This window comes from Schistocerca cancellata, chromosome 4 (genome assembly GCF_023864275.1).
Source record: "Schistocerca cancellata isolate TAMUIC-IGC-003103 chromosome 4, iqSchCanc2.1, whole genome shotgun sequence".
Classification (NCBI taxonomy): Eukaryota; Metazoa; Arthropoda; class Insecta; order Orthoptera; family Acrididae; genus Schistocerca; species Schistocerca cancellata.
The window spans coordinates 552547179-552691357 of NC_064629.1; the positions used below are offsets into that span (position 1 = coordinate 552547179).

A 144179-nucleotide genomic window follows, 5' to 3' on the forward strand; every position below is an offset into this window, starting at 1 on the left:
TGAGTCTAGCTGCACTGCTGGCATCGCGAGAAGTCAGTCTCGCCGCACCGCAGTCATCCGTCGGAGCGACCAGAGCCGCTTCTGCTGTTGCGGGCTACGCCCACAACACAGCAGTTTTCGAGGTGCCGTCTGCAGTTCAATGCGCCACGTCACATCAGTAATCCTGGTACGCCGCGCCGGCAACGCCATACGTCGTGCAGAAGGAACTACGTTTAGTGAGAAGCTGTTAAATCTTTTACTAACCTGCACTAATAGACTGTCGGCGATGGAACCGCAGAAAGAAACAGAAGTTAAACCTAAATCAGGACCTATGTCTGTTGAAGGAACTGTAAATCCAGACAACGGTTCAAGTGTAAATATGCATGAAAGTAGTAATGTTAAAGTGAAATGCGAACTAGTGTCTCCTGACAGTAGTGTGAATAAGGGCAATGATTCAATAGAAGAGACCCCTGTAGTAAAGCAGAAATCAGAAAGTGTTAAGTTATTGGATGATAGTTTCTCTGATGAATTAAAAATGAAACAGTCATCAGAGATTGTAGAGTTTAAAAACGAGAAGTTAGATATGACTGATCAATGAGAAGTTTCATTTAGTTTTGATGATTCTAGTGTTGGAGCTAGTTTTTCGTCGCCTGAGTGTGATAAAAAGCCAGCTAGTGAGCAACCCAAGGATACTGGGGCTATTGATTTAAATGTAATTTTACAAGCAATAGCTGCCAGTAATGCAAAAATGTCAGCCAGTAATGCTAGAATGACAGCTGAGTTAAAATCTGATATAATTGAGGTAAATAACAGGATTGTGGCCAGCCAAACCAATTTTAATAAACGGTTTGAGGCAATGGACAATAAATTAGTATCCAATAAAGCTGAATTAGAAACTTCCTTCAAGACTGGCTGCAATAAGTTGAAAGAGGATCTGGTCAGTTTAAATTATAAAATTGATTACAACCATGAGGATATTAAGGAAAAGGTTGCTCAACAGTTATCTGAGACGTATAAAAAAGTAAAATCCGAAGTTGCTGAGGTTCGCAAAGACTTCCAAATGGAAGATGCGAAGCTGGAGCACAAGTTAACAAAAAAGACGGAGGCGGAATCTGAACTGTGCTCAGATAGGTTTAAAGATGTTAATATAAAAGTAAACATATGTCAAGCAGAAGTAGACGCAATCAAAACTGATACTACTCATATTGTGCAAAGAGTAGGTAATGTTGAAATGAGAGTAGAAAATATTAGTACTAACATTGCTAACATTGAGAGTAAAGTAGCTTCAGTAACTTCTGGTAATGGTAGTATGCAACAAGTTGTAGCTGCAAACGCCGCTTTTATCGGGTGTCGGCAGTTCTTGCGGTTCGATCCAGATTAAAATATCCACCCGCTAGATTTCTGGAACGATTTTGAAGATGTGATTCCACCAACTTGGTCTAAACAAGAGAAAATCTCGTTTATTAGAAGCCGTTTAGCGGGTGACGCCATGCGTTGGTCAGCTGATGTTACGTTGAAGTGTAAAACATTACCGGAATTTAAAACAGCTTTCATTAATGAGTATTGATCTAGCAATAGGCAAAATGAAGTGTTGAGAGAATTTTGGAGTGGAAAACGCTTCCATGCAGGCAAGGAATCTATTAAAGAATTTGCCAGGTCATGGATCTCATGTTTGTCACATTTGGCCGAAAAGCTAAAACCTGAAATGATAATACTAGGCCTTGAAGCCAAACTGCCATGGTATTGGCAAACTAGAATTATATCTGCCCCTAGAGACAATCTGGATCGTTACATTGAATATTTGGAACGTGTAGAGCGTGTGGCTGTCAATGAGGAGCAAGCACGTAATAACAGAAATGCTAATAACACTAGTAGTAATTTTAAGAACGAGCAGAATGGCAATGTAAACATCAGAACAGTAGGTGTTCGCCATCCTAAGAAAGGTAGGAATTGGAGAAATAATTACCAGAACCAACAATGGTATCCAAATGATAGTAATTTTGTTCCTAACAAAAATGTGCGAGTAAACAACAGTGTTGAAAGCAATGCTGTGCCAGTTAACTATAATGCAAATAAAGGTAACAGCAGTAGGCAGAGGCTGGAAAACTAGTTCCCGTCTATGAGGATACTGGCGCTCACCAGGCGGTTGCTTTTCCTAAGCCAGTAATTACAGTAATTAGTATGACAGATCAGAATACTCAAACTGAGGATTCGGATGATGGGTCGGTAGCATCCAATGATACTGCAGAAATATTAAACCACTCACAGTATTTCATAGATACCGTGTTAGAGACGCTTTCTAGGTGGGAAGAGAAAGAGAAGGCGCAGCAGTGTAACGGTAGGGAAGAGCTACAAAATACTGAATTGTCAGGTGAAGAAGCAGAAGAAATTCATGCTTATATTTACGATGAGGGTGATGTGCTCTTATCTAAAGTGCCTGTGCAGGATGTTAATACTGTACTAATAGATTTAGGACAGGAGGTAAGTGAGAATGTAGAGGATAGCCTGTTGGGGGTCGATGAACCCAGTAGCTGTGACCAGTTGTCACTTGAGAAGGAACCCGACGATAATAGTGAAAGTGGTTTAGCTGTAACTAGTGTTATGCCCGGTCTGGAGGCGCAGAATCGCTCAGACTACAGTAATTTGGGTCATGTTCAGCAAACTAAATGTAATGAAGTCGTGCGGTGTTTCGATTTAAAATTAGTAGTCCGACTGGAAAAGGCAGCTGAAAATGTAGTTCAGGAAACCCCTACACACTTGACCTAAATGTAATGAAGACAGATGTCGATCACTTTAGTTGGAGACAAATCCAAAAGAAACTATTGGATGAGTTTGAGGAACCACCTGTACAACCTAAAATAAGCCACCCTATAATAATAGTGAATATGTTGTGTATCAATGTACGTTGTCTCTTACACAGTGAAAGTGAGGTGAGTGCGATATCTCAGTCCTTCTTTGATGCATTACCTGGTAAAGACAAGCTTACAGTAATGAGGGTATCCTGCTCGCAGGAGAGCTTCTGTAAAGTTTGGAAGGTAGGAGACGAGATACTGGCAGAAGTAAAGCTGTGAGTACCGGCCGTGAGTCGTGCTTCGGTAGCTCAGATGGAAGAGCACTTGCCCGCGAAAGGCAAAGGTCCCGAGTTCGAGACTCGGTGGGGCACACAGTTTTAATCTGCCAGGAAGTTTCATATCAGCGCACACTCCGCTGCAGAGTGAAAATCTCATTCTGGAAACATCCCCCAGGCTGTGGCTAAGCCATGTCTCCGCTATATCCTTTCTTTCAGGAATGCTAGTTCTGCCAGGTTCGCAGGAGAGCTTCTGTAAAGTTTGGAAGGTAGGAGACGAGATACTGGCAGAAGTAAAGCTGTGAGTACCGGGCGTGAGTCGTGCTTCGGTAGCTCAGATGGTAGAGCACTTGCCCGCAAAAGGCAAAGGTCCCGAGTTCGAGTCTCGGTCGGGCACACAGTTTTAATCGGCCAGGAAGTTTCATATCAGTGCACACTCCGCTGCAGAGTGAAAATTCATTCAGGACTATGAATAATTGGTGCTACTGGCAAGGTGTCAAAAACGGTAAAGCAAGAAGCTTTACTGCCCTTTGATATTAATGGTAATTTAATTGATCATCCATGCTTAATTGTAAACAATCTCAGTGTTGAGATTTTAATTGGCATAGATTTCTTGTCGAAATATCAGAGTGTTGTTGACTTTGAAAGAAGCCAGTTAAAATTGGTCTTGCCGATAACTGGAGTAATTACGGAACCTTTTATTGATAAACATTTAGTAACTAATGATGAAACTTGGGAGCTGCCTATACGAGTTCTGAAAAATAGGAGATATTGGGACGAAGGTGTTAATCTTAGTAAAAGTAAGCTAAACACAGAAGAAGAAGAAGAAGCAATTATTTTGGACAAAATAGAAGCTAAATTGCAGGAAATCGATAAAATTTCAGCTAATCAGAAGGAAGAACTAATTCTGTAGGGAGGAGGTTGTGCTGTAACCTCTACACAGCGTGGCAGCTGTGCAGTCCCAGCTGTGTGAGATCTTTCCCATTTCAGATTTCACTCTCTCTTCATCTTTTCTATGCACCTAAAATTTCGACCTCTTCTTTCCAACACATTAAATTTTCCATTATGGTTATCAAGCCAATAATAAACTAATGAATTCTGTAGGGAGGAGGTTGTTCTGTAACCTCTACACAGTGTGGCAGCTGTGCAGTCCCAGCTGTGTGAGATCTTCTTTCACATTTCAGATCTCACTCTCTCTTCAGCTTTCCTATCCACCTAAATTTTGACCCCTTCTTTCCAATACGAAAATTTTCTGAAACCAATGAATTCTGTAGGGAGGAGGTTGTTCTGTAACCTCTACACAGTGTGGCAGCTGTGCAGTCCCAGCTGTGTGAGATCTTCTTTCCCATTTCAGGTCTCACTCATTCTTCATTTTTCCTATCCACCAAAATTTCGGCTCTTACTCTCAAATACTAAAATCTTCCGGTATGACTATGGCTCTGAGCACTATGGGACTTAACTGCTGAGGTCATCAGTCCCCTAGAACTTAGAACTACTTAAACCTAACTAACCTAAGGACATCACACACATCCATGCCCGAAGCAGGATTCGAACCTGCGACCGTAGTGGTCGCGCCGTATCAGACTGTAGCGCCTAGAACCGATCGGCCACACCGGCCGGCGCCGGTATGACTATAAAGCCAGCATTAAGCTAAAGAATTCTGTAGGGAGGAGGTTGTTCTGTAACCTCTACACAGTGTGGCAGCTGTGCAGTCCCAGCTGGGTGAGATCTTCTTTCCCATTTCAGGTCTCACTCTATCTTCATCTTTCCTATCCACCAAAGTTTCGACTCCTCCTTTGCAATACAAAAATTTTCCGTCATGGCTATCAAGCCATGAGTTCTGTAACCATTTTATCCACCGATTAGTGAAGAAAATACCTAATGTGACAAACCTAACAGTGACATAAACAACAGAGAAGTATGATGTAATTAAGATACAAAGGTATTTGAGTAACAAGTATGTATAGAACCCTGATAATATTATAAGTACAAAGTTGTTGTTTTATTGGAAATGGTCCACCAACAGTAATTTAAAAAGATATACAAATTCGTGTATAAGCAGGATCTGAAATGGCAATGAGACCTAGTGTATGCATTAGAGCTAACTAATAAATAGTAAGAGAGAGTGCTTAGTGTTATGAAAATAGACAGATAAGTTGTAAAAATGAACTCACCTTGTGTAGCAAGGAATGGCAGTGTAATAGAATTGAGTGGTGTTTGTGGTTGAGACGTGAATGACACGTCCCTGAAGTATTTATAAGGTTGGAGCTGGCCATTATTTTGGTGTTGGGTGTGCGGTGACACACCTACATGTATTGAGGTTATGAGTTCGAGGCGTGAATGCGACCATACGTACCCTTATGTTAGATGAGACAGAGCAGCTCATGGTGTCCTATAGGTTTAAGGAATTTAGCATTACGCTCGTCCATAATTACTTAATGCTCTTTAGTGGTAGGTCGAGAGAGACTATCTGTGGTTTCAGCGTCCGATCGAGTGGCAATGAATTGCCACGTGAGCAAACTAATCAGCTGCAGTACACTAGAGATATGAAATAAATGTGCTGTCCTATGCTTTAAATTTTAATGGAGTGTGTATTACTTAAGTTCATACATTAGCAAAGTAAGTAAGTACATAATTGCAGATGTGGAACTGACACAGCAGCAGAGGACCAAAATGTGGATTTAGTAGTCAACTAAACGTAGTGTGTTTTGAACACTCAGAACTGTACTATTACCACAAGTTACTCACATGTACAAAGAGGCTGAGAAGACAACTGCTAATCAAATATACTCATACTATCTCTAAGAATAAGGTAATCGAAGGTGAGTCAGCTAAGTAAATAAAATAGAAATGTATCAAGAATGTACCGAGCATTGGTTCAGTGTTCTGGCCCAGAAATAATAAATTGAGATTAAATAGGATTCATGATTGTATGCCTTGAGCATAAATTTTCTCTAGTACGTGACCAACGGCGTTTTGAGCCATTTGTTTACCGATTTTATGACAGTTTAGTAACCGCGAGAGTAAAATTGAAAAAGTTATGATAACTTTGTTCCAGCAACATTTTGAAAGGTAAAATGTATATATCCCATTTCATTGTGACCCACCCTTAGATATTAAGTGAACAGAGTCTGAGGCACTCTTTTTGTTTGTTCTACAGGACAAACCAGATAATGGCAACCTGGTAGCTGCGTGAAAGCGTGGAGTGACTTGGACACAACTCACAGTGACCGCTCCCCTTTCCCCACGTAATTTAGAGTGAACGTGAAGAACGCACACCATAGCAATTTCTCCTCCTCTACCCTTGTGAATGGAAGTGTAGAACGCCAGCCAAAGCGGCTACAACCACGTGTGTAAAAATGAAATTGTCAAGTTTTGTGAAATTTTCTTTCAGGTTTAGAAAAGACTGCTAAGATATAATTATCTGTTTATGTATCATGAATAACTGTGTTATTTTCTTTGAATTTGTGTATGTAAAGATATTTACAGACAATTTAATGGATTTAAGATTTTCATAATTTTACATATTTTTATGTGTTTGTCTGTCTAACGCAATATGTATGCCAAAGTGTTTCATTGATTTTGCTTAAATTTTGAGTGATAATGTTGCTTAAGAGGCAGTGAACATGCCAGAAATTTAAATAATTGAAGTAGGTAACAAGTTTTCTTTTAATGTTTCTATATGTTTACATTTCAATTTTAATTTTCATAGGGAGTTAAGCTGTACTCTTGCTTCCCTTTTTGTAATTAATTTTTTTTCATTTACATTCAAAAAAATTAAGTAGAGGGTGATGTAGGGAAGCAGCCTACTCATGCCTTATAAAATTCACATCAGTCTTTCCATTGTGTGCCAGCCAGTCCGCTGTAACTAGCTCTGATGTCATAAATATTGCGCAATACTCTAAAATGAAGTAAATAACCTGAAACGTTTCTAGCATGTCAGGAGTAACACAAAATCAATATGTGTTGGATATCAGTTCAATAACTTTAACCATTTTCGAAATTTGGACGTTTTTCTGTAAGAATCATTGGCGCAACAGAAAAGAGCTAGAAACTTAAAAATTTATATTTAGATTCCTTTTGCACAATAATTTAGTAGAAACAGTATTCTGGATCTCACAAATTAAAATTTTAGTTGAAATTCATGATTTTCTGGTTTTTGTCTTACAAATTAAGGAAGCAAGATAGATTAAGTAGGCGAATAAATAAAGCTAGGATGTTTAAATTTAAGTAGAATGGAGATCCGCTATAATCATAAAAATTTGAGAAGTTTCAACAGAATAACTATAAAACTATAGCTATAGCCTATCTCCAAAGAGCAAGTTCAGAGCTCGTCTACTGCGTGTAGTGTAATTAAATTAATTCTCTCGCCCAAAATATTTGACTTAGCCACGTCAGACTTTTATTATGATCACTTACCTGTGTGCTGATTGCACATTTAAATTGAGAGCTTCAACGGCCATCAGCAAAGGAAGCAATGATTTATTCGATAACTTAAAGTGGTGCATTACTAGCCCAGCGGCTAGTCGGGAGAGCAGATTTGATCAGGCGTTCCTTTAGCCGTCCGTACCGCGGCTTTATCTGTAAGAACGCTGCGCGAAAGGTAGAAGGCCCCAGTTCTCTCCAGAGAACCACCACCTGTGCCGGGAGTCGCGTCGCGTCGGTATCGTTGATATAAACAGCCTCGGATGCAGTAATAATTTACTCGGGATACGCGTAACCATGAAATCGTTTTCGAGTGAAGTGTTAATTTTGGGATGACGTTAATGATCTATATTTAGTTTGCGTATGTCGTATTTTCACGTGCCGCCGCAGGACAGGCATTCTACCATTATTAGCGTGGCGTTTGTTGAACATTATCATCAAATTATGGCGAGCATTCACTTAAACATTTAATTTGAACAGTTATAGTTGCATCAGTGCATTAGACTCTGAACTGCTCTGGTACCTGGATTGTGTGGATTCTTTTTGGTCTGTGACTTTCATAATATAGTGAACATTTTAGAGAGAATGGTTTTTGATTATGAATCCCAGACAATCTCCTAATTTCTCAGATCTATAAGCTGTAGCTATAAATGTATTTCTCAGATGAAGTGGGCACTAGGAATTCTAATTACAGGCTTCACGTTTTGCTAATCACTTTCTGGTTGCCAATATTGTAGTTAGAGAGCCAGTGTTGAGAACGGCAAACAACAGCATTAAATAAATAAATACGAAACATATATTATTTGCACCCGCCGCCCCACAGAGTGACTGTTAAATATGCTCAAAGGCTGTATGTAGTGTATATGCCATGTGTTGGACCACCATCAGGAATCTTAGCTGAAACAATACATATGTAGATTTTATTTTATTGTAATGCTTCCTCCTCTTCGTGTATCCTAACGCTCAATGATGTGTATCTTCTTCTATCAGTGTGGTCGATGTGAAAGTGTTGTGAACTGAGTGGTCTGTGAATACATGAGTGTCCACATAAGTGTTCGTAATGTGTACAGGATTTTGTTATACTGATAAATCAAGATTATAATTGATCATTTTGAACTAATTATGTGGCTTCAAGGCTCATGTTGTGTGATTTTATAGTCAGGGAAGAAATGGTTTTTAAGATATGATGATGTAGTATCTTTTCCAGTGTGAATGTTTCTTTGCGTCACAAGTCATTCTGTGCAGACTGTGGGTCTATAAAGAATCAATATTTGCAAGATGTTTATTTGGAAATTCTTTAATGTGTGATATATTGAGTCCCTCCAGGTGGGAATGATATTGAGATTTTTGTGGCTCTATTATGTTATTTAAGAGATGATCTGAAGTGTTGTGGGTTAATAGGTTCCCTCCAAAGATAGGAAATAAGTGGATTTAGTTGTTAGTTTCCTCCAGGAAGAGGTTGTGTGGAATGAGTTTAGGACTATGGTTAGCGAGTGCAGTTGGGTAGTATTCAGGAAGGGCTATAAAAGACTGATGCTGCTCCCAGTGGTTTTTGTAGTTGGGTTGTGAATATTGCCAGTGCTTGCAAGAATGATGTCTGTGTGTATGAATAGTTCTAAGTCCGAAAGAAGAGGGCTATACCAGGTATTAACGAGTATTTTTGTTGAATATGCTGATGTAAAGGTGCACTACAGCAGATTTAGGGATACAAATAAACTGTGGGTAGCTCCATTAATGAAGTATACCTGCATCCTTCTTAGACTCTGTCCGCCCCCAGTAGCTGAGTGGTCAGCGTGACAGACTGTCAATCCTAAGGGCCCGGGTACGATTCCCAGCTGTGTCGGAGATTTTCTCCGCTCAGGGACTGGGTGTTGTGTTGTCCTAATCATCATCATTTCATCCCCATCGACGCGCAGGTCACTGAAGTGGCGTCAAATCGAAAGACCTGCACCAGGCGAACGGTCTACCTGATGGGAGGCCCTAGCCACACGACATTTCCATTTAGACTCTAAGGGTAATTTGATTTTTGTACACCTATGGATGAAGAGAGATTAATGATGTTCGATTTTTCACATGATGGCACATTTTGATATTGTTTGAAGTGGTACCAGAGCTGAAAGTTTGCTGCCTTCAGCCAGTGTATTGATTCTGGAGACAAGGATATGAGAACTTCAGGAACATGAGTATAAAAACATAGTTCAAGAACCTGCAATTTCAAGTTTTGGTAAGTGACTAACATGATGATTTATGAAGGTGACTTGAAAGACATTCTAAAGATATTTAAACATTTTAGGTGACACATGTTGAGTAATGGAAGAATGTTGTGTATTTTCAACAGTGATGTGCAAGATATGTGATTGTATGATGACAGAAAGTGTAGATCATTTTTAATTTCATGTTGTTATTAGTGAGTATAATGTAACAGCTCGTGAAACTGTATATATATATATATATATGAATGCACTGTTCTGTATGATTGCTTGATTATATGTGTTAGTGAACTGTCATTGTTTTGAAGGTGAATATTTCCAAGTTTTAAACATGATAGCATAATAATGATGATGTCTACTTTCTAGCTGCTTGATTTACTCAGTCTTTTATTGATTTCTTGTCTGTAACTTAATGTTTTGATATATTTCAATATGCTGTTTGGTTCCCCTATGTCATACATATATTATACATATGTTTAATGATTTATTTCAGTGTGGTGCCTGATTGATTTGTAATTGCTTGGGTTTTGTATTATGATGTCTCCTGTCAATGGAGCTGCTATCAGAGTTATTAGACTATTTCGTTGTTAATAATTTTGGGCCTAGTAGCATTGTTAAACTTGGGGGTGCGATTGTAGATAGTTGAAGTTGTATGTAATAGTGTAGAACCGATATTATTGTACTAGTTGGACTGGTAGTTAGTTAAACTAACATAACATGTATATATGAGAAATGTACTAATGAATATTATGTCCCCGTGTGTACCCATATAAATTAAGAATTCCTTATACAAGTTAGAAATGTACTTTGTGAACCGTGTACGCCTTCAATTTAATAGAGTTTTTTGTAGGTGACTCTCTACAGCAGCTGGAAAATTTGGAACAAGCATATCTGTGCCATCATCTGTACAATTGTATGTTTATTCTCTACCGGTTTCGGTTATTACAATCAATTTCATAGAAGAAAAACAGTGTACATCAACAGATCAAGCATACATTTTTGTCAAATATGATCCAACCAAATGTAAAACATATATAATTACCATAATTGTTTTAACACAGTCCATGTAAACGTGCTGTGCCTTGGTTGGGTCAAACTTGGCGAAAATGCGTGTTTGATCCATTGATGTACACAGTTTTTCTCTTGTGAAGATGGATGTAATAATGGACACCGGAAGAGAATGAATATACAATTGTACACCTTTCATGTTAGTTTTGAAGTGAAATATTTTATTTTTATTGTAACAATATGTCATTGTATTTGTTCCCTTGAAGTAATTTGACAAATATATGAGATCTGCTCTTGCATTTTATTAATCACTAACCCATGAACTAAGCGACTAATAATGCAGTGGGTGTGTCTTATAAAAACTGTCCATAAATTAATGATGATGATGTTTGAGTATAAAAACGATTTATGGAGAATCATGTTTATTGTATGAACTTATATATATCTAGGAAACTGAGAGACCAGAGGAAAGAGAGAGATGCATTGTGGGCACAAGGATGACAGAACTGGAAATGCGGAGGCCCATGGATGCTCCACTGGGGCAAGAATAACCAAAATCAAACTTGGTGGCCTGACAGTAAAGCAATGTTCTGCAGAGATTACAGGAAACCTATGACTTGCGTACCAAAGTACAAATGCATGCGAGGTAAATGTATTACTGATGGGAAAGAAGAATATGTTTAAGACTTAGGAGTGTGATGTGTAGTTAAACAGTAATAAATTTCGTTGTAACCTGATTTTAGCTTACGCCAGATTTCCAATATGCATTGGTGGGTGGGTGATCACATGCGTTACTGAACCAAGAAGAAAAGAGTTTGTCAGTTTCCCAAGTATTATACAAATTATTCATTGTGATAGAATCTGATGAATCGTTTAAAAAACAGGTATTCCCAACCTGAAAGCAATGTTTGTGTAAGTGTCTCATAACAGGCCCATTACCCTTTTTGTGTACCAGTTTACTCAAAACGTTGCCCAAAAGACTAAGACACAGCTCTCTCTCTCTCTCTCTCTCTCTCTCTCTCAAAACGAAAAACAATTTAACATTATAGTGACAAAATATTTAGTTTAAAAACAATCTTTAAAAGTGTAAATATTTTATGTCAAAACATAAACACTGAAAATAAAAATTTTCTATGGATTCAATGTATTGTTATTCTGATGTCTGACTAGGACACAATAATTGCTTATGTTCTTGTGTTTGGAAGTATCTTGCTATTTTCCACAATTCTCCATTTTACAATAATTTAAACGAGAGTGATGTTTTCATATTGAAGCTTAACATTTCAAGTATCCGTTTCAAAATATGGTGACTTATTCATCATCATTTGCATTGAATATAGTTTCGTGTGGTAATAAGGTTATTTAAGATTGTTCTGCTATGTCATGTTTATGAATACATGACAGATTTTAGTTATTGATCTTGTAACGTTAGTAAGCTCTTCAAGCCACAAGCTGGGAATAATACACAGAACACCTTGAACGACTGTAGATAGGCTGTTCACATTCACAGAACATGTACATTAGTATCTTCTGCAGAGTGATTAGCATTTTAGTCACCTCAGTTCGTGTGTCCTGTGTGTCGTGTGTCCTGTTGGCTAGGCACAAGGTCCGTCATTGGCGATGGCATCGACGCGTATAAGGCGCAAATGGCGTCCCATGGTATAGTCAATCATGCTGCATTCACCTGGTTCCGAAGTTCATCTGTGGTGGTTGGCACTGGGTCACAGCGCAGAAACCGACATTTCACCATATCCCAAATACTTTCGAATGGCGACAAGTCTGGTGATCTGGTGTGCCAGGGAAAAAGGCTGACATCCCTTGACACCAAGAAGGCACTTGTTCGTGCGGCAACATGTGGTCGTGCATTGTCTTCCTGAATAATGGCGTCTGGATTGTCGAGCAGAAAGGGTATGGCTACGGGTCGCAGAATGTCAGTCACGCAAGTCACTTTGGTCACAGTGTCCTGAACACGCACCAACTGTGATTTGTTGTTGTACCCAATTGCACCCTGCACCACAAGGCCTTGAGTGGCGCTGTGTGTCTTGTGTGAATGCAGTCACTGTAATGCCGCTCTCCCCCCCCCCCCCCCCCCCTCAATCTGTGGTGATCCAAAATGTGGTTATCATTTTCAAACGAAACTAACTTGGATTCGTCCGAATACACTATCTGATACCATTCCTGTCCCCAGTGACGTCCTTCCATACAGTTGCCGTCTAACATGTTTCTGCACATTCGTCAAAGGTAGGTGAAGAACTGGACGACGCGCACGTAGCCCATGCCGTAATAAATGGCGACGAACTTTCACCCCTGATAGGGTACGTTGTGTTGCACTGTACCACTGTTGCGCCAGAGGCGACAACGAGAGCCGCAGCTGGGTAGCGTTGCGCTGCGATATCAATGTTGAACTTGAACCCGCGGGTTGGCGTGGTTCAAATGCTGATCATTTCTGTAGAACATACTAGTTTACATGTCCTGTGAATAGGAGCGTCCTATCTGTAGTCGTTCAAGGTGTTCTGTTTTTTTCTGAACATGAGTGTAGAACACAATTATGTAGAGTCAGCCGTAAGGCATTACCGTGCAGTACTCCGATCAGTCACTGTTTTCTTCTAGTGTTAATTCTTTACCCATCTTATTTAATAATTTTATAATGTTTAGCAGTATATTACGATGTGATGATGGAATCTGGAATGTACTCTGGTCGTCTCCTCCAGAGCACGATCCAAATCTTCTTAATCTAGTAAGGAGAATGTGATGAAAGGGGCCTGTTAGTTGACTTTTTAATCTCCTGTAATATATTTCTCTTCCTTTTCGTGATTTGTAGTATTTATTTTCTTACTTTCTTCGAGACCTCACAATAACCAGTTTCAATGTAAATATTCTGATTCTTTCAAAAGCACATTGCTAATCCAACGTATCAGAAGTAGGTCTTTGGAGATTACATCGACCATCAGCCATTAGGCTTCGCTGGCGTCTAGCATGCCATGTGGGTGCCTTGTTCGAAGGAAGTCATCCATAATTTATTTGCTGTTGCTTGGTTGTACAATACTCTGGAGTGTTAAGATGTATCTGTTTCGGGAGCCTTCTGAGGATGCATGCCATTCGGATGAAGTCATTTTGTTTGATGGAAAGCCACACTGCTGAACAGTCTCGAAGATGTGTGGTAAGGTCAACCCAATTTACATCCTGTACAATTTACCATGTGAGGTTAACTGGGTTTGCTTATTAGTATTCTCCTGCGTGCTAGTACCCTTGCAGATATTTTCATGAATAGGCATTTAGGCAGAGAGTGGGCACTGTTGATGATAATAATACTGATTATTATTATTATTATTAGCAAATACTGCAATATCTTTGCATGGTAGTTATTTTTCAGGAAATGTGTAAGGTAAGGTTATGTATGATCCTGTGTTGCTGGATTCTGATACAGGTGGTACCAGTGCCTCACTGAACTGCTATCATTACACAGTACACAGTCAGTAGAAGCTCAGGTTTCTGTTAAAAGAGTTTTCACCTGGTGAAATATTTTCCGCATTCAGAATTTATTTGGACAGAAAATGGAAGTACCGTAGTTACCTGTTGTTATATAGAACTGTTCATTCTTGTATTATGCCTGCTTTCTTCTTCTGTTGCGAGGGATTTATGAAACTGTGACCTGTGTCATTACTTAATAGATGATTTCGAGTCAGATAATGCTAGAAATTTATTCTTTTGTGCGTCGCATATTTCATTCTGCATATCACTAAAATATCAGACCATATTTATCAATGTCTAGAAGCATAGTCCTTTTTTACACAAACACACACACACCTTTCACTATTCCGAATTGTGTGTAGAAATGAGAGACTGCTCTTTGTTTGTAGCCATATACATTTAGTTATAGACTTAACTGGTATGAGGCCATTGTGAGCAACAAACTGTTACTTAATGTCATTAATTACTGCTTCTGTTGCATATTAGGACTTACCATATCACCAAGCTGATAATCGTCTTCCTTGAGAGCTGACGATTCTTCTGGTGAACCCAGTTCCTGTGAAAACAAAGGACAAATTTTTTGTTAGCTTTCACTAAAAGACTCATTATCTCCGTTCACACTCTACAAACCATAGTGAATTATACAAGGTGTTACAAAAAGGTACGGCCAAACTTTCAGGAAACATTCCTCACACACAAAGAAAGAAAATATGTTATGTGGACATGTGTCCGGAAACGCTTACTTTCCATGTTGGAGCTCATTTTATAACTTCTCTTCAAATCACATTAATCATGGAATGGAAACACACAGCAACCGAACGTACCAGCGTGACTTCAAACACTTTGTTACAGGAAATGTTCAAAATGTCCTCCGTTAGCGAGGATACATGCATCCACTCTCCGTCGCATGGAATCCTTGATGCGCTGATGCAGCCCTGGAGAATGGCGTATTGTATCACAGCCGTCCACAATACGAGCACGAAGAGTCTCTACATTTGGTACCGGGGTTGCGTAGACAAGAGCTTTCAAATGCCCACATAATGAAAGTCAAGAGGGTTGAGGTCAGGAGAGCGTGGAGGCCATGGAATTGGTCCGCCTCTACCAATCCATCGGTCACCGAATCTGTTGTTGAGAAGCGTACGAACACTTCGACTGAAATGTGCAGGAGCTCCATTGTGCATGAACCACATGTTGTGTCGTACTTGTAAAGGCACATGTTCTAGCAGCACAGATAGAGTATCCTGTATGAAATCATGGCGGTGAATCGAGGAAGTACAGTACATACTGACGAAACTAAAATGAGCTCTAACATGGAAATTAAGCGTTTCGGGACACATGTCCACATATAACATCTTTTCTTTATTTGTGTGTGAGGAATGTTTCCTGAAAGTTTGGCCGTACCTTTTTGTAACACCCTGTATAATAGAAAGTAGTACCATTATATTGGATATTAGTGATTCTTCCCATTCCGCCAATATATGGAGTGCAGGATGAATGTCTGCTTAAATCCGTTTGTGCTTGCTGTGATGTGTCTAAGCTTGTCTTCACGGTGCCTATAGAAGCAAGAACTGGGTTCCTGTAATATATTCCTGGGTTCCTCTCTTAATACTGGCTCTCGAAACTTTGTAAGTACCCATTTGCTGGATAGTTGGTGCCTGTCGTCAACTGTTCATGTTCTTCAGTATTTCCAAGGCGCACTCTCATCCGTCAGACAAAGTTGTAACCATCCATGCTGTCCTTCTTGAGAAATGTGTGGGCTTTTGTCAAATAGTACTACTATTCAAGGATATTTGTTTGTAGAGTGAATGTATTTTTCCAGCATCATACCAATGAAACTATGTCTGCTACGACTGAGCTTACGTGTATACCCAAAAGTTTTTAGATACCAGTTTTGTATCACAGTTCACTGATTAAAGTTCCGAGTCATTGATTCAGTGATCACAGGACATTACGCAAGGCCATCAACCACGGATCTTGCCGAGTTGTGGTCGCTTGCATGCCTCAGTGATACAGGTACCCAAACCAAATAGGGGGGGGGGAGGGGGGTCTGTGGAAAGGCCAGACAAACATGTGGTTCCGGAAGGACAGCAGTCTTTTCAGTTGCTGTAGGGGTAACAGTCTGGATGATTGACTGATATGGCCTAGTAATATCAGTTAGCCTGGCGTTTATGAGTTGGTGATGTAAATGGATAAAAGGAAGAGGAAACTACAGCCGGAACTTCTCCGAAGGACTGCATAGTTAGATAATGATAGGGTCTTCTTGGGTAAAATATTCCGGATTCCATTCGGATCTCCGGGCGGGGGCTACTCAGGGACTGTCGTCATCAGCAAAAACAAAACTCCAAAACTGGCATTCTATAGATCAGAAAGTTTAGTGTTAGACCCCTTAATCGGCTGTATAGGTTAGAAAATTTAAAGACGGAAATGGATAGGTTGAAGATAGAGGTAGTAGGGATTAGTGAAATTCGGTGGCAGGATGAATAGACATCTGGAGAAATGAGGACAGGGTTACAAACGCAAAATCAAATAGAGGTAATGCAGGAGTGGGTCTAATAGTTAATAAGGAAAGAGAACAGGAATAGGCGTAAACTACTAAAATTAGCAGAGTGAACGCATTATCGAGCCGTGATAGACACAGTGCCAATACCGTACACAGTAGTACAAGTGTATATCTACGCAGATGATGAAAATATTGAAAGCATATATAATGAGATAAAAGAAATAATTCACATTGTTAAGGGATAGGTTCAAAAATGGTTCAAATGGCTCTGAGCACTATGGGACTTAATATCTGAGGTTATCAGTCCCCTAGAACTTAGAACTACTTAAACCTAACTAAACTAAGGACATCACACACATCCATGCCCGAGGCAGGATTCGAACCTGCGACCGCAGCGGTTGCGCGGCTCCAGACTGAAGTGCCTAGAACCGCTCGGCCACACCGGCCGGCCGTTAAGGGATAGGGAAATTTAACTGCTATGGGTGACGGAAGTCGGTAGTAGGAAGAGGAAGAGAAGGAAAAATAGTGGTTGAATATCGACTGGGGAAAAGGAATGAAAGAGGAAGCCCCCTGGTAGAATTTTTCTCAGATCATAACTTAATCATCTCTAACACTTGGTTTAAGGACCATGAAAGAAAATTGTATACGTGGAAGAAACCTGGAGACACTGTAATGTTTCTGATCCATACGTATTATAAAAATGGATGTACGTCTATATGTATGTATGTATGTTCCATACTTCCTCCTAAACCGCTGAAACGATGTCAACCAGATTCGATACACGTATCACTTACTCTCTGGGAAGATTCCGAGAGGAGGTAAGAAACACATACCTATCAAAGGGCTAGGGGTGGGTGTAAAAAAACAGCGTAGCCCTTGACGCGTGAATACTATTACTTAAAAATTACGTAGGCTCCTGCGACCGGTGTTATGACGATTAAAATACTTCTGGGTGTTGTACTGCGTCGTTATATAAAATACTTTAATTATAAACTTACAACCGATGTTTCGACCGTATTACAGCTTCCTTCCTCAGTACAGGACTGTTTTGGTAGAGGAAATGTGGCTCTATTTACTGCAGACGATCTGTCTCAATAAGTCATATTTTTCAAGCTTAAGTGGCCCTAGAATATAAGAGGCTAGACATGACGGAAGGTAGAGTGCAGGAAAGAAGCTGTTCGTGGGCTAGCCGGCTTGCCAGTGATTGACTACGGTTTGCAAATCAGCGCGTGGCTTCCGGTTGGCATGTTTTCTTCTAATGCGCGCGGAAATACACTGATAATTCCCGTTCAATAAATAGAGCCACCTTTCCTTCACCAAAACCAATCTTCCCCTGAGGAAGGCCGATGTAGTACGGTCGAAACGTTGGTTTTAAGTTTATAATTAAAGTATGTTACATAATTGACGCGGTACAACATCCAGAAGAATTTTAATACCCTTTACTTTAGTCATCCAGTATTTGAGAATGAGAGCACTTACTGACTTGCAACAAACTTGACTCTTAATTTCTAACTTTTACGAAACTTTTTCCCGTTGGCAACCCGCGCAAAAGGTCGATATTTCATCGCTTACTACATTATCGCTACTCATGCAGTGAAACTGCCGCATAAAGGGTGACGTTTAAATTTATTACTTCTTCACTACTAACTATATTCTCGACGTATGTTGCAGACAGTATTCACATGTACCAGTGTATGTACTAGCAAAATTATACACTCCTGGAAATGGAAAAAAGAACACATTGACACCGGTGTGTCAGACCCACCATACTTGCTCCGGACACTGCGAGAGAGCTGCACAAGCAATGATCACACGCACGGCAAAGCGGACACACCAGGAACCGCGGTGTTGGCCGTCGAATGGCGCTAGCTGCGCAGCATTTGTGCACCGCCGCCGTCAGTGTCAGCCAGTTTGCCGTGGCATACGGAGCTCCATCGCAGTCTTTAACACTGGTAGCATGCCGCGACAGCGTGGACGTGAACCGTATGTGCAGTTGACGGACTTTGAGCGAGGGCGTATAGTGGGCATGCGGGAGGCCGGGTGGACGTACCGCCGAATTGCTCAACACGTGGGGCGTGAGGTCTCCACAGTACATCGATGTTGTCGCCAGTGGTCGGCGGAAGGTGCACGTGCCCGTCGACCTGGGACCGGACCGCAGCGACGCACGGATGCACGCCAAGACCGTAGGATCCTACGCAGTGCCGTAGGGGACCGCACCGCCACTTCCCAGCAAATTAGGGACACTGTTGCTCCTGGGGTATCGGCGAGGACCATTCGCAACCGTCTCCATGAAGCTGGGCTACGGTCCCGCACACCGTTAGGCCGTCTTCCGCTCACGCCCCAACATCGTGCAGCCCGCCTCCAGTGGTGTCGCGACAGGCGTGAATGGAGGGACGAATGGAGACGTGTCGTCTTCAGCTATGAGAGTCGCTTCTGCCTTGGTGCCAATGATGGTCGTATGCGTGTTTGGCGCCGGGCAGGTGAGCGCCACAATCAGGACTGCATACGACCGAGGCACACAGGGCCAACACCCGGCATCATGGTGTGGGGAGCGATCTCCTACACTGGCCGTACACCACTGGTGATCGTCGAGGAGACACTGAATAGTGCACGGTACATCCAAACCGTCATCGAACCCATCGTTCTACCATTCCTAGACCGGCAAGGGAACTTGCTGTTCCAACAGGACAATGCACGTCCGCATGTATCCCGTGCCACCCAACGTGCTCTAGAAGGTGTAAGTCAACTACCCTGGCCAGCAAGATCTCCGGATCTGTCCCCCATTGAGCATGTTTGGGACTGGATGAAGCGTCGTCTCACGCGGTCTGCACGTCCAGCACGAACGCTGGTCCAACTGAGGCGCCAGGTGGAAATGGCATGGCAAGCCGTTCCACAGGACTACATCCAGCATCTCTACGATCGTCTCCATGGGAGAATAGCAGCCTGCATTGCTGCGAAAGGTGGATATACACTGTACTAGTGCCGACATTGTGCATGCTCTGTTGCCTGTGTCTATGTGCCTGTGGTTCTGTCAGTGTGATCATGTGATGTATCTGACCCCAGGAATGTGTCAATAAAGTTTCCCCTTCCTGGGACAATGAATTCACGGTGTTCTTATTTCAATTTCCAGGAGTGTATCATTGTATGCCTCATAGTTCAGGAGATGTGATGTAATCACTGTGGTGTGTGAAAAACTTCCATATCATGCATGACGTGAAAATTTATTATTTCTTTGCTACTTACTCTACTCTCAACGCATGTCGCAGGCAGTATCCACACATGCCACTGATTGTTCCTCCAAAAATTTATCATTGTAGGCCTACGACACATAGTTCAGGAGATATTATGTCGAATATAGACATGCGTGAAAAATTGGTGCATCTTGAATGACGTTTTAATTTATTACTTCATTTCTAATAACTCTATTCAAGACACATTTGCAAACAGTATCCAAATATGTCACTGGACGTACCTACAAAAATATATCACTGTACGACGCATAGTTCAGGAGATATGGCGTCAAATACTAAGAAATTGGTGTTTCAACTGTACGAATCGTATTTGGGTAAAAGTCGTCTTAGGCACATTGAGATTCAGTGAACGTAGGCGTAGTGGTGAAGGTACCCTGTCAACGAAACTCCTAGTTTTCGAGCAATTAGATAATGCATTCCTTAGCGATATGTTCATTTTGCAGGCAAACAGCAGTGTTATTTCCTAACAAAAATAAATTCCGCAATATACTGTACACTACTCGTATGTAACGGAAAAGACTGTTTGAGCATTAACGTACACATTTATTTTCGCCCTATAACATGCATGCATGCATGCAATCATACATACATATATACATTAATATGCACATAAATGCATACATAATTATACCTACAAAAGTTATTTTCATTCACAATCGGAATAAGATGGAATGTTTTTACAAATACGAACTTTTGCCTGTTTATTGTAAAATGACATTTTTTTGCTGGTGTATTTTGCTGCATACGATAGTGCTCATATGTGATAATGAGATCTTATTATAAGGTGTTCCAGGCAGAGGCAGGACTTCAGTCAATGTTTTCTACTTGTGTTATTGATTTTAGTATGCTACTTGAATACGTTGCACTTTCCTGTGCACTGACAGGTGTGAATGATCGTGTCCTTGAAAACTGGCGAAGACATCTGGTGGTAAATAACTGAATGAAGTTTCATTATTAATACTCGGTCATGTAGTATAACTTGCGATGCCTCCAAAATAAATTTATTTATAATACGCACTTCGAGCTTGCGGGCAAGTTTACATTGCCTGAAAAAGTAGACGTTTAACGGCTGGATGTATTTAGTGGTTCGTGGGGGGGATTATTTCTGTGCGAATACCTTTTTCATTTAAGGATTCGAATACATTTTTCATTTAAGGATTTCTGAATTTCAGGTTCTTAAAATATAGCTCCATCGCTTTACCCAGTCCAAGAGTCAAACAACAGTAAGGTGTTGGAGAGAAAAATATTCCATCGAACTGATAACATGGGTCTGTGTTAGTTTACAACTTTGTTAAAAGCAGTTTCTTGTGTTATTAGCTGTCACAGCCTTGACCAAATGGTGCATTTTGTTCTTAAAAAAAAAGTGCACCTTTCTACCAAGGAATCCAGCAGAGGCATATAAAGTTGGAGAGTATAAGAATGTGCTACGCATGAAATAGATTTCACCACAGCAAAGATGTGTTTTTCTCCAATATTCGATGAGTCTTGTTCATTTGCCATTTCATATGCAAATCGTGACTGCTCTGTATTGAAAATGCTGTTTCCACTATAGGCTTCGCATGCGATTAAGGCATTAACCTCACGTACAAACGCTCCAGCAGACTCCGTTACGTCTTTTTCGTCCTTCATTTCTTTCGTGGAAACATAACTTGTTATTTTTCGGGAAGGAATGTGGTTTTCTCTTTTAAATCTGTCTACAAAAGTATTCGAAGCAATGCATTTACAATTGTGTTTCTTGGTGGAAATAATAGCCCAGTTTCGTTAATTGTAATCATGGTCAATCAAGCCAGGCCCCGATCAATTTATTCTTTAAAGTTTTCAGAGATCTCCTTTTTTACTAAAGAATACTGACATGAGTTTGGAGGGCTTTCGTAAAATCTTATCGTTTTCCTAAGCCTAATAATACCTAGGGGGAGGGTACGTTATGCCTACCTTTTGAAAATACTGTAATCAGGCAATGAGCTTTATATTTAAAAATTTTGAAAAATATGATGATTGCTTTTAATGAGTTCTTATACAAGATTCACTAATTGTTTTAAATTTTTCCGGAAAACATAACACAAAGATTTAAGTCTTAGTAGTGAAATGTGACTTTTCACAACAAATGTAATATTCATATCTTCAGGTTTTGGATCCTTCTTACACATCTATACACGAGAGTTAACAACATTTGTATTCTTTAAATTTTTTTGTGGTCATAAACTATGGTGTACGCATTACGGAAAACACGTTGGTGTTGCTAAGTGTGTGTTAAAGAATATTGTCGGGCCCTGGACATAACTTATACATCGGCACATATTTAAAAAGTATGTTGTTAATAAAAGTTAAAACCAAGTAACGAATTTTTTTATTTTTTTTGTGGTGAGCTTGAAGTACCCTCCCCTCCCCCTTTCCTGGTAGTTCGTAATGGTTAACCACATTTATTGTACAATTAAACTTCTTTGCAGTCGCTTATACATATTTTCTATTACACCCTTTTTTAACTTTTCTGTGTATGTATACATTTTATTACACCTCTCTAAATGGTTTCGGTCAGCTCGTTTCGTTTAGCTCTGTCTTGTGATGATAGTTCATACTCGCTTGTAGAATAACCTTTGTCATTCCTGCTTTCAATTGCTGTGGCTCTATAAACACATTCCTCCACAAAGATATTCGCATCTTCAACATCTAATGTATCATTTAGATTCAGAGATATTTCTTCAAAGAACTTATTGATAATGAAGTCAAATACGGAATTCACAAAAGGAAGATCTTCAATTCTATCTTGTACTACATTACGATACGCTGTTGGCTGTGACACATGAATTGGATGGATGCGATGCATGCTGACTGAAAAATAAAAGTTTATCAATATTAGACTTTTGTGAAAACTTTTAACCAGAAGAATAAGTGTATTAACAGTACGATCGCAAATACATAGCTACTATTCTTTAAACGTACCCCTCCCCCATCCCACTCACCAGCTCAGCGCCCAGGGGGAGATAAGCGAAGGGGACAATGTAGCGCGCCCGTCCTGCGCTGCAACCAGCCTCTATAAGCGACAACCGTACAATAATAATCTCGATTAAAGAAAAACGAGTAACGGTTGTAGCGCTATGTACTGGAGCACACCACATACCCGAATTTGCATCCCTCCTAGTCGTTTGTATTGTGATGAAAAAAATCCGTACTGGAATAGTACGCGCATAATTACTGTCCATGTTTAATCAAAGGCCACACAGTGTAGCGTTTCCCACGCGCACAGAAAGGATACTGCTGTGGCGACATCCTTATAGCTTCTGTTGCGTGGCTGAACGGCCCAACAACACTCATGTGTGTAATAAGAGAGGACTAAAAAAGATTGATTTCCGATATGCTGTAAGTGCTTGTTTTTTTTTCGAGATATTGTAGCGTAATAGCATCTGTAAATCAACAGTAACATTTTGACACCGCTTAAGGTGTTTCGTCTTCTAAATACACAGAAACAGAGACGAAATAACACGATTACAACAAGTGTAAGGGCATAGCGAATACTGTTTTATTCCAACAACACTTGGAAGAGACAGGAAGCCCATACAAAAATGACCGCCAATACCAGTCTTGTTCACCCCTTCTCTCGATTATTTCTCCGCTGAACAGAATCAATACAAGATAGGTTTGACGGATGACATCTAAAATCTTTTCAGGGAAGGGCGAATAATTTTTCGGGAAATGGATGACAGAGTTCCAAAGATGATGATCTTTCCCCTCATAGGACTGCACACCGTTCAGCAAACGATTTACTTGGTTGTACCGATCCGTTTCAGCGAATAAAAAGATACGAGCTTCGGGTCATACTTGTGAATGGATTTAGCAGCTTCTCAGTACATGGAACTCCAATACGCCGACGACATCGATGCATGCTCTATCCTATCAAACACACCCGAACGTCTGTTACTGGATATTAATATGGATTAGAGCATATACACTCCCGATATACATCATTCTGATTTTGAAACGCACATCTCGGAAGCTGCAGTTTTTAATGGATCATCACTGACCTTCAATGAAATGGAATTTTCCAATCACTGTTATAATGTTATTTGCGTAATTGCATCACGTTCCCGACAACTGCTTATGTGTAAACGAAATTTGTCCCATATTTTCGAAAACATGTCATCACATATCCTCAATTTTATTTTTCAGTCTTCTGTATGTTAATCTTTTCAGCAATTGGGATGCATGAGATTTTAACCTGATTGTGCAATAGTTTTCGCACCTTTCTCCCCTTGCTGTCTTCGGAATTGTCTGGATGATACTTTTATGAAAGTCTAATGATACACAGCCAGACTCATAGCGTCTACACACCAACTTGAATAGTCGATTTCCCCCTAATGATATTAGACAATCAGATGGAATACTATCTATCTCTGCTGCTTTATTTGGATATAAAGTCAACAAAAGCTGCTTTAAATTCTGAATCTGGATCTCCTATGTCTTCCTTACTGCAGTTAATGCTTCCGATGACACTGTACGGGATTTCTAGTCCTTTTAATTTGCAACGGATTTAGTTGCGTTCAGGTCAACTACAAGCCTCATCACAGGTCATCTCGTCTCCTCGTAGACAACCCCATAAACTGTGAACACCCTACATCTAAAACAAACACGCTGCAAGCCGCTGTACAGTGCATGATGCCCGCCTGGCTAGCCGCGCCGTCAAACGCGCTGCTTCCCGAGCGGAAAGGCGTGACGGTCTCTGGCATGAATCCACCCCGCGGATTAATGTCGAGGTCTAGTGTGCCGGCCAGCCTGTGGACGGTTTCTAAGGCGGTTTTCCATCTGCCTCGGTGAATGCGTACTGGTTACCTCTATTCCGCCTCAGTTACGCTATGTCGACGATTACTGCACAAACATTGTCTCCACGTACTCGTACACCATCATTACTCTACCACACAAACAGTTGGGGTACACTCGCCTCTGGTATGAGACGTTCCCGGGGGGGGGGGGGGGGGGGGGGTCCACAGGGAGCCACATCGCGCAATAGCCCTGGGGTCGGTGTGGGGCGGCGGTGGAGTGGGCGGACTGCTGTGGCCTGTTGTGGGGTTGTGAACCACTGTGAGGGCTACGGCGGGGTGAAGGCTCTCCATCGTTTCTAGCTCCTCGGTTCAATACACACACAGTGCATGGTGGAGGGTACATCTCACACCAGTATTATCGGTTAAGCTTCCATCCCAATCTCACACACTGATCGAGTAAAAAATAATGGTCTATATACCTCCGTACATAACCCAATCCACACTTAGATTTCTGGCAAAAATACGACATCTTTCCCAGACTTGTTTTTTTCGTAACATATTCAGATGGAGTGTACCAACACATAGGATCCTAGGAACATTCACTTGATGCTTTTGATTTGCGGATCAGCTATGTTACACAAACAGATGTGGTCTCACATGGTTGATAGACAGTGACTATGTAGTAGTAAGCTGTCGAAACAATGTTACTTTCACCAGTACGTATCATTTGAACACAAACAGGTTTATGTGTGCTAATGCCACGACGTTGCCCTCAACGTTATAGTGGAAACTGAGAATGTATGGTGAGATACAAAGGTGGGAGTCGTTCAAATATAGTGGGAGAAGCTGTATGGTAAACTGACATATTTCGAGGGGTAGTTGATGGCTAAGTACGCCACATTCTGTCTGGGCATTCCTGTCTTCATCAACGGCGGTCTTAGTGCATCAATGCTCATTGTGTGTGGTGCTGATTCTTTAAAATTAACAGCTCGAGAGTCATCATAGAGCGTATTTCAAACGCATCAAAGTATCGTGAATATACGTGGTTTAAAGGAAGCGGTTTGTGCTGCAGTGGAGCAAGAGTAGACCTGCGGTGTTGTCTGTGTGTGTGTGTGTGTGTGTGTGTGTGTGTGTGTGTGTGTGTGTGTGTGAGAGAGAGAGAGAGAGAGAGAGAGTGTTTGTGACTACCTCTCACCATTAACCAATGTTCCATTAAAATTACAGTCTTCTACACCATGTTCATGCGTAATATACACCCCATACTGATTTCTGAAATTTTATTTGCTAATTATGGTTCAAATGGTTCAAATGGCTCTGAGCACTATGGGACTTAACTTCTAAGGTCATCAGTCCCCTAGAACTTAAAACTACTTAAACCTAACTAACCTAAGGACATCACACACATCCATGCCCGAGGCAGGATTCGAACCTGCAACCGTAGCGGTCGCGCGGTTCCAGATTGTAGCGCCTAGAACCGCTCGGCCACCCTGGCCGGCTGCTAATTATGGAATAGTCAGTTATCCACTCTCTCCCACAGTCTTCTAGGACCTATGTTCTCCCTCCTGATTTCGAAATATAATTTGTTCATGTACACAATATTCATTCTTCCAGTAGAGCAATGGAATCAGATGATTGTAACATAATTTCTGAATGTCGGTCAGGGCTATTTATGTACAGTGGTTCTGTGTAAGGTACTTCCTGCCATCATTAAGAAATGTCCCATTAAAACTACAGTCTTCCGCACCATATACATCCCATACTGATTTTTGAAATTTAGTTCGGTATTGTTAGCATTTAGACAGATTCGAACTCAAACACTCCATTTCCCTAGTTATAAATCAGAACTTAAAAACCAGTTTCATTTTACTGGAGGAAGATGTAAACGTTTCTGCCAGAAAGAAAAAACTTCGCATTTTATCCGAATCCATAAACTGGTCGTCAAGTATTGGATGTCATTACAATAGTACAGGCCGATGGTCCATTTCAAAGTCAACCAGTTCTGCTCTAGATGTATTTATTACATTCCTGCAGTATGCACACAAATTTCTCTTAATATGCCTCCTGATTCTGACTGTCTCTGCTGGTGCACTGTCTCTAGAGTGCATAGAATTCCCCCTATTATAGTAATGATACATTACATCATTCTTCCGTCCAACATATAGTGCGTGCATTATGAAACCAAGCACCTTCTACCGCCAATTCCGATTACAGTACATCCGCTGTATAATTGTTTTTACTAAAGTAATAAGACATATGGCAGTAGGCAGCACACAGATTTTATTTTTTCTCCCTGCAGTACACCTCAGTACAGAATGTAGTCGCTACTAGCTTAGTGGGGTGTACATGTAGCAAAGCTCATGTTAGGAAGGAACTGAAAGAACTCTTTAGCACAGATCTACCAAAAGCACTCTTTTGGAGGACTAAATGGTGCTTTTTAACTTCATGGATGACAGCATACGTTGACGGATTTGTGGTATTCTCTGTCAGTTCTATGTTTCGACTCTAAAAAATCACAATTCTTCAACGCAGGTCAGGAGGCGTTAATATCTCTGTGTAATCATAGTTGTCATATTAAGAGCAGACCTAAGAGTGACTGAAATAGGAAAAATCAAGAAATGAATGCATTTTACTGGTAATGTTGTTTTCTTCAAAATATATATTAACAATGTATAAAAATGTATTGTAAAGTGATAGTACTTCGTACAACACCGTTGCTCTCGTCAAAACTGCTCTCATTGTAGCTAAAAGAGGTCTGTGGCACACAGCACACAAGGAAAGGGTAGGTCCACATATAACGCAAGCAACAGTATGTCTGCAGGGAAAGAAGAGTTCTCCCATTTCTTTCTGGAACAAGGGGCGGTGTCTGGAGGACGATTCACCAGCGTTAGGTCCGTGGTAGTGTCGGGTGGGGGAGTGGGGGCTTGAGAAATCGATAGACACACATACAGAAAAATAGCGCAATTGCGCTAGGTGTTTACAGTTGTACTCCATTTACAAGGAAATCTAGAACGCAGGGCGAGAAGTGATGTCATAACCACGTGAGCAGAAGTGTCGGCATATTACATGTTTAGAGTAGGTTATATACACACATCAGAAAATGTTTTGCATCACCCCGGTTCCCAGAACTGAAGATAGACTTTGACTGTGGATATTGTATCACAGACACAGTCCCTCTGACTGTTCAGAGATGTCACTAAACCTGCCCAAAAATGTAAACAACCATGCATGAGCAGCCCCTATTAGACGGAGGGGGTCCGACAGCCGATCAGTTCCAGTCATTCCACCAGGAAGGAGGCACAAGGCTCGTGTTGTTTGTAGTTCAACCATGTCTAGACAGTCAATACCACGGTTCGATCGCGTCAAGGGAATTGTTCAGGCGTCTCGGAGTGAACCAAAACGATGTTGTTCGGACATGGAGGAGTTACAGAGAGACAAGAACTGTCGATGACATGCCTCGCTCAGGCCGCCCAAGGACTACTACTTCAGTGCATGACCACTACCTAGGGATTATGGCTCGGAGGAACCCTGACAGCAACGCCACCATGTTGAATAATGCTTTTCGTGCAGCCACAGGACGTCGTGTTACGACACAAACTGTGCGCAATAGGCTGCATGATGTGCAACTTCACTCCCGACGTCCATAGCGAGGTCCATCTTTGCAACCACGACACCATGCAGCGCAGTGCAGATGGGTACAACAACATGCCGAATGGACCTCTCAGGATTGGCATCACGTTCTGTTCACCGATGAGTGTCGCATATGCCTTCAACCAGACAATCGTCGGAGACGTGCCTGGAGGCAACCCGGTCAGGCTGAACGCCTTAAATGGTTCAAATGGCTCTAAGCGCTATGGGACTTAACATCTGAAGTCATCTGTCCCCTAGACTTAGAACTACTTAAACCTAACTAACCGAAGGCAGGATTCGAATCTGCTACCGTAGCAGCAGCGCTGTTCCGGACTGAAGCGCCTAGAACCGCTCGGTCACAACGACCGGCTGAACGCCTTGGACACACTGTTCAGCGAGTGCAGCATGGTGGAGGTTCCCTGCTGTTTTGAGGTGGCATTATGTGGGACCGACGTACGCCGCTGGTGGTGCCTGGGATAGATTGGAAAGGGCTGTTTATGAACGACGTAACCCATCAACGCTCTGAAGGATCTACACCGAATTGCCATTGAGCTATGAAAGCAGTTCGCTCTGTAACGTAGTGGATGTCTGAGGATGTTGGGGAGGTATATCTGTGAAAGTCTGTGTTTGTGGTATGTCTAACTGCTTCTTTTGTATGATACTTGTAACCTATGCAGAATGGAGATATTCCCACATTCACCTCCTGAATCATCATCACTATGCAGTTCAAAATGTGGTACGTGGAAGATTAGGTTAGCTCACCCTAAATATAGAACATACGATGTGTGGCTGTCATCTTTCAAAGGTTGTGCTTTGTCTGTTAAGCACCATCCTGACAAACTAAGTGAAACTGGGTTGTTTCGTACCGGCGACGGAGATGAAACCGGGTGTTTCCATTGTGGAGGAAGGTTGAAATATTGGGATGAAACTTACAGTCCATGGGCTGTAGATGCCGTGTGGATTTCCAGGTACTTATTTGTGCTTCTTGAGAAGGCTAAGGATTTTGTGGATAATATTTGTCAGAATATAGATGCAAGAATCACTGCAAAGGATGCAGTTAATATTGGTTGTGTTGGTTGGTTGGATTGGGGGAGATGACCAAACAGCGAGGTCACCGGTCCCATCGAATTAGGGAAGGATGGGGAAGGAAGTCGGCCGTGCCTTTTCAAAAAAACCATCCCGGTACTTGCCTGAAGCGATAGCTAATATTAAACCTCCATCAAATCTTCTGAAAACTGCATCCCAACACCGTGTGACTGTGAGAGCTTGTGACAATTCTCACCTGAGTAAAATCTGCTTCCAGGAAGAAATGGGACTACTATTCTTTCCCTGCAGACATATTGCTGCTTGCGTTGAATGTCGGGCTTCCCTTTCCTCATGTTCAGTGTGAATTTATTGTCTATTTTTCTATATTGTTAAAACACATTGTGAAGAAGAAACATTATCATTAAAATGCATTCATTTCTTGTTTTATCCTACATCGATCACTCTTAGGTCTGTCCTTAATATGAGAACTATGGTTACTCTATGATCTTTACTGCTCCTGACCCGCGTTGAAGAATCGTGATTTTTGAGTGTCGGAACATGAAACTGACAGAGGATACCGCGGTTCCGTCAACGAATGCAGTGTTCCGTTAGGTTAAAATGCATCATTTCGTCCCCCAGCAGAGAGATTTTGTTAAGAACTGTGCTACACAGTTCCATATCATCCGCTAACAACTGGTTTGCAACATGTACAAATGGCGACTAGATTTCATATTGGCATGTATTGCAAGAGAAAAAAGGAACTCTGAGTGCTGCCTACGGCCATGTGTCTTAGTACTTTAGTAAAAAGAATTACACAGCAGATAAAATCGTAACTGGTGGTGGAACGTGCTTGATTTCTTAAGGTATGCGCTATATGTTGGACGGAAGGATGATGTTACATTTCAATAATTTTATAGGGTTGAAATCTATGCACTCTAAGGGATATTGTACTGTTTTCCACAGCCAGAAGCAGGAGGCATATTAAGATAAGCTGGTATGAATGTTGCAGGAATATAACAAATCCGTACAGAGCAGAACTGCCTGACGCTGAAATGGGCATTCACCCTGTGCTACTGCTATGCCCCCCATAGGTGACTACTAGCTTATGGTTTCGGGTAAAACGTCAGATCTTTTTTAACAGAATTCAAATGTGCTACTACATAATGTCGCGAAGAAACGCCCACATATTCCTCCGCCAGAAGGAACCTGGGTTTTAAGATCAGTCTTATAACTATGGAAATGGACTGTTTTAACAGAACATTTGTTAATAATGACATGGAGTGCCTTATGCAGCAACACTGTACATAAATAACCCTGATAGACGTCCGGAAAAAATATTATATCTGTTTCCATTCCTCCGCTGGAAAAATGGGTGTTGTCTTCCTAAGTAAATTACATTTCGAATTCAGAAGGGAGTCTATACGCCATAGAAGACTGTGGGAGTGAATGGATAACTGACTACGGAGTTGTATATGCATGTACATGGTGCGGAAGATTGTAGTTTTAATGTAACATTGATTAATGATGCCTGGCAGTGCCACACGCTTAAATAGGACAGATAGATTTTTGAAACTATGCGATAGTATTTTGCAAATAATTTTTTTGTGTGCTCTGAATACCTTTTGGAGTAGAATACCATCTTGCACTGAAGTTTCGTTGATCTTAGAATGAGTGAGTAACCGAAATCACGAACATCATATGTCCATCTTAATGCTCCGACAATCTTAAGTAAGACAATACCACAGATCTACTCTCGATCCACTGCAGTACATACCTCTTCCTGCAGACCACGTGTGTTCACGACACTTTTATGCGTTAGAAATACGTCTATGACGACTGTTAATCTGTTAATTTTAACGTAGCAACACCGAACACAACGAGTAATGGTGCACTAAGACTGCTGTTGTGAAGACAGGAATGTCAAGACAGAGTGTGCCGTACTTAGCCATCAACTACCCCTCGAAACATGCCAGTTTGCCGCACAACTTCTCCCACTGAATTTGAACTAGTCCTACCTTCAAATTTCACCATACAGTCTCAATTTATACTATAACGTTTAAGTCGTTGTCAACTCGACAGCTCACTACTACAAAGTCACTGTCTATCAACCATGTGAGACCACATCTGTCTGGGTTACGTAGCTGATCTGCAAAGCAATAGCATCGTGTGGATGCTGCTACGATTGTTGTGTTGGCACAGTCCAGCTGAATATGTTACGAAAAAAAGGTCTGGGAAAGATGTCGTATATCTGCCAGAAAGCTAAGTGTGAATTAGGGTATAAATGGAGGTATATAGACCATTAGTTTTTACTCAATCAGTGCATGAGATTGGGATGGAAGGATAACCGATAATACTTGTGTGAGATGTACCCTCTTCCATGCACTGTACAGCAGCTTGCGGCGTATTTGTTTTAGATGTAGGGTGTTCACAGTTGATGGATTTGTCTACGAGGGGACGAGATGACCTGTGATGAGTCTTGTAGTTGACCTGAACGCAGCTAAATCTGTTGGAAATTAAAAGGACTAAAAATCCCGTACAGTGTCATCGGAAGCATTAACTGCAGTAAAATGCCTAGCAGTAACCATCTGGCGAGAACTGAAGAAAAGTGCATCTGTCAGGCTCAGAATCTTAGGGGAAGTAACCCAAACACTAAGAAGTCACTAGTCAGGCAAGTGAGCAGCCGCCAACTCCGTCCGCATCTCTCGTAACTAACGTTACAATTCGGACCAACATAAAGCACTGGTGGGTGTGTTTATAAGAAATTTAAAATCAAACAAGTACCACTCCACCTACACGTATACGCACTGCCCACTGCTCTAACCGGAATACGATATTAGGATCAGCCCACTCTCGAATCACACGTTTGGAAGAGGGGAAGCAAAAATGAACAAGGCTGTGATCAAATCCTAAATCTCTCCCCACTCTCACAGTACTCTGAATCATGTATGGTTGTGAGAAGCAGTTGCACCAATGTAAATAATTCAATGGATAGTGTACGTGTTGGAAACTCTGTGACACTCTTTGATTAACAATCTGTTGCTATATCTCATATGAAAAAAAGACTATGTATTCCTCGCAAAACGCTGTGCTTTCAACGAAGATTCTGACTCTATCATGAAATCGTATATCTAGGCAGGCCGTTGTAGCCGAGCGGTTCTAGGCGCTTCAGTCCGGAACCGCGCTGCTGCTACGGTCGCAGGTTCGAATCCTGCCTAGGGCATGGATGTGTGTGCTGTCCTTAGGTTAGTTAGGTTGAAGTAGTTCTCAGTCTAGGGGACTGATGACCTCAGATGTTAAGTCCCATTCGTATATCTAGCGTAGGGATAATAGGAATGCGATAAAGGAGATTACGGCACATACGGGGACATACTTATAGACACTCAATCGGTATCGATGAATTGCAGGTGATATGTATCAGACTTTCTTGGTGCAGTCCTCGTATACTAAAGGTGTAGCAGCAAGGTTTTTTCTTCCCAATAGAAAACCTATATATGGGGTAGCGGTCATAGGTGAGATTATGGTATGTACAGAGGCATACAGGCCTTCACTTTTACTCGATAATTACGCATATGCGTGGAATAAGAATGAAAAAATCCATAATACCGCTACGACATAGTCCACACTGTGCACTTTTCAGCTGTTTGCAAAATATGTATGCAGATGTAGGCTCGTGTCTATGGCTGGGGTACGTCACCAGTAGGCTGTATAGATTTACAGAGGACTGACGATTGGTGAGAGCTGGAGCTAAGAATAAATAAATGCAACTATTGGACCTAAAATAGTCAAAGAGTTCTGCTAGTGTTCTATTACGCCATTTACTACAAATCACGGGAACCAGTACCAATCGTAAAATATCCAGACATAAGCATCCCAATGGTGGTGAATTTCTTCCTGTCCGTTAGTGCGCTATTTTTTCTCATTGTGATAGCTCTGTACATAGTGAATGATGGGTAGATTGAGAGACAGACTACTAACTAGCCAGTACTGTTGCAATGTGACGGTATTTCGAGAGAATTAGCAGCAGTGTGTGACTTGGCTGGGGATATCTAGAGGCAGCCTCACTCTTCAAAATTTTGTAGATGGAAAACCCATGTATCAAAGACTGGAAGATTCGTGACTGATGAGAATATGGGGGTAAGCAATACATTGACATAAAGGGAGTTGAGAGATGACCACTGTTGCAATTTCAAGTGTTGTGGGCAAACATATTACCCCTCCCCAACATGTCTGAAAGAACAGACAGCCCGTATATAATTATGGCGATGATGACCAATGATCCCTTCAGTACAGATCCACAGTAAGCTCGAACTCTTACGGAAACCGGCGAGATGCCATGAGTAATGAGGCTAATGAGCAGGCTCACTACATGAGTAATGTGTGGTATAAGTTGAGAATTTGGGTCTGACAGGAGGCATGCTATGGTAGTCCGTGAGGTTATGGTGACCATTGTGTCCGGATGCCATAGTAGTCAGCACATCTGCCTAGTAAGCAGGATACCCAGGTTCGATACACAGTCTGGCACAAATTTTCAACTTTCCCCATTGATATAAATCAATGCCCACTGGCAGCTAATGTCTTTAATTTGCTTGGGTCTTGATTCGTAGTACTTGAAGGATCAAACTGGTGTCAGCTACAAGCTGAGAAATAAACTGTGTTTGTAATTTCAGAACAATAATTAATATAGTCTCCCGTACTAATACACTGAAGAGCCAAAGAAATTGGTACATCTGCCTTATATTGTGTAGTGTCCCTGTGAACACACAGAAGTGCCACAACACGACATAACATGAACTTGACTAATGTCTGAAGCAGTTCTGGAGGGAATTGACACCATGAATCCTGCAGGGCCGTCCATAAATCCGTAAGAGTACGAAGGCGTGGAGATCTCTTCTGAACAGCACTTCCAAGGCATCCCAGATATGCTTAATAATATTCATGTCTGGGTAGTTTGGTGGCTAGAGGAAGTGTTTAAACTCAGAAGAGTGTTGCTGGAGCCACTATGTAGCAATTCTGGACGTGTGGAATGTCGCGTTGTCCTGATGGAATTGCCCAAGCCTATCGGAATGCGCAATGGACGTGAATGGATGGTCTCGCGGTTCTAGGCGCGCAGTCCGGAACCGCGCGACTGCTACGGTCGCGGGTTCGAATCCTGCCTCGGGCATGGATGTGTGTGATGTCCTTATGTTAGTTAGGTTTAAGTAGTTCTAAGTTCTAGGGGACTGATGACCACAGCTGTTAAGTCCCATAGTGCTCAGAGCCATTTGAACCATGAATGGATGCAGGTGATCAGACAGTATGCTTACGTACATGTCGTCTGGCACAGTCGTATCTAGACACATCAGGAGTCCCATATCACTCCAACTGCACACGCCACACACCATTACAGAGCCTCCACCATTACAGACCCTCCACATGCAGGGTCCATGGATTCGCGGGGTTGTCCCCATACCCTTACACGTCCATCCGCTCGATACAGTTTTAAACGAGACTCGTCCGACCAGGCAATATGTTTCTAATCATCAACAGTCCAACGTCGGTGTTGACGGGCCCAGGCGAGACGTAAAGCTTCGTGCTGTGCAGTCATCAAGAGTGTACGCATCACGATAGCAGACAAAAATGTACTGACAACACAGTTACCAGTGTAAGTGTGTGCTGTTATCCAGTATGAATGGGCCCGTGGGACTAGTGTGTCCGTCATCGGTGAACGCGTACAGACCGTGTATGGTGAGGAGGTCATGACTCGTCAAATGGTTTGTTGCTGGTGTTGCACGTTCAGAGAAGGACTTTTACGTGTTCCTTGCACTGAAAGTCTCACTCTCGGGAAGTCACCTCAAAACCAATGCTGAGATGGACCAGGCTGTGCGACGATTTCTTGCATCGCAGGACACCGAGCTTACCATAGTGCTTTCTTCAATCCGCTTGCATGACACAAAGCTTTACGCCTCGCCTGGGCCCGTCGACACCGACATTGGACTGTTCATGACAGGAAACATGTTGCCTGGTCGGTGGGGGCTATGACGAAAAATAGTGCAAGGCGTACAGTTCAAGAGGCCATAGCGTATTTGTTTTTGACAATAAGGCTTCCGTGTGGAAAGCATTGACGAAACTTACTTTCGGAATGTCACTCGTAAATAAGGGAGTTTACTGTAGGAGGAAGTAACTGTATCTGTTGTATCTAGATAGCTCACTTCGTAAGAATTAGAACCCTGGTTCATAGTTTTAATATGTAAATAAGTTTCAAGCCACTAAGCTGCGGAGTAGAACATTTAATCAGGAAATAAGTATTTCTTAACGTTGCATTTACAAAGCTGTCTGTGTCTATAGGCAAACTAGGTGAAAATTTAAGGAAAAATATCGTTAGATGAAGAGCGTTTGTGATTTCTTACAAAGGTGTCTTTCTAGAGGTACTATTGAGTAACTTACCACAGACTCGTAAATTGTGTTGAGAGTTGGAGTCCAATGGAACCTCAGCTTCTGTGGAAGAGAAAGAGAAATGGGTTTGATCACACATCTAAAAAGACAATAAGTTAATACACTCATATACTACAGCATCTATACTTGGCAGCAGGCACGCAAATAATAACAGTAATGAAGTATGAAAATTTCCTTTTATCTACGTCCACATTTAATTACCCCTCATTCCCTTCGTTAAAGCGTGTTTTATGAAAACTGCAACATTTGGAAAGAGTGACTGCAATGAATTCTGAGATATGTTCTATGCTCACTCATTATGATGCTTTTAGAAAACGAAAATATTCTCTCTAAATATCAACGTGGATTCTGCAGACAGTGATCTTGAAAAACTAAGCGCGCACTATTCGTCCGTGAGATCCAGAGCGCCGTAGACAACTGTGGAAACGTTGATGCAGTATCTACAGTTCTTCATAAGCCCACGCCGAGTCCGAGCACATGCAATATTCGACCAGCAATAACACGTAACTGTCCAAATCTGTGACCTGAACCTTCACCCACCGCGACTGACGCAGAAGGGCGAGACCGCGCTGTCAGCGTGCCTGCGGGAACGCTCGTACGGCAGTGGCGGTGGCGCCCGCCGAATACGAACGGTTGTGATCGTGATGACGGGATGTAAGCGCACCGCCACCGTTGATGCTGCGTTTCTTGACTTCAGGAATAAGTCCGACACAGTTCCACAGTTTAGTGAATCATGTACAACCGCTCCGTACCCAAAGACTGGGAAGTTGCACATGTCACACCAGTACCCAAGAAAGGAAATGGGAGTAATCCGCAGAATTACAGAGCCACGCCAATAACTTCGATTTGCAGTAGCATTTTGGGACATATACTGTGCTCGAACTTTATGAATCACATGGAAGAAAACGATTTATTGAAAAATAGCCAACACGGATTGAGAAAACATTGTTCATGTGAAACACAAGTAGCTCTTTATTCTCAAGAAGTAATGAGTGCTACCGACTGGGGACGTCAAATTGGTTTCATATTTTTAGATTACGGAAGGCTTTTGATACCGTTCCTCACAAGCGATAACTGGATTCGTGATTTCCTATCAGAAAGGTCACAGTTCGTAATAATTAATGGGGAGTCATCGAGTAAATCAGAAGTAATGGTTCAAATGGCTCTGAGCACTATGGGACTTAACAGCTGAGGTCATCAGTCTCCTAGAACTTAGAACTACTTAAACCTAACTAACCTAAGGACATCACGCACATCCATGCCCGAGGCAGGATTCAAACCTGCGACCGTAGCGGTCGCGCGGTTCCAGACTGAAGCGCCTAGAACCGCTCGGCCACTCCGGCCGACTCAGAAGTAATATTTGGCGTTCCCTAAGGAGGTGTTATAGGCTCTGTGTTGTTCCTAATCTACATAAACGATTTATGAGACAATCTGGGCAGCCCTCTTAGGTTTTTTGCAGACTATTCTATCATTCACCGACATGTAAAGTCATCAGATGATCAAAATGAATTGCAAAATGATTTAGACAAGATATCTGTCTGGTGCAAAAAGTGGCACTTGGCTCTAAATCAAGAAAAATGTGAAGTCATCCACACGAGTACTAAAAAGAATCCGCTAAATTTCAGTTGCATGGTACACTGCACAAATCTAAAGGCTGTAAACTCAACTAAATACGTAGAGATTACAATTAGCAAGCAAACAAAAGACTGTGATTTATTTGCAGAACACATAGAAAATGTAACAGGTCTCCTAAAGAGACTGCTTACACTACTCTTGTCCGACCACCTCTGGAGTATTGCTGTGCGATGTGGGATCCGCATGAGTTAGGACTAACGGAGGACATCGAAGAAGTTCAAAGAAGGGCACCTGGTTTTGTATTATTGGGGAACACTGGAGAGAGTGCCACGGATATGATCCACAAATTAGTGTGGCAGTCATTAAGGCAAAGGCGTTTCTCGCTGCAGTAGGACCTCATGAAAATTCAGTCACCTACTTTCTCCTCAGAGTGTGAAAATATTTTGTCGACGCCCACATACACAGGGAGAAATGATCATGGTAATGAAATTAGAGAAATCAGAGCTCGCACGCAAAAGATCTGAATGTGCGTTTTTTCCGGGCGCTGTTCAAGAATGGAACGATAGAGAAGTGCCTTAAAGGCGGTTCGATCAACCTTGTGCCCCGAACTTAATTGTGCATTGCAGTGTAATTCATGTAGGTGTAGGTGTAGATGAAAATAAGAGCTTACCGATTACGGACCATATTTGTATCCACAACATTCCTGCAGAGAGAACTTCGCACGTCGTTCTTGGTGGGACAAAATTGTGAGATGCAAAGGTAATTTTAGGAGTACCATGCGTATGGAAAATCAAGAGGATTATTAAACTTTTATTCCGCTACTAATTACTAGCAATGGAATTATGGTAATGAAAGCAGTTGAGCGAGGGGGGGGGGGGGGGAGGTTTCACGATTTGCACTAAATGATGTCCCTACGTTCATTCACAAACTTAGGAACTGACCTTACTTCTGACGAAGACGGTATAAAGACGTTGTGGCATTTTTTCCAGTTTGCTGTCACATATTTTGAATTGTCACTGTATCGAGTGACTGACAATCTGGTTCAGATACTTGTGAACGTAACATCGTGGTTAGAATCCTTATTCTAAACATCAACTCTTATGGTATTGTGTGGCAATTTGTGTTATGATTCTCAACGTCACACTATCAATATTTTCACACTTGTTCCGTCAATATAAAACTAAAGCCAAAGGAATAATATAGGCAAAACATACTTAATACTGACTGTTTCGTTGTGATGAAACTTTGGCTGTGGGCAACCTTAAATTTCGTATATCATGTAACAAACGAGGAAGAATCTTTGGAAATGTGAATAATACCAATTCACTTAACTTTTTGTCAGTTGAGTTACTGAAACGCTACATTAGGCCCTGACAAATAATAGCCTATACAGGCGAGAACATATTTCTCGGTTGTATTGACACAGCTCACTTCTTACTTGCAATTAATGATGGTCTAACATCTACGGTGTTAAATCGCAGAAATCGCGTAAAGAAATGAAATCGTAGAAGTCACAGAAATCACATAAGTCGCAAAAATCGTGTAAATCGCAGGAGTAGCAAAAGTCGCAGAAATAGCGGAGGGATACAAGTTGTGAATTCGTTAACTGAAAGTACCATTCACAGAAATCACTGATATCGCAATTTAGCCCATCCCTAATCCGAACGTTACGGGTTTGCATTTCCTACTCAGCCGCATTCTGTCGGCGGTATTTTCGCAATGCAGTGAATGTTGCCGATCTCATAAAACAACTTTATCAACAGTGCACGGTCTTTCTTCACAATAGCCACTGCGTTTCGTACGGAAAACTTCAACAGTATTAACCCTTTGCGCCAAAAGCCACTTCACAAAAGAAATCACCACACGTTACCAAGGAACAAACAGTATACTGACGTCAAAACAGGAAACATTTCACATTCTCATTTCTTACAACGCCATATTTTCACCTTGTGTTAGAAACTGGAACTATTATTTTTTTAGCATACTCCACGAGCGCACCGATTAGTGAACTTACTTACGATGTTTCAACTTCCAGCAATGCATACAGCCTACACTGTAGCACTCGTAGCACCGTCAGTTTAATTAATAAGTTGATTCACGCAGACATCCTGGGCAGAAGCCATGACGAACTTTAGAAGATTGCCATCGTCTCGTGCTTTACAACCATCAGTTACTAGAAGCGAGCAGTCAGTGAACCGATACCAGTTTTCAGTTAGACGAGCAATTGTAAATGCAACAAAGGAAGTCACTGTAAGCACATCAGGTATTGGCTTTTGCCAGATTGGCTACGTGTAAATATTGTAAACTAGAGAACCCGGCAATATTCGCAATTGCTAAATATGTATAGGAATTGGGTAAATACAGGGTGTAAATTTTAAGTTGACAAACCAGAATAACTCTATAAATAAGCTTCGCACGAAAAAATGTGTAGGATCCAAAGTTGACTATTTTCGAGGGGGACATCTGCTGGTGCTAAAATTAGCCCGCCACCCCAGCCCCCTGGGGGTGGGACGGGAGGCAACTTTAAAATTTCAAATGGGAACACCCAATTTTTATTGCAGAATCAGATTCTGCATAAAAATCTATGTACATTTTGTCTTAAACATTTGTTTCGATTTTCTGTAGTTGGCGCAGTAATTCAGGAAAAGCCATGATCTCATTTTTGCGTGGAAAATGGTTACGGATAAATAAAAAATACTTATTTACTTCGTAAATTTTGATTCGCTAAAATTAAAACTCTCCCTCTCTCCTCATAGGGTGGGGTTTGAGAGAGGGGAATTAGAGTTTTACAAATGTTGGCCCAAATATTAATTTTTTTCCGCAGATTTGGAGATTTGGGTCAACATTTGTAAAACTGACGATTCCTAGATGTCTCAAGATGAGTGCTATCATCGGATCACCTGTTTCAGTCAAGTTATCCCAGGAATTTGTCTGTTTCCGAGTTTGACTCAGTACTTCCTCATTAGTTATTCGATCTACCCATCTAATTTTCAGCGTTATTCTGTGGCACCACGTTTCATAAGCTTCTATTCTCTTCTTGTCCTAACTGCTTATCGTCCACGGTTAACTTCGGTACAAGACTATACTCCATACGAATACCTTCAGTAAAGACTTCCTAACAGTTACATTCGCGTTCAATGACAAAAAATTTCCATTTTCAAAACTACTTTTCTTGCTAGTGCCAGTCTACATTTTATACCTTCCAAGAAAACTTGAGTCCAATTTCAAATAGATACCCCACTCATATTTGATGGTGACTTCAGTCTACCCCCCACATGTTGGCGAAAATAAATATTTAAAGTCGGAGGTAGGCAAAAATATTGTCTGAAACTGTACTAAATGCTTTCGCCGAAAATTATTTGGAACAATTAGTTCAAGAGCCCACTCGAAGAGTAAATGTCTGCGGAAACATACTCGACCTCTTAGCAACGAATAATCCGGAGCAAATATGGAACATTATGAAGGATACAGGTATTAGCGACCAGAAGATCGTTGTAGCGAGACTGAACAACAAAATATACAAACTCACTCAAAATAAACGCACAATATATCTATTTAAAAAAGCAGATAAAAATTTACTTGAAGCCTTCCCAAGAGACACCCTCCATTCGTTCCGAAGTAACTATGAAAGTGTAGACCAGATAAGGATTAAATTTAAAGAAATAGCGTCGACAGCGATGGAGATACTTATATCCAATAAAAAAAGAGACTGAACGAACTCCCATGGTAAAAAAACAAAAAGAAAAAAAAAACCAGTATAGAACATTGTTGCGGAAGCAACGAAAATGCATGTCATATTTAAAAGAAAGCAAAATCCACAAGATTGGCGAAATTTGACAGAAGCTCGAAATTTAGAGCAAACCTCTTTCGAGATGCTTTTAATAAAATTTCGCAATCCTGCCTTGAAATCTGGCAGGAAATCCAAAGAGATTCTGGTTGTTTATGAATTACACCAGTAATGAGACATAAATAATCAAAACATCTATTGTGTGAGAGTGATGCTAATGTTACCGACGACAGTGCCACTAAATCAGAGTTACTAAATAAGGTTTGCCGAAATTCCTTCTCCAAAGAAGATGACGTAAATATTCCAGGCTTCGAATCAAGAACTGATGCCAACGCGAGTAACTCGGATGTATATATCCTCCGTGCAGCAAACCAGCTTATATCACTTAATAAAGGCAAGTCTCCCGTTCAATATTCTATATCAGTTACGTTCCTTTCAGACTATGCTGATACAATAGCTCCGTGCTTAACAATCATATCCACCGCTCGTTCGATGAAACATCCGTACCTAACGACTGGAAAGTTGCACAGGTAACAGCAATACTCAAAAAGGAAGTAGGAGTAATCTGAAAAATTACAGATCCATTTTACTGACGTCGATCTGCAGTAGGATTTTGGAACATGTACTGTGTTCGAACATGATTTACCGCGAGAAAAACGATCTGTTGACAGACAGTCAGAATGGAGTCAGTAGGTATTGGTCTTGCGAAACACAGCTAGCTCTTCATTCTCACGAAGTAATGGGTGCTATCGACATTGATTCCATATTTCTAGATTTCTAAAAGGCTTTTGATACTGTTCTTCACAAGCGGGTTTTAATCTGATTGTGTGTGTACGGTGTATCGTTTCGATTACGCGACTGTACTCTTTCTTGTCGGAAAGGCCTGACAGAAACTAATCGAGTAAAATAGAAGCGATATCTGGAGTTTCCCAAGAAAGTGTTATAGGCACTCTGCTGTTTCTAATCTATGCAAGGTGTAACGAGTGTAAGTACAGATATTTTTATCGGTGACTGAGAAAAGTGTACTGATCAACATCACGTCAGCATTTGTTTCATTTGCAGACTAATAATTATAACTATTAGGAGTAGTATGTTTTAAGGTTGCTTAGTGCCTCCAAATATATGTGGCAAGAGAAAGCCATTAATGCTCATTTTCCGCTGGGAAGCAGGTCTAGTGTTGATATGTGGATCCATGGACGCAAAATATACAGGGTGTTAATTTTAACTGAAGACATTGAAACATCTGGAAAACTACACATCGGATGGAAACAAGTTATAATTCCAATTTGCATGTCTCGGATGGAAACATCCAACGATACCACACTCGACCCATCCTGTGCTTGGCTGGTGGTGAGCAGCTTTAAAATCATCAATGGGAAACCCCGTTTTTTATTGCAGATTACTTTTATGGTAATCTAAGACGAACAATAGTTGCTGGATTGAAGTCTCAGGTCCCACTCCCCTACAAAAATGTTCGTAATGAGATTTCAGGCTCAAATATGCTTTTTGAAATCTCAGTTACTGTAATAAATGTCACTATACAAGCGTAATAATTATGACATCTTTAATAATGTGTTTTATGATATCTGCATTATCGTGATATTAATTTGCATGTTCTGAGGAATCAAGGGATCACAAATTTAGCATTGGAGGGCAGCGTGGAGGGTAACAATCGTAGAGGGAGACCAAGAGGTGAATACACTAAGCAGATTCAGAAGGATGTAGGTTGCAGTAAGTACTGGGAGATGAAGAAGCTTGCACAGGATAGAGAAGTATGGAAAGCTGCATCAAACCAGTCTCAGGACTGAAGACCATAACAACAACAACAATTTGCATCTCGATTGATAGCAATATAGAACAGTAATCGCTTGAGGTTTTTTGTAGTAACCTTTTTGTGTAGTCAAATGACTGTAGTGGAAACAAAGCAGAGGACCTACAAGACAGTTGTGTTATGAGGGTTGTGTACAGCTCAGGCGAAACGCAGTTCAGAGTGCCTGGCGGAGGACTACCGAATCACTTTCACACTATTTATCTTGAAACGTCCCCTTAGAACAACTTATACAAGACTGTGCTTAACCTGACACACAATGTTTTTAGCGCAACGCAATCTGACTTTCAATAATCCCTACAAAACAATGGCCCTGACTAACTTTAACCTATACCTTTCACAAATCACTTACCTCACAAAAGTCTTCGTTACTGGAACTACTGCAATGCAGCGAGCGCCACTACTGCCAGCTAAATAGAAGATTCAAACTACTGAAGGCACTAACTACTGATAGGGATAGTTATCAAATGAAAGATTTTAATAGAGAACAAACACTGTATTTACCTTAATATCATCAAAAGTCATAATATATGTAATTTCAAAACTCCGCCATTTCCTTCCACACATCCACCACTGCTGGCGGCTCACCTCTAACTGCGCAACGCTACGCGCTGTTAACACCCAGCTGCCCCTCTACAATGGCAGACAACAATGCAAACTAGCCACAGACTGCACACAGCACAGCCAGTGATTTTCATACAGAGAGCGCTACATGGCATTACCAATATAAAAATCTAAACAGCCTACTTACATAAAGAAAACATAAACAGCCTACTTACAATCTACCTTTCCGCTCTCTAACAGCACGCGGGAAGAACGAAGACTTAAATATTTCCGTGCGAACTCTGTTATCTCCTATTTCGATGTCCTCCGTCAATCCTATTTGGTAATAACAACACTCTTCACAGCTATACTCTTGCAGTAAACGTAGAAGTGTAGCGCAGGCAGACACTTAGTAGATTTTTGCATCTTCTAGGTGTTCTGCCAACAAAACACAGTCTTGGGTTGCCTTCCCCACATCATTATTTATATGGTCATTTCAATTTAATTTGTTCGTACTTATATTTCCCAGGTATTTAGATGAACTGACAGCCTTTAGATTTGTGTGATTTATCGTGTACCCAAAATGTACTCCTGTGGATGACCTCACACTTGTCATTATTTATGGTCAATTACCACTCTTCGCACCAATACAGATATCTTGTCTAATTGATTTTGCAATTGATTTTGATCTTTACTGCACGATAAATGGCAGCATCATCTGCAAACAATCTAAGAGGGCTGCTAAGAATTTGTCTTAAATCGTTTATACCGGGTATAACGAGTGCAAGCGCAAATGCTTTTATATGTTGTATAAAATATACAAAGGTGTTCATTTTAACTGAAGACATTTAAATATCTCGAAAACTACGTAACGGATCAAAGAAGTTAAAATTCCAATTTGTTTGTCTCTGGGGAGAACATCCAGTGATACCACACTCGACCCCCTCGACCCTCCCCATGCGCAGGGTGTTGGTGGGAAACTTTGAAATCTGCGATTGGAACCCCGTTTTTTATTGTAGGTTACGATTCTACGGTAAAATCTACATCCGTTTTGTCTGAAGTATTTTCTTCGTTTCGCCACAGATGGTGCTGGAATCGGAGTAATAGAAATGGGTACACAATTGTAACTTAAACTGGATACCCCATTCGCAACGTTGTAGCGGCTACTAGGTGTGCCACCCTGACTGTGTAGCGAACTTCGACGTATCATAACAGGCAGTAAACTGCAACCAGAGCTCACATATCGTGCAGACGTAGAACGGATAGCGGTACCAAACGTTACAATACTTGCGCAGTGTTTATTGCCTGCACCACTACCTAGCATTTGGAGAACAGACGTGCAAGTGGTCGACGAATATTGTAACCACAGAAGTAAAAATTGAAACGATCTTGATTTACGAAGAATGTAGAAGAAATGTTGAGGCTTCTGTTGTCTTGTGTGCCTAGCGTTTTCCAGAGAAAGCTCGTTCTCGTTCGTTCTTTTACAAGGGTGTCAACGCCTTTCTGTTGAAGGCAGCATTCAGCGGCAAAAGGAAACGAAGCCAACCTTTTGCAGGGGAAGGTAATGAAATAGTTGTACTAGCGGTAGTGCACTACAACCCACAGATAAGCCCCCGGCCGTTACACCGCGACTCTGGTATGTCTATAGGTAGTACTGTCACAATACTGCACCGTCATAGGTATCATCCATACCGCGTGTCATTGTACCAAGAGCTTCATGGCACCGATTTCCATAACCGGGTAGTGTTTTGCGAATGGGCACATCAACAAATACAAACGGCCCCTACGTTCTCTGTCAACGTACGATTTTCCGATGAGTCTGCATTCGCAAACCATGGTAGCATTACCCGGGATAACATGCATTACTGGAGTGTGGACAATCCCCACAGATTACTGCAAGTTGGCCATCAGCGTCCTTCATAGGTTAACGTATGGTGCGGCATCATGGGGAACAATCTAATTGGTTCGTATTTCATCGACGGCATGTTGAATGGACGCAAATATCGAATGTTTTTGGAACAGGAACTACCGGTACTACTGCAAGACGTTGCCCTGGACGCTCGACAACGTACGTGGTTTCAGCATGACTGTTGCCCAGCGCACTACGCAATTGTAGCACAGGAGGTATTAGACCGTGTTTACATTGGCCGGTGGATCGGCAGAGGTGGCCCTATTAATTGGCCCGCAAGGTCGCCGGTTTTCTCTGTGTGGGGATATTAAAAGATAAGGGGTACCAGCAAGTGCCAACAGGCGGTAAAGATATGGTCGACCGGATCAGAAACGCCTGTGCTGGCATTCCCGCAGATATGCTTCTATCCTGTGTACTCTCATTTGAAAAGTGGATCACTAAGTGCATTGAAGTGGGTGGTACTTCGTTTGAACACTTACTCTATTTGGAAAAGCAGGGCAGCGTTCGTCTTGACTCACGGCCACAGTGGTGCTTCGAGTAGTTCTCTGTTCGATATGTCGGAGGAACACAACGTTTCCATTTAGAAGCTATCAAATTCCGGCCTGTTCTACTCTCACTACATGGATGTCGGGTCCCACGTGTCACTAGATATTCAAGGGTAATTGAGAAGCATATCGTAAATTACGATTGTGTACCTATTTCCATTACCCCGATTACAGCGCCGTCTGTAACGAAAAGAAGAAAATGCTATAGACAAGACGTATGTAGATTTTACCGTAGAATCGTAATCTGCAATAAAAATGGGGAGTTCCATTGCATTATTCAAAGTTGCCCACCACCACCACCACCGAGGTCGAGTGTGGCATCATTGGATGTCTTCCTTCGAGACAAACAAATTGAGATTTTAACTTTTTTTTATCCGTTATGTAGTTTCCGAAATATTTAAATGTCTTCTGTTAAAACGAACGCCCTGTATATTTTATACCACATATAAAAACATCTATACTTACACCCGTTACACCTTGTATAAATGATTTAACACAAAATCGTAGGAGACCTCTTAGATTGTTTGGAGATGATACTGCCATTTATAATGCAGTAAAGGTCAAAATAAATTGCGAAATCAACTAGACAAGACATCTGTATTGGTGCGAAGAGTGGCAATTGACCATAAATAATGAAAAGTGTAAGGTCATCCACAGGAGTACGAATACTTTACATTTCGGGTACACGATAAAGCACACAAATCTAAAGGCTGTCAATTCATCTAAATACCTGGGAATTACAATTACGAAAAACTTAAATTGAAACGCTCATATAGATAATGATGTAGGGAAGGCAAACTAAGACTGTGTTTAGTTGGCAGATCACCTAGGAGATGCAACAAATCTACTAAAGTGTGTCTAACTACACTACGCTTCTCCTCTTTTTGTAGGAGTATTACTGTGCGGTATAGGATCCTTACCAAACAGGACTGACAGAGGACATCGAAATAGGAGATATCAGAGTTCACACGGGAATATTTAATTCTTCGTTTTTCCCGTGCACTGTTAGAGAACGGAAAGGTAGAGAAATAGTGTAGAAATGATTCAATAAATCCTCCGCCAGGCACTCTGAACTGCATTTCGCCTGATTGTTATACAACCCACATAACACAACTGTCTTGCAGGTCCTCTGCTATCTTTCCAGTGCAGTCATTTGACTATACAAAAAGATTACTACAAAGAACCACAAGAGATGACTGGTCTGCATTGCTACCAATCCAGGTGCAAATTAATATCACGATAATGCAAATGTCAGAAAACACATTATTAGAGATGACACTCCCATTTCGCCTGTATAGTGAAATTTATTACTGTAACTGAGATTTTAAAAAGCAAATTTGAACTTGAAATCACATTATGAACATTTTTATACCGGACTAGGACCTGAGACTCCAATCCAGCAACTATTGTTCCTGTCAGCTAACCACCAAGACATTTAATATGGTTTCAGTCACAAGTTATAAAGTGTGTGAGTGTCTAAACTTGAAATGGCGTGGCATAAAGTATTGCGTTGGACGGGGATTTGAACCCGGCGCTTCTTCAAATTGTTAACTATGTTTCCTCATATGTTATAAATCGTAATTTCTCGCCATTAGTGAGATGTCTGAAACTGAAATGACGAGACGAAGAAGTTTTCTATTACAGGTATTCGAACCCAGCCACTATCGTCGTTGAGTTCTAATCACAGATAGACGATAAAAACCGTTTTATCTCACCAGTAGCGAGATGTGCACGTCTGACACGGAAATAACACAACGTAAAGTTCCATGCTGTCTGGCAGTCGAACCCTACATATCACTGTAGTTGACTAGAATTCTTTTTCACCAGTAGTTAAGAGTGGCACGTTTGAACATGTAATGGTATGACGAAAAGTTCAGTGTCTGACTCAGAGTCGAAACCGGCATCAATTGTTGCTGCTAAAAAGCACGGAGAGATGTTAAAAATCATAACCATTTGTCATCTGCAGTTTGAAATGTGGGTGCTACAGATTGAAATGCCATGATGGAAACTTTTGTCAGTCCAGTTTTAGAACCCAAACATGGACCTTTCTCGCATTCCTTGTGGACTTCAGTATCTCGGGGAAACAATGAAGCGGTGGAGCTGTTTCATCTCAAAGGCGTCAACCCTGGCGATAGGAACATCTGAGTTAGAATCTCAGGCGACCACTAATATTTCCATCTTAAGTTTAAACACAATAAGTAATAAGTGCCCTCTGGCCTTACATGATGACTGGCTCATTAATTTTGAAAAAACATTGGTGTAAGAAAACAAACTGGTGACAGAGTTTCTACGTGATGTGATATCCGCCTCTGTCGCGCCCAACCTACACTGACTGTTTTAAAGTAGGTAGCAAAGGACATCATGTTTAATGTGGATTTGTAACCAAGGTGCAACCATACATTGTGGAACTTGCGTTACCAGACGTGAAGATGGTCTGTTTGTGCTTGTTAAAAATGGCTCCTGATATGTGAATCGAACCCATACCTTAAACATACGTAGCTACAACAATTTTACCCTACCATATAAGAAAATGAACTACTCTCTTCAGGCGTTGCTCCTGACTATTCCCAAAAATTCTTCCAAGGCGGCCGGCCGGTGTGGCCTAGTGGTTCTAGGCGCTTCAGTCTGGAACCACGCGACCGCTACGGTCGCAGGTTCGAATCCTAGGGGGCGCCACGTGACGTATGGTGGCGCCCCCTCCGATCTCTATATAAGCGGCGGCCCCAGCTCCTAGCAGCCAGTCGTCGACTCACCTCGGAAGATGTTCTCCGTAGTTGAGAACGAAACGTCAGGGAGAAGAAGTTCTACAGATCGACCACGGCAACTTAGCCCGGAAGAGTTTACTGATAAATAATTGGCAAAGTCCTCTTAAAGTAGCCTGCCAAAAGCCTGGCGAAAATCTTGTGGTCGGCGTTCATCATTGTAAATGGCCTATAGTCACTGACCAATTGCCCGCCCCTGGCTTCTGTACTGGTATGAGAAGTCCTTTGACTAAGGTAGGCGGTATTGAGCACTCCACGGGCATGAGTTCTCCGACCATTCTAGACTATCGGGTCATCATGATGCCACGGAATGTCCGGTAAAATTCGAATGGTAATCTATCAGTCCCTGGAGACTTACTCACCGCACCTTCGTCCAAGACATTCCCCACCTCCTCAGACGAGACTACCTCCATTAAGCCGTCGCTGTTGCCGTGTCGATAGTACGTGTCATCTGTTGCAACGCTTCTGCAGTGGCCACGTCGTCTACTGCTCTTTCATGGTAAAAATGACGAAAATGATACTTCATGGCTTTCACTGTGATTGCTTGGGTCGTACAGGAGCTATCTTACTTGTGTCGTAAATTGTGTGTTGGCAGTGTCGAGTAAATGTTCAAATGTGTGTGAATTTCTAAGGGACCAAACTGTTGAGGTCATCGGTCCCTATATGTCGGGCATGTATGCCACAAAGTGACGCAAGGTAGGGACTTCTGCGGCCGTTCGGTCGTGTCGTCGTGAGCGGACCACAGCGCCTTCTAAATGGCACTTCGTCAACCATAATATGTGGGCCTTCATTTGGTGTTGTTCGCGTTGTCTGTCTGGCGATGAGACTGGAGCATCGATGTCCCTGAGCGCCACATAGTAAAAGTTCAGGATCTGCCAGCGCCACACACCCGTATCCTAGCAAAACTTCATAAGCGTCTTGCGGATTGTCTGTTTGGCGCAGAGGAGCCACGACGTCAAAGTCGTTCACAGTTGACCCACGTTGCGGCGACTTTCCGATTGCAATCTGGATCCTGGAGGTGTGTTATGTTCGTCTTCCAGAGGCCGTTACTTTGCCAGAATTGTAGAGGGTGGAGATGCATCGTGCAAATATAGGAAGGTAGGAGACGAGATACTGGCAGAAGTTAAACTGTGAGGACCGGGCGTGAGTCGTGCTTCGGTAGCTCAGATGATAGAGCACTTGCCCGCGAAAGGCAAAGATCCCGAGTTCGAGTCTCGGTCGGGCACACAGTTTTAATCTGCCAGGAAGTTTCATATCAGCGCACACTTCGCTGCAGAGTGAAAATCTCATTCTGGAAACATCCCCCAGGCTGTGGCTACGCCATGTCTCCACAGTATCCTTTCTTTCAGGAGTGCTAGTTCTGCTAGGTTCGCAGGAGAGCTTCTGTAAAGTTTGGAAGGTAGGAGACGAGATACTGGCTGAAGTAAAGCTGTGAGGACCGGGCGTGAGTCGTGCTTCGGTAGCTCAGATGGTGGAGCACTTGCCCGCGAAAGGCAAAGGTCCCGAGTTCGAGTCTCGGTCGGGCACACAGTTTTAATCTGCCAGGAAATTTCATAGCCACTGTGATGAGAGAAGGTCAGCGGCCATCGTTCGGCGGCCATCACTCCCTGTGTAAGACTTTGTGACACATATAGGCGATCCAACCGGCTTGTCGAATGACTGGTAAGAGGTGTGTGTCCAGCGCTGTCTTCGTGTATCTTCTTCCACGTGTCGCACAAGTGAAGATCGTGAATCACCATACCCATTCCGGGCAACGCATGTAATGCGGGATTATGTCCTTGGGATGAAGGACGCAGTTAAAATCGCCAGCGTAGACGCTGTGTTCGTACCGTCCTAGGAAAAGGGGGCCGAAGTAGAATCTGGCCCGGTCACGACGTTTGGTGGTACCTGACGGTGCACAAACATTAGTGAACCGGATGGCGCTTGCCATGATCGCTAATCCTCGTGGTGATGGGACACAAGTGAAGTCGGTAACCTTGATACCGTCACACGCTAGTATGGCCATGCTGGTGTCTGTGGTACCACCAGGCGTCACATCTGTTGGGTAGTTTGGGATGTACTCGTTCGTACTTCTTGCAGGAATGCAAAGTCGTCTCTTGTGGCTCGTATTATTTCTCTCAGGAGATGGATCTTGGCAGGAGAGCTAACCATGTTGATATTCGTCCTGGCCAGGCAGTATGCCTGTCGGTGCGGTGGTTGGGCAGGGTTATCCACGGTGATGGTGGTGAGAAGCGGACGTCGCGAGTGACGTCAAATCCCCCTGACCGCGGCCCTCCGGGTGTTGTTCGGACCTCAGCGTGCACCGGACCGGGGTCCTGCCCGGCCTAGACGTCCTCGTCCTGCGATGTGGGTGCGGAAGTATGTTCTATTCGCCGCAAAGGACTGACAGACGGGCTCGGCCCGCCCCACCGTCAGTGTCAGGGGTGTCAGTGTCATGGTCGGCGTCCTGCAGGATCCTCCTGCGAATGGGAACTGCCGTGTTCCGACACGTTCTTACGGCGATGCTTTCGGCGTCTCGGAGAATGCTGTTTTCGTGTGTGGCCTTCCGTGTCCGTCGATGGCATTGACTCACGGCACAAAGGCTTCTGTTGGTCGCTAAGTGTATCGATTGCCATCCTGCTGTCAGCGATGCCTGCAGTGTGCCTGCAGTGGAGTGTACATCGTTGATGATTAATTTCTCTTTTATACTTTTCAGTTACGTTCAATAAAACAACGAGAAACGCTATAAAAATATGCTCTCTTCTAATATAAATGAACTACAGTTTACCAGGATTCCCCTAACGACAAAAGTATAATTTAATAAAACAAATACTACCCGTAATGCGAGCCAAAACATCACGCATTACCAAGATACTACGTACTTTTGAGCCCGATGTGGTCTGTGCCCATTGAAATCCTCTGTCCTATCTCGAAAATATATAAACCCCATAGAGCGAGTAGACACAAAAACCCAGTTAACCAATTATCCAATGATTTACAGAATCAATTTAATTCTGCATTCACAAAGAAACTAAGATGTGTGTCACTATAAGCAAAAAAAATCTAAGTTTTAACAACCATGGAAGGCCAGTTTCTAAAATTTTTCGCTTTTACATCCAGGGAGTATTAAATCAAAATTGTGGTGAGACTTAAGATTGGGAAGTGAAGATTTACTTATTGGTTTTCGACCTGGAGCCTAGAGCTCGGCGAGAGAAGAAGTAAACAGCAGAGAAAAATCTTTACAGCTCTACCGAGAGTAGAACCTATAGCCAATGCAGTATTTCTTGCACAAAGCGGCCGCATTGCCACTTAGCTAGCGAGCCAGTACTGACAAATGTACGCTCTCACTGTGGTATTATTGAGTAACAGATAAATTAGTAACGTTAAATATCACATTAGTTATAGATTCTGTGTGGAATGACCTTCCTGGAATCAGATAATAAATTTGACACCCAAATGTTACACCTTGAGTGAGAATCATTTAGATTATTTATCGGAAAAGACAACAAAATGTGAAGTGACTTTAGCAGGACAATTTTGAACCATACCAGAAAGTAAATCAACAGGCACGTATTTGCTAAAAATATTCCACAATGTTGGCAATTCTCCATTCGACCAGAAGAATACGATAGCTCAGCTGATCTTCTGAGTTGCGTAGCAGCTTTGAAGCTCGCCTTTCGAAGATACGGTGATCCCTGTCGCTACCACACTGACTGGCAGCCGAAATATCTGAAGCATAGCCCAATGAGCTTTATTCGTATTTCTGTAACTGTTTATTTATTTTATTTAGCGTATGGCTAGCATCACGTCACACAAGTAAACATTTTTTCTTATACAACAGATGTACAGATAGAAAAGAAAGTCATGATTATAAGTTGATTAAATGTAAAATATTTACGAAACACAGAAGGTCAGCCGGCCAGAGTGGCCGAACGGTTAAAGGCGCTACAGTCTGGAACCGCACGACCGCTACGGTCGCAGGTTCGAATCCTGCCTCGGGCATGGATGTGTGTGATGTCCTTAGGTTAGTTAGGTTTAAGTAGTTCTAAGTTCTAGGGGACTTATGACCACAGCCGTTGAGTCCCATAGTGCTCAGAGCCATTTGAACCATTTTTGAACAGAAGGTCACAGATATATGTCCAACTATTGAAAATACACAATTGATGCCTTTGTTGCTAATACGAATTCCTCTAGATCGACCAGAAAGGTTCTATTTCGGCACGTAAGTATGATGTGCTGAACAGTCTGTCGTTTTGCACGACAGTCACAGCTGGGCGATGTTGTTAATCCCCATTTGTACGTTGAGTCAGCATATCTTCCACTATTTGTCCTTATCCTATTGATTGTATACCATATCTTACGATGCTCTTCAAACCCTAGTGGCCTGGTCGAGATGCAGGGCACCTTCAGCTGTTCTGGGGTAGCGTTGTTCTGTCACATTCCTGTTCATCGGTCTGCTATTGTTGCTCCGATGTCCACCAGAGATTTTGCACCTTGTAGAAGTGGATGACGGGAGCGAAGTCTGTTTTTATTGAATACAAAAATCTCTTCATGTATAGAGAGGTAAGGAGCTCCAGCTATTTTTGTAAACTCCAGCTTGACAGCAGCTTCATGGTGGAAAAAATAGGAGCTATATGGCTGAGAATTGGCAGCCATAAACCTGGAGTTCTGATTGTTTCTTTGATGATGCGCATAGTCTGGTTGAACTGCGTGTCAACGAGTCTGGTGTATGGGCTGTTGATCCAGACTGTAGTAACATATCCTGCCACAGGATAGACCAGTCCAAGAGCAGATGGCCTTAGTGCTGGAGCTGATGATCCCCATGCCATGCCACGAAGTTTCTGCAGGATATTTTTTCTTGACTTCATCTTAGCTGCACCTTCCAGCAAGTGCTCTTTGAGGATGGCCGTCCTGTCAGGAGTGCCCCCTAGATAATGTGAACTTTTATTATGACACACCTGTTTCCCTTCAAAATATGCCTTTATTTTCTTGTTTGCAGGTTTGTTGTTAAGGTGTAAGCTGGTGACTTTTGTTTTGGCAGCACTTGGCTGGAACCTCCAGTTATGGAAGTACACTCCTGGAAATGGAAAAAAGAACACACTGACACCGGTGTGTCAGACCCACCATACTTGCTCCGGACACTGCGAGAGGGCTGTACAAGCAATGATCACACGCACGGCACAGCGGACACACCAGGAACCGCGGTGTTGGCCGTCGAATGGCGCTAGCTGCGCAGCATTTGTGCACCGCCGCCGTCAGTGTCAGCCAGTTTGCCGTGGCATACGGAGCTCCATCGCAGTCTTTAACACTGGTAGCACGCCGCGACAGCGTGGACGTGAACCGTATGTGCAGTTGATGGACTTTGAGCGAGGGCGTATAGTGGGCATGCGGGAGGCCGGGTGGACGTACCGCCGAATTGCTCAACACGTGGGGCGTGAGGTCTCCACAGTACATCGATGTTGTCGCCAGTGGTCGGCGGAAGGTGCACGTGCCCGTCGACCTGGGACCGGACCGCAGCGACGCACGGATGCACGCCAAGACCGTAGGATCCTACGCAGTGCCGTAGGGGACCGCACCGCCACTTCCCAGCAAATTAGGGACACTGTCGCTCCTGGGGTATCGGCGAGGACCATTCGCAACCGTCTCCATGAAGCTGGGCTACGGTCCCGCACACCGTTAGGCCGTCTTCCGCTCACGCCCCAACATCGTGCAGCCCGCCTCCAGTGGTGTCGCGACAGGCGTCAATGGAGGGACGAATGGAGACGTGTCGTCTTCAGCGATGAGAGTCGGTTCTGCCTTGGTGCCAATGATGGTCGTATGCGTGTTTGGCGCCGTGCAGGTGAGCGCCACAATCAGGACTGCATACGACCGAGGCACACAGGGCCAACACCCGGCATCATGGTGTGGGGAGCGATCTCCTACACTGGCCGTACACCACTGGTGATCGTCGAGGGGACACTGAATAGTGCATGGTACATCCAAACCGTCATCGAACCCATCGTTCTACCATTCCTAGACCGGCAAGGGAACTTGCTGTTCCAACAGGACAATGCACGTCCGCATGTATCCCGTGCCACCCAATGTGCTCTAGAAGGTGTAAGTCAACTACCCTGGCCAGCAAGATCTCCGGATCTGTCCCCCATTGAGCATGTTTGGGACTGGATGAAGCGTCGTCTCACGCGGTCTGCACGTCCAGCACGAACGCTGGTCCAACTGAGGCGCCAGGTGGAAATGGCATGGCAAGCCGTTCCACAGGACTACATCCAGCATCTCTACGATCGTCTCCATGGGAGAATAGCAGCCTGCATTGCTGCGAAAGGTGGATATACACTGTACTAGTGCCGACATTGTGCATGCTCTGTTGCCTGTGTCTATGTGCCTGTGGTTCTGTCAGTGTGATCATGTGATGTATCTGACCCCAGGAATGTGTCAATAAAGTTTCCCCTTCCTGGGACAATGAATTCACGGTGTTCTTATTTCAATTTCCAGGAGTGTATTTGCCAACAATTTGTAGGTCTTCAGTCAAGACAGACTCAGGAACGCTCTGATATTTGTGGATCGCAGCAAGAGCCCAATCGTCAGCATATCCAAATTTCCCTGATGTGGTATTAGGCATATCTGCTATGTACAGGAAAACAGAAGACGGGCTAGCACTGATCCTTGTGTAAGGCCATTATTAAGCTTCATTAGAGGGCTCATCTTATTATCTATTAGAACTTGGAAGCTTCTATTGCTTAACATAGCACTGATGAGGTTTCGAGTTTTAAGACATGATATGACTCTTAGAAGTTTGACTGTAACACCTTACCTCCATACAGTGTCATATATCCTTTCTAGAGTCTGAGAAGCTCATTTGCAGAAACCAGCACGGTTTTAGGAAACAGCGATCATGCGAGACACAGCTAGCCCTCTTTGTGCATGATATACAACAGGCTCTAGATACCGGCTCCCAGGTTGATGCCATATTTCTCGACTTTAGAAAGGCGTTCGACTCAGTTTCGCACTGTCGCTTGCTACAGAAAGTGCGCGCTTACGGTCTATCCAATGACATGTGGGGTTGGATAGAATGTTTTCCAACAGACAGGGCAGCAGTATGTCGTCCAGAACTGGGTAACTTCAACAGAAACAAGAGTAACTTCAGGTGTGCCCCAGGGCAGCGTAATAGGTCCTCTGCTTTTTACGATTTACATAAACGATCTGGTTGACCGTATTGACAGCGGCCTTAGACTGTTTGCCGATGATGCTGTAGTCCACAGGAAAGTAGTATCACACGAAAGTTGTGAACAAATCAATGAGGATTTGCAGAAAATAAATGCGCGGTGTAATGACTGGCAGTTATCTCTCAATATTAGTAAGTGAAACCTACTGCTTATAACAAGTTGAAAATCCCCATTAATGTATGAGTACAAAATAAATGACCAGTCTTTGGCAGCGGTAACATCAGTCAAGTATCTGGATGTGACTATTCGAAATGATCTCAAATGGAATGATCAGATTACACAAGTAACGGGTAAGGCGAACTCTAGATTGCGGTTTATTGGTAGAATCCTGAAGCGATTCAGTCCTTCAACAAAATAAATTGCTTACAATATGTTGGTTCGTCCAGTCTTAGAGTATTCTTCGTCTGCATGGGACCCTTACCAGTTGGATCTGATTCAAGAAATTGAGAAGGTCCAAAGAAGAGCGGCAATATTCGTGACTGGTACATTTAGCCATCACGTAATGGTTACAAATCTCATAGAAAGTTTGAAGTGGGACACCCTTGCAAATAGACGACGCGCTAAACAAAAGGGGCTGCTCACTAAATTCCGAAATCCAGTCTTCACCGAGGATGTAGAGCATATACAGGGCTATTACAAATGATTGAAGCGATTTCATAAATTCACTGTAGCTCCATTCATTGACATATGGTCACGACACACTACAGATACGTAGAAAAATTCATAAAGTTTTGTTCGGCTGAAGCCGCACTTCAGGTTTCTGCCGCCAGAGCGCTCGAGAGCGCAGTGAGACAAAATGGCGACAGGAGCCTAGAAAGCGTATGTCGTGCTTGAAATGCACTCACATCAGTCAGTCATAACAGTGCAACGACACTTCAGGACGAAGTTCCACAAAGATCCACCAACGGCTAACTCCATTCGGCGATGTTATGCGCAGTTTAAAGCTTCTGGATGCCTCTGTAAGGGGAAATCAACGGGTCGGCCTGCACTGAGTGAAGAAACGGTTGAACGCGTACGGGCAAGTTTCACGCATAGTGATGTGAAAGATTCAGTGTTTAAACCTGCTCTACCAAGAAACGTGCCAGAACTGCGATCTCGCATCAACAGTGCTTTCGAACTCATTGATGGGGACATGCTGCGCCAGTGTGGGAGGAACTTGATTATCGGCTTGATGTCTGCCGAATCACTAAAGGGGCACATATCGAACATTTGTGAATGCCTAAAAAAACTTTTTGAGTTTTTGTATGTGTGTGCAAAGCATTGTGAAAATATATCAAATAATAAAGTTATTGTAGAGCTGTGAAATCGCTTAAATCATTTGTAATAACCCTGTATTATTACCACCAACTTTCAAATCGCGTAATGATCATCATTCAAAGATAAGGGAAATAAGAGCGCGTACTGAGGCGTTCAGACAGTCGTTTTTCCCTCGCGCGATCCGCGAGACGAACAGAAGGGTGGGGGGGAAGAGGAGGAAATATGACTTTGACGCGAATTGTGCCCTCCGCCACACACCGCTTGGTGGCTAGCGGAGTATATATGTAGATGTAAATGTAGATAGGCCACTGTTATACCTATAAACGCAGTTTTGTTTGTTTTGTAATGCTGCTTCAATAAAAGTTGTCAGTGAGTGAATCCGGTCGGTGCAGGTACGGTTTGGGCGAAACCCTGCCTGTTCAGCGGGCAAGTTTTGGAAAATTTTGTGGCTGATTCTGTTATACAGTTTCCTTCCCAAAAGATCATATTCTGTGCTAAGTAAAGGAATTGGTCGATAGCTTTGCGGATATGTCGCCTGACTCGCCAACCAAGAGCAGTCAGCCGTAGCGTGCGCCCGAGTTCATTCTATACTGTGCCGAGCAAGTTTACGACTGGTTTTAGATTTCTGCGTAGTGTTCTTTCAAAAGTTATTTCGAGGCAGTCTGATCAGTATGAGTGGCAAAAGCAAATATCGCCAGCATTACACAAGCAGGCGAGCCAAATGGGGTTTCACGTTATCAGTCCTGTAGACGGGAGCCGGAAGCGGCATTTACGCTTGATCACAAAGCGTCTGCCTGTGTTGTCAAGTGCCTAGAACGTTACAGCTGAGGCGTGCATTATCGTACTGAGAAATGTTCAACGGATCGCGAGAGAAGCCAACGCGTCTGCTGAAGAGAACGGATCACCTATTTTTAAGTCACCTGTAAAGCACCAAACTCGAAAGAAATTCGAAAGTGAGCTGTACGATGAGCAAGAATACATTACGGAGCAAAATATTTGACATGTATAATAAAGTTGAATATTCTACGGAGACAATCTACCATTTTTATAATATTAAGGAAAATGGGATTTAAATACAGAAAGACCAATGACGGAAGAGAGACACTGTTGCAACAAAGACTGTGCTCTTGAGATCAATGCACGGGATACAACTAGCCGGAAAATCAAGTATTATTTATCAGCTCGATGAAACGTGCGTGAATCATAAAAATTCAAGACCAATGTGCTTGAAGACAAGTGAGGATGTAGAAGGCCTGAAGGTTCCTGTGTGCAAGGGAAGACGCTTTGCTGTGCTTCACGCTGGTTGTGCAGAGACAGGATTCACACCAGAAAGTATAAAGTCAAAGCATTCAGATGACTACCACTCTGAAATGACTCACGGTGTCTTCAAGCAGTGGTTTTTATAATGACCGCTTCCATACCTGGCAGAGAATTCTGTTATTGTCATGAACAATGCAAGTGTGCACTCTGTGCAAGTGAATAAGGCTCCTACGTCAAGTACCAGAAAAGATGAAATTATTTCATGGTTGTCATATGACGGAATTCCTCACACTGCGTCGCATATCAGGGTAGAGTTACTCGTGTTCGTAAATACATACAAGCCTACATATCGCACTTACGAGATAGATGAACCTACGAGACAGTATGGCCACCGAGTAACCAGCTTTCGACCGTATCACTGCCACTACAATCCTACTGAGCTGCAATGGGTGTAAGTTAAAGCCGATATCGCAGAAAGAAATAGCACCTTCCGGATTGCTGATATTGAACGACTCGCACATGGAGCAGTGAACAACCCATCTCTGCATGGACAAACTGCGTCACACATTCAGAAACATTGCAGGAAGAAGATTTTAAAAAGGAAATCGACAGAGACTCGGTGATCGAGCTTTTCAGAATTAATCTTCACGATTCTGATTCGTCTGAATCAGACAGCGAGGGTCAAGACGCTGTTTTTCGCTAACTGTGTCAGTACTGCTTATAACCGCATTAAAAAATATATCGTAAAACTTAAAACTATATTATATACCTTGAAACGATGTTTTGTTTTCGTTTCCTCTTCGTTTTAAATTTTAATTTGCAAGATATCACAAGATGAATTCATTTTCCGAGTTCGAACAGGAAAGCTAAATAAATGCGCCCCGGTTTTTTAGAATTACTCATCACGATATTTTGTTGTATTGATCGACGGAAACGGCAAACAATGCAAATCTGTCTATTATTGTTTTCCCTGTTCAGTCTATTACTATGCGTTATTATTTTTCTAAGTTACACATTTTATACAGCCCCATATTTTAAAGGTTCACAGTTTGATGACGTCAAGTTCCTCACAAAGGCGTAAATCATTGTGCTTGTAAGCTTTCTTGTATGCAGTCTGCAGCGGACTGCCGAATGGATCCCACCTAATGTGCAGTCTCGCTACATTGCAACAGACGGCTTCCCCGCCTGCACAGTCACCAGCGAGACACCAAGTTACGTGGCGTGCATTCTAATACACGTAAATAACAACTTATTATAGTAACCTTACAACGAAAGTCTTCTATAATCGGCCATCCTGATTTAGGTTTTCCGTGATTTCCCTAAATCACTCCAGGGAAATGCCGGGATAGTTCCTTTGAAAGGACACACCCGACTTCCTTACCCGTCCTCCCTAATCTGATGAGACCGATGACCTCGCTGTTTGGTCTCTTCCCTCAAACAGTCCAATCCAATCTTCTATAATAATACAAAGTACCTATAACACAAACGTCCTCAAGGTGTCACGAATTTGCAAGTTACTACATGTTTTTGACATAAAACCATCTGTGACTACGTGCAGTCCATGGTCGTACTGAAGTAGCGTTACAGGACTACAAAGAAAGTGTGGAAATGTAGCAGTGCACGCACATAACGAAATCCAGTCAACAAATTATTCAGTGCCCCAACTGAGTCACTACAATTGTTTATTCATAAAAACTAAAACTTATGTCTGCAGAAGAAGAAGAAGTAGCAACAAGCATGAATTTCTGTAAGTTTTTCACTTTTAGATCTACAGGGTCTTGAACCAAGGAAGAAAAAAAAACTTATGAGGGAAATTTCTTTACAGATTGTGGATCTGTCCAAGTGTAACAGCCAGCTACCACAGTCTGCTCTTTGAAGGGTGAGCACTTTACCGCTGAGCAACCAGACAACTGTCACATGGAGCTCTCCCTTCGCCCCAGTGATGGCCAAGATGGATAGTTTTCAATGTAAGAGACGAGAGTGGTTGTAGTTACAGGTTGGAAAGAGCCTCCTGGACTGAAAAACATAACTGTATGTTATCCCTTAAGTGAGAACCATCCAGAATTTTTAATGAAAATGATAAGAAAATATCAAGTAAATATAGCAGGATAATTCTCTGCCCCTCCGTGAAGTAAGTCGAAGATCACAGCATTGCCAAATATACTCTAGAATGTTGTCAGGTCTCTAGCTAGGGGCAGGAAAAATGTTTCCAACGCTAAGCTGCATCTTGTGCGTCTGCTACATGCTTCTGGAAAACACGTAACAGGAAACTGCCATGTTAACCAAATGAATAGGCCAATCAATTTTATCTGCAATACTGTAACGAAGGGTCGACAATAAGTCGTGGCCCAACTCTTCCGTAAGTGTTGTAATTTTTTTTTTCTGTCTTATGTGTACTGCAACTGAAAAGCTCATCTGCTGGATATAATTCAACAGCAGCTATTTGTTGGTTCATTACAGTACCTCATACTTAATCTTTGACTGAGGAAATGCTTCTAAACTATTTGTTAATAGCATCGACACTCCATGACCCCACACACATCACGGGCACCCCATCATGGTCTATTAAAAAAAAAATTCTTGCTGCAAAGCTTAATACTGAGAGCAGCTATAGTGATAGATAAACAAACTCCTTGAAAAACGTATTGAATGTTGAACTGAATTTACGGAACTCTCAATCCACAAGTCAAAACAAGGCATTTGGAGTAAACGATATTACCTCAAAACAATTGACATCCTTGAGAGAAAACATAATGACAAAACCATTCAACCAGGAATGCAAGATAAATGCTAAGGGAAAAATATTCGCAGACTTCAAGAAGAATGTAATAACTCAGATGCCAAAGTGGTACAAAATAAGTGAAGATGGCCTACTTAGAGAGCACAGAAAACACAAGGTGCAATATTAAGACAAACATTTCTGGAAATGAGAAATTAGTTTACATCCAACATAAATTTAAATGTTGGAAAGTCTTTCCGGAAGGAATTTGTCTGGAGTGTAGCCTTGAATGGAATTGAAATGTCAGCTATAAACAGTTCAGGCAAGAAAGTGGTGCTACAGAAGAATGCTGAAGATTAGAACGGTAGTTCGGATAATGGGGAGCTACTGTATCGATCTGGAAAGGAAAGATATTTATTTTATAACTTGAGTAAAAGTAGAGATCATTTTATAGGACCTATCCTGAGGTATCAACGAATCGTGATTTGGTAACTGAAGGAGGGGTGTGTAGGCAGAGAGAGAGAACAGTTGAGAAAGATCAACGTTCGAATATGGTAAGAAGGTCCAAGAGGATGCAGGCTGCAGTCGTTACGTAGAGATAATGTACTTGCTAGATTAGCATAGGGAACTGTATCAAACCAATCTGCGGACTAAAGACCACAACTGCAACAACGGCAGCAACGTATACATAACACTGCAATGAAGTGTTTTTTCCTCTGGCATCCTGAATGATTTGACCCAGCCCGTCATGACTTCCTCCCCTGTGCCAATCTCTCCATTTGCATTCAATGTTTTCAGCTATGCACTACTGGCCATTAAAACTGCTACACCACGAAGATGACGTGCTACAGACGCAAAGAAGATGCTGTGATATGCAAACGATAAGCTTTTCAGAGTATTCACACAAGGTTGTCGCCGGTGGCGATACCTACAACGTGCTGGCATGAGGAAAGTTTCCAGCTGATTTCTCATACACAAACAGCAGTTGACCGACGTTGTCTGGTGAAACGTTGTTGTGATGCCTCGTGTAAGGAGGAGAAATGCGTACATCACGTTTCCGACTTTGATAAAGGTCGGATTGTAGCCTATTGCGATTGCGGTTTATCGTATCGCGACATTGCTGCTCGAGTTGGTCCAGATCCAATGACTGTTAGCAGAATGTGGAATCGGTGGGTTCAGGAGGGTAATACGGAACGCAGTGCTGGATCCCAACGGCCTCGTATCACTAGCAGTCGAGATGACAGGCATCTTATCCGTATGGCTATAACGGATCGTACAGCCACGTCTCGATCCCTGAGTCAACAGATGGGGACGTTTGCAAGACAACAACCATCTGCACGAACAGTTCGACGACGTTTGCAGCAGCATGGACTATTAGCTCGGAGACCATGGCTGCGGTTACCCTTGACGCTGTATCACAGACAGGAGCGCCTGCGGTGGTGTACTCAACGACGAACCTGGGTGCACGAATGGCAAAACGTAATTTTTTCGGATGAATCCAGGTTCTATTCACAGCATCATGATAGTCGCATCCGTGTTCGGCGACATCGCGGTGAACGCACATGGGAAGCGTGTGTTCGTCATCGCCATACTGGCGTATCACCCGGCGTGATGGTATGGGTGCCATTGGTTATACGTCTCGGTCAGCTCTTGTTCGCATTGACGGCACTTTGAACAGTGGACGTTACATTTCAGATGTGTTACGATCCGTGGCTCTACCCTTCATTCGATCCCTGCGAAACCCTACATTTCTGCAGGATAATGCACGACCGCATGTTGCAGGTCTTGTACGGGCCTTTCTGGATACAGAAAATGTTCGACTGCTGCCCTGGCCAGCACATTCTCCAGATCTCTCACCAATTGAAAACGTCTGGTCAATGGTTGCCGAGCAACTGGCTCGTCACAATACGCCAGTCACTACTCTTGATGAACTGTAGTATCGTGTTGAAGCTGCATGGGCAGCTGTATCCGTACACGCCATCCAAGCTCTGTTTGAGTCAATGCCCAGGCGTATCAAGGCCGTTATTACGGCCAGAGGTGGTTGTTCTGGGTACTGATTTCTCAGGATCTATGCATTCAAATTGCGTGAAAATGTAATCACATATCAGTTCTGGTATAATATATTTGTCCAATGAATATCCATTTATCATTTGCATTTCTTCTTGGTGAAGCAATTTTAATGGCCAGTAGTGTATGATGGCTGTAATTCAATACAGCTTTTTCCCTTTTCTCCTACTGTCTTAAGACATGTTCTGTCATCCTGTTTTAATTAATATTTTCCACCTAATCGTCGTCGTTGCTGCAGTGAAGATCATCTTTTATCTCATCAGACACTTAATGTTCATCATTTTATAGTGAAACAAAACCTCAAACGAATCTACTCTCGTCATTTCCGATTTTAAAATGAAAATATAATTGTCACAAAGATTATAAAGCGTGTAAGTTCCTGTTTAAAAGCCTTAGAATGAGCCATTCTAATAAATAGAATATATTAAGCATTTGTGTAGTATGATAAGACATTGAGGAGCCGCCAATATCTCGGCTTCAAAAATGGTTCAAATGGCTCTGAGCACTGTGGGACTTAACTTCTGAGGTCATCAATCCCCTAGAACTTAGAACTACTTAAACCTAACTAACCTAAGGACATCACACACATCCATGCCCGAGGCAGGATTCGAACCTGCGACCGTAGCGGTCGCGCGGTTCCAGACTGAAACGCCTAGAACCGCTCGGCCAATACGGCCGGCTATCTCGGCTTCCCGTAGTTGTTTTGAGTGTCTGTAAAGAGTTGCTAAGTTGTGAAATCGAGGTAGTGGATTGAAAGGGAGGTGTAGACGGGAATGAGTACATAAAAATGTATTATCGTCTTGAGAAATTTCGTGCAGGACTTGTTAACATTCAGTAAAATTCCAAACGTTGAAAGATAGCTGGCAGTGATTTGATTATTTATCAAACTGTAACACTAAGAAGATGTGCAGTGACCATTTCGCTTGTGTATCAGACGATAAGATTTGATATGCAAATTGTCTTCAGAATTAACAATGCCCTTTTTAGGCCCAAGCGACACAAGTCGCCGCTTGGGGGGCCAAGCTGAGAGGGGTACAAGAGACGCCACAACTACAAGATTTCTATTCAGAGCGTCCCGCAATCAATAGCGGCCGCTTGCGGCGCCTCTGGCTCCCAAATGCAAGATTTGTAAATAGTGCATATCGCAATAAGTAGCGAAAATTGACACGCGTGAGAATGCATACTGTTAATAACACAATTAGCAGCGAAAATTGGCACAGGTGAGAATGTACGAGGGAAAAATGGGGAGGAAGAGGGGGCGCCAAATTATAAGGCGCTTGTGTGGAAAAATGTTCTCGAACCAGCCCTGAGGATTAACGAAATAACTGTAACAAATAACAAATTACGGCAATGGACAACACTTTGTTAAGAATAGATAATCCCATACAACAAAGAGTTTGGCCCTTCTCTGCAGACAGTTCCTAGTGTCAGACAATACAAAACGGTATCAGAGCTTTCGCAAGGTAGGAAAGACTACTTTCAGAGCATTTCTGACTCATTCAGCACGTCATCAGAAAATTAAATGAAATTAAAATTAGAGCCAGATACTGATTCATATTCAGCCACAACTAGAGTACTGTTTAACGGAGTAGTCGGTTTTAACAATTACGCTATTTTAATTCTCATATGAAGTTCCTGATACCCAGAGGCTTCGCTAGTATGAAAAATCACGAGCTAACTGTGAAGCAAACGTCGCCCGTCATGAGGCAAGACACAAAGGAATTAAAGACATTAGCTGCCCGTGTGCAATGATTTATATCAATGGGGATAGTTGAAAATTTGTTCCGTGTCAGTATTCGAACCGGGGTCTCCTGTTTCCTAGGCAGATGTGCTGACCACTACGCCATCCGAACACAGTGGCCAGCACAATCGCTTGGACTGTCCTAGCACGCCTCCCGTCAGACCCAAATTCTTAACTTACACCAAGCACTAGTCCTGTAGTGCCCCTTCTCGTTAGCCTCATTACTCGCGGCATCTCGCGATTCCTGTAAGAGTTCGAGCTCGTTGTACATTTGAACTTAAGGAGTCACTGGCTGTCATCGCCTCCATTCGGAAAAACAGGCACCACATATATAATTAATGCGATGACATGTGCGAAAGAACAGCCACTACATGTATAATTACGACGATGATGGCCAATGATTCCCTCGGTGCATATGCACACCAGGCTCGATCTCTTACGAATCGGCGAGAGGCCGAGGCTAATCAACAGGAGCATTCCATCAGTAGTGTTTGGTATACATTGAACTGACAAAAGTCGTGGGACAGCGATATGCACAAATAAAGGTGGCGGTAGTATTATAAAAGGGCAGTGCATCGGCTGAGCTGTCATTCGTACTCAGGTGATACATGTGAAACTCTTCCGACGTATGTCCGCACGAAGGAAATTAACAGATTTTGAACGCGGAACGGTAGTTGGAGCTAAACGCATGGGACATTCCATTTAGGGAATCGTAAAGGATTTCAGTATTCCGAGATCCACAGTGTCAAGAGCGATCAGAGAATACCACAATTCAATCATTACCTCTCACCAAGGACAACACAGGTGCGACCGAGAGCAGCGGCGTTTGCATAGAGTTGTCAGTGCTAAGAGACAAAAAACACTGCGTGAAATAACCTCAGAAATCAATGTGGGGCGTATTCGTTAGGATAGTGAGGCAAAATCTGGCGTTAGTGCGATATGGTAGCACACAATCGACAGGAGTACCTTTGCTAACAACACGACATCGCATGCAGCGCCTCTCCTGGGCTCGTGACCCTATCTGTTGGATCCTAGACGACTGGAAACCAGTGGCGTGGACAAATGAGTCCGCTTTCAGTTGTTAAGATGTGGTGGTAGAGTTCGACTATGGCGGAGACCCCAAGAACCCTTGGACCCAAGTTGTCATCAAGGCACTGTGCAAGATGGCGGTAGCTTCGTATGGTGTGGGCTGTGTTTACATAGAATGAACATTTGCAGTCATTCATGGACTTCATGTTCACAAACAACGAAGGAATGTTTATGGATGGCAATGGACTATCTCACCGAACCATAATTGTTCACGATTGTTTTGAAGACCTGGGTTCGAATCCTGACCCGGCACAAATTTTCAACTCGCCCCATACATATAAATCAGTGCCCACTGGCAGCTAATGCCTTTAATTCCCTTGAGCCGCGCGGAGTAGCCGCGAGGTTTGAGGCGCCATGTCACAGATTGCGCGGCCCCTACCGCCGGAGGTTCGAGTCCTCCCTCGAGCAAGGGTGTGTGTGTGTTGTTCTTAGCATAAGTTAGTTTAAGTTAATTTGAGTAGTCTGTAAGTCTGGGGACCGATGACCTCAGCAGTTTGATCCCATAGAAATTCACACTCTTCTGAACATTTGAATTCCCTCGAGTCTTGATTCATAGTGGCTGTAGAATCAAAATGGTATCTGTTCTATTGGACAAGTCTGAAAGAACAGACACCACTTCTACAATAGCGAAGGGCTGCGTACTGTCTTCACCCCACTTTCAGCATAACGGACCTGTTATTGATATTTGGGTTTTCGTCGGTCTCAAGTGCACAGCATGTTGACACAGGCAAAGCGATATCAGCGATTATATTTTAATCATTACAGCACATGAAGTTCTTAGTTATTTGGTTATTACAGACTGAACGGCAGACGTATTTCAGGCAATACTGTCAGCGTTTTATGTTCATTTTACGTGAGTTGATGACATGCTTCTCCTTCGTGACAGCAGAACCACGAAACGAATTTGCACATACTCGGTGGGTCCATGTCCTTGCGAGTTTTTGAGACCGGGTTCATTACTCTCCGGGTCCATTACTTTGCTAGATTTTGAGCCCACTTCGTTGATTTGAAATCTTATGTCACGTCAATGATTGTAGACTTCAGAAAAATTGTAAGTTCATAATGATCAAAGGCATAAATGCGCCATCTCATCACAATGTTTGCAAGATAGTCACAGGTGAAGTTGGAAAGCAAAAAAGTGAATCACAGTTTAACAGAAAAAATTCACTGACAGAAAAAAAATCACAACGTCAAAAAGTAATATATGTATAGTAATGGAATTTCATTAATACATTTGTCTAGGTAATATACACTACTGGCTGTTAAAATTGCTACACCACGAAGAAATGCAAATGATAAACGGGTATTCATTGGACAAATATATTATACTAGAACTGACATGTGATTACATTTTCACGCAATTTGAGTGCATAGATCCTGAGAAATCAGTACCCAGAACAACCACCTCTGGCCATAATAACGGCCTTGATAAGCCTAGGCATTGACTCAAACAGAGCTTCGATGGCGTGTACAGTTGAAGCTGCCCATGCAGCTCTAACACGATACCACAGTTCATCAAGAGTAGTGACTGGCGTATTGTGACGAGCCAGTTGCTCGGCAACCATTGACCAAACGTTTTCAATTGGTGAGAGATCTGGAGAATGTACTGGCCAGGGCAGCAGTCCAACATTTTCTGTATCCAGAAAGGCCCGTACAGGGCCTGCAACATGCGGTCATGGATTATCCTGCTGAAATGTAGGGTTTCGCAGGGATCGAATGAAGGGTAGAGCCACGGGTCGTAACACATCTGAAATGTAACGTCCATTGTTCAAAGTGCCGTCAATGCGAACAAGAGGTGACTGAGACATGTAACCAATGGCACCCCAATAACATCACGCCGGGTGATACGCCAGTATGATGATGATGAATACACGCTTCAAATGTGTGTGCACCGCGATGTCGCCAAACACGGATGCGACCATCATTACGCTGTAAACAGAACCTGGATTCATCCGCAAAAATTACGTTTTGTCATTCGTGCACCCAGGTTCGTCGTTGAGTACACCATTGCAGGCGCTTCTGTCTGTGATACAGCGTCAAGGGTAACCGCAGCCATGGTCTCCGAGCTGATAGTCCATGCTGCTGCAAACGTCGTCGAACTGTTCATGCAGATGGTTGTTGTCTTGCAAACGTCCTCATCTGTTGACTCAGGGATCGAGACGTGGCTGTACGATCCGTTACAGCCATACGGATAAGATGCCTGTCATCTCGACTGCTAGTGATACGAGGCCGTTGGGATCCAGCACTGCGTTCCGTATTACCCTCCTGAACCCACCGATTCCATATTCTGCTAACAGTCATTGGATCTGGACCAACTCGAGCAGCAATGTCGCGATACGATAAACCGCAATCGCGATAGGCTACAATCCGACCTTTATCAAAGTCGGAAACGTGATGTACGCATTTCTCCTCCTTACACGAGGCATCACAAAAACGTTTCACCAGGGAACGCCGGTCAACTGCTGTTTGTGTATGAGAAATCGGCTGGAAACTTTCCTCATGTCAGCACGTTGTAGGTGTCACCACCGGCGCCAACCTGTGTGAATGCTCTGAAAAGCTAATCATTTGCATATCACAGCATCTTCTTCCTGTCGGTTAAATTTCGCGTCTGTAGCACATCGTCTTCGTGGTGTAGCAATTTTAATGGCCAGTAGTGTATTTAAGTGATTAACGTTGCAAGATCTCAGGCTAGTGTAAGGGCGAGATAAGCCATTGAAAATGTGAAATACTGGCACGGTAGCAACTGGTGTAACCGCCAGAATGTTGAATGGAAGCATGCAAAAGTACATGCACTGTATTGTACAGGTGCCGGATGTCAGTTTGTGGGAGTGGAGTTCCATGCCTGTTGATCTTGGTTGGTCAATACAGGGACGGCTGCTACTGTTTGTGGATGATGTTGGAGTTGTCGTCCGATTATGTCCCATGTTTACTCAACTGGAGACAGATATGGTGACTGAGCAAGCGATGGCAACATGACGACACTCTGTAGAGCACGTTGGGTTACCACAGCTGTCGGTGGGCGAGCGATATCCTGTCGGAAAACACGCCATGGACTGCTTTTCATGAATGGGAGCACAGAAGGTCGAATCACCAGACTGAAGTACAAATTTGGAGTCAAGGTGCGTGGGATAACCACGTGAATGCTCCTGATGTCATAGGAAATCGCACCCCAGTCAACAACTCCAGGTGTATGTCCAATGTATCTAGCATGCAGAGAAGTTAGTTGCTGCCCTCAACTGGCTTCCTTCTAACCAACACACAGCCATCACTGGCACCGAGACAGAACCAACTTTCATCAGAAAACACAACAGTCCACCACCCTGCCCTCTAATGAACTCTCGCTTGAGCCCGCATCTCGTGGTCATGCGGTAGCGTTCTCGCTTCCCACGCCCGGGTTCCCGGGTTCGATTCCCGGCGGGGTCAGGGATTTTCTCTGCCTCGTGATGGCTGGGTGTTGTGTGCTGTCCTTAGGCTAGTTAGGTTTAAGTAGTTCTAAGTTCTAGGAGACTGATGACCGTAGATGTTAAGTCCCATAGTGCTCAGAGCCATTTGAACCATTTGAACTCTCGCTTGACACCACTAAAGTCACAAATGGAGGTGATTTGGGATCAGTGGAATGCAAGGTACAGGGCGTCTAGCTCGGAGCTGTCCTCGAAGCAACCAATTTTTAATAGTTGGTAGTGTCACTTTGGTGCTAACTGCTGCTCCAATTGCTGCTGCAGATGCAGTACGACGTGCCGAACATGATGGTCTTCCCTCTCGGCAATGCCGCTTGGCCGTCTGGAGCCCGATCATCTTGCGGCTGTAGATTCTCGTGATCATCTCTGCCAGCAATCATGCACATCAGCTACATACGGTACCTGCCAAGTCTTTCTGCGTTATTGCAGATTTAATATCCAGCGTTTCGCAGCCCTGTTACACGATCTTATTCAAACTGAATGAAGTGCTGATAACGGCGTCTTTTTCGCCAATCTTTACTAACCTCCACTCACCATGTCCAATCACAAAGGTAACTAACGCTCACAACCATTACAGCGTTCATTTAAAGCAAACCTAATTTCATCCTCATCACCACTCTCATGTGACTGGCGTGACATTTGAATAGACATCATATTTCAGATGTAGAAACACGCGTATCAACTTAAGTTCATATCGCACAACTCCTTAATGTTGCTATTTTTTCCATCAGTATAATTAGGACAGCTAGTGAAGAGTGGGGCTGTCTAAATAATTACCCCTGCTCTCTATTTATGATGTGTGAGTTACATTCAGTGTGTCTGGATATTATTCATAACTATGCTTTAAATGAAAATCATTGGGCTATGTTCCAGATATTTCGCCTGCAGTCAGCGTGGTAGCAACCGGCATCACTGAAAGGGGAGCTTTCCAGTTGCCAGCGAGCTTAGCAAGACGACTGAGCGAACATTCTCTTCCTGTTACTACTTTAACAGGGAATCGGCAACATCGTAGAATACGTTTGGCAACTATGTGACGGTCGATTTACTCACTGCTCTGGTTCACCGGCCGCTGTGGCCGAGCGGTTCCAGGCGGTTCAGTCCGGAACCCCGCTGCTGCTACGGTCGCAGGTTCGAATCCTGCCTCGGACATGGATGTGTGTGATGTCCTTAGGTTGGTTAGGTTTATGTAGTTCTAAGTCTAGGGGACTGATGACCTCAGATGTTAAGTCCTATAGTGCTTAGAGCCATTTGAACCGTTTGAACTGGTTTGGTTCAGGATTATCCTGCTAAAGTCACTTGATATTTTGTTATCACTTCGGTTAAATAATATGAATGATTGGTTGGTTGAGTCGGGGGAGGAGACCAAACAGCGAGGTCATCGGTCCCATCGGATTGGGGAATGATGGGGAAGGAAGGCGGCCGTGCCCTTCCAAAGGAATCATCCTAGAACTTGCCTGAAGCGATTTTAGGGAAATCACGGAAAACATCAGTCAAGATGACCGCACACGGGTTTGAACCGTCGTCCTCCAGGATGCGAGTCCCGTGTAATCTGAATGATTGTCACTTAGGTTGTAACACTGGGAGTCAAATTTATTATTTGAGTCCAAGAAGGTCATTCCACACAGAATATACAACTTATCTCATATTTAACATTACTTATTATCCCTGTTTATCAAAAATACTGCAGTACCTGCTCGCTAGCTAAGTGGTAACACGGCCACAGCTTCTTTGTGCAAAGAACGCTGTATTAGCCCTATGGTCCAGTCTTTCAGTCTACCTTTGGCAGTGCAGTTGTGCAGACACGGCACTTTTTTTCTGCACGGAGCGAGTGCTCACTTGTGTTTACAGTTAAATGGCCGCCTCTTCCGAGCCGCCATAGCTGCGGGACATTTTTCCGGTTGTGACAAAGAGGGCATCTACGTTCTTAATCCATACAACGCAGAATTACGCAATTTCCATACACAGACATGGTGATCCCATCGACACGGACCATAATCCAGGTGACGTACACGGAGCCCTTACATCACCCACCATCTCACAGTGCTGCCCGTTTCCGTCATCCGATCTACTACTTGGACGATCCACTAACCCGACCGGACGCCACTCCTACCCCACAAATGACGCCGCAGCTGATTGCCTATGACTACAAAACACACATCGAGTTAGTCATTGTGCCGTCCGAGGCCTTCATGCCATAATGACGCAGCTCCTCGCAATCGTCCAAAACAGAAACTCATGTTCAGAAATGGCATTCCCCAAGACGCCGCAAGCAGAGTTGCATAATAAGGTCAGTCGAAGACGACGAAAATGCCCGTCTGGACGATGCACACCGGAATATGACCTTTGAACCGCTTATGGGAAGTCTGATAGCCTGTCTATCAGGTCTGACATTATGAACTCATACACTTTGCTGCCAGGCATACGCCTACGATCTTCTACTTGTACAAACAGACGACGATATTCACGTTGCGCTGTATTGGATCATGCGGTACGGGGGTGACCTGCACCTCTACACTTTGAAAAGTGACCACTCATGAACACTGGACGTGACCTGCAGCGTGGTGGGGAGTTGCCCCTGCCTGAGGCCAATGAACTTCGGTACTTGAGCATCACATGTATGAACAAACTGCATCGTACAGTGACGATGAACTACCACAGATCTTAACATTCAGTTCGCATAGACATTCGACAACACCGCCTACTCCGCGGTTCTAGGCGCTTCAGTCCGGAACCGCGCTGCTGCTACGGTCGCAGGTTCGAATCCTGCCTCGGGAATGGATGTGTGTGATCTAAGTCTAGGGGACTGATGACCTCAGATGTTAAGTCCCATAGTGCTTAGAAACATTTGAATTATTTTTCCTACTCCGCCTGGACCCCCTCCAAAGCGTGAAACTCGTCAACATTCACGTGCCGTCAAAATTACGACAAACCCTTCCCATTACAGTGGTGCTAGAGCACCAATTTCAGGCGGCCTTTGGATCCTATATCCCTGCAAGGTCTCTATTGTAGGTCCTCTATGACACCCTCACGCTTCCTCCATGTGAGTGTGGACTCGGCCTCGTCAAAGTACACGTGAGGGTGATAGCCTTATATATGAGAACAACGATGAAACCGTGGAGTGGGCACCACATGTCACTCACACACAGTCTCCTCTAAATTCTCAGGCCAGCCTCTATTTCATCACCAGAATCGGTCACACATGTTGCACCCCCACTGCCCCATACCTCTGCCTTCACTGTAGAATGCGGTTCTGTACATTGTGGACTTCTGGCCACACAACCACAGAGGGGAAGGATTTTTCCCAGATGCTACTGCAACACTTTCTCTGCAATGTGATACAAGCCAAGCACCGGAAAGCTCGATGGCCAACAGTGCAGCAGTCGATCGACATGCCCTTTCGTCCTGATGCAGTCAGAGCATTGTGGTACCTTGTTGTTAGTCACAAATTAGCAACGAAGCTCCACCTTGGCGATACTGGACTAACTAATCCCGCTTCATGCCCGGATTGTCTTCGTGCAGACACCGACCAATACCGACTGATGAGTGCAACGTACTACAAAGTTTGGCACTTGGCGATACGCATTCTTGCATGTTATCTTTGCCCCGCACCAGCAGTCGAACCATGGATGTTTCTCTATCCAGCGGACTCTCACTTTTCACCCGCCAAACAAAACGTACTCACATGGTTTAAGGCATGTCCGTTTCGAATCTCTTCAGGGATGAGGAGAAAACAGAATATGGTTTCTGTAATACGTCCAGGTCACCCACGGAACCCTCTTTCCTCTATCACAAACGTCTTTTTTTCTGGTCATGTCAGTGTAGTATCCCGGTGACACGCACACAATGTCTAATCCAATCCTTTAGTTCCATACAAAAAAAGTAAATAAATAAAATCGGCGGATGAGGGGGACACCGTGGCCAGCTCTCGGGTTTTTGACCCATACCCACCCTGCGCTCCAAACACCCTGGCGATCCGCTTTGCCCTTTTCGTTATAGAAATAATCTCACTAGAGGCGTAAATATTTTTTTCTGATTTTTACGTCTTCTCTTATCGAGCTATATTCTTAAAAACTGAAAATCACTGAGGAAATCTTAACTTCACCATCTTAAGTCCGACTGAAATTTCGATTTAGTATCTCCTAGATCTTAGCGTGAAAAATTTAAGAAATTGTGACCTTGGATCTTCGTTAAAACTTCTACTCTTGATGACATCGACACACATCTTAGTTTTTTGTGAATGCACACTCCAATTGATTATGTGTGACATAGAATTATTGGCTAACTCGGTTTCTTTTAGACTTTAATCTCACTGCGAAATTTATATATTTTCCTGGAAATTTCGAAATTCTTGTTGGGTAGGACGTAAGATTTCACTAGACACAGACCACATAAGGCTCAAAAGTGCGTGATATCTTGCTAAGGCGTAGTGTTTTGGGTAAGCTCGTGTTACAGATAGTATTTGATTTACAAAAATGGCTCTGAGCACTATGGGACTCAACTGCTGTGGTCATTAGTCCCCTAGAACTTAGAACTACTTAAACCTAACTAACCTAAGAACATCACACACACCCATGCCCGAGGAAGGATTCGAACCTGCGACCGTAGGAGCACCGCGGCCGGCGTATTTGTTTTACACTGTAGCGCCAAAGAAACTGGTACAGGCATGCGTATTCAAATACAGAGGTTTGTAAACAGGCAGGATACGGCGCTGGGGTCACTAGCGGCTATATTGGACAACAAGAATCTGTTTTAGATTATAGATCAGTCACTGCTGGTACAATGGCAGGTTATCAAGATTTAATAGAGTCTGAAAGTGGTGTTATAGTCGGTGCACGAGCGATGGGACGCAGTGTCTTCGAGACAGCGAAGAAATTGGGAATTTCCCGTACGACCATTTCACGAGTGTACCGTGAATATCAGGAATCTGGTGAAACATCAAATCTCCGACATCGCTGCGCACGGAAAAAGTTCCTACAAGAACGGGACCAACGACAAGTTGCCGGCCGTTGTGGCCTAGCGGTTCTAGGCGCTTCAGCCCGGAACCGCGCGACTCCTACGGTCGCAGGTTCGAATACTGCCTCAGGCATGGATGTGTGTGATGTCCTTAGGTTAGTTAGGTTCACGTAGTTCTAAGTTCTAGGTGACTGATGACCTCAGCTGTTAAGTCCCATAGTGCTCAGAGCCATTTGAACCATTTTTGAACGACAACTTAAGAGAATCGTTCAACGTGACAGAAGTGCAACCATTCCGCAAATTGCTGCAGATTTCAGTGCTCTGCCATCAACAAGTGTCAGCTTGCGAACCATTCAACGAAACATCATCGATATGGGCTTTCGGAGCCGAAGGTCCACTCATGTACCCTTGATGAGCGCACGACACAAAGCTTTACGCCTCGCCAAGACCCGTCAACTCCGACATTGGACTGTTGCTGTCTGGAAATATGTTGCCCGGTCGGTCAAGTATCGTTTCAATTTGTATGGAGCGGATGGACGTGTACGGGTATGGAGACAGCCTCATGAATCCATGGACCTTGCATGTCATCAGGGGACTGTTCAAGCCAGTGGAGGCTCTGTAGTGGTGTGGGGGGTAGGCGGTTGGAATGATATGGGGACCCTGATACGTGTAGGTACGACTCTGACAGGTGACACGTACGTAAGCATCCTGCCTGATCACCTGTATCAATTCATGCCCATAGTGCATTCCGACGAACTTCGGCAATTCCAGCAGGACAATGCGACACCCCACACGTCCAGAACTGCTACAGATTGGCTTCAGGAACACTCTTCTGAGTTATAAAAGTTCCGTTGTCCACCAAACTCCCCTGACATGAGCATAATGAGCATATCTGGGATGCCTTGCAACGTGGTGATCAGAAGAGATCTCCACCGCCTCGTACTCTTACGGATTTATGGACAGCCCTGCAGGATTTAAGGTGTCAGTTCCCTCCAGCACTAGTTGAGACATTAGTCAGGTCCATACCATGCCGTGTTGCGCCGCTTGTGTGTGTTCGCGGGGGCCCTACACGATATGAGGCAGGTGTACCAGATTCTTTGGCTCTTCTTAGACTTTTATCACAAGGATACCCTGGTAAACTGCAATTCATTTGTATTAGATGAGAACATATTTTTATAGCGCTTCGCGTTGGTTTATTGAATACAACTGAAGAACATGAGATATAAATTAATCATCAACAATATATCCTCCCCCCTCCCCCCTTATGCCTGCAGAAAGCTACTGATTTGGAGATAAAGTTGTCGTCAATCCTAGTTCGTACACAAAAAATTTATCAATGTTTATTCCATAAGGAGAGAAAAGACAAACGTTTGAAGACGCTAGATCAGAAGAAGTAGTGTGATAGGGATTGGTTTCCAGCCAAGCTCCTGAACAGAGTCTTTTGTGAAATCAGCAGACTAGACGGACGTTCTGGCACAGTAGCAACACTAGTTGCAGAACTAGTTTCAGTTTCCTTTGTCGCTTTTCTAATGTTCATAAGACAAAACATACTCTGTGTACTACTAGATGCATAACGTCACATTTGGAGGACTCATACTGGCTGATGGTTTTTCTTTCGGCTACTTCCTTAAATATTTTTTTGTTTTATTTATTTATTTATTTATTGTTGGTCTGTCTATCCGCCGGTCTGTTGTTGTTGTTGTGGTCTTCAGTCCTGAGACTGGTTTGATGCAGCTCTCCATGCTACTCTATCCTGTGCAAGTTTCTTCATCTCCCAGTACCTACTGCAGCCTACATCCTTCTGAATCTGCTTAGTGTATTCATCTCTTGGTCTCCCTCTTCGATTTTTACCCTCCATGCTGCCCTCCAGTACCAAATTGGTGATCCCTTGATGCCTCAGAACATGTCCTACCAACCGATCCCTTCTTCTAGTCAAGTCGTGCCACAAACTCCTCTTCTCCCCAATTCTGTTCAGTACCTCCTCATTAGTTATGTGATCTACCCATCTAATCTTCAGCATTCTTCTGTAGCACCACATTTCTAAAGCTTCTATTTTCTTCTTGTCTAAACTATTTATCGTCTATGTTCCACTTCCATACATGGCTACACTCCATACAAATACTTTCAGAAACGACTTCCTGACACTTAAATCTATACTCGATGTTAACAAATTTCTCTTCTTCAGAAACGTTTTCCTTGCCATTGCCAGTCTACATTTTATATCCTCTCTACTTCGACCATCATCAGTTATTTTGCTCCCCAAATAGCAAAACTCCTTTACTACTTTAAGTGTCTCATGTCCTAATCTAATTCCCTCAGCATCACCTGATTTAATTCGACTACATTCCATTAACCTCGTTTTGCTTTTGTTGATGTTCATCTTATATCCTCCTTTCAAGACACTGTCCATTCCGTTCAACTGCTCTTCCAAGTCCTTTGCTGTCTCTGACAGAATTACAATGTCATCGGCAAACCTCAAAATGTTTATTTCTTCTCCATGGATTTTAATACCTACTCCGAACTTTTCTTTTGTTTCCTTTACTGCTTGCTCAGTATACAGATTGAATAACATCGGGGAGAGGCTACAACCCTGCCTCAGTCCCTTCCCAACCACTGCTTCCCTTCCATGCCCCTCGACTCTTATAACTGCCATCTGGTTTCTGTACAAATTGTAAATAGCCTTTCGCTCCCTGTATTTTACCCCTGCCACCAGTAGAATTTGAGAGTATTCCAGTCAACATTGTCAAAAGCTTTCTCTAAGTCTACAAATGCTAGAAACGTGGGTTTGCCTTTCCTTAATATATTTTCTAAGATAAGTCGTAGGGTCAGTATTGCCTCACGTGTTCCACCATTTCTACGGAATCCAAACTGATCTTCCCCGAGGTCAGCTTCTACCCGCTTTTCCATTCGTCTGTAAAGAATTCGCGTTAGTATTTTGCAGCTGTGACTTATTAAACTGATAGTTCGGTAATTTTCACATCTGTCAACACCTGCTTTCTTTGGGATTGGAATTACTATATTCTTCTTGAAGTCTGAGGGAATTTCGCCTGTCTCATACATCTTGCTCACCAGATGGTAGAGTTTTGTTAGGCCTGGCTCTCCCAAGGCTGTCAGTAGTTCTAATGGAATGTTATCTACTCCCGGAGCCTTGTTTCGACTTAGGTCTTTTAGTGCTCTGTCAAACTCTTCACGCAGTATCATATCTCCGCTCTATTAAGATCTCTTTTTCTCAGGAACGGGTAGAGTATAAAGTTGAAATGTATATAAAATACCAATGTCTACGGACCGCAAGCGGTGTAAAAAATTTAAGGTCGTAAGCAGCGCAACAGTGCAATCTGAACCTACTGCCGACTGTAGAGATTCATTTTTCTCAGGAATGGATAAAGGTACCAAGTTGAAATTTATGTCAAATATGCCAGCACGGTAACTCAGCGTGTTCGGTCTACGGGCTGGCTCGTCACTGTAATAAAAAAAACTGAATGAAGGGAATTTCAGCGGATGTCATATGACGTTCGCTATGACCAAATACAACGATCAATAATTAACAAAATGCAATAAAAAAGCGTTAACGAGCATGTCTAGGTATTGAAAGGTCGTGGGATCGATTCTCGATCGGATCAGCGATTTTTTTTCAATCTTTCTTTTAACCCTGCCATCACATATCAACGAAGTGAGGAGACACCGGTAACAACACGTGGTTCGGATTCCAAATTAAACTGTTGGTCCACTTTCCCCTGCTGGATAACTGCGCCAAAGTGGCGCGCAATAAAAGGACTTTCTCCAGGGAATTAGCCACACGAAAATATTTATTATTATTATTATTATCGTCTATTAAATTTAAATTTTTACGGAACCCTCAGAGCGCGAGGCTTAATCGCACTTGGATGATGTTTTTAGGTAAGCTTTGTCCTGGTGGATTACATACATCAATACTCTTCACGTAATATGCAACGTGAGTAAAGGTCACTGTGTCCTCACCTACGTAATTACACATATACAGACGGCGGTAGTATCGCGTACACAAGGTATAATACGGTAGCACATTGGCGGAGCTGTCGTTTGGGTGTTCTATGCTTCTGCAGAACGCTCTGGCAGTCGTCTTATACGCGGACTGGACCACCCAGTCCACCGCAGGCCGACCACGCGTTGGCCTGATCTGCTGCGGGAGTAGCTTCTTCCGCGGCCCCTATGACGTTCTTTGACGCAGCGTCCGCCCCCACGCGGACGCTCACATAGGCCAATCCTAACCGTGAGGCCAAACAATAGTTCTTGAGGTCCACACAGGAACAGCAGCTTCGCTGCTTAGCCTGTCTCCCTCCTGGTAGATGCAACCAGAGATTTAGAGTGCAGTGCAGTGCAGGAGCTGTCGTTTGCACTCGGGTGATCCATGTGAAGAGGTTTCCGACGTGATTATGGCCACACGACGGGAATTAATAGAATTTGTACGTGGAATGGTAATTGGAGCTAGACACACGGGGTATTTCATTTCGGATATCGTTAGGGAATTCAATATCCTGAGATCCACAGTGTCAAGAGTGTGCTGAGAATACCAAATTTCAGGCAATACCTCTCACCACGGAAAACGTAGTGGCCAACGGCCTTCACATAACGACGGAGAGCAGCGGCGTTTTTTTTTAGTGTTGTCAATGATAACAGGCAAGCAACACTGCTTGAAATAACCGCAGAAATCGATGTGGGACACATTATGAATCTATCCGTTAGTACAATGCGGTGAAATCTGGCATTAATAGACTACGAAAGCAGACGACCGACGCGAGTGCATTTGCTAACAACACGTCATCGCTTGCAGAGTCTCTCCTGGACTCGTGACCAAATCGGTTGGACCCTACACAGCTGGAAAACCGTGGCCTGCTCAAATGAGCCCCAGTTTCAGTTGGTGAGAGCTGATGGTAGGGTTTGAGTGTAGCGCATGTAATCAAGTTGTCAACAAGGCACTGTGCAAGTTGGTGCTGGCTCCATAAGGATGCGTGCTACGTTTACACAGAATGGACTGGGTCCTGTGGTGCAACTTAACCTATCATTGACTGGAAATGGTTATGTTCGGCTACTTGGAGACTATTTGCAGCCAATCATGAACTTCATGTTCCCAAACAACGATGTCATGCCACTGTACCACAACTGTTCGCGATTGGCTTGAAGGCCATTCAGGACAGTTCGAGCAAATGGTATGACCACCCAGATCTCCCGACATGGATCCCATCGCTCATTTACGGGACATGATCGAGAAGTCAGTTCGTGCAACACATCTTGCACCGGCAACACTTTTGCAATTTTTGAAAGGAACATCCAATGACATGTTGAATCCATGCCACGTCGAGTTGCTGCACTATGCCGGGCAAATCGAGTTCCGACACGATATAAGTAGGTATCCCATGGCTTTTGACAGCCCACTGTATAACGAGATGAAAAGCGATTTAAAAAGGCAAAGATGAGAGCGTGCTCGATAACATAGTAATTTCGCTTCGAGCGCCGAGTGAGAATTTTGTGTTTACTGCCTCACCGCAGCGTTGCGCGCTCCTGGACAAACTTATCTCAGCCTTGTTTGTATGTTCGTGTGTGTCGCATCGTCGTTTGGTTCGTAGCGTTAATAGTTGTGTGTGTCCGTTGGTAGCGGCATAGTCCGCTCATAATGTAGGCCATAGGTTCCAAGTATGTTCCAAGAAAAGGTACATTCAGCTTAGTTTCAACAAATCCAAAAGTTACATGCAACCCGGAGCTTTGGAGATTCATGATTAGCTCATTGATGCTATTCATGTAACATCTGATCAGGTTTATACTGCCTACTCTTTTTCTAATAACTTGGTCTTTTTCGTTACGTTTTTGGATCCAATACAAGTAGACAGGTTTCTTTTGAGTCATGGTTTTCAAGTTCCCTATAAGCATCGTGATGGCCCCACAAGTATGGTGCTTCTTGCTAACGTGGAAATGGATTAAATTAACGTCCAGGTGTTCAGTCTCTCGCCAGAGGTTGACGACAGTTTACTTCAGGAAGTTTTGCTCCCTGACGGTGATGTGAAGAGTATACGACACAAACACTGGTCCAGTCAACACCAGTTGCAATGTTATAGTGGAATGGAGATGGTAGACAAACATAACGTTCCTTTCCATCTACAGGTCTGTGGTTACCGCATTCATATTACACACAGTGGGCACCGGGGGAGGGCGTGCTTTCTCTGCAGAGAAAGTGGTCACCTTCGCACGCTGCTGATACTTGTATTGGCGCCCTCATTTGAACAGCGTCAAAAATTAAACTATATATACTGCTCACGAAGTTAGTGCCGCGTCTTTCACTGGTACAATGGAACAATAGAGGGACGCGCAGCTTACTACTCCTGACTGTCCTCGCAGTAAGGACCTGAAATTGTTGTTGCCAAGTGTGCAGTGTCCGCAGTGTAGCACAAGAGACGTGGTACAAAGGAGGATGGGGAGTCGGATATGCCTATTCCTCATCCACCCCTCCCTGAAGTATCTTAGCCGGTTGATGTAACCTGTGGTGCTGAGTCCTGCGTTCCTGATGGGGTCGATAGTGCGAAAACAGCTGCTGAGGTCTCTAGTATTTCTCCTAGTATTCCTCCCGCGTTTGAGATTAGTCTTCCGGAAATACCAAAGGATGGAGATGTCGATGAGCCTTCTGACGTTCCTATGATTCAAAATCAGCAAATTCAGGTGCACCTAAAATTATCTGTTCCCTTGATGTCACCCCTTAAGGGGACGTCGGGACGATCAATTGTTGTTAATCCTGTGGAGGCGATTGGCGGCCAGGAAATCCTACCTGTCGACCAAGATGTTGTGGTGCCTGACCCCTCTCTTGTGCGTCGGTCTGAATTGCAAGGATCCCATCCTAGGGAGTGGGCCTCTGAGGCTATTTGATTGTCACTTACTTCGGTTAACGTTTAAGAACCGCCTACGTCCCCGACTGTCGATGTGTATTGCCTTGTACTTGTTGTGAACAACGGGTCCAACTTGAGCGCGCGTTGGCTCGTAAAAAGAAACATAAAGATTGCAGAGGCGGTGGTGGTTGCCCCCCACCCTCTGACTCGTTAATGGACTCGGCAATAGATCTTGACACACATTAATGAAATAATTAAATTGGCCAGCAGATCGAATTTTGTTTATTGTTAAATATGCATGCTTATAGGTTTTTTCCTTTGAATGTTAGTATGGTGGAATCGGACCTGCGGCTCGCTTCGTTGCGTCAGTTTATTTATGAATCCTGTGCGGATGTCGTAGTGCTACAAAAAGTTCAGGTTACTCGTTTTTCTCTTCTTAGTTTTTGCACTGTGTTGAATGGGGCTTCCGAATATCCGACGGCGACTGCTTTGTTTTTTAGAGATGGCATTCCAATTGTGTTCTTTGATAACAGGAAAGGAATAAGATGTTGATTCTCCTTTATGCACCGTCCGGTACCGGACGCACCTTAGACGGTACCCAATTTTAGAAGGAAGACGTGGTTTGCTTGTTACGTAAAAGCCTTCAGAGTATTCTGATAGATGGTGATTTTAACTGTGGGTTGCGTCCTATAAATCAGTCTCCCAATTTTCATTTCTGTCGGGAATTCTGAGATTTAGGTCGTTCCTTGAAAATGCAGGAGGTTTGGGTATGTGAATATCCCACTCTTGGCAAATTTATCTATTTTACTTCTAACACTAGGCTTGACAAATTTTATTTATCCGATAGGATGCGCGATAGGATTTTATCTGTGGATGACATCCCCGCCAGCATCATGGACCAGTGTGCAATGACTGCTATTTTAAGTCACAGGCGACAGTCGGCGAAATTGTTTGGATCGCCTTGGATGCAGAATGAGGTGCACTTGGAGGACCCTTCTCTAGATGAGGTGATCCGGGAAGTTTAGGACCGTAGTCTCTGTTCAACTGCGCGATAGGCGTCCATTTCGGAATGATGGGTTCAACTGGCTAAGCCGACAGAGCGCGGAACTTTCCGAGGATGCAAGAATTTTACTGCTCTCTCTTACGTGATCTTTATGGACTGTAGACATCTGGCGTGTAAAGATGCAGTTGTTACGGTTGAAGCAGCGTCAAATGGAAGGGATAAGGATGCAATCTAAACCTCGTTCTTTGGTGGGAGATGTATCACGTTTTTCAACACCGAGGACGGCAATGTTTTGACGGCACAGGAGGACGTATTGCATGCTCCACATCTGTTCTGTGTTGGGCTGTGTGAGGTACCCGTCCCTGTCGATATGTCATTCGATTTGATTGCTCAAGCTCTGGATCGTAGACCTACAACTGCTCATAATACTGCGTTTTCAGATGTTTCTCACTGGAACGATGTCTACAAGCTTATCGTAAAGTGCCAATTTGCCTTCTCGTAAGTAGCCGCGGTTGGATGGTCTGCCAAAAGAGTTTTATGTGCGTTTTTGGCCTTTTTGAGTACTACCTTTCAGAAGAACGCAAAATCCCCAAGACTGGCTAAGTTTCATGGAAACTCGAAATTTAGTGCGGACGTCAATGCGAGATGCTTTCAATAGTTTCCACAATGAAATACTGTCTCAAAATATGGTAGAAAACCCAAAGAGATTCTGTTCGTATGTAAAGTACACCAGTGGTAAAAAACGGTCAATACCGTCACTGCACGATAGCGATGGAAATGTTACTGATGAAGGTGCCACTAAAGCAGAGTTACTAAATACAGTTTTCCGTAATTCCTTCACGAAAGAAGACGAAGTAAATATTCCGGAATTCGAAACCAGAACAGCTGTTAGCATGAGTGACATAAAAGTATATCTTAGGTGTTGCGAAACAACTCAAATCACTTAAGAAAGGCAAGTCTTCCGGTCCAAATGGTATACCAATCAGGTTCCTCTCAGAGTATGCAGACACAATAGCGCCTTTCTTAGCAATCATATACAATCGCTCACTTGACGAAAAGACTGGAAAGTAGCACAGGTCACATCAATATTCAAGAAAGGAAATAAGAGTAACCCATTGAATTACAGACCCATATCACTGACCTCAATTTGCAGTACGATTTTGGAGCATATACTGTACAAGAAAATGAAGAAAGTGACTTATTGATACATAAACAACATGGATTCAGAAAATATCGTTCTTGTGCAAGACAGCTAGCTCTTTATTCCCATGAAGTAATGAGTGCTGTCGACAAGGGATCTCAGATCGATTCTATATTCCTAGATTTCCACAAGGTTTTTGATACCGTTCCTCACATGCGACTATTAATCAAATTGCGTGCATATGGAGTATTGTCTCAGTTGTGTGACTGGATTTGTGATTTCCTCTCAGTGAGGCCACAGTTCGTAGTGATAGACGGTAAATCATCGAGTAGAACAGAAGTGATATCTGGCGTTCCGCAAGGTAGTGTAATAGGCTCTCTGCTGTTCTTGATTTATATAAATGATCTAGGTGATAATCTGAGTAGCCCTCTTAGATTGTTTGCAGATGACGCAGTAATTTACCGTCTAGTAAAATCATCAGACGATCAATTCCAATTACAAAATGATCTTGAGAGAATTTCTGTATGGTGCGAAAAGTGGCAATTAGCACTAAACAAAGGAAAGTGCCAGGTCATCCACCTGGATACTAAAAGAAATCCGATAAATTTAGGGTATACGACAAATTGCACAAATCTAAGGGCTGTCAATTCGACTAAATACCTAGGAATTACAATCATGAGCAACTTAAATTGGAAAGACCACATAGATGATATTGTGGGTAAGGCGAAACAAAGACAGCGTTTTGTTGGCAGATCACTTAGAAGATGCGACAGACCCACTAAAGAGACAGCCTAAATTACACTTGTCCGTCCTCTGCTGGAATATTGCTGGGCGGTATGGGATCCTTACCAGGTATGATTGACGAAGGACATCGAAAAAGTTCAAAGAAAGGCAGCTCGTTTCGTGTTATCGCGCAGTAGGGGTGAGAGTGTCACTGATATGATACGCGAGATGGGGTGGCAGTCATTGAAACAAAGGCGGTTTTCTTCGCGGCGAGATCTATTTACGAAATTTCAATCGCCAACTTTCTCTTCCGAATGCGTAAATATTTTGTGGACACCCACCTATGTAGGGAGAAATGATCATCATAATAAATGAAGAGAAATCAGAGCTCGAACGGAAAGATTTAGGTGTTCCTTTTTCCCACGCGCCATTCGAATGGTGGAATGGTAGAGAAGTAGTATGAAAATGGTTCGATGAACCCTCTGCCAGGCACTTAAGTGTGAATTGCATAATAACCATGTAGATGTTCCTTCACACTACTTTTGAATGAAGTGTTGAGAGGGAAGTTCGTGCCCGCCTCGTTTAAAGTTAGCAAAATTTTGTTAATTACTGCTAGTCAGGCAACAGCTGATAAATTTCGCCCGATTACCTGATTAAATTTTGATTATAAATCAGTGACGAGGGTGATGAACAGCGGGTTGTCTGCGGTGCTGGAGGAAGGTTTTGCTGGACCACCAAAACTGTAAACCTGGTCTTACTATTCTGACCCCTGTAACTGAACGCTGTGATGTCTTACCGGTGCCTACGGTTACTTCTGTCCCTGGTGTTCTGGAATTTTTGGATTTTGAGAAGGCGTTCGATCGCGTGAGCCATGGTTTCGTGTTGCAGATACTGGAAGCTGTTGGGTTCACAACTGACGCGCGCAGGACCTTGTCTAATTTGTTTATGGGTACCCTAGCTTAAGTGGCTATCACTGCACAACTCACAGTCCCGATTACCATGCATAGGGGTTTTCGTCGGGGAAGTCCGCTTTCACTGTCGTTGTTTGTTTTATCACTTGAGCCGCTTCACGAAGGGTTGTCACTCAGTTACAAGGATGGACACTCCTGGGCGAGACGATCTCGTTACGGACTATATGATGGTGTTACTCCCTTCTCCCGCTGAAAGTCCATAGCTCACAGCTACGTTGAATGCCTTTTGCCCGCATCAATGAAGGCAAATGTCGGTTGATAAAATAAGTGGTTTTAATAAGCTGCCATATCGTGGGCGACGGTGCTCGAGAGTCATAAATCTTTTAGTTCTCCACTCCAAATGGCTACATTTAATTGGAAGTCGGCAATGAAGAAGATATAAAGTGCAGTCCTGGAACATGAAGGGTGTTCCCTTAAGCTGTTTCAAAAAGTTCGGATCCTGGATACCTATGTCTCGTGGAAAGCATATTACATCGCCCAGACCTTGCTCCTTCCGGCGATGATGTCTAGGAAAGTAAAACGGCTGTCTTGGCTTTTTTTTTATGGCAGCATCATATTTTTCGTATGCATGTTGTCTGAGGGGTTTGGGACTTTCCAAGTTCAAAGGAAAGCGTCAGTGTTATTCGTGCGCCGCACCGAGTTGAATATCTCTCACGCACTCCCCATATTCACTTTCATACCCTAGCACACCATCACAAGTGGAAAGCAACACTTCCAGCAGAAATTTCCGCATCCTACGTTGTTACCAGTTCGTTCAGCTAGTTGTTATGTGATTTCATTTCAGACATTACAAAATCAAGCCAAAAGCACGCATTGGGTAGCCAAGACAGCTAGTGAATATCGATATGGATGAACAAGGAGAAAAGTGTATAGCAGAGATTGTAATCAACCTCCAGCGAATCAGAATTCTCTTTCAGTGTGGGGCATCCTTCTTTACGACACACTCATGAACTAATGCCCTGTGTAGGTTGGTGGTCTGTAAGAATGAGTCTACCTGCGTACACTTAAGGTCTGGGTTCGATTCACACATCGGTAGTCCATTTTTAACAAACACAAACAGACCACCTTTACCTCTGGTAACCCAAGTTGAACACTGAAGGGTTCCAAATCAACATTAAACAGGACCCCCCCTTCGCTACCTACTTTAGAATAGTCAGCGTAGATTGAGCATGACAGAGGCGGAAGTCACGCCATGTGGAAACACTGTCACAAATTTGTTTTCCTACACAACAGTGATTTTTGTTAGTGAGGCAGTCATCATATTAAGTCACAGGGCACTTATTTCTTATTGTATTGGAACTTGAGATGTTTAAAATAATAGTGTGGTGCTGGACTGGGATTCGAACTAAAATGTCTCCTTTCGCCAGGTTTGACCCCTTTGAGATGATACAGATCCACTGTTTCATTGTTTCATCAAGATTCCAAAGTCCTAAATATCTACACGAAAGGTACATGTCTGTATTCTGAACCTGGTCTGCACGAAAATTTCCATCATGACATTTCAAACTGTAGCTAGTACACATAAAACTGCAGGTGGCAAAAATTTTGATTTTTAACACCTCTCAATGCGTTTTCAACAATAACGATTGGTGCCGGTTTCGACTCGCAGTCAGACACGGAACTTTTCCGATAGAACGGAACATGTTCGAAAGAACAGACACCACGCATTCATATAACTGATTCGCCTAGATGGACAATGAATCCACCTTCTTCAGTGCCGATGCACAAATACGTCCGACCTCCTGTGGGAATCTCAGAGTAGAGAGCCAGTAAGAAATGAACAGGGACTGTGGATAGGTGGCGCTCGATGGGAATATGGGTCTGTGCTGGATCATATTAACCTCCGTGGGCGGAAAGGACTGTTAGTGGAAAAAGCAACAACCCATAAACAGTATTAGAAATTTCATTTTATTGCTATAACGGGTTCTGGACTACATTGCCCATCTTTAAATGGCTAACTTTTGTAATTGCAGTACTATGCTGATCAGCAGCATGCCATTTGCTGTTGTAATTGATCTCTGTGGACGGAGTTTCATCTTCCATTTGTCCTTACGTCTTTTCACGACGATGTGCAAAGCGTGAAGTGGAAAAAAACACACAATATTAAACAGTCCACTGTGGCACGGAATCACTTCACAATATTCGCCATGCCAGTTGGAACCTCAAACATATACTTTACACAAGTTATCCTCGCATTTGGATGCAATATTGCACCTGTCTCTGCAGTGAGTTATGAATTCTTCCGAACACTCTAAGACCATCTCGCAAATCTTGACAATACTGTACAATTTGCTGTTCCAGTTCTTCGATTGTATCAACGGCACTTCTGTACACTCCGCTTCTGAGATGACCACAGACAGAAAAATCCAGAGGATTGAGATCAGGTGATTTCGGACACTAAGGAAGATCCCTATCGACCTATCCATCTTGGACCATACTGATACAATAGACGTCATCTCGTATTAAAAGCAAAACATGCCAGTCTCCGTTTATGTGTCTACCACATTCTCCATCTACGGAGCATAGGTTTTAAGACGAATTATATGTGGATTTAATTGAAAAGTTTACACTTAAAACACATTTTCACTAACTAGGGCAACAGATACTGAAGTCAACTGCAGCTCTTATACGCAATCGTATTCATCTCGAAAACGTTTCTTTGGCAGATCCAAGTTCACTGGAACGTTTTTGCTTCTGTTGTAGAATAACTTTCACTCGTGACACTTTTCGCTCTTTACGTTGATGTGCAAAACTTAACGATGAAAGCAACTGTCGCATGATGTGTCGCCACCAAGAAACATATCTCGACGACACTTGGACCATTCATAGAAAGAACTGCTACAGCGGAGTGTAACTGACAGAAATATGCAATGAGAAGAACTTAAAGGACACTATTATTCAAAAACAATAATTACGCCGAAGTCACCGCGAATTGTGAAGGTCTTCTGGACATGAAAAACGGCCAGACACGATTCTTAATAGGGTGTGCGACCGACCATTACGCACTGCAATGCGTTCTCCGCACCGTGCTCCTCCACTGGACACAAAGTTGGTAAGAAGTTCTTGTGGTAGACATTGCGTTCCTCGACCAGCGCAGTTGCAACTGCTGGATAGTCTTTGGTGCATATGGACGTGTTGCAATACAAATTCCCAACCCATCCCACACTTTCGAGATGCGATTTAAGTCGAGCTGACGGACAGGGCCGACCATTCGCCGAATGTCCTCTCGTTCCAAGAACTACCCACCTGTGTCATTTGATGCAGTCGCGCATTCTCATGTACAACATTGATGTCAGGTCCGAATACACCCCTGAAAAGACGCACGTGGGAAATGAGTACAGTGTCATAATAACTTTGACCAGTGAGTGCAACGTATCCAAAGATTTGGAGGTCAGTACGCCCAAGCAACATTATGCCTCCCTAGACCATAACACCTGGACCACCAAAACGATCATGTTCGACAATTTTAGTGGGCGTATAACGTGTTCCCACCCTCGCCAAATAAGAGCGCGTCCAGAATCAGTGCTGAGACTGAATCATCTCTCATCCGAGAATAGTACGCTCTTTGTTGGTCCAGTCTCTATTCTTTTGGCATTATCGAAACCGGTGCCGCCGATGAGCGGGTGTCAACGGAACATAGTGTACAAGTCGTCCGGCGAAGAGATCACCCTATGCAGTTGCCTAGCCACTGTGAAGCGTGAGACTGGTTGCCTTGCAGTTCCGTTAATTGTGGTTGCAACTGCACCCAGTGTTTGATGTGGGTCAGTTCTTGCCCGTTGCATAATGTAGTGGTCATCTGTTGCTGTAGTTGATAGTGGACGAGCACCACTACTCTCTCCTTTCGTTAGTAGTGCGCGTGATTCGGAACGCTCCCCTTATACGTGAAACAATGCTGTGACCAATAGCTTGTTGTAATCAAGACCACCACCACAGCGCACCGTAACTGCTCACTGATTCACACACACACACACACACACACACACACACACACACGCATACGTTCACACCTTTCACGTTCGTTAAACTGCCTCCTGTTGCAGGGCCAGCCCCATTTGGTGGTACAGTCACGCTGACCTCGTGTCGTTTTATTTTTATTCTATTTTATTTACACGTCAAGTTCCGTAGCACGAAACTGAGAAGCAAATCTTCAAGTCATGGAACGTGTCAGTACATGAAATTACAACATATCAGTAACAGAAGATAAAAATAGAATGTTTACGAACCCGAAAAAAATCAATCCATAAGTTTAAGTGAATGCAATCAACAATACAACAACAATCTGCTTAATTTTTCACGGAACTCCTCGACAGAATAGAAGGAGTGACCCATGAGGAAACTCTTCAGTTTCGATTTGAAAGCGCGTGGATTACTGCTTAGATTTTTGAATTCGAGTGGTATCTTATTGAAAATGGATGCAGCAGTATAGTGTCCACCTTTCTGCACAAACGCAGGTTTGATTTCTGCCGAGTATTAACTGAGTTAAAGTTGAAACTTCCTGGCAGATTAAAAGTGTGTGCCGGACCGAGACTCGAACTCGGGACCTTTACCTTCCGCGGGCAAGTGCTGTACCATCTGAGCTACCCAAGCACGACTCACGCCCCCTCCACACAGCTTTACTTCTGCCAGTACCTCGCAAAGGTCCCGAGTTCGAGTCTCGGTCCGGCACACACTTTTAATCTGCCAGGAAGTTTCATATCAGTGCACACTCCGCTGCAGAGTGAAAAAATCTCATTCTGAGTGAAAGTTGCTTATTCTTGACAATAAGCTAATATTGTTAACAAGAAATGACAGTAAGGAATGTATGAATATATATATATTGAGAGGTCAATACATATCCAGACTCGTGAACAGGGGTCGAGAAGAGGTTCGTGGACTTACACCACTTATTACTCGAAGCGCCCGTTTCTGAGCCAAAATTATCCTCTAAGAATGGGAAGAGTTACTCCAGAATATGATACCATATGACATAAGCGAATGAAAATAAGCAAAGTAGACTAATTTTCGTGTCGAACGACCACTCACTTCAGATACCGTTCGAATAGTAAAAATGGCAGCATTAAGTCTTTGCACAAGATCCTGAACGTGGTCTTTCCACGGCAGTGTACTACCTACCTGAACACCTAGAAATTTGAACTGTTCCTCCACACCCCATCATCCAACCACACTGAAACCCTCAACAGTTCCAATGACCCTTAGTTAACGTAACAGCAAGGTCAAGAACAATGAAGAAGAATGTTGTGACACACAGTTAAGTGAAAACTTATCAAATACAGTTGAGAATAGAAGAGCTGACACAAGAACCAATGGACATAATTAAAATATAGGTGTCATAAGAGTAAGTGGTCAATCTATATTAAGCCACCTTTAAACTATTACTTTAGTGCGGACACTATACTATATCATGACAGTCTGCTGCAAGAAGTTGGACCGCGTGAGCAGAGGGAAACTGTGTGGGGAAACAAACCCCGCCTCCCACTCGCAGGGCAACCTGCCTGCAGGCGTGTTCTGTGAGAGCAGAACAGACACCAAAAGTAGAGGAGAGTACGCAAAACATTTGGTAATAGCGACCACACAATTGCTTGTTGAAGCTGGCAGCGTGGTAAACGAGATAGTTCACGCCTGGTCTCTACAGTTATCTTATGCAGCCATAGTTCAAAACAAAGCACTCCGCCCTCTCCCACCACCACTTAAGGCTAGCATGTTAATGTATGTGAATTATATGAAAGTCTACTTATCTCAAACCATAACATTTATAGATAAATAAATACTTACATCACTGATGTCTCTGTACACCACTAAAGATGGCTGAAACATTTAGAAAAAAAATGTTAATAAGAACAATAGCAAAAATTCAGTTCCAATAAATAAGTAATAGTTTATTCTTATCTACAAGATAGACATTTGCCCTTTCGAAGCTCATGAATGCAGAGACACTTTTATTACAGGTAATCCATAATGTTTACCAAATGATAGCCAAGCGTCAAGACATGTACCGATGACCAGCAATACCTGTGTTGCACTCCTAGATATAGGAAAGCAGTCCCACACTACCTTCAGTTTGCTCTTTCTGCAACGACAGGTAAGCTAATATCGATACCTGTGCACAGAACCAACGGACTGAGGTGGCGCTGTGCTTAGCACTTGGACTCGCATTAAGGACGATGGCAGTTCATATACCTATTCAGCCAACCAGTCTTTGCCTTCTGTGATTTCTGTAAATTACTCCTGCCAAATGCTGGGATAGTTCCTTTGAAAAGGGCATTTTCTTCCCCGTCCTTTCGTAATCTGAGCTCGTGCTCCATTTTTAATGATCACGCAGCCGACACGGTGTTAAACAATTATCTTCCGTTTTTGCACAGAATGCTTAGTGGAGGAGGTATGGATAAAAACTACAAAGAACGAAACTTGTCTAGTCTGAAGAGGGAAACCAGATGGCGCTATGGTTGGCCCGCTAGATGGCGCTGCCATAGGTCAAACGGATATCAACTGGGCTTTTTTAAATAGGAACCCCCATTTTTTATTACATATTCGTGTAGTACGTAAAGAAATATGAATGTTTTAGTTGGACCACTTTTTTCGCTTTGAGATAGATGGCGCTGTAATAGTCACAAACATATGGCTCACAATTTTAGACGAACAGTTGGTAACAGATAGGTTTTTAAATTAAAATACAGAACGTAGATACGTTTGAACATTTTATTTCGGTTGTTCCAATGTAATGGATGTACCTTTGTGAACTTATCATTTCAGAGAACGCATGCTGTTACAGCGTGATTACCTGTAAATACCACATTAATGCAATAAATGCTCAAAATGATGTCCGACAACCTCAATGCAGTTGGCAATACGCGTAACGACATTCCTCTCAACAGCGAGTAGTTCGCCTTCCGTAATGCTCGCACATGCATTGACAATGCGCTGACGCATGTTGCCAGGCGTTGTCGGTGGATCACGGATAGCAAATATCCTTCAACTTTCCCCACAGAAAGAAATCCGGGGACGTCAGATCCGGTGAACGTGCGGGCCATGATATGGTGCTTCGACGACCAATCCACCTCTCATGAAATATGCTATTCAATAACGCTTCAACCGCACGCGAGCTATGTGCCAGACATCCATCATGTTGGAAGTACATCGTCATTCTGTCATGCAGTGAAACACCTTGTAGTAACATCAATAGAACATTACGTAGGAAATCAGCATACATTGCACCATTTAGATTGCCGCCTATAAAATGGGAGCCGCGACAGCAGTTAAAACACCTACTTGGGCATCATCATTTGTTGCAGGTCGTGGTTGACGTTTCACATGTGGCTGAACATTTCCCGTTTCCTTAAATAACGTAACTATCCGGCGAACGGTCCGGACACTTGGATGATGTCGTCCAGGATACCGAGCAGCATACATAGCACACGCCCGTTGGGCATTTTGATCACAATAGCCATTCGTTAACACGATATCGACCTTTTTCGCAGTTGGTAAACGGTCCATTTTAACACGGGTAATGTATCACAAAGCAAATACCGTCCGCACTGGCGGAATTTTACGTGATACCACGTACTTATACGTTTGTGACAATTCAGCGCCATCTATCACAAAGCGAAAAAAGTGGTACAACTAAAACATTCATATTTCTTTACGTACTCTTCGAATATGTATTAAAAAATAGGGGTTCCCATTTTTAAAAAACGCAGTTGATATCGATTGGACCTATGGCAGCGCTATCTAGCGCGCCACCCATAGCGCCATCTGGTCTCCCCCTTCAAGATAGACGAGTTTTGTTCTTTGTAGTTTTTTCGTTTGATGCTTTTTTCGTGAGATATTTGGCCCGGTCACTATCAATGGACCGGCAGTTTGCAGGTGTACAGCAGGCTTTCCAGCTCGAGTACCTACCGGCAGGGGATCACCCGGCGATGCCCAAAGGCACAGGTGGAAAAGGATGAGGCAGCAGCTGATGCAAGAACGGTCGAGCAGCCGGGCCATAAGGTATGTGATCATACTTTACTGTCCGAGCGCACGCGGGCAGGGGTGGTCAATTGACTGGCGTATGACAGAATGCGTGCAGCAGGCCACCTGGCAAGTAGCCTAAATTAACTACACCTGCCCGACTGCGAACTGACGGGGGTCCGGAGTGGTTTGTTATCTTTGGGGCAATGGTGAAACAGTCTAGTCTATGGGATCTAATAATTAACGAGGATGTTCAGCTGGATATGGCATATACGAAGAAGTCTGTAGATTCTCTTTCTCGCTGAATTGAGTCCATTACTAAGGCTAGAGGCAATGTTACAGGACATTAGTGTTAATGTTAATTTTTTTGTATGGTGCCCTTCTTTTCGCATAAAAACCTGTTCAGGTCCTAACCTACACTCCTGGAAATTGAAATAAGAACACCGTGAATTCATTGTCCCAGGAAGGGGAAACTTTATTGACACCTTCCTGGGGTCAGATACATCACATGATCACACTGACAGAACCACAGGCACATAGACACAGGCAACAGAGCATGCACAATGTCGGCACTAGTACAGTGTATATCCACCTTTCGCAGCAATGCAGGCTGCTATTCTCCCATGGAGACGATCGTAGAGATGCTGGATGTAGTCCTGTGGAACGGCTTGCCATGCCATTTCCACCTGGCGCCTCAGTTGGACCAGCGTTCGTGCTGGACGTGCAGACCACGTGAGACGACGCTTCATCCAGTCCCAAACATGCTCAATGGGGGACAGATCCGGAGATCTTGCTGGCCAGGGTAGTTGACTTACACCTTCTAGAGCACGTTGGGTGGCACGGGATGCATGCGGACGTGCATTGTCCTGTTGGAACAGCAAGTTCCCTTGCCGGTCTAGGAATGGTAGAACGATGGGTTCGATGACGGTTTGGATGTACCGTGCACTATTCAGTGTCTCCTCGACGATCACCAGTGGTGTACGGCCTGTGTAGGAGATCGCTCCCCACACCATGATGCCGGGTGTTGGCCCTGTGTGCCTCGGTCGTATGCAGTCCTGATTGTGGCGCTCACCTGCACGGCGCCAAACACGCATACGACCATCATTGGCACCAAGGCAGAAGCGACTCTCATCGCTGAAGACGACACGTCTCCATTCGTCCCTCCATTCACGCCTGTCGCGACACCACTGGAGGCGGGCTGCACGATGTTGGGGCGTGAGCGGAAGACGGCCTAACGGACCGTAGCCCAGCTTCATGGAGACGGTTGCGAATGGTCCTCGCCGATACCCCAGGAGCAACAGTGTCCCTAATTTGGTGGGAAGTGGCGGTGCGGTCCCCTATGGCACTGCGTAGGATCCTACGGTCTTGGCGTGCATCCGTGCGTCGCTGCGGTCCGGTCCCAGGTCGACGGGCACGTGCACCTTCCGCCGACCACTGGCGACAACATCGATGTACTGTGGAGACCTCACGCCCCACGTGTTGAGCAATTCGGCGGTACGTCCACCCGGCCTCCCGCATGCCCACTATACGCCCTCGCTCAAAGTCCGTCAACTGCACATACGGTTCACGTCCACGCTGTCGCGGCATGCTACCAGTGTTAAAGACTGCGATGGAGCTCCGAATGCCACGGCAAACTGGCTGACACTGACGGCGGCGGTGCACAAATGCTGCGCAGTTAGCGCCATTCGACGGCCAACACCGCGGTTCCTGGTGTGTCCGCTGTGCCGTGCGTGTGATCATTGCTTGTACAGCCCTCTCGCAGTGTCCGGAGCAAGTATGGTGGGTCTGACACACCGGTGTCAATGTGTTCTTTTTTCCATTTCCAGGAGTGTATGTCTTAATTCGTTACCTGAAAGGTGTTACCGGAATAAGTAACTGCAATCATCCCAGATGCGTTATGGTATGTCAAATTGTGGTGTTTGTGCCTTATTGTGGGCTATAATTTAATCCCAATACAGTTACATTCACCGGTTTGCTGTGCGTGTCGGAAGAGAGGCGGATTATCCAATCTACTACGACAAATGGACAAGACACCTGGACCCAGAGAGTCCCAAAGTTTGTGGCAGTAGGGAACTTCATCTTTGAACTGTTGAAGATTGTGGAAACGTACGCTTAAAATAGACTGAAAGACGCGTAACTTCAAGCAAAAATAATTACAAGATAATTAATTGATAATTAATAAAAAAATCAAGCGAACCATACTGGAATATTTATTCGTACTGACGTTTCATATTTCCAACATTAAAAATATCTTGCGGTAGCTAACAAATTAATAAGATTAACTTAAAGAATTTCGGCCGGTATTCCTGGTCTCTGACGGAAATGCACCCTACGCAGGCAAGCAAGTAACTGTTAGCAGCGATCATTTAGCAGCCTGACTTGGCTTTCGATGTCAGCATGTAAATCGTTATCAAACGAACAAGTTACAGTTTTGTAATTGAAAGCTGTATAATTGTTAGAAGTGTCTTGGGCAATGTTTAATTTGAGGCTGAATGACTCTCAAGAAAAGGCAGTGATGTTTGGTACAATGGCTGCTGTGCTCGATATTTTGATTAGACATTGCGGTCGTTACGAGTACATTCGCTTACGTACGAGGGTTGGAACTTAAAGAGTGGCAACTATTTATTCACAACCGATACAAAAGAGTTACATGTGTGCACCTGTTACTGTCCTTCAAAGTAGTCACCAGCGTTGTGTAGAACCCGTTGCCAGCGATGTGGAAGGCGTAACATACCGTTAGCTGAGCCTGGTCTGTTGATGGTTCGAATTGAGCGCTCTACTGCCTGTCGAATCTCTGGAACAGTTCTGAAGCGAATGCCACGAAGTGGTTCCATCATCTTCGGAATCAAATCAAAGTCACAAGGTCTTAAGTCCGGGGAGTATTGTGGATGGTACAGTACTTCCCAGTCCCATCGACCGAACAGAGCAGCCACAGCTTGCGCTGTGTGCGCCCGCGCATTGTCGTGCAAAAGGATGGGAGGTTTGCGCAGAAAGTGTCGCCGTTTCTTTCACAAAGCTGGTCTCAGATGATACTCCAAAAACGAACACTAATACTGTGCACTGACGGTCTGTCGTGGAGGAACGTAATGCGTTAGGATAACTCCATCACAATCGTACACGAGAATCGCCATAACTTTTGACCACTCCATTAGCACCATCAACAGAACAGGCTCTGCTAGCGGTATACTACGCCTTCCACATCGCTGGCAACGGGTTCTACACAACACTGGTAACTACTCTGAAATACAGTAACAGGTACGAACATTTAACTCTTTTGCATCGGTTGTGAATAAATAGTTGTCAATATTTAAGTTCCAACTCTCGTATTTTCGCTGGCCCGCAGAAGGCATTTTTTACTATAAGGACAGACCAAAGAGTTTCCGTTTGAGAATATTACTGCAGCGTGTACGTAACGTAGCGTGAACCGTATGCAGGTATATAAACACCGACATCTAGTCAAGGGGTTAGTGTGGCATTCGTGTCTTCCTAACATTGGTACGGTAAGTGCGCAAGGTGGACTATGGCGACGTTATTACCAAATGTGTTCGAACAGGACCAAAGTGCTGTTATTCTTTTCTTGACTGCCGAAGGACAAACAGCGCTATACGCCCATGGTAGAATGAAGGATGTATATGAGGCAATAGGTCTTTCAAAAAACACCGTTGAACGAGGTGCCAAGTTCAGTGAGGTTCGGGGTTCGACACAAAATGCTGGTCGATCTGACAGTTCAGCCTCAACTGGGAGACTGAAGTAGGAGACACTCGAGCACCCACCCTATAGTACTGATCCCTGCCGATGCGAATATCATGCCTTCGATCGCTTAAAAAGGACCTTGAAGGGCAAGGATGCGCAGAAGGCAGTTACAGATTTCTTCACGCAGCAGGCCACACTGTCTTCATAAACGAGTATCTTCAACGTAGTGCGTCGGTGGGATGAATGCCTCACTGCTCGCGGCGATTTTGTCTGATTGTCATACCAATTGTGGACTGTACGGCCTTCGAACGTAAACTTTCTGATCACCCGTTACATAACGACTGATATAAGTGTTCCTTATTTAGACGAATAAATACGGCTGTAGCCTTTTTATGAAATGAAAGATTTCGAACGTTATTATAGTGACATTAGTAGCGATATCAGTTACCACGTTCACTGTAGAAAATAGCTACGTTAGAAGCCGTGACTTATGGAGTAGAATTACTATGGGGATAACGTCTTTAGAAGCCATGAGGTAAACATACGTCTCCTCAATCAGCGAACCACTGAGTGTAGACTGTTAGAATTTACTTTCCCAATTTATGCAGCATAGCCTTCGATATGTAACTTTACATGAGAGTCAACTTATGGTGCCAGCATATTTAGATACAGGAATGTATTGCAGTAGGAAAAGTCTACATTCTTTTTGGCATGGCCCAAGAAATCGCTGTAACATCACAAGTATCTCATTACACATCCCAATACCACCTTTTTAATTCATTAAAAGTCATTTGCAAGTTGTAACTGTTCTCAAAACAAACGCCAAGGAGCGACTGGCTGTGGGTTGGCAATGCACTACCTACAGAAGGAAAAGAAAATAAATAACTAATGAAAAAGACACGTAACACTTAACATGCCCTAGTTTACAATGTTGCTTGAAAAGTTATTTTCCTGTGAAATAATGTTAGAAGCTTTTTTGAATGAAGTCATTCCGCTTTAGGTTGTTAAAATATTATTTACTGCAACTACAATTCCGACACATACTCACAGTCACTCATTGTGTTTCCGTTCAGTAACATAAAGTTGTGACACACTAGAATATGGTGCAGGAGTTCACTGGCTGTGGCCCCCTACAAGAGTTCTGGATGGTCGAACAGAGAGGTGGTGGTGAGGAACTGTGCCACACACATGAAGTCAATAAGACAGCATTAAATTATTGATAAGAGTTTTAAAGTGATTTAATCTCCACCTCAGCGTGGCTTGTTAGTAGCCGTGCACGTCCACATCCCAGGGATGTGCTGAGCGGCACGTCAGCACCCATAGTGGAATCAGTGGTCCTAGCCCCTAGTGCTGCCTGTGGTCAGTTCTACGGCGTCGTGCAAGGTTGACAGTTGGCTGGCGTGCCCCCATACCTTATCATGACTGTGGGTGGCCACCAAAGCCTCAGCACTCTTGTTGCCCGGCGGGGTCAGGGATTTTCTCTGCCTCGTGATGACTGGGTGTTGTGTGATGTCCTTAGGTTAGTTAGGTTTAAGTAGTTCTAAGTTCTAGGGGACTGATGACCATAGACGTTTAGTCCCATAGTGCTCAGAGCCATTTGAACCATTTGAACCAAGCACTCTTGTTGAGTTTAGTTCTACCTAGGTTAGCCCCCAGAAATATGCATACCTGTGATGATGGATGTCGTCATGGCGAGAAGGCGCAAGTCCCTCATCTTAAGTCAGTCTGTCAGACTGGCAGGAATGTCAGCTCGCAGAGTTGGAGTTGCCCCCACAGCAGGATGGTTATGGCCTCGTATCACTAGACTCACAAACTGGTAGCAGCTGGCAATGCTTCATCATATGTCAATAGGTCATCCAGAAACTAATGGAACTGGCCTTCTGTCGGTATCAGTGATGCAGACGGAATGGCTAGACTCTGACCCTCAGAAGAAGGAAAGTAGTGGTTCCCTTAGTAGTCAATGACGTGATACCCCCTGCGGGTGATTCAATGCGCTCCGATTTTTTGAACCTGTCAGCACTTTCTGCTGGACTAACGTTTAGTTTCTGAGCATCAGAGATGTCTTTTGTACAAGATTTGCAGCCTGAGAGGCATTCTTGTGTAGTATTTACGGTAGTTACTTCAGGCTGCCACACTCACAAAATATCATTACCCTTCCTTTGCAATAATGTCTTGGTACTGGACACATTCTGTGGCGATGTGCTCCCTGCTTGTTTGTGTTCCGGTGACCCCAAGTGTTTATGCTCGTTAGGCACCCACTGCGTACCAGGCGGGTGTGCTACCCATGGATGTCGTTCCAGGCCACTCGAAAATTTTATTCTTCTTTTCAGTACTGTATCTCTGCACAACAATAGTTTCCAGCGGTGTAAATACAAATACATCTGGTGGAATAAATCCATCTGCTGTTACATACACCATTCGAGTTCTCATGAAAAAGCTGATAAAATAACAGCAGACAGCAGACATTATAGTGAAAACAACATCCACTACAAACACTAAAGTGAAAATCTCGAGTAGCAGGCGTGATGGATGCATCAAAATCCATCCACCATGCCTGCTACACGAAATTTTGACGTTAGTACTGTTTGTAGTGGATGTTGTTTTTACTATCCTATCAGGAGCTTGTCATTATTTTATCAGCTTCTTAAGGAGTGCTCACATGGTGCATGGAACAGTGGATAGATTTATACCACTACATGTATTTGGCTTTATACTGCTGGGAATTGTGTTCCAACATGTCACATTTTATGTAGTTGAGTAGGTCCCAATGTTCCACACTGCTTGACAGTGACCATGTGTCTGAATTGCAGTCGCAATAAATAATATTTTAACAGCCTAAAACGGAACGACTTAATTCAAGTATTTCACTAAGGATGTGGACCTAGCCCTCTTCAAAATATCAGAAGCTTTTTCACCTTCTTTTACGATGTTTACTTTACAACCAACAGATGTGATATCAAATGGTTCAAATGGCTCTGAGCACTATGGGACTTAACTGCTGTGGTTATCAGTCCCCTAGAACTTAGAACTACTTAAACCTAACTAACCTAAGGACATCACACACATCCATGCCCGAGGCAGGATTCGAACCTGCGACCGTAGCAGTCGCGCGGTTCCAGACTGTAGCGCCTAGAACCGCACGGCCACTTCGGCCGGCGATGTGATATCCTTGACACGATTCCTTTGAGGAATTGGTTAAGAACGTTACCTCCTGCTGCTGCTGTGGTAACCTTTCGGTCGCACTCTTCACACACTTCAGAGGCAGATGAGCAGGACGTACAGTTCTTAATGGTTATCTGTTCTGAAGTGCCCCTGGCAGCAACTGGCGAATGCAATCCGAATAATCTTTATGTCCTATAGCACTTTTTAAATTTTCCTGGCCGGCCGGAGTGGCCGAGCTGTTCTAAGCGCTTCAGTGTGGAACCGCGCGACCTTACGGTCGCAGGTTCGAATCATGCCTTGGGCGTGGATGTGTGTGATGTCCTTAGGTTAGTTAGGTTTAAGTAGTTCTAAGTTCTAGGAGACTGATGACCTCAGATATTAAGTCCCATAGTGCTCAGAGCAATTTGAACCATTTGAAGTTTTCCAGCAGACAGGAATACGAACAACTGCAAAGGAATACGAACGACTGTAAAGTACATTCTCGTCTCTATACTGACTGTAAAGTATATTCTAGTCTCCATACTGACTGTAAAGTACATTCTCGTCTCCATACTGTAGTTGTTTCCACAAAAACTACCTACTATGCTTTGCAACTTAGGACGCACTAGCATCATATGATGATGGATGAACAATGTGAAGTTAAATGTGTGACTTTAAAGCAGATTAGCTAATCCCTGCAACTACTTGCATTTCTTGGAATAAACAGCAAATGGTTCAAATGGTTCAAATGGCTCTGAGCACTATGGGACTCAACATCTTAGGTCATAAGTCCCCTAGAACTTAGAACTACTTAAACCTAACCAACCTAAGGACATCACACACACCCATGCCCGAGGCAGGATTCGAACCTGCGACCGTAGCAGTCCCGCGGTAATAAACAGCAAAGCTCGTGTTATATAACAGAGCACTGTTTCCATTTGTGTTTGAACCGTAGCCAGAAGTTGTATTTTGAATTATACACTTGAGTATTATTCTAATGTAAATCTACACAGCAACGTATTCTCAATGCACCAGAATGGCATACATGAGCCAAACGACACTAACTGCAAACTAGTCTCAACTATATCTAAATTACTTTCTTATTCTAAGTAAATCTTGAAATAAAATGTACATTGACTGACAAAAAAGTGAAGCACCCTGAAGAGAAGCAGGAAATGAAATGAAATTTCACGCGTTGAAAGGATACGTCAGATCATTTCAGTAATTACGAACTCGAGTCAAATTTGCAAAGAACTTCACGTATGAGCCCACTTATAAGTGCGTCGTTGTAGCCCCATTCTGGCCTCGATACATGAACAGCTTCCACTAGGAGGGGTGTAATACAGCCACTGTATCCTCTCTTGTGGCAAGCTCGTCAAAAACTATTGCAACTGGTCATTGATATCCTGGATACTAAAACTGTGACGAAGTTGACGTCCGAGCTAGACCCAAACATGTTCCGTCGGGGACAGATCTGGGGATATTACTGGCTACGGAGGTACGTCAACATCACCCGTGTCGCTTCCATATTCGCCGACGATGGTGATTCGGGGTAGTGCAGATACAAAATTCATTGCTGAACATAATGCGATGACATATTCATTAGCAGTTCATGCTTCCCGATCACGGTACCACACTAAACGCAGCTACTTACGCATGAAAAGGTAACTGACTAATCTAGCTGCTGCTAGTCTCCAACCAGTGGTGCGAGATAACACAGAATGTTGCAGGGAATCCATTACTTGTTCTCAGATGGCATGCATACTCGTATAAGTAAAGTGCTTACTATATGCTTGGCACACATACTCAATCCTCCTTTGTAGCGGCCAGAAACCTGACCACGTGTAAACCCGCCCTCACGTTGCCACGCCGTCCAACTCTGGGCTACTGTCGCATCCGAATGCCCCTCAAATCTGGACAGTGCACGATGCGACCAGAGTGATCATTCAATATCGGACGGTGTTCACACCCCTTATATACCCCACCAAGCATGGTAACAGCGCTAAACTCAAAAAACACTAGTACACTCCTGTGATCTTTGTACCTATCACAGAGAATTGCAACTCGAATCATTTACATACCCGCGCGATGGCGTGTACGTGTACGAATTTACGTTGACATCCGATCACGTCTTCTGGGCGCTTCACTTTTTTTTTTGCCAGGCCGTGTATCTTGCAACTTACTTTTTGTCGTAACATTCCTGGATGTTGCAACGCCCTGGCAGCTGCGGAACTCTGTTGAATAAAAAGAATAGTTAAGTTTTCTGGCATGTTTTTGAGTAATAGATGGATATATTGACAGACACATTGTTCCGAGAGAAACAGAAATTATAAACGAATTGAAACTGATTATCCGCTTCAGGCACAGCTGCGAAATGACAGAGTTGGTGACGATGACTGGCTTCGGCAGTTGCAGCCGATCATCAGGTCTCGACTGCCTTGCTGAAATGCCGAACATCACAACCACCGCAGTGAAGCACCACTGTAGTCAACGAATAGTGTTCTGTAGTTTGTGTCTAACTGCAGAATCAGGTCATTATTATCTGTATAGTTTCGCCGCACTGATTGGAATATATAATCAGTTTTAACAAATATTATTTGATACGTGTGTTGGCGCGTATTAGAGCTAATAAAGCACAACTTGTTTATGAGAATATCTAGTTATTGGAGACTTGGCTACGTTCTTTAGTTGCACGAGTTACTACCGATACAGCTTATAACGACTATTTGAAACATATTTTAGGAGACTTTTAATATTAGTAGCAAAATATAAGTGTATTGATTTAAATAGCCACAAAGAAAAACACAAAAATACATAGTTAACTGAAGCAAGGTAGCAGTACTAGAATTTCGGACATAAAGTAAACTGGGGTGTAAATATAAGTTGCAAAGTTGTTGAGGAAGTGCTACGCAGAAGCTGAAAATCCCTTGACTACAAGCAGCATAACTTTATGAGGGAGTGCTGTAGGTCGTGCAAATTGTATCACATTCTGCATATGAAACTAGCCGCGATCGCTGTTACGAGATGAATTCGCATTTTGTGAGTGTGGACTGCAGTCAACTGTTTGTAACAAATGAAAATTTGTTCAGGGTCGGGACACGAACCCAAATTTGGCGCTTATTGCGGCGAGCGGTCCCCTTAACCAAGTTTGCATTTTTTTGTTATCACCTTAACTATTTTTTGTGGGACAGGAAGGCAGGTTAATAAAAAATCTTTATTCCTACAACTGCGCCCTTCTAGGAGGTAAAAAAAGTATTCAAACAGCGAAAGCAAAATTAAAACATAAGCACAACGTGAAGTCCGCTGTTTCGGCTGAACCAACATTAGACAGTACAACCGCGGTTACTAGCGACAAAACGTCCGAGGACCCATCTAACCTGACAGTAGGGGCGGGCACGTATTCCTAAAGATAGTGTCCATATGTTTCTGTGACTTGTTGCGGTCCATAAAAGTGGCCCCAACTGCGGAGAGAGTCCAAGAAGATACTACTCAGATAATTAGCATAGTACTGGCGGTAACGCGGTTGACGTCGGAGACAAGTGAATCGTTCCACAAGGAAGGTCGAAAAATCGAGAAAGTGCTTCTCACCATCCAGGTAAAGATACAATATGGTAATATCCTTGAGCCATGTAACTGCATGCATGTTAGTACGTGGATAAAATATCAATCTGGGATTAGAAGGGAAGTCAGAGTCACGCGCTGAATGAGGGCCCACATCAGTCTCGTCATCCTCCACGGAAAACTCACGTTCCAGAAGATGTTCATCCGTATCAGATAGATGGCAGTGGAGACATAACGGAGAGTCTACCATACGTGTGGCTGACCAAATACCAGGCTGCTCTGGCGTCCGTTTCGAGGAGAGCGCCGTACACCGAACGCCAGACCACTGGATAAGTAATCGAGGGAAGACGGCTTGCCGTCGGATTCTGCGGATGGTCTCACATCATCCGGCAATAAACGTTACCGGACCTCTGCAATCGCTCACTCGGCGGGTCGGCCTTGACGTACCTGAAATCCACGAAAAACTCCTTATTGGAGATACAGTAGTTTCGGGTTAAATACGCGCCACTGCAGTCGGTGGTTCGTGAAAAGCGGGTGCCAGTTCTTCGATCAACCACTTTGGTTATCCGAGCACGCCAACAAGATCGACCCACACTTCCCCATGTTTTTTAATGAACACACCTCCATTTGACTGTATTGTTGTTTATTTAATTACGACACAGGTTTCGGCCTTTTATGTTATTTTCAGGTGATGCAGTTTATGTCAGTACCATATATTGCAGGACATCAAGCTCAAAATTGATCATAAATTAAGAAAAATGTTTTCTCCTCACTAAATTCCAGATGGAAGATCACCATCTTGTAAAAAGATCAGTAAATAATAGCAAACAATAGTAATTTTTACTGATCATTTTACAAGATGATGATCTTACATCTGGCATTTCGTGGAGTGCCAATATTTTTCTTAATTTGAGTTAAAATGAACTGTCGAGATCGCAATAATATTTCTTTATTAACCCGTTTCGGCTTATATACAGGCCATCTTCAGAATTTTTTGGCCTCCTATGGTTGGTGCTGGTGGCTCCTCGGATTTCTCTGATACCACTATCGTGGTTAATTTATGGTCGATTTTGATCTTAATGTTCTGCAATATATATTAATGACATGAACTCAATCACTTGAAAATGGAATAAAAGACCGAAATCTGGGTCGTAATTATATAAACAACAATACCGTCGAATGGCGGTGTGTTTATTTAAAAAATACTGTATGACTGTTGATCAGAAACATCAAAAACTTCCATACGTCACGAAGTAGACAACCCTTATGCTCGCACATTTCTTGATTTCTGCACAGGGAGAGAAATATTTTATCTTATTTACGATTCTTCCTTTACTTCTTGGTAGAAGTTTGGTAGAAGACTAAATAACAAGTACACCGATTTTGTTGCACTGATTTTTGTTTATTTGAAACCAGTTTTCGGTTTACTGGGCCATCTGCAGGAATCAATCGACTAGCGTTTGGTAGGGACACTAGTTCTTAGGTAACCATACATTATAAGTAAAGATACAATCAACTTGCATAGAGTGTTGTACATCAAACCTTTTTCTTAACGTTGAAATTGTACTTTACCCAATGGACACTATTAAGCACAATAAATAATTAAACTATACATTATTACAGATTAAACAGTTATAATGATGAAGTTTGTGAGGTCTTGACATTGACTGAACACTCTTCATTCATGTTGTGCAACAAATCTGTTTTTTAACGTAGTAAGTTAATCTTTGCGTAATGGACAATATTTCACAATAATTAAAATACATAATCTTAGAGTAATATAGGTTATTCCTTATGATGCATAGTTTGAGGTACCGTGACATTGGTTGAGAACTGTAAAACTGAGGGCTAGTAACTTAAGTGGTGCACAAACTTCAGCATCATAAGTTGTAATCCTGTAATAATGTGTATTTTAATCACGTATACTGTGTTTAATATCGCCCATTGCATAAAATGTAATTTACAATGTAAAACATGTTTGTTTCACAAAATAAATGAAGAGTGCTCAGATCAACAGTTTCTCGGCCAATGTCAAAACCTCAAAAACGTTAGCATTATAACTACTTAATCTATAATAATGTGTAATTTAATTATTTGTTGTGCTTAAAATTGTCCATTGGGTAAAGTTTAATTTCAACGTTAAGAAACAATTTTGCTGCTCAACAGCCTATGCATGTGCATTGTATCTTTGCTTACAATTCTGGTTACCTAAGAAAGAGCATCCCTTCCAGATTATAGTTATCTATTTCCTGAAGATGGCCCAACACGCCGAAAACTTGTAGAACAAAAACAGTGTACTTGTTATTCAACCTTAAATGTCCGTGTTTATGCAATTTTTTTTATCTTCACATTACAATGTCCTTCAGACACGCATGCTTGTCTGAAGGACACAGACATTGTAACCATCATAGAGATAGCTATCTCATATGTGAGTGATAGCAGTATGTAGCCAGTGCGAATCATGGAAAGCGAAGAAGTGTTCGCCGCCAGTAATTACCGGGAAAGGCTCGCTAATTTATCTGGTTTCAGCCCCGCAAGAAATGTTTGAGACTATTTGGAACAGTGGCTGAAAAGTGACAGTCAAAATCCCCGCAGTTTGGTAGCTCTATGAGATGTGATCATCATTGTGTGGATGTGGTATGCCTGAAGAAACTTGTGGACTCTTTTCATCCTAGAATGAAACCATTATCGGGGGTAGACGCTTTGGTATGAGATGTGAGCGCGAAGCCTTTGGACGATCTGGTGTGCTTACTGCTCAAGAAATGCGAAGGCCGGTGTTCAGAGTTTCGTAGGAAATGTGGAGAAGCTAACTACGGATAAGGCAACGAGAAATGCAACGCGGAGCCTTCTCCTGGCGTCGCCAACTGCTCGATCCCGTCTCCCTTGCTACGTACGCATTTCAGTAGCTGCGCCACTCCGCGCTAGCAGCAGATAATCTTCCAGGAAGGCGGCTGCTCCCTGCAGCTACTACGCCGTTCGCCCTCTTCCGCTAACCCCTTTCAGGGAATTCTGTATTCTGACCGGCCAAGTTCTTTGTTATTCCAGTTAGACTCGAGTAGCATGAAGCACAACTGACAAGGCAAGCCTTCACCTAACGGGTCTCAGATTTCGATCACCTTTCGCAACGATTTTTGTACACGTTGTTATTCTGGTATTCAGTCCGAAGAAGTTTCATGCAGCTCTCTATGCTAGTCTGTCCTATGCAAACCTGCTCGTGCCTGCGTAACCACTGCAACCTACATCCACTTGAATCTCCTTACTATAGTCAAGTCTTGGTCTACCTCTACAATTGTTGCCCCCCACACTTCCCTTCATTGCCAAACTGACGAATCCTTGATGCTTCAATACGTGTCCTGTCAACCGATAGCTTGTTTTATTCAAATTGTACCATGAAGCTCTTCTGCCCTCGATTTAATTAAAATACCTCCTCTGATCTACTCACCTGATCTTTATCTTGCTGCTGCAGCACCACATTTCAAAAGCAGCTAGTCCCTTCTTGCTTGAACTGTATATCGTCCTCGTTTCACTTCCGTGCAAGGATACACTTCACACAAGCACTTAAAAATCCTATTATTTGAACTGATATTCGATGATGAAAAAGTTATCTTTTTTAGAAACGCTTTCCTTATTATTGCCGGTTTAAGTTTTATATCCTCTGTAAATCGGTCATAATCACTTAGTTTACTGCCCAAATAGTGAAACTCATCTACTGTTATAGAGTCTCATTTCCTAATCTAAGTCAACCTTCAACTTCTTCTGACTTAATTCGGGGCCGGCCGGAGTGGCCGAGCGGTTCTAGGTGCTAAAGTCTGGAACCGCGCAACCGCTACGGTCGCAGGTTCGAATCCTACCTCGGGCATGGATGTGTGTGATGTCCTTAGGTCAGTTAGGTTTAAGTAGTTGTAAGTTCTAGGGGACTGATGACCTCAGAAGTTAAGTCCCATAGTGCTCAGAGCCATTTGAACCATTTTGGCTTAATTCGGCTAGTCCATTACCCTTGTTTTACTTTTCTTGATATTCATTTTGTAGCCTCTCTTCAAGACATTACCGATTCCGTTTTAACTGGTTTTGCAAGTCCTTTGCTGTCTCTGGCAGAATTGCAGTCATCAGCAAACCTAAAATTGTTGTTTGTTCTCCGCGAACGTTTATTCTGTTCCCAAATTGCTGTTTGGTTTCCTTTACCGCTCGTTGAATGTACAGACTGAATAACGTTGGAGATAGGCTACAGCTCTTTTCCACGCCCTCCTCAACTACTGCTGCCTTTCACAACTTCATAACTGCAGTCAAGTTTCTCTGTGACTTGTAGATAACTTTTCGCTTCCTGTGCTTTATTTCTAGTACGTTAAGTATATTCCAGCCAACACTGTTAAAAGCTTTCTCTTAATCTAAAAATGCTATAAACGTACACTGAGGTGACAAAAGTCATAGGGGAGCGATATGCACATACAGGGTGTTCGGAAATTCCCGTTACAAACTTCTAGGGCTTGTATAGCTGAGTGAGTACATAAAATTTTGAATAGGGATCCATGTCCGGAAACGTACCGTTCCCCCCCCCCCCTCCCTCCCCCTACTACGGTTTCAATTCCGATGTGTAACGCGTCCACATCTGCCGAAGGAAAAGGAAAACTCTCAACAGTAGGGTAGACAGGATGGCGTTAGACCATCACCTGACGTCACTTAAAACCTGCCTTACTGCAAGACCTATTTAATGCCTGTGCATCTCCGATACAATAAACATGGTTTGGTACACGTTCCCAGAATATACTGACATGCTCCTTGTGTACAGCGACGCTAAAGGCAAAGGAAGAGCTGCTGTATCATGGACGTTTTCCACTACGCAGCACGCCATCGCACAATCGTTTTGCCGCAGTTCACGCGGCGGCTCCGAGAAGCAGGTATCTTCACCGTGAGGAGGTAGGACTGTGGCGCTCCACGGCATAGCTGTACTCCCGAATTTGAAGAAGATGAACTGCATCTCGTTGAAGAGAACTCGTCAACGAGTACTCGAACAAATGCGCCTGCAGTGGGTGTTAGTCGCAGTATCATCTTGGGTGTAACTGCGTGAGCAACAACTACATCTGTACCACTTACAAAGCATACACGCTAAAGGTCCAGCCGATTTTCCGCAATGCGTTGTCTGCTGCACACAGCCCTGCACCGCTGCATCGATACACCCCCGTTTCCACGTCGAATTCCAGGTCGCCGGGCAGAGAGACCACTTCCATTCAGTCGCCATGCCACTGTGGAGCGTGAGATGCGTGCCTTGCAGTCCTGTTAAATTTGTTTGCAATTGCACCCGCTTTTTGACGTGGGTCCCTTCTTGCTTGTTGCAAAATACAGCGGTCATCTGCCGCTGTTGTTGACTGTGGTCGACCACCTCCTCTCTCTACTTAGGGCACTCCCCATGCAAGTAAAACAATGCTGTGACCAGTACCAAACTCCTGGGTTACAATCGTCACACTTCGGCCTTCTTCCAGTTTCCCGATGATACTTCCCCACGTTAAGTCATCCAAATGTTGTCTCCGGGACTTGTGGTAATGGAGAACACTATCACTGTGCACCGTCAATGTTCGCTGATTGTTGCACACTATCTTTCCCCATTCCTGCCTCTGTTGCGGGGCCAACCCCGTTCGAAGCTATAGTCACGCTGACCTCACGCCTTTCGATGAACAGCATTCTGTGCGCGACTGGAAAACCTCTGGCAACATGCTCCTGCACTTTCATTCATTTCCACCAAATTCTTAAGTTTTGCAGAGCATCGTATATTTCTTTGAACACCCACACACCGTAGTGCTCGACGGTCCCTTTCCGTCAGTACGAAGTCTGCCTTACCGCCTCCGCCTTTCCACTTCACAATCACATCACCAACAGTGGACCTGGGCAGCTTTATGAAGCTTGAAATGAAGCTGATGGACACTCAGTTAACGTCCAGTGACTTGTCCACGTTCTAAGTTACTGAGATCTGCTGAACGACCCACTCTCCTGATACTGCTTCTCTACTAACAGCACAATACTCCTCGCCTCCCCTTATACCGGTGGGTTCGCCTCTCGTGACTGCTAGTTGTCAAGTCCTATGGACACGTAAACAACTACTTGCGATTTAACAACAGGTTCACCAATAGTAGTTCATTGGATGAGAGTACTATGAGAGTACTGTAGTTCCCAATCTTCGGACCAGTAAGCTCCTGTTTTGTTTTTGCATTTCTCAGGAGATGGGAATCTAAAATCTGCTTTCGAAACTTAAGTATTTTCAGAATTTCTTGTTCTTCAATTTTCATCCCTTTGACGCCGCTTCTGATATCTTGAAGCCACTTGCACTGGGGAGATTTTTTTCCAGTTGGCATATTCAAAAATTATATTACATATCCCGCTATTACTCTTCCAGACTAGATGGCCGCGAAACACCATTCCACGTTTTCCCTCTGTTACACTTCTCAGCCTCTTTAATAGAACCTTCCCTTCTTCCCTATCGAGAACCCGACGAAACTGCAGAGAAGTAAATGAGTAGTTCATTTTCACCAGTAATTCACTTCCAATGTGGCCATTTTAAGGCTATTTTCGCCTATTTGAAATACGCTATAATAGGAGGAACCACGTTGAAATGATTATTATAGCCATCTTTACCCTTATTAAGCTATGAGTAGACATTACAGCATTCAGTATTATACTTGTTTCTCAGTTCCAACATCCGCTTCTTTTTCGGCAGTAGCACTTCCTTAGTTTTGCTATCTGACGACGAATCCGTTTGCAAAAATATTCCACGAACCGTAAAATTGACAATAACAGCAAACAGTTCTTTCTATCGACTTATGACTCGCTACTGCATGTGAGTAAGTTCGATGTTACGGGTGTTGAGTGCAGATTTTCTTATCCAGCTCTCGTCTGATTAAGAAATGAATTTTTAATTTCAGTTTCGTTTACGAGACTACTTCTTAATTTAAAACGCATTAGGAACAGATAGCGACATGTGAAACATTATCAGTGTTGGTGTTAGAGGGGTTTTTACGTTTCTTGACAAGGTTTAATCGGAAGTCGGATTTTCCACACGAAGAGTGCGACAGTCCTTCCTAAACTGGGATACCTGGCAGTTTTACAGTGGTCATCGACGTAAACGTACATCACGACTAGCTCAACCCCGTGATAACACATGCGGTTAAAAATTTATTTACAAAAAAATGCCCAAGTACGTGTTTATTCCAATCTTCTGTCAATTCATCTCCTCTTTCCCCCTCTCTCTGTCCATTTCCGCCTAGCACCGATCTCTGGCCACTTTCTTCCACTCCCAATTCTCTGCCGAGTTCCTCCTCCCCCTCTCTCTGTATATCTCCTCCTCCCCTCCCTCCCTAGCCAACTCCATCCCCCCTCTCTCTCTCTGTCCATCTTCTCCTCCCCCCTCTCCCCGTCCATCTGGTCTCCCCTCTCGCTGTTCATCTCCTCCTGCCTCCTCTCTCTGTCGCCCTCCCCCTCTTTCCTTTCTCTGTCCATCTCCTCCTTTCCCCTCTCCATGTCCATTTCCTCTTTTCCCCTCTCCCTGTCCATCTCCTCCTTTCCCCTCTCCCTGTCCATCTCCTCCTCTCTCTGTCCATTTCCATCTCCTCCTCTGTCTGTCCATCTCCTCCTCCCCCTCTCTCTTTCCATCTCCACCTCCCCTTACATGTTTAAATCTCCTCCTTCCTCCTGACTGTTAATCTATCTTCTTCTCTCCCTTCTCATTCCACGTTATCACCCCTGTCCCAAAAGGAAGCGGTTGGTTCTTACCCCCACAGTATTTCTTTGCAGATTTTATCTAATATGTGTACCATACTTGGTTGAAATCGTTCCAGGGGTTTAGGATGAGATTTTTACCTGTGGTTTTGGCCACGTACGCGCATGTGAAATATATTTCATGTGTATTTTGTATATTTCACACCTATTTGTACAATATTTCACCTGTATCTCTACCGAACTTCACTCTGCAGTTTCATGTTGACGCAGCTCAATGTTTATGACGTATCTCCTAAACTATGCTGTGTGCACTGATATAATTTTGCAGATACATCCAGCGGTATACAGGGTGTTTCACAATTCATGTTACATACTTCTAGAGGTTGTAGAGGGGATTTGGATCAAGTTTACATGGGAACCCATGTCCGGAAACGGTTCATTTCCATGTTACAACGAGAAGGGACGTCGAAGAGATGTGCAGAACTATAGACCTATATCTCTAACGTCGATCCGTTGTAGAATTTTGGAACACGTATTATGGTCGAGTATAATGACTTTTCTGGAGAATAGAAATCTACTCTGTAGGAATCAGCATGGGTTTCGAAAAAGAAGATAATGCGCAACCCAGCTTGCGCTATTCGCCCACGACACTCAGGGGGCCATAGACACGGGTTCTCAGGTAAAATCCGTGTTTCTTGACTTCCTCAAGGCGTTTGATACAGTTCCCCACAGTCGTTTAATGAACAAAGTAAGAGCATATGGACTATCAGACCAATTGTGTGATTGGATTAAAGCCAGCCGGTGTGGCCGAGCGGTTCTAGGCGCTTCAGTCTGGAACCGAGCGACTGCTACGGTCGCAGGTTCGAATCCTGCCTCGGACATGGATGTGTGTGATATCCTTAGATTAGTTAGGTTTAAGTAGTTCTAAGTTCTAGGGGACTGATGACCTCAGATGTTAAGTCCCATAGTGCTCAGAGCCATTTTTGATTGGATTGAAGTTCCTAGATGACAGAACGCAGCATGTCATTCTCAATGGAGAGAAGTCTTCCGAAGTAAGAGTGATTTCATGTGTGCTGCAGGGGAGTGTCGTAGGACCGTTGCTATTCACAATATATATAAATGAACTTGTGGATGTGCTGCGAATACATAGAAAGAAAGATCCTTTATCATTTAGCTACAATATAGCAGGTCAGCAACTGGAAGCAGTTAATTCCATAAAATATCTGGGAGTAGACATTAGGAGTGATTTAAAATGGAATGACCATATAAAATTAATCGTCGGTAAAGCAGATGCCAGATTAAGATTCATTGGAAGAATCCTAAGGAAATGCAGTCCGAAAACAAAGGAAGTAGGTTACAGTACACTTGTCTGCCCACTGCTTGAATACTGCACACCGGTGTGGGATCCGTACCAGATAGGGTTGATAGGAGGGATAGAGAAGATCCAACGAAGAGGAGCGCGCTTCATTGCAGGATCAATTAGTAATCGCAAAAGTGTTATGGAGATGATAGATAAGCTCCAGTGGAAGACTCCGCAAGAGAGATGCTCAGTAGCTCGGTACGGGCTTTTGTTGAAGTTTCGAGAACATACCCTCACCGAGGAGTCAAGCAGTATATTGCTCCCTCCTACGTATATCTCGCGAAGAGACCATGAGGATAAAATCAGAGAGATTAGAGCCCACACAGAGGCATACCGACAATCTTTCTTTCCATGAATAATACGAGACTGAAATAGAAGGGAAAACCGATAGAGGTACTCAAGGTGGAAATGAACGTTTCCGGCCATGGATTCCTATGTAAAACTTGATCTACTGAGTACCCTCTACAATCTCTAGAAGTGTGCAGTATTAATTATGAGGCACCCTGTATGGGGCCACTATCTTCGAAATGTATTCTGAACACAGTTTATTTGTAAAGAAGTAATAAATTAAAACGTCATGGATGAAGCGGCAGTTTTTTTTTCATCTCAGTGTTTATGACGTCATACCTCCTGAACTGTATCGTACAGTGACATAATTTTGCTGGTGCATACAGTGGTATATTTCACTATCGTCTCCAAAATTTGTTGCAAGTACAATTAGTAGTAAAGAAGTAATAAAATAAAACGTCGTGCCTAATGCGGCAGCTTTATTGTATCAACAGCGAATAAGTAGTAAGCGATACATTTTTTTCTCTTTCATCATTTTGTATTGGGTGTCATCGAAAATGTTGTAAACTTGGTTGAAAGTCACAAACTACTCTCATTCTCAATTACTGGGTGAATGAAGTATGCATAAAATATTCGCGCATCGTGGGGCACACCTCTTTTTCACTCCTATCGCTACCTCTTTGACAGTTAGGTATTCGTAAGGTAGACTGTGTGTTAATTCAGGGTACTAGCTATCTGCGTTTCCAAACTTCATCCACATCAGTCCAGCCGTTTCAGCGTCTCTCTCTCTCAAATACACACGCACACACACACACACACACACACACACACACACACACACACACACACACCTTTCATTTATAATATGTGTAAGATTATGGGAAGATCGGGTATAATCCGACAGCGAATTGTATCGGACAAAAGCCATTTCTAAACCCGCACGTTAGTGGTAGCATCTGTCGCGGCACTGCAGTGTGAACTAGGGAGAAACCAGACTACGCACGCGATTTTGAACTAAAACAGTAGTGCGTTTCGGACTGGCAACAAGTTATCTGATTCTAATGAGTTTTTCGGTGCAGCAACTCAGCTTTGGAGTGCTGTGTTTTGTTTGCAAATAAACAATATTACATTTCGTATTTACTGAGCAAGTGCCCATAGCTCTTAAGGTATGTATTTTAGAGCCCATATTTACTGGATTTTTTCCTTGTTTTGGTCCATACTACCTTATCTAAAAATATGAAAACCAAAGAGACTGCAGTAGAGGATATGTGTTTCACAGTACGGAAAAGGGAGAAGTGTTCATAGCTCTTAAGGTGTGATTTTAGAGCCCATGGATACTAGAGCTTTTTTCCCTTGTTTTGGTCCATACTATCACGTGTGACATTTGCTTACCTAACAATCCTAGCAACAACAGTGCCGGTATACATACTCCACCGTCAGAGTATACCTGACGATCTTCGCTTATAACTTTCGACCTGTGCGTTGAAACATTTACCCCTCTCCATCTTTCCTAAACGTATGTAACATCATTACGGAATCATCCTGTACAGCTGGTACTTATTTTAATTTAATACTTATAACATTTTACCTTCTCATTACATTTTTGTAACAAAAAATGACTTTTTACATGTTGTAATTTCATGTCCGATACAACCCTCCAAAAATGTAAACTACCGAAAAGAAAATGGTGGAAAAATATTTAAAAATCTACCGACGTATGTTCTTATGACATCGATTTTTATAATTTTGTTAAGTAAGTGTGAAGAATGTTCCAATACAAGCTGGAGAAAGAATTATAATTTCGTAAGAGCTTACGTTTCCGGTACTACCCGACCTTCCACCACTCTGCCTATTCGAAGCGAAAGCAGCGACACTGGGCCTGGGCTGCTCCACATTCACTGCGATTCTGGGGAGAACGTGAGCGCTGAGCAAGACGTGCAAGGTGGGCGCTACTCACCGAGAGGAAGGAGACGCGGCGGCTGCGGCGATAGTGACAGCGCAGAGGTCGGACTCAAACTGCAGGGCCCCGCACCTCGCTCTGGCTGCCGTCCGCCGTTCCTGGAAGTGCCCCACAACGTTACACTGCCTCAATGGAACGCACAGCCACCGAATTTGCTTACGAGCTTCACAAGTAGCGGAATTTTTAGCTTCCTAATACGCTGATGCATACACTTGTAACCATTAATATCGTAGCTCGAGGAAGGATAGTCTCATCATCATCATCATCATCATCTTTTCAAGGATTAGGCTGTTGCCCGTTTCGAGCTCAGAAACAAAATCATTTTCATCTTTTTCGAGGTCTTCCAATCTCTCTTTTCTCCTTCAGCCTGAACTTCACGATCTTCTGGGGAATTCTGTGACCTGGTATTCTGTTGTCTCCAATCATCATGATATTTTTGAATTTTTTTCATGCGTGTTGAAAATATGCTTTCTAATATATTCATTTCTAGGCATGTCTTTCCTTCTGCAGCCCTTCGTCTTTCTTAGGATCCCCGTCTTTGCAGTTTGACTTTTATTTCCTAGTTTTATATTTGTGACAACCAAGCCTTCGCTTCCACAGGATAATACAGGACCCGCCGTTACTTTATAATATTCTATGATGGTCTCTTTTTGTACTTTATGACCCAATGTTCTGCTAATGTTTATGACCCAATGTTCTGCTAATGGTACCACAGACAGCTTCGAATTTTTGAATATTATTTTCAAAATCAGAGTGAAAATCAAAATTTATTCACAGCTTAAATAAGAGGTTTGAGACACTTGTACTGAAACTGAATTATCCAAAACAATTTTTGATCTGACTGGATATTTTTCTCGGAATGCCATTAAAGAAATTTTAAAGTCGAATTCTAGAGGCTTTGTGAAGCCAAATTCCCTAAGGGAGACAACCTCGACAGAATATCAGGCAAGTCGCGATACTTACAGGTGGCAGCCGCCTCGCGCGACTTCACATGCGCAGTGCTCGTAACACAGACAGGGGACTATAAAATTACTTGCAAACTCATAAACAGCCTCGGATGATGGCCTGGATCAAATGATAGCTAATAACGAAATTTTACTTACTGCGCGTCTACGGTACAATAGGAAGAATGCGTGATTAAATTTGTACGTGGTTTAGTTATATAAATGGTGCACGATTTAGTACACGGTGGTTGTAATCAAACTTTCGCTACTTGAGAAAGCCGACTTGAAAAACGAGTGATCGTAGGGCAATGAAATTTCGTGAAAACGTTTGCAAGGACATGCGGATGACAAATGACGTGTAAACCTTTGAAAGAAACATATTTTACTTTCCACATGAGATAGTTCAAATCTGCTTATCTTAGTCGTCATGCCGTTTGCAACGATCGGCCAACGATTCGGTATTCTCCAAATTTGTCACGGAGTGACCCAGCGACCTCACGAGCAATGGGAGGGGGGGGGGGGCTTCATCGTGCATCAAAGTAATTGAGTCCATACCATCACTCTCTAGTACAGCAGGGATCACATGATGGCGAAGCAAATCACAGTAACGTGAGCCATTCGTGCTACATGTCCTCGATCCTTGGGCTCCGAGTTCCTGAAAGAAAAATGAACGTGTCACGAATCGCGCTGCGAAACCATACCACTCAGCAACGTGTTCACTATGCAGGGGAACTTAATGAACGTTCGCTGGCGGAGACGGTCCCTAAATGAGACACCTGGGAGTGTTCACTGCCACAGTGAGCATTAAGTGTGCTTCATCAGTCCACAAAATATTCCAAGACTGCATGGTGTCAACTTCATTCTTTGCAAGAAACGTGAGAGCAAAGCCTACTCGAATGTTTGCGTCACGTGGCAAAAGTTGGTGCGTAATGTGAGTTGGTACGGATACCATTTCACAGTTGTTCGCAGCACTTTTCGAACGGTGGACCATGAAATGTTCAGCTGTCGTGACACAGGTCGTGTACTGCTCGAAGACCGCACATTACGTACAGCATTCTCAGCCACGGCAACAGTAACTTCTTCAACAATTTGTGGCGAAATTGGCCGTCTGCCCCTCCCAGGAGCCAACTGAATCACTGGCCGAATGTTCCAAACTGTATAACCACCAAGATAACCAGATTTGAACCCTCTCACATGGAAATTAAAATGTTTTTCTTTCAATGATTCATTCGTTATATCTCTTCTGTGTGTCTTTACAAATGTTTCCACAAAGCTTCTAATCCAACGATCACCCGTTATTCATAGCGGGCCGTGTGAAGTAGCGAAAGTTTAATAACAACCGTCCTGTACATTAATCTAGCCAGGCTGGATGCTGAGCCGAACTGAGCTTTAATGACAGATAATGATACAACACTCCATGCAGCTTCAACTCTATTGTAGAGTTACTCAACTGTAGTGCTTGTAGACTGGTGTCGTGCCGGTCTCTATCTACATCTACAATGATACTCTGCAAAACACACTTAAGAGCCTGGTAGACCAGTGATCGGATGTTTCCAGTGTGTGAGACGCTCTCACATTATCTTGTTAAAAAGTAACGTCACGGATACTTTGAAGACAGGACACAGCTACCGGCCATTGCACGTCAGAAAAGCAACGGCAGGTGTCCAATTTGCCAGCTACGAGAATCAGAGGGCTTGGCTGCAGCGTGTATGCAAGCAGCGCGACTCCGATGCTGATGTGTAAGCACCGACATGTACGCAAGGGGTTAATGTGGCATTCGTGACTTACGACCTGCATGCGGTAAAGGCGGAAACATGAACTATGACGCTGTTATCACCAATTGCACCCAAACCCGACCAACGTGCTGTTATTATTTTCTTGGCTGCCGAAGGACAAACACGTGTAGATATTCATCGGAGAATGAAGTATGTGTATGGGACAGCATGTATGTCGGAAACCAGCGTTGTGGAATGGTGTATCAAGGGGTGCTGCTGCTTTCTCATAACACACGTCTCCATACAGCAAATGTCGTAACGCAAAAGTTACACTACTCACTTGAGACACTCCAGCACCCACCCTAAAGTCCTGATCTCCCCACATGTGATAACCACGCCAATGCCTTGAGGGTCAACGAGTCCCATCCGACAAGGATGTGCAACAAACAATTACGTACTTCTTAACGCAACAGGACACTGTGTTTTACCAAACGGGTATCTCCAACTTAGTGCGTCGCTGGGAAGATTGCCTCTATACCCACAGCGATTTTTGCTGAGTGGCATACCAATTATGGACTGTACGGCCTTCATATAAAAACTTTTTGATTGCCCGTTATATCCTGACTTGGAATCATAATGCAAAAAAGGGAAGGTACCATTGATAATCAACAAGGCCACCGACAGATTTAAACTATTAATATATTGATAGTACTGTCGGTTATCACCTATTACTAATTTAGTCAAGACCAATAATTATACAGTGTTGGCCTTACTTGAGTTCAGTTGTTGCTTTGTTGACCAGTTCAGTTCATACTTACAGTGGAATTTAATGTAAGTGCTGCCGTTTATTAGTTTGTGCTGTGTGCTGTTCTGACAGTTCTGTTTATGGATAAGTTTGTAACAAAAAAGAACAACAAACCGATTCTGATTCGTCCACTGGCGTTATGATAACTTAAAAATGTGTACGCGCTACTATAATAGCCGAATTACCTATCTATAGCTGTTTAATGTTAGCACGAGAGTCGTTATTTGGAGACAGGTAGAACCTTGGGGTTGCAATATTTCAGTATTTCACAATGCAGCGGGGCGGTAAAAAACATTATAAATAACATTAAAATAAAATCAGTGCATAAAAATACACTTGGATTTCTTGTGTCTCCCAAACATCACGTTTATCGACAAAAATATCGCCCAAATGACGATGCTTACATTTCTTTAAATAATTTGCTGAAAATTCTATCATTATTAGCCGCCATGGCAAAATATTGCCCAATCTGGTCACTCGGTTGGTTTTCAGTTATGAAAACCTGTTCCGATACGGAAGCATGGAATGGGGTTTGTGGAGAGCGGAAGAGGTATGTCATGACAGCACATTTTACAGTTCGGTCGCCACTAAAAGATTTTTTTCAGCCAGCTGCCTGAAGTCATCCTAACCGATAGTGCCTTGCATCCCCCCCCCCCCTTTCGACCAAAATCTATTTACGCTGTTGTCATACTATAATTATTGAAACTACGAATTCACTGTACAATTAAATCTTAAAATGTGCGTGCACTCACGCGCTAACAGATGACAAAACATGTATAATTAAAGGAATAACATGCAGTATCTGAATTCCGTCTTTTGTTATGGTGCATATTATTTTATTTGGAAACAATGTACAACAACCACCTTTTCCAAATTCTCCATTAAGCACGGTAGCAATCCCTGGATTCGGAAGGTGAGGTGGTTCGAATTCATCCGCCGGCAACTTTGAAACTGGTGTTTTGTTGTTTCCCTTTTTCAATTTAAGCAAATGTCAGGGTCGGTCGCTTCTTTAGGCCACAGTCAATTCCTTCCGAATTACTTTCTTTTCTGACGGATTATAATTCCCTTAAAGATGCAGCCTCTCTTCTTAAATGAAAATAGCTGCATCGATGGAGAGCCGAACGTCTCTTCGGAGACTCCCTGCATTAAAAGCAATATTTACATTAGCAGGCCGCTAGTGATCATTATTTTGTACTACACATCTATGCATAAACATGACTCACTTATGGAACGGCGATATATCATGCCTTCAAGTTTTACTACAAGAACGACGTTCTACTGTGAAATCTCTTATTCTTAATATCCTTGGAACAGAGAGTCCAATCGTCACAACTCTAACATACTTGTAAATAAATGTCATATCAACGATTATTTACAAATATGTTAGAGTTGTGACGGTTTGGCTTACATGGTGTACTGCGAACTATGGATGAATGGCAACAGGCAGATACCATATTTTTAGATTTACGAAAAGCAATTGAAACGGTATCCCACTGCAGACCGTTAACGAAAGCACGAGCATACGGAATTACTTACCAGATATTTGAGTGGCTCGAAGACTTCGTAAGTAATAGAACACATTATGTTGTCCTTGGTGGTGAGTGTTCGTCAGAGACAAGGATATCATCAGGTGTACCCAGGGAAGTGTGATAGGACAGCTATAATTCTCTGTATACACGAATGATCTGGCGGACAGAGTGGGCAGCAATATGTGGTTGTTTGCTGATGATGCTGCGGTGTACAGGAAGGAATCGAAGATGAGGTATTGTAGGATAAGACTTAGACAAAATTTTTGGTTGATGTGATGAGTGGCATCTGCCTCTAATTGTAGAAAAACGTAAGTAAATGCGGATTCTTAGGAACAACAAACAGGTAATGTTCGGATACAGCATAATTGGTGTAGTGCTTGACACAGTCACGTGATCCAAAAAATGGGCCTGAAGTTGCAAAGCAATAGGAAATGGAATGAGCGTGTGAGGAGAGTGGTAGAGAAGGTGACAGGAAAGGCGAGTGGTCGACTTCGGCTTATTGTAAGAATTTTAGGAAAAATTGGTTGATCTGTAAAGGAGACCACTAGTGCGACCTATTCTTGAGTACTGCTCGAGTGTTTGGGATTCACACCACGTCACATTAAAGGAAGTCATCGAAGCAATTCAGAGGCCGGTTGCTGGACTTTTTGCCGGTAGGTTCGAACAACAAGCAAGTATTGTGGAGATGCTTCGGGAATTCCTGGCGGGAAGGCGACGTTCCTATTAAGGAAATTTAGAGAACCATCACCTGCACTTTACTGCAGAATGATCCTACTGCAGCCAACATACATTTCGCGTTAGGACCACCAAGATACGAGAAATTAGGTCTCATATGGAGTCACATACACAGTCGTTTTCCCTTCGCTCTGTCTCCGAGTGGAACTGGAAAGGAAACGAGTAGTAGTGGTAGAGGGTACCGTCCACCACACGCGCACGGCGTGGCGTGGCGTGGCTCGCGGGGTATGGCTGTTGATGTAGATGAACTTCACTACACTGCTATCTTGATAACCGTCACACACTGTGTGTTAACAGTTGGTAGACTAGGCAGCGTTATTTTCTTATCTGCATGACAGAGTGTCTAATGCTTTGTGGAGCTGTAAGGAAAGACCGTAAAGGCGTACCTGCTTTTTCAGAAAAACTTAAAATAGGTGACACCGAGATATGTCAACAGATAAACCTCTTGCTTTCAATTGGCAGGACAAGATGGCAATGAGGATGTTATCAATTGTCACAGTTTCATCAGTAAACTGTTGAAGTATTCGTAATAAAGTTGCCGAATTTACTGCCCTCCAGGAAAGTTTTCAGCCTCAAATTATTCTTGAGATCTAGAGCTGGCTGAAACTCGAGTTGGAAACCTCTGACATCTTTAGCGATCGCGGAACGCATATCGGTAAGACAGATTAGTGGTCATAAGACGGGGAGTATTCATTGCAGCTGCCAAAAATATTGTCTTTATTGAGGTCGAAGTTGAGTTGACAGTGAAGTCATTTGGTCTCAAGTAACAGGTGAAGGAGAAACCAAGTTAATTGTTGGATGTTTTTACCGGACACCCGATTCTGCTGTGACAGTTCTAGAGTTATTCAAAGAAAGTTTACGGAACTCTTGTACAGTTTTATCTCAGAATAATTTAGCTTTTAAACAATAACTGCACTGCAGATCGATCTGTTCCAACTGCACATGTACAGGGATACTTTCAACTGAAACGGGAAACGAGCTCTAAAAGAGCTCAGAAACAGATGTAAGAGTCATAGCGTCCTCAAAACGTTTAGAAAACTATTTCTGCAATTGTTTCAACGCCACAATGAATTCTTCAAAATTTACAAAATTTGCAAAATGGCAGTGAGCTCAGTGAAAACTGCTCCTTCCACAGTGCATTTTCATTTTAAATGTATCGCCAAGAAATATGAAACATGTTGTTTCTCACTTTCCAATGTCTTACTGTGGGTACTGTGCAGTCAAGTACTTTTAAAGTGAGAGGTCTGCAATCCATTCAGCATCTTCAAATTTTCGTTCCTCTTTTCTTTTTTCCATAAGAAACTGAACACTAGTGGGTCTTAAATGGAAAAATTGTTCCAGCCATGCTCTTTGACTTAACCAGCGTTCTTTCCAATAATATATAACGTCTCCGTACTCTTCGTTCAGTTCCGTCAAAAACTGTTCCAACTGATGATGTAAAAAGGCGTTCGACTTCAGAAAATTTAATACTCATTCCACTAATATCTTCACGTGCTTCGTCTTTGCTAACTTCGCACAAAGTAATTCCTGATGTACGGAACAATGAACCCAGTACAAACTGTATGTCGATCGTTGTAATTTTTTGCTCTTCATCATCAACTAAATCTTTTTGTATGGTGTTGTAATGCTGTTCCATGATAAATTTGCGGTACCAGTGGTTTATGCGACTGCATAATTGAATGTGAGGATTCACATCATTCCCTTACGCAATTTCTATTCATTTTTAAATGATGGGACAATAGGTCACTAGTTTTGCTCTTTGTGTGCAAACAGCCACAGGATCTATGAACTTCCTTTATACCACGAATAAACAGAGAAGGATAAACAGCACTGACACCACGAATTTTCGGAACTCATGTCGAACGCAAAATGCCAGACCAACTTCCAGTAGAAATAGTGTTGCATCGCGCATCAAATAAAACGTCGAGCTATACCGAATAGTTCCGTGTAGGACCGAGCGAAGCCCAAACGGTCTGACAAAAGCCGAGCCTCGGTGTCGCACACCGTGACAGCACCTGATCAACAGCGAACACTCGATGTTCGAGCGTAGTAGCTGACTTAGAAATGTCTGTGGCTTTATTTTGGAGAAGTCTGCTACGCGTAGCACTGTTGTCATACATCCCACTGAGTGTTGCTCCCATGTTCGGTATATGGTCACCTGACGGTTCTCACCTACGAATGGCTCCGAGCACTATGGGACTCAACATCTGTGGTCATAAGTCCCCTAGAACTTAGAACTACTTAAACCTAACTAACCTAAGGACATCACACAAAGGACATCACACACATCCATGCCCGAGGCAGGATTCGAACCTGCGACCGTAGCGGTCGCGCGGTTCCGGACTGAGCGCCTGGAACCGCTAGACCACCGCGGCCGGCGCTCACCTACGATGTGAGTGCCGAAATGTAGAGTGGTGAGAAATGTACGAACCTACTTCGAGGAGCAAGTATTCTCAGACAATGAAATATTGCGTCAAGACGTGTGAGATATATGGATATCTCGACTTGAGATTCTATGGGAAAGTTGCTAACCGTCTGCTTCCGTGCAGCAACACTACCTGATTGAGAATACTATTCTGAAATTCACGTACCTCGCATCTAGGCAGCTGGAGAGCCTCGATGCTGGTTGATGCTTGTAAAGATACTTACATGAACTACATTTCACCGAGACACTTTCGTTTAAGCATCTTAACTTGCTAGCACGTAAATACATTAATCAGCAAATACTTACCTAATTTTCTGCAAAATTACATTTTTTGTTCGCGAACCGGCTTTCGGCTTGGCTTTTTGCTAGTTGGGCCATCGTCACGTGGCGACTGATTGTAGAAAATGCAGATAAAATGACGTGCGTTTAAGGCAGAGATTGCTTATATAGAAGATACGAAAATGATGACATGTAGAGGTTTTAAATAGGAAAGTACAGCGTAGCACTAAGGGCGGCGCCACCTCCCTGTCTTGGAGGGCAGCAACCGTGATGGGCGGTGCTTGCGCCGTGTACTGAACGGTGGCCTATATAGGACGTCGATTTGCAACCTGGTGTCAGTTCTCAGCGGGACTCATCAGCAGAAGCAGCATTTTCCTGAAGGTGGCGACCAGTTGGACCGCCGAAATATCGAGTCAAGTTGATTTTAGGATACGGCAGCAAACCCGAAGAGATTTCAAGGAAAGTACAGACTGGGACAAACACAAGTGGCCCAGACGAGTGGATACGATTGGACGTGAATGTATGCATACACTGATCAGCCGGAACATTATGACTACCTACCAACAGCCGGTATGTCCACCTTTAGCACGGGTAACAGCGGTAATGCGTCGTGGTATGGAAGCAATGAGGTCTTGGTACGTCGCTGGAGGGACTTGGCACCACATTTGCACACACAAGTCACCTACTTCCCGCAAATCCCGGGAAAAGGGGCCATGAAATCTGACGCGATGTTCATTCACGTCTCAGATGTGTTAGATCGAGGTTCAGATCTAGCGAGTTGGGGGCCAGGACAATTGGAACTAGCCACTGAGTTCCTCGAATCACTCTATCATACACCTGGTCTTGTGCTATGGCGCATCATCTCGTTGAAAAATGCCACTGCCATCGGGAAACATGATCGTCATGAACGGGTGTACGTAGTATGCAATCAGTGTACGATACTCCTTGGCTGACATGGTGTCTTGCACGAGTTCCACTAGACCCATGGATGCCCACGCGAATGTTCGCAGATACAAAGGAGTCGCTGTCAGCATGTCTCCGTCCTGCAGTACAGGGGTCAAGGACCAGTTACCCAGGAAGACGACGGATTCGCGTCATCCCATCGAAAGAAAGTGTCGCGATTCCCCAGATCATGCAACGCTCTGCCATTGCGCCAATGTCCAGTGCCGACGGTCACGTGTTCATTTCAGTCGTAATTGCCGATGTGGTGGTGTTAACACTGGCACGTGCATAGGTCGTCGGCGCGGAGGCCCATCATTAGGAGTGTTCAGTACACTGTGTTCAGACACACTTGTACCCTGCCCAGCGTAAAGTCTGATGTTTACGCTATAGTTCGCTGCCTGTCCTGTTTTACCAGTCTGCCCAGCCTACAACGTCTGATATCTTAGTTTCGCCGCATGTTGAAGGCAGTACCTCAGTACTTCTCGAACACCCAAAAAGTCGTGCAGTTTCCGAAACGCTCGTGCCGAGCCTCCGTGTCATCACAATACTCCCTCGGTCAAACTCAGATAGGTCGCGTGCCTTCTCCATTCAACACTGGACAGCACGTTCACTGATACTACACGCGCCGTGTGTGTGTGTGTGTGTGTGTGTGTGTGTGTGTGTGTGTGTGTGTGTGTGTCTGACTGGCAGTCATTCCTGTTGTGGGTTGGCAGGAGAGCCAACACCGGTATGAGAGGAAGCCGAAAGGCACGCCTTTTAGCTCACGCAGGCTGGCGTGAGGTCTGGAACAGGACAAGGAAATTAAACTGTAGAAAAAACTGACGTAGCTGGTGGAATACTTAACTTTAATCCATAAATGGTGAACGTCGCTCTTGACGGTACATGTTTTACAGTATCAATAGTAACTCGTAATGGCGCCTTGGTAGGTCGTAGCAAATGACGGAGCTGAAGTCTATGCTAACTATCGTCTCGGCAAATGAGAGCGTATTTTGTCAGTCAACCATCGCTAGCAAAGTCGGTTGTACCACTGAGGCGAGTGCTAGGAAGTCTCTCTGCCGTTTGCCGTTTGGCGGCGCTCGGTCTGCAATCACTGATAGTGGCGACACGCGGGTCCGACGTATACTAACGGACCGCGGCCGATTTAAAGGCTACCACCTAGCAAGTGTGGTGTCTGGCGGTGACACCACATTTCCTTGCCAAGTGACGCTGCTATCGCCTGGACTGGTTTATATCGATAATAGGTCGACGGTCAAAATGTTCTGGCTGATCAGTGTGTAAATACACCTCGTGACGCGCACACCACGTATACGGCCGCCACATCATCCACACCAGTACAGACTTTAGTGCTGGTTGTGTCAGCGTGAGTGGCGCAGTGCAATGGGGACGATGGCACTCACAGTGGAGCAATGGGTGTTCATTGTGGAAAGTTACGTGACAACAGAGTCGTGGAAATGATGTTGTCAGTTGTTTGCTGAGAAGTTTAAGGGTGTCAAAGTGCCAGTAAAGAGCGCCATGCAACACTTAGTCCGAAAATGACGTCATACAGGATCTGTTTTGAACAAATGAAAAAACTTTCCGAAACGAGCCCGCACACCAAAAACTGTGGCTTCAGTTCACCAGAAAATGCTTCAGAGTCCTACGAAATGAGTCCGACGTCTGTCGCAAGAGACCAGCATATCACGTTGAACATGCAGGGGAATATCCACTCTGGACCTGCAGGTGCATTCCTACCGAGTCTCTGTTGTTCATGCATTAAAACCAGCAGATGTTCCTCAGCGCCTCCAATTTTGTGAGTTTCTGATCACTGAGACAACAACGAATGGCTTGGCTATCGCTCTGTTCTTTATGTCTGATTATGCCTGGTTTCACCTGAGTGGTTACCTCAGCTCACAGAATCACAGGTTCTGGGCAGCGGAGAACCCTCGTAACTTTCACGAAACACCATTGCATGATCAGAAGGTTGGGGTTTGATGTGCAGTGTTTACAAAAAAATGGTTCAAACGGCTCTGAGCATTATGGGACTTAACTGCTGAGATCATCAGTCCCCTAGAACTTAGAACTACTTAAACCTAACTAACCTAAGGACATCACACACATCCATGCCCGAGGCAGGATTCGACCCTGCGACCGTAGCGGTCGCGCGGTTCCAAACTGTAGCGCCTAGAACCGCTCAGCCACTCTGGCCGGCCGCAGTGTTTACACGCCGCGTTATTGGTCCCATCTTCTTTCATCAGACGCTGATTTCGGAGCGTTACATTTCCAACATTTTAAAACCATTTGTAGTAGCATTATCGGAGGCATTTTTCTCTCTTGAGTTTGCTCATAGAGGTTGGCTTTAATAAAAAAAATTGTTCAAATGGATCTCAGCACTATGGAACTTAACTTCTGAGGTCAGCAGTCCCCTAGAACTTAGAACTACTTAAACCTAACTGACCTAAGGACATCACACACATCCATGCCCGAGGCAGGCTTCGAACCTGCGACCGTAGCGGTCGCGAGGTTCCAGACTGTAGCGCCTAGAACCGCTCGGCCACCTCGGAGGGCTTGGCTTAAATCGCCATGAACACAAGGTTCGTGATTTTAGTTCTGGCCCAGATTGCTGACTGACGTTTCCTCAGATAAACTGTACATCACGCGATTGTGATTAGTTTAGGGCAAGCGTTTAAATTCAGCGCTACAAAACGCGTCGTCTACCACAGTTCAGTCATTTGTCACTTAAAACCATCTGCCGACAGGGCATCTCGCATTTCCATCCATCGCGGCTGCAGCTTCCAACATTGCTCCGTCTTAAACATTTGTGAAGTGACCAGCTGTGTTAGTGTGCCGCCTATAACCGAGCGGTACCCAGCAGCCGATGTGACAACGCTGTAATGACAAGTGACAGACGACAACTGTCATGTAATTTTAATCGGGCTGTAGATGTTTTCTGTGGGTGAGAGATCCGGAGCACGTGCTGGCCAAGGAAGTATCTGAATACCATGTGAATCGTGATAGGTCACCACAGCTCAGGCAACACACAGCCTTGCATTGTCTCATTGAAAGATATTGAAAGATAAGAGACTTCGAAGACAAAGCAGAACCACTGGCTTCAACATGTTAGAAATATAGCGGCTGCTGTACAAATTACTAGTTACGTGAACCAGAGGCGATAATATTGTGTACCCCGTGGCAGACCATACCACTACTATGACAGATGCTGGGTTCGCATGACGACGAATGTATCTGGCTATGTTAGTTTCGCACAAGGTTACATCCATCTTTAACCTGTACACTGAACTGATCAAATGGTTCAAATAACTCTGAGCACTATGGGACTTAACTTCGGAGGTCATCAGTCCCCTAGAACTTAGAACTACTTATACCTAATTAACCTAAGGACATCACACACGTCCATGCCCGAGGCAGGATTCGAACCTGCGACCGTAGCGGTCGCGCGGTTCCAGACTGTAGCGCCTAGAACCGCTCGGCATCTCCGGCCGCCTCATTGAACTGAAAATCGCCTGGAAAGATGTATTGTCACTATTTTCGTTGGGAGTTCCGCTGTCAGTGTACCTCTCTCTGCTGCCGTGTCAAGCAAAGTCCCAACAATGGTTGCTGTGCTGACAGTCCTTGGTGCTCCATGCGGTGTTACTGTGCATATGGATATTAATCTTGGTGGAAACAAGCTTCTGCAGACCTGCGTTTTACGATAACAACAGTGTATAAAAATTTTTATTCGATATTAAAAACAAATTGCAACCTCTGGTACAGAGTGATCTGTATAAATTCCCAAATTTCCGCTCACTATTTCACCTCACATGTGAAGTAGTGAGCGGAAATTTGTGAAAAACTGAGTGAAGGCAACGCACTAAATAGGAGCTGATTGAGACACCAACTAGGGACACGAAACAGGACGGAAAATGTAAGTACAGAAACGTACATAACCTCTACCCTCGAAACAGCTCTCTACAAATACGCAATAATTTTCTTCATGGCTAGTTTGCAGATGACATGCTGTCAAAAATCAGTGAATAATAATACAGTTAAGTTAGCGATGTAATTTTAAGGTGAGTGTCCAAAATAAAAATTTGATTCACACAAGATGACGCATTGGTGTCGAAACACGTCTGGATAAATATAAAAATAAACTAATTGTGTTTGCATAAGGCTGATTTCCAAAACAACCCAGTTTTTAACATGTTTATGTTGTCACTGGTAGTGCACCAAATTTCATAAGCACACATTACCATCTCGTATAAAATCAAAGAGGAATTTGTAGATTTTAGTATCATCATGACACGTAACAAGGGAGCTTCTGTTTGAAGAGACATCTTCATTTTTACAGTGGTTTGCATAAGAGATTTTGCTAGACTTCGAAGTAACCGCAGGAAAACAGTGAGTGGTTTTCAACTCCTTATTTCTTACTACAATCACGGAAAGGGTTATCCTTAAAGTCTGTCCGATAGAACTGGAGGGAATTAAAGTATAGATGGTACGCACTCGCACCACGACAATTATTATCAGCTTCTTGCTCGCCTGAAATGATCAAAATCAGGGGGACCTTCTAATTGCTGGTTAGATAACAGCGTAACGCTGATATTTACGTCAGATTTAAATGCTCCTGTTCCCTCCAATCCTTCTGCGGCCACTTCACGTATTCATATGTTGAAATCGAAAGATGTTAGATTAACGTTCGTTGTAGGGGCAGGGGTACTGGCTTGATCAACTGGTCGACCTTTTAATTATAAAGCTTTCCTACATGAGCTGGGGCCCGTAGGAGAGAGTTCTCATGCTTGTCTCTTCATTTTGTATGATTATCATATAAGTTCCAGTATTTGGATGTTCACTTTACTGTCCCACATCATTCAATTGATTTGTAACACTCTTTTTGATTCCGATGTTGACGACTTCTTCTCTGCTGGGCTCGCAGTGAACATGAGGTCAAAATATGTCACTTTCTTTCACGTGCTACATGGTTAGCCGCAAATTGTTTCTTTTGACTCATGTTGATTAAATTGATTCACAACGAGCTCGTTTCGGCGGAATTGCGATTTTCATCTGTTCCTGTTGAGATGTTGTAATTTTATAGTATACTGGGTGTTCGGAAATTCCCGTCACTAACTTCTAGGTCTTCCTCAGATGTTGAGTCCCATAGTGCTCAGAACCATTTGAACCATTTTTTTTCTAGGTCTTGTAGAGGGGAGTGAGTACACAATATTTTGAACACAAACCCATGTCAAGAAACGTACCGTTTCTGTTCTACGACGGTTTCAGTTCAGATGTTTAAGTCATCCACTTCTCCTTAAGGAATTGAATTAGGAGTGATGCAGTACAATTACTGGGTAACAGTTCGTAAAGAAACATAACGAAACGTCTATTTATCAACTAAGCACATTTATTTGTATTAACACCTTAACATTACATTCTGTACGTTCAGTGTATTATTTTATTTTTAGTTTTGGAATAATGTAAACACGTGATGTTTAAGTGTTAATACAAACAAAGTGCTTAAGTATAAATATATGTTTTGTTACGTTTCCTTACGAACTGTTATCTAGTAATTATACTGCGTCACGCCTAATACAAATCCTCAAGTAGAAGTGTGTGAGTTAAACATCTAACCTGAAACCGTCATAAAACAGAAACGGTACGTTTCCTGACATGGGCTTCTATACAAAATATTGCGTACTCACTCCCCTCTACAAGTCCTAGAAGAATTTTGAAACACCGTGTACTTACGTCTATGTATTATCTGTGTGATGTTACATTATATATACATCACTTTACCCTCACTTGTAATTTTGAAGTTATGGGTTTTAGTTTCACATTTTCTTAAGCTATTGATTATAACCATCCATATTTTTAAATTTGCTTTCCCTGGTGATATATGAATCATTGGTTACCCCTTATGCTGCCTGTAAACTTTCCTATAGACCATTTTGTTTTTGTTAATATAAAGTTTTACTATTGTATTCTTTTTGGCTTGTCTGCTTGGATTTCCAAGCGTGACTGCCGACTTTTTAAACTCTTGTGTTACCCATGTGTTTGACTCCTCACTGGCATTAATTCTTTTTAATGTGAATGTCATATCACAGCAATATTTATAAACAGTGAAAAACATTTCTGATTTTTTATCTACATCATCAGTTTGTTCTCTGTCCCAGTGCATCCCCTTTGGCATATTAACAAAAATCCTTATATCAGTATAATTAACAAATATTCTTTGTGCATATTTTTCAATGATTGTTAACTTCTTATTATTCCCATTCATTATTATCATTTTTAAACTCTGTGAACAGAAAAGGCAGTATCCATTACTTCAATATTATAGTCAGATCCTTATATGTTGGTAAATATGTGATCAAGTGTTGTTTGAGGTCTACTCACATATCCGGAAATTTCCTGCACAGTTTGTTGCAGATTTCACAATTTCACCATTTTCCTTTACTTTTGTTAAAACTGATATTAAAGTTACCAACCAGTGTTACGTATTTCGACCTTCTTCCTAATTTGTTTAGAAGATCATCTCTAAATGTAAAAATAAATGTAAAATCGTACCTGTAGTTGTAAGCATGATAGTTTGATAGTCTGTCAATTCACATATACAATATTCAAAAACTTTTCTGCAGACTTTATCTTGTTAAGTTTGTCTCCTTAGATTTAATACCACTCCTAATATACGAGGATTGCCCAGAAGGTTATGTACCGCATCTTTTTTTCTTTAACAATTCTTTACTGAACATAATCAGAATTACACACACGAAGGAATGGTGTTGTATCTACACACCCTATTGTCGACATAATCTCTATCCCATTCTATGGCCTTTATCCAGTGCGAAACCAAGGCCTGTACGCGTTGTCGGTACCAGACCTAGTCCTGGGGGTGGAGCCAATGTTTCACTGTGTGAATCACCTCCTCATCGTCCTCAAAATGTCTTCCACGAGTGATATCCTTTAATGGCGTGACAGCCGTGGTTGGTCTCCGCGACCGTTGCAAATCGTGGAGCTCTGTCGAACCGCTTTCTGATGACCTCACCTCCTTTGCCCAGTGACTAATTGTACTTCTGTCGACAGCAGATGCTCCATAGACTTTGCACAAGCGTTTGTGAATATTCCCCACAGTTTCTTTCCCTGCAGTGAGAAATTCAATGACGGAACGTTGCTTGTAACGTAAATCATCTACAGAGGCCATTTTGAAACTGTCCTGCGGCTACGCTATCTGTCGGAAGTGACGGAGACTTGGCACGCCCACTCAGGAGACTTTAAATAATACATACACTATATGATCAAAAGTATCCGGACACCCACAAAAACATACGTTTTCCATATTTGGTGCACTGTGCTGCCACCTATTGCCAGGTACTCCATATCAGCGACCTCAGTAGTCATTAGACATCGTGAGAGAGCAGAATGGGGCCCTCCGCGGAACTCACGGACTTCGAATGTGGTCAGGTGATTGCGTGTCACTTGTGTCATATTTCGATTTCCAAGCTCCTAAACATCCCTAGCTCCACTGTTTCCGGTGTGATAGTGAAGTGGAAAAGTCAAGGGACACGTACAGCACAGAAGCGTACAGGCCGACCTCGTCTGTTGACTGACGGAGACCGCCGACAGTTGAAGAGGTCGTAATGCGTAATAGGCAGACATCTATCCAGACCATCAGGATCTTCTGTAAGTACTATGACAGTTAGGCGGGAGGTGAGAAAACCTGCATTTCATGGTCGAGCGGCTGCTCATAAGCCACACATCACGCCTGTAAATGCCAAACGACGCCTCGCTTGGTATAAGGAGCGTAAACGTTGGACGATTGAACAGTGCCGGCCGGAGTGGCCGAGCGGTTCTAGGCGCTACAATTTGGAACCGCGCGACCACTACGGTCGCAGGTTCGAATCCTGCCTCGGGCATGGATGTGTGTGATGTCCTTAGGTTAGTTAGGTTTAAGTAGTTCTAAGTTCTAGGGGACTGATGACCTCAGAACTTAAGTCCCATAGTGCTCAGAGCCATTTGAATCATTTGATTGAACAGTGGAAAAACGTTGTGTGGAGTGACGAATCACAGTACACAATGTGGCAATCCTATGGTAGGGTGTGGGTATAGCGAATGCCTGGTGAACGTCATCTGCCAGCGTGTGTAGTGTCAACAGTAAAATTCGGAGGCGGTGGTTTATGGTATGGTCGTGTTTTTCATGGAGGGGGCTTTTTCCCCTTGTTGTTTTGCGAGGCACTATCACAGCAAAGGCCTACATTAATGTTTTAAGCACCTTCTTGCTTCCCAATGTTAAAGAGCAATTGGGGATGGCGATTGTGTCTTTCAACACGATCGAGCACCTGTTCATAATGTACGACCTGTGGTGGAGTGGTCACACGACAATAACATCCCTGTAATGGACTGGAGTGCACAGAGTCCTGAGCTAAATCCTATAGAACACCTTTGGGATGTTTTGAAACGCCGACTTCGTGGCAGGCCTCGCCGACCGACATCGATACCTCTCAGTGCAGCACTTGGTGAAGAATGGGCTGCCATTCCCCAAGAAACCTTCCACCACCTGATTGAACGTATGCCTGCGAGAGTGGAAGCTGTCATCAAGGCTAAGGGTGGGCCAACACCATATTAAATTCCAGAATTACCGATGGAGGGCGCCACGAAGTTGTAAGTCATTTTCAGCCAGCTGTCCAGATACTTCTGATCATAGTGTACGGAACGTTTCGCATTTGTTGCATTGTTTTCGGCTGAAAAAAGATGACGTGCATTACTTTCTGGGCAACCCTCGTAGATGAATACCCCTTCACATTTATAGCTTTCCCTGCTAAAGATACTTGTAAGTTCAAAGTCTAGTATTTTTGCTGCACAAATCTGTGTGTCTCGTAGGCTGCGCTCATTAATGCACAACGCAGAACCTTCGGTAGAAGTAGAATTTAAAATGACTTCCAGCGCACACAGTTTGTTGCCAAGTTCTTGTGCAATTTGACATAGCAATGTTGGTTGGTTGGTTTGGGGAAGGAGACCAAACAGCGTGGTCATCGGTCTCATCGGATTAGGGAAGGATTGGGAAGGAAGTCGGCCGTGCCCTTTCAGAGGAACCATCCCGGCATTTGCCTGGAGTGATTTAGGGAAATCACGGAAAACCTAAATCAGGATGGCCGGACGCGGGATTGAACCGTCGTCCTCCCGAATGCGAGTCCAGTGTCTAACATAGCAATGTTAACGGACTGACACATAGAGCTGGTGAGTTGTTTAACACCGAGCGAAGTGGCACTGTGATTAGCACACTTGACTTACATCCGGAAGGGCGACGGTTCAAATCCGCGTCCGTGCACCCTGATTTAGGTTTCGCTTGATTTCCCTAAATCTCTTCAGCAAATGCTGGGATGGTTACTCTGAAATGGCACGGCCGACTTCCTTCTCCATCCTTCCCTAATCCGATTGGACCGATGACCTTGCTGTTTGGTTCCCTCTCCCAAATCAACCAGCCAACGAATGAGTTGCTTAACTTGGTGTTCCCTTCAGGCTGCTTGGCAGAAAAAAAATTTCTTCAAGTATGGTAGTCGTGCTACTCTTTTCTCAATGGCAGTCGATTAATTGCTTCTGTTGAAATGGCTATAAATGCTGAACTGGATGCTACAGCTGATGATTATAGCTTTGCCTGATGATGGTGGTAGTCCTGCTGTTGTGTTGTTGATGTCCTGCTGCTGATAATAACGGTACCTATGCTGGTGGTGGTGGTTTGTTGCTCTGCTGCTGTTACTAGTAATGACGGTGACTTCGCTGCTGCCACTGATAATCATGGTTTTACTGTTGCAAACGACTCTTAGTTTGATGAAACTAGGATTGGAGCCCCTTGTACTACAAACGACTCACTAATCAATCGAAATATTTCGGCACTCACATTTTTTTCCTTCTGCGTTCATGCGGAGTCCGTATCTTGTAAAATGCTCTCTCCTCCTACTGTTTATCTTTATAAAAGTCGCATTCAGGCAACCTCTATAGATTTCAGAAAATATCCTATTAACTAAAATAATCTCAACTTTCAAGCACGGGTTTTACGCCATATCATGCCTCTGTGGAATATTGACAATGTAGAAATACGCTTAAAGCCTTCTTTTGCTTGTTTCCTTAAGGATTCCCGTTGCATGCCGTGTTTCGTTGCGATGAATGTCATTGGCTCCTCCAGTTATGATGCAACTTTTACCAGTTTTCATTGCATTGCCACAGCTTTTCAAAACTTCGCGCAGTTCTGCACCTGGCTTGATAATCCATATTACATTAAGTTTTGAGAGATGGCTTGTCATAACTTCTGTAACTTCTGTTCCATGACAGTCAGCAGAGATATAGGTCTGTTGCTTGTACTCTTACTTATACATCGCACAGCTATTTAGGTTTTTCTGCCTAAGAACATTCACTTTGTCTTTTTCTACATTTAATTCAATTGTTTCTTTTTATGTGAGTAGGTTGTTCTTATTTGTATTTACAGTCGCACTGTTTACACTTTCCACAATTTTTGTGTACTATTTTTACGCCTAGAACTTAAGAAATCTTGTTACCTTACATATGAAACTTCAGACGATTCCAGTACGCATCGTGCCACGTTTTCCAGTATTTTTGTATAATTTTTGATAGCGTGAAGCTCTTTTTGTCGCTCATCGAGCACATTAACTTCCAAACCTGGGTAACAAATTTCAATCGCGTTCTCGCAGCCGTTACACTCCGTGTCACGGTCACACGGAATTTGCACACCTTCCTGAGTAAAGCTCGTCACATACAATACACTCGCTTGAACCTCGGTCATTAGAAACTGCAGAGCGATTTAAAATTACGTGTATACTCGCCGCCTTCTTGAGCTCATAGAAAACTAATGTGCCCCTTGACGTTCGTGTGTATTTCCGTTTCATGGAAGCTATAATGGTGGATTTACGTCGCGTATTATCAGCAACACTGGTGTCACATCTCATCACAAGCAGATCATATGGACAGGTAAATTATACAATATTCTGAATGACGTTCTGAACTTGAAAAAGGCAAGTACGCTTCCCGTAGAATATGACGTTTGTTGACTGCTGACGCGTCCCGTCACTCGTTATGGAGAAGGAGATTACATCAAGTAAGGAAGCAAGTAGAAGTATGATTCACTCGATCTTGTAAAGGTATTATCTGAAAGGTATACGCAAAAGTGTTCCAGGAAGCGAGTTAGCTAGCGCGCTACCATTCAACTTCTGCTACAGTCGCATTATCAGCGACCGTTTCCTGTCGTACGGGAGCAAGCGCCTATCGTAAACTATATCGGCAGATAATTCAACGGTGCCAGAACTCATTATGGCTTAGCAACTACTGAGAATCTGTTTGCTGATATGAAACAGACGAACACGTGGCAAGTGGTAACAACGTTATTGTTGAGGTCAACTCCCCACGCCAGTCAGTCCTGTGCAAGTTTCTTCCTTTCTGTGTAACTACTGCAAGTAACACTCAAGTGATTTAAAAAAAATATTAAATTAAAAAAAAAATTTTCATCTTGGCTGAATTGCGATCACAGTCATTATTTCACACGATCGAGAGATGCGCCGTTTTCAAGTACTTACTCATAACATACATTTCTGTTATTTAACCCTTCTACCTTCCGTAGAAAAACTATACACATATACTCTTTCGGGTCATAACGACCTCTATAGTATTTAAAGGACATGATGATTATGAATTGTTAAAAATTATTATAATTTCAAAGTAGATGTATTTGTTACAATATAAACAAGTTTTACAGTATTGCACGCCAAGAATCTCAACAATGATGTGAACTCTGCTCTCAATGAGCTGTTGCTCAGTAGAGTATTACTTAGCGTATAAACTGTCAATAACAATTTTTTTTTTTTTTGAAATTTGTTGTAAGGTCTTATGAGACCAAACTGCTGAGGTCATCGGCCCCTAAGCTTACACACTATTTAATCTAATTTAAACTAACTTACGCTAAGAACGACACACACACCCATGCCCGAGGGAGGACTCGAAACTCCGACGGGGTGAGCCGCGCGGACCGTGAGAAGACGCCCTAGACCGCGCGGCTGTCAACAATAGGAAAAATTAGAATCGATTTTTACTTAGAATACCACAGTTTGGTCAGTGGTGTCTAACGTGAGCTTTACAGACATGTTTGTTGCAATTTGAATGCTTCATTGGTGTCATGTTGTCACAACTTGGTGGACAGAATTTGCATCTGGCACGTTTGCAGTTTTGGTGGCTACCGCTGGCGCTTTGAGTTGATGGATTTTCTGTTTTGTATTCTTCTAACAATGGCCACTGACAGTTCATTTCGTGGTAACATTTTTCTAGCTTTCATGTAAGGAGTAACTACGAGTCTTCCCAATTCATAGAGAAGTACTCTTCTTTTGTAAACAACATTTTTGCTACTCCGGATTTATTTTTCTCCCCAGTACAGAAGCGTTGTAGGTAGAAGTATCAATAATATTGTAGAAGATGGTCATTGGCCAGCGGTTGGTTTTCCTCTTGGACGTGTAGGTGCCAGTAAGCTGATCCTACGTGTCACCTGCTCCCTTACCTGCACTATAGTCCAATATCATTTTTTGCTTTCTTATCTTCTCTGTTGCTTGTTTCCTCACTGTTGTCGATTGAGCTGATGAGGGCAACCTGTTCGTGCTTCCTTGTCACGTAAGATACGATCGTGGTATCCTTAGTAAAAAAGAACTTTGATGTGTGAACATCTTTGCTTGATATATTATTAGGGAGTTCAGGGTTATTTTTTCTCACCGTCCCCAGCACTGTAAGATGGCTTCTTAGAAGTCCTTGGCCTAAAGTATATGATGTAAAAAGATTGTCACATTTTACATATTGTCCTTTTATTAGCTCATGTGGCCGGTTCATGACAAGCCTCATACCCTTATTGTTCTCAGGTGCTTGTCCAGGTTGTTTTCCTGTATAGATTTTTGTTTCCAAAACATAAGAAGTAGCACCATCACACAGTGTCCATATTTTTACCCCATATTTTGAAAGTTTGCTCGGTATATATTGTTTGAATTAACAACGTCCTCGGAAAGCCACCAGTCGTTCATCCACGGTTACATTTATGCCAAGATTATATAGTTTTGAAAGTAGTTCCACCGTCTTAGACCACAGAACAGGTGCCATATTGTCATTTACTCTCCTTGATATTCGATCACACTTGTCATCGAAACGTAACGCACATGTGATACAACAGACTATTTTCAGCGACTTTACGGCAGAAAAGATGGCTCTACCTCTTTCTTGATCCCACAGACTCTTTGTTGATTCACCACATGACTTATACACACCAGCCAGTAACAAGCCAGTACAGCCTTCAAATGTAATTTCATATAATGCTTCCCAGCTATCCCCATAAACTCTTCGACCCTCAATATCAGCCATTTCCACCTCAACACTCTGAATATTATAGTTCATCATAAACTGAAAAGATGATTTTATATCACTTACTCTGGAGAAAGCGTATCTTGTCGGACCAGGAGTCAGTTTTATAATGTTTACACTAGATGCTCTTGCAGTTTGAGGAAAAGTTTCTAAACTACACGTGATTTTTTTTTTGTCTTCAGATTTAAACAGTTGAACACCTTGCACATTTTCATTTGAGGTATCAATATCAGAAATGTCTTCTGAAACAGGTGAAGGGTAAATGTTGTCATCACCGGTGTGATTTTCTTCTTCAGAAATATTCTCATCGGTGTCAGATGCATTTACAAATGCTTGCAATTGCTCATCGGCAAAAACTCATTTTGTCCTGATAGTCACACAAAAATTACAACGATAGATACATGAACTGCCTCTGAGCACAACAGTTGGTAAAATGTGGCTGTTAGCAATAATGTGCTACAATAATTTGAACGCAATCAGTGACTTGCATTGTTGCATAATGTTCGCATGTTTCAACAAGAAGGAATCAGATATTTACTTTGTCGGAAAGAAACAGCTACACAAATACCTCACACATGTAGAAATAGAACTTGACTGTGATATTTGTACATTCCGTGAATTTTTAAGCTCCCTCGGGTCATACTGACCTGAGGAACACAAGTGTAACAAATTAAGTTTTTGCAGAGGGAGGAAAGAATTTTTTTTCGATTTCAGATTTAAGGTATTTAGAATGTTTAGAAAAACAAAAGCATCAAATGTCGAGCAATACCATTTAAAAATTAAAGAGTTATGGACTAACAAATTCCTTTTCGGATCATATTGACCCGAAGATAACGGCAGGGTACTGTCGTAGTAGACTAGGAGAACAGCATTTCATATTCGTAAACAACTTAAGAACCTCAGCTGCCGTAGTAGCACACGTTAGTAAACATATAATGAATGGATCAGGAACTGTTGGAAGTACTGTCTCTAAAAATGAAAGAATACGAACTATTTCTTTTCGAAAAAAGGCCATTTTCAGGTGCAAAAAGAAGCACAAATTGTTTCAATGAGACAAAAACTTACATTCTATAAACACGTACATTTTACTAGCAGTTTATGTTTTAACATGGGTATTCATACCTCTTTCGAATTAAGTTTTCTTTTTGTTTCGCCTTACAAATCGATATTACAATTTATAGTAATTTTCTTTAACCAGATATCATTCCATGTTAAAATTCAATTTTCAATGTCCTTAATCTGGACGTAAGAAGGCAGTCTCAGTAGTAAACTACAGGTTTTCAAAAAACAGCTATTCGTTTTTGTATTTAATTAAACATTATTTTCCGTAGTGTCCAGTATATGTTATATGCAATGATGTAGGAATGAATAACTGTTTCAGGTACTGATGTTTTTTGTTGTCGTCTACAGAACCAGGACTGGTCTGATGCAACTCTCCACGCTAGTCTCTCTAGTGAAAGCATCATCTCTACCTAACTACTGCACCCTACATCCATTTTAACCTGCGTACTGTACTCACACTCTCCTATAATTTTCACCCCACAACCCTACTCCCACTACCAAACTGACTGCATTAGTGCAGTGTCTGTATTTGACAGTCTGTGTAGGTCAATGCAATAACTGTTGACGACTGGTAGCCATATTAAATAACGCAATGTATTCGAAAACTGCGAATATGGTACCGCAACAGCTATACGATATACTGGAGATACATGAAAATTTATGGTGGACTTGGATTCGATCCCGGCTTTTCCATTTCTCTCGAGCGGTCACCTTAACCACCATGGCAATCTGCGCATGCTTTCAGAACTGACCCATATCTCCATATGATCCAGTGTCTACTTCTCACAATGCTCGCACAATTATGTGATTTCTGCACAGGGAGAGACTTATTTATTGCTCTTGTAAGGCTGCCTTGGCTTTGGCATGAGAGGGGTATTGGATACAATAGACAGACACTGTCAAATACTGACACTGCACTAATGTATTTCAGGCAAAAGCCAAGGCAAACTGACGAGAAAAATAAGTAAATCTTTCCCTGTACAGGAATCGCATAGTTGTGCTAGACTATGAAAAGAAAACACTTCAACATATGGAGATTTAGGTCAGTCCTGGAAGCGTGTTCAGATAGCCTAAGTTGACAGTCGGTCTTCGGCTGTGGAGCGGTGCGGTATGCGCCGGCCGCAACGTGTCGCGTTTCGGCGCTAGTGCTGAGTGTCATAGTTACGTTCCTGACATTCGATGGCTCTTTCGTATCGGAAAGACGCGATCAAGCTGCAGCTTGATGCAACGTACTCCACACCCAAGGCCCACGAAGTAGAGAGATTTTTACGAGACGTGATGCATGTTGATCCGAAAGAGCTTCTGGGTATCAACTTGTCTGTCGTCTCCAGCGTCGTATATCTTAAGTTCCCTGCCGCCGTTGGATAAGCAGCTGCAGCAGCAAGTCGTATACCCCTAGCTTACTTATTTGTTACATAGTTTAATTCTTAATTTCTTTGCGTGTTTTTGGGTACTTGCATTGTTTAATTCATAAATTTCGGGCGTATTATAGTATTTGAGAGTTGTAGCATCGCGCTTTAGTACCTGAATAGTGTAAATTCGCGTAGTCGTCTGTCTTCTGTTTTTGTTTTGAACGGTCAGTGTCGGTTGGTCACAGCCAGTGTGCTCCCTGCCGCCGTTGGATAAGCAGCTGCAGCAGCAAGCCGTATACCCCTAGCTTACTTATTTGTTACATAGTTTAATTCTTAATTTCTTTGCGTGTTTTTGGGTACTTGCATTGTTTAATTCATAAATTTGGGGCGTATTATAGTATTTGAGAGTTGTAGCATCGCGCTTTAGTGTTTACTTCGTAGATTCTTACTTAAATTGCGTGTGAGTTTCGTATAGGAGGTGTAATTTCGAGTTTTAGTTACTGTAATCATAAATTCAGGCAGATTGTAGCGCAGTCTTTAGGCATTTGTACAGTTTAGTTAATCCATTCTTTGCGTGTTTCCCTTGCGTTATCTAGGCACTGACTCGTGTTTCAGTAACTGTTGTTCAACATCGATTAGAATGGACAGGGACTGTGATTGCTGTGTTCGGATGAGGGCTGAGTTGGCATCCCTTCGCTCACAGCTGCAAGCGGCGCTGACTTCGGTCGCGCAGCTTGAGGCTGTTGCCAATGGGCACCACTGTGGGGGGCCGGACTTGGGTATCACGGGGATGTCAACCCCGTCCCGTCTGTTCCCAGATCGGTCTGCCGCTGTGGTTGCCCCGGTTACTGCCCGCAGTGGGGCTGAGTCCTCGCCTGTGGTTGATTGGGAGGTCGTTCCAAGGCGTGGCAGGCAGCGAAAGACGTCCCCGGAGGCTGATCAGAAAGCCTCCCCGGTGCGTCTGACAAACAGGTTTCAGAACTGTCTCTGGCTGAGCCAGATGCAGCTGCCTGCCCTGTTTCAGAGGATGATTCTCAGTCTTCAAGGTCTGGGCAATCACAGAGGGTGGGTTTATTGGTAGTTGGGAGCTCCAATGTTAGGCGCGTAATGGGGCCCCTTAGGGATATGGTGGCTAAGGAGGGGAAGAAATCCAGTGTGCACTCCGTGTGCATTCCGGGTGGAGTCATTCCTGATGTGGAAAGGGTCCATCCGGATGCCATGAAGAGCACAGGGTGCAGCCAGCTGCAGGTGGTGGCACATGTCGGCACTAATGACGTGTGTCGCTTTAGATCTGAGGAAATTCTCTCTGGATTCCAGCGGCTATCTGATTTGGTGAAGGCTGCCGGTCTTGCTTACGAGATGAAGGCAGAGCTCACCATCTGCAGCATCGTTGACAGAACCGACTGCGCACCTTTGGTGCAGAGCGGGGTGGAGGGTCTGATTCAGAGGCTCAGACGGTTTTGCGACCGTGTTGGCTGCAGATTCCTTGACTTGCACCATAGGGTGGTGGGGTTTCGGGTTCCGCTGAATAGGTCAGGAGTTCACTATACTCAGCTGGCGGCTACACGGGTAGCGGAGGCTGTGTGGCGTGGACTGGGCGGTTTTTTAGGTTAGAAGGCCTCGGCAAAGTACGGGGAGGACTGCAATCTCAAAGGGTGCATGGCAAATACAGGACGTGCTTGGATCAAGGAACAGTCGGAATTGTAGTTGTAAATTGTTACAGTTGTGCTGGGAAAGTCCCTGAGCTTCAAGCGCTAATAGAAAGCACAGAAGCTGAAATCGTTATAGGTGCAGAAAGCTGGCTAAAGCCTGAAATAAGTTCTGCAGAAATTTTTACGAAGTCTCAGACGGTGTTCAGGAAAGATAGATTAGGCAGAATTGGTGGTGCAGTGTTTGTGTCTGTCAGTAGTGGTTTATCTTGTAGTGAAGTCGAAGTAGATACTCCGTGCGAATTGGTATGGGTGGAGGTTATACTTAACAGCCGAACTAAGTTAATAATTGGCTCCTTCTACCGACCCCCAGACTCCGATGATATAGTTGCGGAACAGTTCAGAGAAAATTTGAGTCTCGTAACAAATAAATATCCCACTCATACGGTTGTAGTTGGTGGGGACTTCAACCTTCCCTCGATATGTTGGCAGAAATACTTGTTCAAAACCGGTGGTAGGCAGAAAACATCTTCCTAGATTGTCCTAAATGCTTTCTCCGAAAATTATTTCGAGCAGTTAGTCCACGAACCCATGCGAATTGTAAATGGTTGCGAAAACACACTTGACCTCTTAGCCACAAACAATCCAGAGCCGATAGAGAACATCATGACTGATACAGGGATTAGTGATCACAAGGTCGTTGTAGCTAGGCTCAATACCGTTTCTTCCAAATCCACCAGAAACAAACGCAAAATAATTTTATTTAAAAAAGCGGATAAAGTCACTAGAAGCCTTCCTAAGAGACAATCTCCATTCCTTCCGAACTGACTATGCAAATGTAGACGAGATGTGGCTCAAATTCAAAGATATAGTAGCAACAGCAATTGAGAGATTCATACCTCATAAATTGGTAAGAGATGGAACTGATCGCCCGTGGTACACGAAACAGGTCCGAACTCTGTTGCAGAGGCAAAGGAAAAAGCATGCGAAGTTCAGAAGAACGCGAAATCCCGAAGATTGGCAAAAATTTACAGACGCGCGAAATTTGGCACGTACTTCAATGCGAGATGCCTTTAACAGGTTCCACAACGAAACATTGTCTCGAAATTTGGTAGAAAATCCGAAGAAATTCTGGTCATATGTAAAGTACACAAGCGGCAAGACGCAGTCAATACCTTCGCTGCGCATTGCCGATGGTACTGTTACCGACGACTGTGTCGCTAAAGCGGAGTTATTGAACGCAGTTTTCCGAAATTCCTTCACCAGGGAAGATGAATGGAATATTGCAGAATTTGAAACACGAACAGCTGCTAGCATGAGTTTCTTAGAAGTAGATACCTTAGGGGTTGCGAAACAACTCAAATCGCTTGATACGGGCAAGTCTTCAGGTCCAGATTGTATACCGATTAGGTTCCTTTCAGATTACGCTGATACAATAGCTCCCTACTTAGCAATCATATACAACCGCTCGCTCACCGATAGATCTGTACCTACAGATTGGAAAATTGCGCAGGTCGCACCAGTGTTTAAGAAGGGTAGTAGGAGTAATCCATGTAACTACAGACCTATATCATTGACGTCGGTTTGCAGTAGGGCTTTGGAGCATATACTGTATTCAAACATTATGAGTCACCTCGAAGGGAACGATCTATTGATACGTAATCAGCATGGTTTCAGAAAACATCGTTCTTGTGCAACGCAGCTAGCTCTTTATTCGCACGAAGTAATGGCCGCTATCGACAGGGGATAACAGGTTGATTCCGTATTTCTGGATTTCCGGAAAGCTTTTGACACCGTTCCTCACAAGCGACTTCTAATCAAGCTGCGGGCCTATGGGGTATCGTCTCAGTTGTGCGACTGGATTCGTGATTTCCTGTTAGGAAGGTCGCAGTTCGTAGTAATAGACGACAAATCATCGAGTAAAACTGAAGTGATATCAGGTGTTCCCCAGGGAAGCGTCCTGGGACCTCTGCTGTTCCTGATCTATATAAATGACCTGGGTGACAATCTGAGCAGTTCTCTTAGGTTGTTCGCAGATGATGCTGTGATTTACCGTCTAGTAAGGTCAACCGAAGACCAGTATCAGTTGCAAGTGATTTAGAAAAGATTGCTGTATGGTGTGGCAGGTGGCAGTTGACGCTAAATAACGAAATTACGAACAACTTCAGTTGGAAAGACCACATAGATAATATTGTGGGGAAGGCGAGCCAAAAGTAGCGTTTCATTGGCAGGACACTTAGAAGATGCAACAAGTCCACTAAAGAGACAGCTTACACTACACTCGTTCGTCCTCTGTTAGAATATTGCTGCGCGGTGTGGGATACTTACCAGGTGGGATTGACGGAGGACATCGAAAGGGCGCAAAAAAGGGCAGCTCGTTTTGTATTATCACGTAGTAGGGGAGAGAGTGTGGCAGATATGATACGCGAATTGGGATGGAAGTCATTACAGCAAAGACGTTTTTCGTCGCGGCGAGATCTATTTACGAAATTTCAGTCATCAACTTTATCTTCCGAATGCGAAAATATTTTTTTGAGCCCAACCTACATAGGTAGGAATCATCATCAAAATAAAATAAGAGAAATCAGA

General features: G+C 43.3%; 1 long non-coding RNA gene across 1 annotated transcript; it reads right to left on the bottom strand.

Annotated features, from left to right (window-relative positions):
• Window positions 1–14651: 14651 nt before the first annotated feature.
• Window positions 14652–98555, bottom strand: LOC126184562 (uncharacterized). The gene is made up of 4 exons (XR_007536839.1): window positions 98440–98555; window positions 90904–90936; window positions 35742–35792; window positions 14652–14716 (listed from the first exon to the last, which is right to left on the bottom strand). It is a non-coding gene; the product is annotated as an uncharacterized LOC126184562 (long non-coding RNA).
• Window positions 98556–144179: the final 45624 nt, after the last annotated feature.